At 46.2% G+C, this 143,307-nt stretch overlaps 2 protein-coding genes across 8 annotated transcripts; both read left to right on the top strand.

Annotated features, from left to right (window-relative positions):
* Positions 1-46,803: 46,803 nt before the first annotated feature.
* STX16 (syntaxin 16) lies at positions 46,804-81,631 on the top strand. 7 transcript variants are annotated; one of them, XM_066235001.1, is made up of 9 exons: positions 46,804-47,696; positions 62,368-62,475; positions 63,131-63,271; positions 64,098-64,263; positions 65,178-65,269; positions 65,738-65,881; positions 67,020-67,100; positions 80,031-80,145; positions 81,526-81,631. In XM_066235001.1, the coding sequence occupies exons 1-8, from the start codon at positions 47,565-47,567 to the stop codon at positions 80,136-80,138; spliced, it is 972 nt and encodes a 323-aa protein (XP_066091098.1). In that variant the 5' UTR covers positions 46,804-47,564; the 3' UTR covers positions 80,139-80,145; positions 81,526-81,631. The 7 variants fall into 7 exon arrangements, with proteins under 7 accessions (XP_066091098.1, XP_066091096.1, XP_066091095.1 ...); XM_066234999.1 differs by lacking the exon at positions 81,526-81,631 and adding an exon at positions 80,348-80,467; XM_066234998.1 differs by lacking the exon at positions 81,526-81,631 and adding an exon at positions 80,285-80,365.
* An 826-nt stretch (positions 81,632-82,457) lies between these two features.
* On the top strand, positions 82,458-98,776 carry NPEPL1 (aminopeptidase like 1). Its single transcript, XM_066235589.1, has 12 exons — positions 82,458-82,826; positions 83,379-83,564; positions 84,057-84,227; positions 87,104-87,193; positions 87,689-87,770; positions 89,481-89,623; positions 94,595-94,672; positions 95,606-95,706; positions 96,346-96,469; positions 96,768-96,944; positions 97,456-97,566; positions 98,071-98,776. The coding sequence occupies exons 1-12, from the start codon at positions 82,677-82,679 to the stop codon at positions 98,227-98,229; spliced, it is 1,572 nt and encodes a 523-aa protein (XP_066091686.1). The 5' UTR covers positions 82,458-82,676; the 3' UTR covers positions 98,230-98,776.
* The last annotated feature ends 44,531 nt before the right edge of the window (positions 98,777-143,307 follow it).

Below are 143,307 nucleotides of genomic sequence, written 5' to 3'. Positions count from 1 at the left end.
CCTCAGTCCCGTGGAGGAGATAATGAAAGCTCATAGGAAAGGAACCAGATAGGGGGTGTCATGGGACCCAGGGGCAGGAGCACCCAGAAGTGGAAATACCAGCAGGGCTGGCGGAATCGTGGAGGCTCGCAATTCTGTGCGTTCCCACTCACCGGCCACTTGGGCTCTCTCTGAAGGCCACCCTGCCCTGCTCTCCCCGCCACCCAAGTCTGGGTGTCCAGATGAACCAGAGAAGCTGTGCTCAATTTCCAGTGCCACCTCAGGGGGTGTCCACCTGGTCCAATCAGACATGGTCAGAGGGTGGGCTTGCAGGGTATGACCGCAGCTCTGCTGGGCCCTCTCCTGTGGAGGGGAGAGGAAGTGGTTCTCAGAGACTGGAGGACTGAGAGCCCTCAAAATGGCTCTACTTCTGTCCTAGACATTCAAGGTCTTCTGGCACCTTCTCCCCTCCCCGTCTGCCACATAAACCCACGTTAGCCCTACAAGATGCCCGCTGATCTCTACCAGCTATTTCCTGTTTTGTTTTGAAGAGGGACTTAGCAAACTGATCCACTGGCCCAGTCTGCTCTGCATTCACTTTTGTAAATAAAGTTTTATTGGCACACAGCCACATCCCTTCATTTACATGTTGTCCAGGGCTGCTTTCAAGATACAATGACTAAGTTGAGCAGTTGCAACAGAGACCTTCTGGCCTGCAAAGCCAGCAATATTTACTGCCTGGCTTTTTGCAGAACAGGTCTGCCAGTTCCTGTTTTAAATAACTATTGTATAATGCTTGCTTAGCTCACAGGAGTCCTCAGTAATCATCAAATGTGATAATGAGTATTACTATGATGACCGAAGAGGTCTTCCGTTCATTTAGTGAATAGTCACTGAGTGCCTCTTGTCTACCACACATGTGCTGAGCTCTGGGAATTAAATAGTGAAGAAGACAAGGTCTCTCCTCCCACCAAGCTTTCTACACTGAAATAGTACAGTGTGCTTTCTTCTAAAAAATGACCAGAGCACCTAGCCCTGTGTGTTTACTGCCTGAGGGTATGATTGGGGGTACTGGATTGGTTACAGACTATAGAAGAAATGGGATCCCTAGCTCAGGAAACAGAGAGTCTGCTAAGGATGCTAGGACAGACTCAACAGAAAGTCCCAGGTTCCAAAATAGCTAAGGACACCGGGTAGAGGTTGACCAATTGGCCAGCAGCTGGAGTAATTAATCCCAGAAGTCTGCCTGGAGGAGGTGGATTTTGCATACTGTCTTGAATGCAGAGAGAAGGGAGGGGAGTCATCCCTATAGCCCAAGGACATACCCAAGAGAGACTGGAGCTGGAGGCTTTGATTATCACCCTTCCTCCATCACATTCTGCTGTGGAATCCTGCTGGTTTTCCTTCTACATTAAAGAATGTAGCTGGGTACGTGATTACCTAGAATAAAGACCTCACTTCCCAACCTCCCTCCTCGCTAGACATTGCTCTGTGATAAACTTGGCCATTGTAACGTGAGTGGAAGTAGTGTAAGCCAGTGGTTTTTGACCACTGGTCCACATCTGTAATCTTCCTACAATATCAGGGTAGTTAACTCTTTTGCAGATTGATATAAAATCTCTGGTGGACTGGCACTGGTCCGTGGACTGGCTGCTGAAAACCACAGGTGGAAGCCATTTCCAAATCACACTCTTACTTGGAAAGGGCAGCCCTCCCTCCTGGCCCCCCATCTCTTTGTTGCTTCCCACTTGCTGGAACGCAGAAGCAAAGGCAGGAAACAGAGAAACCATTTTGTATTTTGAAATGGGATTTATGTGCATGAGACAGAAATGTCTGTCGTACAGTGGACCTGGGTCTCTGAAGACCAGGGAGCGCCCCACCACCTCTGAACCTTTGTGGAAGAGAGAAATGAATTTCTGTGTTGTGGAAGCCACCTTTATTTTGGATCTCTCTGTTACAGCAGCCAAACCTGTAATCTAAAACACCCCCAAAGCACTCCAAATAAACATACAATCTTAAATTAAAACAAAACACAGGATAGGTTTGCTATGCAAATGTAGCTCTGAAGCTTCTTCCATTTGGAAATGCTGGGGCCCCACTGCGACTGCTCTGCTCTCTCCTACGTGTCTCCAGACAGCCTCCCTCCTCTGAGTACAGCTGCGCTGTCCTCCATCACATCAGCTGCCAGCTCCCTCCCCATCGCTAGGTCTCAACGTACACTTCAGGAGGGAGGAAGAATGGAAGGGGAGATGGGGGTGCTCCGCCAGCTAAGGCGAACGGAGACTTCTAGTCCTCAGCAGCCCCCTGACCTTCACCTTGGCCTCCACTCTCCGGGTGGATGGGGGCAGCTGCAAAGAATTCAGGGTCAGATGTGCCGTGGGACCGCTGGGAACAAAAGATTGTCAGGGATTGATATAGGCCTGCCACGGTGTCAGAATGAAAATTCAAGTCCCGGGTTCATCTGGCCTCTGCCGGGCGGGGCTGCTTTTCTCAGTGATCTCAGCCGTCCCCATTCCAACCCTGTTCCCATAAAATCACAGGAGTCCTGCCAATGAGAGGCCTGCCAGCCGAGGCCCCTCTGAATGTAATCAGCCACAATTACTTAATAGCCTTAAGTTTGGGAGGTTTCTTTTGAAGCTCAGAATCTTCACCAGTAGCCCAGTTAATCTCGACAAGCCTTTATGTTGCCCTGACCATACCAATCACCCTTGGCATTCCTGCTCTCTGAGACTCACCTGGGGCGGGGGGGGGGGGGGGGGGGGCTCGCTGCTTTACTGACAGCATGGTGCGTGCTCCAGGCTCCTGGCCCCAATCCCAGCCAGCATCCCAGCATGGATTCCTGAGAGAAAACAACGTGCAGAACAACAAAAGGCTTGGCTGCAACTGCGCACATCCACACACACCAAGAGAAATCGAAGACAGTACCCGCTGGGTGCCAAAGATCATTCTAGAATGAGAAGGGTTATAATCAGGGAGAAAATTTAATATGCAATACTTCATGTTGGATTAAGTGTACCACGCAGCTGGAAAGCAAGGCTGTAGATAGAAAACAAATGTTCCAACATCTTCGTGGGTGACCTCCAAGTTTCCACGGGCTCCTAATCCTTCTGTCATAATTCAAGCTTGTTGGCCGGGAGATGATGGCTTGGCCGGTGGAATTCCATGATCAATCAGCAGTTCTTCCACGGCGGCCAGTGCTTCCCTCCACGGACCCCAGCACGCTGACATGTATCTCCAGCAGGACAGAAGCCCATGTTTCCATAGGGCTGGGCAGAAAACCACTTCTGAGCTCATCTTCCCAAGAGCTCAACCCGTGCAGGCAGGGGGAGAGAGGGCAGGGAGGGTCAGCAATGGGGCCAGTGTTCTGGAGGCCATGCTTCTGAAAGAGCTTGTCCTTAAGGGAGGGGTCTTTTCTGTGATTCTGACATCCATCTTTCTGTTGGTCAGTGTGCCTACCCTCCCTTCCTCCCTTCCTCCCTTCCTCCCTTCCTCCCTTCCTCCCTCCCTCCCTTCCTTCCTTCCTTCCTTCCTTCCTTCCTTCCTTCCTTCCTTCCTTCCTTCCTTCCTTCCTTCCTTCCTCCCTTCCATCCTTCCTTCCTTCTTTCCTTTCTTCTTTCCATCTTCCCCACCCTTTCTTCTTTCCTTCCTTCTCCTACCACCAGACATGCTCTAATCTTAACTGATCACTTAGAAGCATCTACAACTTATTATATCCTAAGTAAAATTTTTGGTTCCAACCTCCCATGTGCAGGCAGTGTCTGAAAAGGCTCCCCCCAACCTGGGTTTCACATGGTCATGTAGCCCCCTCCCCTGGAGTATGGCTGGAATCCAGTGACTCACAGCTAACAAATAGACTGTGGCATATGCGATGGGAGGTCACATCTGAAATTAGGTTATAGAAATTGACTTCCGTCTTGTACCCGCTCCATGGAGAGGCCCATGTGGCAGGGAGCTGGTGTCTCTGGCCAATAGCCAGCAAGGCCCCAAGGGCCTCAGTCCAACAGCCATGTGAGTGGTATTAGAAGCAGATCCTCCCACAGGTAAGCCTTGAGATGACCTCAGCAACCGCTAACACCAAGACTGCAGCCTCATGAGAGCCAGAAGCACCCAACCAAACTGCAGACACTGGGAGATAGTACATAGGTGTTGTTTTAGTCACTAAGTTTGGGGGTCTTTTTTTTTTTAATTTTTTAAAATTTATTCCTTTTTAGAGAGGAGAGAGAGAGAGGGAGAGAGAGACAGAGAGGGAGAGAGAGGAGAGAGACAGAGAGAGAGAAGGGGGGAGGAGCTGGAAGCATCAACTCCCATATGTGCCTTGACCAGGCAAGCCCAGGGTTTCGAACCGGCGACCTCAGCATTTCCAGGTCAACACTTTATCCACTGCGCCACCACAGGTCAGGCTGGGGGTCTTTTGTTATGCAGCAGTAGGTAACTAATACACTCTGGTCCCTGGCTTGTGGCTGCATCACCTCATCTCTGCCTCCAACTTCATGTGCCTTCTCTGTCTGCTCCTCTTCTGTCTCTTTTTTAATCTATTTAAGAAAAAAAACAACTTTATTTATTGATTTTAGCAAGAGAGAAAGGGGGGGAGGAGAGAGACAGGAACATTGATTTGTTCCTGTATGTGCCCTGACTGGAGATTGAACCAGCAACCTATGCGCTTCGGGACAATGCTCTAACCAACCGAGCTATCTGGCTGGGGCTCTTCTGTCTCTTTATAAGGACATGTGTCACTGGGTTTAGGCCGATTACACCTGGGTAATCCAGAAAAATCTCATATCAAGATCCTTAGGGTAATTATGTCTATGGAGACCCCTTTTCCAAGTAAGGGTCATAATTGCAGGTGTGCAGGGGGCATATCTTTGGAGGAACACCATTTAACCCACTACACCTTGTTCACCAACCTATTTAACTCTTGGGCCTCCAGCAATTCCAGGTATATCTGGGAGCTCTCCCTAAGTATTTGTTGAATGAGTGAATAAATGAATTCACCCATTAATTTAGTGATTCTCAACTGTGAGCTCACAGCAGGTTCACTGAGAGGGCTTTTTGAAAACAGATTGCTGGGCCCCACACTTGGAGTTTCTGACCCAGCAGGTCTGGGGTGAGGCCTGAGAATTTACATTGCTAATAGATTTCCAGGTGATGATGTTTCTGAGGAAGGGGGTGGACCACACTTTGAGGACCCCCTGCTTTAGATAATCTGTTCTTCCATTCAGCCATCAGCAGGATCTGAGTTGTAATTAAGATTTTATTTTCCCTTCAAAGAGCTTAGAGGCCTCCAGCATCTCCCAGCTGTCCCAGGCTCTTCCTTGTCAAGGAGAAAAAAAACAAAAAACTGTCTGATTAACTAATTCTTCCCCAGAGAGGAAAAAAACGGTCTGATTAACTAATTCTTCCCCAAAGAGCCTGGTACCTTGTGTCTTCCCTGGAAATAATTGCAGCTAGAACGGCTTCTTTGGAGAAGGCCAGGCAGAAAGAAGTAAAGGGGGAGCTCCCCCCAGCAGACTGGGCACCGCTGGGTGCAAAAGGTCCTGGTGTTAGAGAGTCCCAGGGCTGGTCCAAGACTTACCCCAAGTAGAATTGCTGGGTTCTGGGGCACATGTTCCCCAGAGAAGAAAATACAGGAAGGGACTGTCTTGAAAAAAAATTATTATTAAGATGGATTTTTAACTAGGAAGACAGACAGGTGGTGCGCTGGGAGCTCTGCCCTGGAGCACAGGTGCCTCGAGTGGAAGGTTGGCTCAGGGACATCTGCCTAGCAAGGCCTGGGGTATCTTTTTTTTTTTTTTTCCTGTTCTTCTCTTTTACTTTTTAAAAGCGTTATTGAGATGTGATTCATATGCCGTGCAATTCACCCACTTTAACTGCACAATCAAATGGGTTTTAGTATATTCACAGATACAGGCAACAGTAAGCGCAGTCAATTTGAGACCATTTTTATAACCTCAAAAAGAAACCCTGTAACCGTTAGTTATCATACCCTTATTTCTGACCCCTACCCCCAAGCCCTAAACATCCAGGAATCTACTCTTTGTCCCTGTGGATTTCCCTGGCCTGGGTTTCATACATACGGACTCATATCCTATTTCTGTTTATGATCGTCTTCTTTCACTCGGCATAATGTTTTCAAGGTTCGTCCCTGTTGTAGCAGGTGTCAGTACTTTATTCCTTTTCATTGCTGAATGATTCATATTCTATTTTCTATCTAGATAAACTGTATTTTGTTTATCCATTCATCAGCTGATGGAAATTTAGGTTGTTTTGACTATTATGAATAATGTGGCGATAGACCGTTTGTGTACCCGTCTCTGTGTGAACCTATGCTTTTATTTCTCTTGGGTAGATACCTAGGACTGAATTGCTAGGTCACATGGAACTCTATGTTTAATCGTTTGAGAAACTGCTATCCTGTTTTCAAAAGCAGCTGAACCATTTTAAATTCCCACCAGCAGTGTATGACAGTTCTGATTTCTCCACCTCCTTGCCAACGCTAATTACTGGACGTTTTTATTCTAACCCTTCTATTGGGTGTGATGTGATTTGGATTTGCATTTCCCCGATGATTACTGATGCTGAGCATCTTTTCATGTGCTTATTGGCCATTTGTATATTTTCCTTGGAGGAATGTTTCTGCAGATCTTTTGCTTATTTTAAAATTGGGTGGTTTTTTTTTTTAAATGATTGAGTTGTAAGCATTCATTATATATTCTGGATACTAGGCTTTTAGCACGTATATGATTGTAAACATTTTTTCTCGCATTCTGGGTTTTGTCTTTTCCCTTTCTTGATGATGCTCTTTGAGGCACAGATTTTCAATTGGGAAGAACTCGAATTTATCTCTGTTTCTGTTGTTCATCCTTTCGGTATCATACACAAGAATCCTTTTTGCCATGCCAAGGTCATGAAAATTTGCCCCTCTGTTTTCTTCTAAGAGTTTTAGAGAACTAAAACTCTTTAGTTTGGATCTTTGCTCCATTTTGAATTAATTTTTGCATGTGGATGTTCTATTGTCTCAGCATCATTTATTGAAAAGACTGTTCTTTCCCCCTGTTCTTGACTCTGTTGTCAAATGGTGGTGGTGGTGGTGGGGAATCTTTTTAAGGTCAAGTTTATTGAGGTATAATTTACTTAGAGTGAAGTTCACCCTTTTCAAGTATACAGTTCCTTGAATTTTGACAAATACGTACAATCTTATAACCACCACTACAATCAAAGTATAGAACAATTTGTAACCCCAGAAAGTTTTCTCCTGCCTCTTTGTGTAGTCAGGCTCTCTCCCAACCCCCAGCACCTAGAAACGACTGGTGTCTTTCCTGTCTGTGTGGTTTTGCCTTTTCCAGCATATCACAGAATGCAATCACATAGTCCATAGCCTTTGGGGTCTCGCTTCTACCAATTAGCAGAATGTATTAGAAATCCATCCGTGCTGTGGTTATTAGAAATCCATCCATGTATCAGTAGTTCCTTTTTATTGACAAGTAGCATAGCACTGTAGGGACATACCATAATTTGTTGATAGACATCCCGGGTTGTTGCTAGATTTGACAATTACAAATATAGCTGCTACCTCAAATAAAGCCTGTCCATGTATGTGCGGGCTTTCTGTGAACATGAGTTTTCATTTCCTTGGGTAAGTATCTATAAGTGGGATTGCTGGGGCCTGTGATAAATACATGTCTAACTTCTTGAGAAACTGCTCAACTCTTTTCCGTAGTGGCCACACCATTTTGCATTCCCACCTGCAATAAATGAGAGTTCTGGTTGTTCTATACCCCTTGTCATCATGTGGTGTTGTCAGGGTTAGAAATGTTTCCTATTTCAATATGTATGTAGAAGTATCTCAGTGTGATTTTAATTTGGATTTCTCAAATGACGAATGATGTTAAACATCTTTTCTGGTGTTTATTGGTTCTGCATATATCTTTTGTAAGGTGTGTGTTTGTGTGTGTGTGTGTGATAAGAGTTCTTCATATATTCTGGATATGTGTGTTATCAGGTATGTGTTTGGCAAACATTTCCTCCCAAGTTGTGGCTTGTTGTAATAGTTCTCTATTGCTGCATAACAAATTATCCCCAACCTTAGAAATGAAGATGACAGACACTTATTATCTCACACAGTTTCTGTGGGTCTTGAATTCAGAACCAGCTCCACTGGCATGGTTCTGGCTCGAGCTTTCTCATGAGGTTGCCATCCACACATCAGCCAGGGCTGGAGGATCTACCTGCAAGGTGACTCACACACCTGGTGCTGCTTGAGCATCCTCACAACATGGCTGCTGGCTTCCCCCTGAGGGAGTAAGCTAAGAGAAGGCAAGGCAGAAGCCAGAAGGTCTTTTAGGACCTAGCCTCAGAAGTTACACGATTGTTTCCACAAAATCCTACTTAAGTTTATACAGATCAGCCCTATTCGATTTGAGAAAACTTTATAAGGTCATGAATGAATAGCAAGAGGTGAGAATCTTTGAGGATCACTTCCATGACTGGGGACCAGCATTTGTATTTTCATTTTCTTACCAGCCTGGGGGGTTTGATTATCCCTTCTGAGCTTCAGTTTCCTTATCTGAAAATGGGGTTGCTAATCCCACTTTCAGGAGGTAACATCTTTAAAAGCACTTTATAAACACACATGATCCATTCAGCTCCTTGTAGCTGAACTCCAGCTTTTCCCAGAGCCCAGAGCATCCACCTTCTCTTCATTTATTTTTCTGAACCCACCAGGAGCCTGAAGCTGTTCCAGGTGCTAGGTGCTGGTGACTCAGCTGTGAACAAAAGGAAGGTCCTATCCTTATGGAGCTTCTCATGGGGGAAAATGGCAGTAAACCAACACCAAAAGCAAACAAGTAGCATAAGTGACTCACAGGGCACCCACAGAATGAGAAGTCCTGTGTTTTGTCTAATTCTACAACAATCCTACAATGAAACACTGGTCAGGTCCATTTTACAGATTTTATAAAAGTTCAGAAAGATTAAGTGACTTGCTCAAGACCGTACAGCTGGCCAAACCCAGTGGCATCTGGCTCTCCATTCTTGGGGGAGAGAGTCAACTCCCACAGCACCCGTGAGGGAATTGGGGATGGGATAGGGTGGGTGTTGGACTGAAGGGGACAGGAGGACCCACTCACAAGTTCTATCATTGCCCAAGAGAAGCAAGCCCCGTGGCACCTCCATAGTCCCATGCCCCCAGGTGCCAGCAGAGCCACTGATACCTCAGCACCTGGTCAGGAATGAACCAAATTTCACGAGCAGTTACACTCCATGCAAGATAAGACTGTGGAGGTGATGCTTAATTAGAGTCTTTTTAAGCCTTGAGTTTCCTTGAAATGAAACAGCCAGACTGCTGTTGGGTGTTGTGCATGTGTGTTCCCCTTCCCAGAAATAGTCTCTGAGGCTGGAATGAAAACCGAGCCGCTGCTCAGTGCCCCGCGAAGGTGTGTGGCTGGATCCAGGACATAGGCGCGGCCCCCGGCTCTGCTGGGCCGTCTGGCCACTGCCGTGGGTGGGAAGCCACCCCAGAGGGGCAGAGTGGGCTGTTTCTCTGCTTGAGAGATGCGGGTATTTGAGTCTGAGCCCAAATGACCCCTGACTACCAGGAAGGCCTGCCTGGGGAATGAGCCCCAATCCAACTGGCCTCTGGGCCTCCTCTGCTGGTCTCTCTCCTAGAGGGATCTCAAGTGTGCCCTCTCTGAGCCACTTTGACAGCTGGTGGTGACCCTGGATGGTGCAGCTGGAATGTGAGTTTCCTGAGAGCTGGGAGTTCGTTGGTGTTACCCAGGGGGGAGCCATGAACTTGTTCCATGGTTAGGGCATAGTTGTGGACGCCACACAGACCTGCTCCATTTAAGTTCCTAAAAGTTAGGCATCTCTGGGAGAGTTCTTGTTCCTTGGCCACCTGCATCATCTGTGGAAAGGGTTGCCAGGATACAGGTAGATCACCTAATCAAATCCAAATTTCAAATAATAGATAATCTCTTAGTACAAGTACATCCAAAGGAAAGTATACATACACCCTCTCGGATCCTAACTTTACTATTGTGACAAAGGGGGGTGTGTGTCTTAAAATCGCCTCACAGGGTGGTTGTGAAGAGAATTTGGTCTGCTGCAGAGATTTGGCTAGGGGAGGGAAGGGCATTGACCTTATTCTTCCTCTGAAAGCCACATGTGTCCCCTCTGGCCCAGTCTATTTTTTATGATGACTTGGAGATGATTTAAAATAAGTCATGGCTTCCTTTCTTTACCATACTCCCTCCTGCTTCAGGGCCTTTACACAAGCTATTTCCTCTGCTTAGAATACTCTTCTCTCCACTGAGCTCACTGACTAGCCTGTCTTCTCTGTTTAAATCACCAGCACACCCTGTACCTTGTCTTCATTGAGCTTGTCAGTGTGTGGTTCATTGCCCACACTGGGGCAATTACTGAATGGTCTCCCCACTGTCCCGTGAGCTCCCGAGAGGGCGGAGGCCGTATTTGCTTTGCCCATCCTGCTCTCCCCTTCACACCACATGGCCCACAGCAGTTCCATGGGTGGAAGGAGGCAGAAGGATGGAGGCTCGGGAATTCCATGCTGAGCCCTACATTCCTTCTTTGCTCCTTTGTTCTGGTTCCTTTCACAGATTGCCAAGAGATTCCAAGTCAGAGGGAGGAAGCCAAGGAGGCCGTTTGCTGCCACAGGTCTCGCAAGTTTGTGGTGAAATGTTCTGTGTGGCTTTTCTGAGGCTGGTTGGTGCCAAAATAGACACACTCCCCATCCTGCCTCTCCTCCCCTGGCCGCACAGAGTCCGCTGCCCTGCGGACATACCAGGGCCCCACTCCGGTTTCCCTGGGCTCTAGTGCGGGCCATTTAGGCCACACAGCAATCAGCTTGTTCCTACCAGCTTGCCAGGATGGCTATCCATGTGCACCGGACCAATGGGGACCTGGTCAGGAGTCTGCCACCTGCTTCCCTGCCACATCCACCCCAGACTCCCATCTCAAGTCCAGAGGAGAGGAGCATGTCACTGGAGGCAGAAGGGACAGCCACAGGGACAAAGCCCTCCCAGGTCTGCAATAAGCGCCCAGAGTCCCCTTTCATCTCCTGTATTCGCCCACGCCACCCCACATGTGGTTCAAGCAAGGTCTCTCAGGAACAAAAGGAAGTTAAAGGAAAAACCAGAACTTGATACCCAGGGGTTTGATAGGCTCATTTCACATTAAAACAAATATGTAAGAGAATGGACGGAGGGCACCGAGTGTGGGGGGCACCAACCTTGAGTTCTGTACCAAACCCTAAGTTTTGTTTCTGCCTGCCTTCATTCTGGTCCCTTCTGAGATTCCAAGAATCAAAGTAAAATGTTGAGCCACACACCAACCACAATCATCTCTCCCACCAGTGGGTTTGGGAGCTCCAGGGCCTTAGCAGGAGGCTAAGGGGGCTTCTAGGGAACCTGGAAAAGGAATTGGGGGTCAGAGGACAAGGACTATTAACACTTGGGCAACACTATCTGAGAGAGAGTTGCTAAGTCTCCGGCTATGATTTCTAGTATGTTCTGTTATGAATGGAATTGTTCATCAGACTTCACTGGGGCCAGTAGGTTGTCCTTGGGCGTTTTCATCTCCTGGGTGGCGTATCTCTGACCCCCCCTTCAGTCTTTTGAGGGCTCATGTGACTGCACAGAGTCCTTCCCAACGACAAGCATGAGCTCTGGGGAGCAGACCCAAAAATCTCAATCTAGCCAAGAGTCACAACTGTCCCTTCAAAGAGAGATAAACAGCCATGAGGATGGGGGTTATACATCAGTCTCTTGTTAATTTGGTTGATGTGAGTCCATTACAAATTACCGATAAAATTCAGGGCACCTGTGAGAGCTTAATATCTGTGCCTGGAAAGGTATGGTCCTCCTCTGGGCCAAATCCTCACCCCTTGTGACTTTAAGGACCAAGCTTTGGATTTTATTTCAAAGGGGATTACGCATTTCCTTTGTACAATAACATTTGCATTGGGCTAAAAGTTTGCTAAACATGTTCCTGTGTGACCCTGCCATGTTCTCCTGGGTACCAGGGAGGCATTTTGTATTAAAACCCATCTTTCTCTGAACTACTGTCTTGACTAGTTCACACTATTAGGTTGAACTACAGGAAACTGTCAATATTTGACTTCGGTCCACATCAAACAGCACTTTCCTATGGTTCAACCAATAACAGCCAACATTACTGGAGCTCTGACTAGATGCAGGGACTCCCAGTGGCATCACTGTCGTAATTGTTATCATCAACCTTGTGAATTTAAGAGAGAAGTCAAGTGTCTCACTCAGGGTCACAAAGCAGCAGTTTTAAGGTTCAGCACTTGAGCCCAGGGGTCTCGACGGAAGCCTGAGTACTGGATACCATTGCCATCTCTCCATTTCTGTCGCCTGCTGCTCTGCTGGCCAGACCACCTTCGTTTTTGCTTGTTGTATCTCCATAGCTTCCCACCTGGTCTTGGTCCCTCTGTTTGCATCTCCAGTCTGCAGGTTTACAAGGTCTCATCGCCTTGCCTAATGCTCCCTACACTCGAGCAGCATTGCTTTCTCTCTATAAAGGCATGAGCTTGCTCATCTTTACAACTGGGTGGAAGTGACAGCCGTACAACCTATACCAATATACTAAGCTATTCATTCAACAAATACCAACTGAGCACCTCCTGGGATACAACGATAATCAAGTCAGCAAGCCCCTGCTCTCCCAGAGCAGATGTTTGAGTGCTGGAGGCAAAAATTAAATACTGCCATGATACATCAGTGTTGGTGTGATACAGAGGACAGAAAGTAAGACAAGAGGATAGAGAGAGAGAAGCTGTTCAGGGGAGCCTCTCTGGGGAGGTGACATCGGAGCAAAAGACAAATATATCTGGAAGAAGAGCATTCCAGAGGATAAAACAGCAAGTGCAAAGGCCCTGAGGTGCAAGTGTGAATAGTATGTTTGAGAAATGACCAGGGGGTACGGGCAGCTGCAGCAAAGAGTGGGCAGTGAGAGGGAAGGAAATGAAGCCAAAAAAGTGAGGTGGCACATGGCCCACGTGAGAGAATCTTTGGCGCAGAGGAAACGGGAGCTGTTGGCCTTGAGAATTGGGCATTGTCCCCGCCATGACAGGGAGGCTTCTCGGGGGGTGATGAGAGTTTGGCATGATTCCCTGTCTGTCTGTTTATTCCTTGACTTTGTTGGTTACCCTCCAAGCTCCCTGCCCTGCCCTGCTGGGGTTCAGTGGCCATTTGGCACTTCCTGCCCTCCCTCTTCACACCCTGCTCAGCTGAGAGAAGCCAGACCACACCTGGCATTTGGGTCACATGTGTCGGCCCAGGCAGGAGGGTCATATCAGATGGCTCTGCAGGACCGAACTTCCTGTCTGGGAGGCCCCAGGTCACACAATACCCTATCATTCCCCAGATGCTCTAAGAAGCTTCCTCGGGACGCAGGTGTTGTACAAGAATCATGAAGAGCTTGAGATTAGGAGCCCCCCTGCCGCGGGTCAATCCTGGCTCTGCCACTTTCCAGCTGTGTGGCCTTGGGCAAGTCACTTGACTTCCCTGTGCCTGGGTTTTCAGACCCCCCTCACGCAGTCACCGTGTCCCTCTCCCTGTGTGAGGTGACAGGCTCCATGGAAGTAGGGGCCTGATGGTCCCCAGCTCTTGGCCCCCAGGACCTGCTTGTTGTGGGTAAGAGGCCAGCCCAGGTCTTCCACTGCCCTGTCATTGACTCTAGTTGTCACCCCTACTTTACAGGTGTGGACACTGACAGCAGGGACTCCTTTTTATGTGTGCACTAGCTCAGGAAGGCTTCAAAACCCCCACCCAGGACCCAGGGACATGGTGGTGGGCTAGAAAAGGGTCCTCGGAGGGCCAGGCTTTTCCATTTCTCCTAATGGAGCATCGTCCTAAAGTTTCTCTGTCACCTCTGGATGTGTGAGCAGGGCCATGGAGGGACCCAGAATTCGATTAGGCAGAAAGACCGTGACAAACAGATGGGCACTAATCAAAGCTGATGCTCAGACAAGGCCTGTGAGGGCCCCAGGCTTTGTGACCTCTGTGGAAACATCCTTCTCCCTGGGTCCCAGACAGATCGGTCCCTTGCTAGGATGGACACCAGCCAGCACCCCACCTCACCCTGCCCAGGAGCTGTGGGGGGTCTAGCCTGGGTCACAAAGACCAGCTGTGGGTGCTCTTGCTGATGGGCCTGCAGGCGGGAGTGCTAAGGAGAAAGGGGGCAAGTGCCTGTGTTTCTGGGATGTCTCTGTCAGTGTGGGGGCAATGAGCCTGGGGTTGGGTAGGTACTCTGGGCCTCAATTTATCTATAGGCCATGGATCCAGGGACCACGTTCTGGCCCTGCCTGGTGTCACCTGTAAGTATCAGGGTGGACAGGTGTGGAGCCCAGGGGTGCCCTTGTATCCCTGCCGTGCCCACCTGGGAACCTCTGGTGGACCTCCCCCCAGCCAACCGCTATGGACACCCACTGGCCTCTGTTCCCGTGCTATGGACACCCACTGGCCTCATCCCCGTGCGAACACAGCCCCAGGTGGACCTCGGGCCTGTGCTGAGCTGCATCCGGCTTTACAAGCAGTAGGTCCCTTTAGCCTTCCAGCACCCCCTAAACCAGGCCCTGATCTTGGCTCTCATTTTCCAGACTTGGAAACTGAGGCCGCTCATGTGAAGGGATGCCCACAGACCCTCAGAGTTAGAAATGGCAATGTGGGGGTTCGGATGCATGCCAGACTCCAGGGTTTTTGATCTTTTCACCCAGACATCATGGTTTGCTTGAAACATCCAGGTGGCTGGAGAGAAAATAATTTCCCTCCCTTCTCCCTCCCTCCTTCCTTCCTTTCATTCACCCCTCCCCACTCCTGCTACCCATTCATGCATGCCTCTGGAGTCCTCCCTTTCCTCGCTCTGTCTCTCTATCTCTGTCTCTGTCTGTCTCCCTCTCCCCTCTAGTAACTAGAAGACTAGTCCATGAACGAATATTTTCAGCTGGCTGCCCCAGGCTCCCATGCTCTGAGCTCCCCAAAGGGCAGAGTGCCCCAGTGCGGCCTGGATGGACACACCTGGCAGCAGGCATGGCTCTCACACCTGTGGACTAGACAATGGCCCAGTGAAGGTCCCTGCGGATGGCACCAGGGAGGCGGGGACCCCGGTGCTACACCTGCTGGTGCCCCGGGGGCAGCTCGTTTACTCTGGCATCCCATGAATAGGCTTGGGAAGATGCCATGCTGCCCACTTCCTCGGGGAGGCATCTTGTCTTTTTTAAGCCATTCTGTCCTGTGGATAATGCCTGTTCTTTCCACGGGGGCCGCCTGCCAAGGTAAATGTTTGTATTGTTTTAAAAATTTACATTCTGTCGCTGTGGGAACCTGAGTGGACGGAAACCCTTACTCTTTTTTTTTTTTTCTTTTAAGGAGGGTCCTGGGTGGGAGACCAGGGTAGGAGTTATTTATTTATTTATATAACTTTCCCGATATTGCTTTAGCATAAGACATCACTTGGATGGTGCTGGGTTCTCATAGCTCCAAATATATGACTTGATATTATTCATGTTCAGGTTTTCTTCCCCCTTCCTACCCTTGGGGGATAATATGGTCACCGGTCACTTCCTAGAAAAGAAGAAAAAGGAAAGGAAAAAGGAAGTGGGACAAAGGGAAGGGTAGGTGGGCACTTTCTGGGACCCTAACGTTCTCAGGAGGAAAGTTTGAAAGATGCAGTCAGGAAGAAGAGGGCAAAAAAACACCTAGAGTGAAGTCTGTGTTTGTCTGAGCCATCAGCCCTGCAGAAGGGAGAGGGGTGTGATTTTAGTGAAAGAGGACAAAATTAAATAAACCTGGGGTTTCAGGTACATGGGAGCTTGAGGGACCTGCCCCAGGCAGGCTGGCTACCACCACCACCATCTCATGCCAATTACAGGGCCTGCCACCCACATCAGGATCCTCAGATGAGACTCCAGGCCCACTTCAGTCTCTGGCAAACAAGGACGCATGCAGCCCAGCCCACGACACAGGAATTTGTTCTTCCACAAATGCCCTGTGAGGTGGGTGAGGAGGGACCCCACGGCTCGCTCAGTTTCTTCTGAGACATGGTAACCAGGGGCCGTGCTGCCCCAGCCACCAGGTTTGTTTGGGTTGTTGGGCAGTAGCAACTGGGATTGGGCCCCTGGGGCTGGGCCCCACAGCACCCAATCAGCCACTCCTCCAGCGAGGACACCTTGATTGACACTGGCTGCCCCCACCCCCTGCAGCTCTTGCCTTGACTGGCACAAGATGAAACCTTCCTCCCTGCCTCCAACACCTTCACGAATGACTCCATGAATGTTGGGTGTTGGGGTCCAGCGGACACACGGACACACAGCGCTTTGTCCCCAACAGCTTCTGGTCTGGTGGGGAGAGACAGAAAACCAGGCCCTTGCAGGTGCTCTGTGCTACTAAAGGAAGTACAGTGTGCCTTGTGGGGCAAAGGACAGGACCCCTAAGTGTGTCTAGGGGGAAAGGGAAGCCCCTCTGTGAACAGAAGAAGGACAGGTGGGGGTGAGGTTGGCGCAGAGGGCGAGCAGTGCGTTAGCAGAGAGTATAGTGTGGGAACAGAGATGCGGGGGGCGGCCTGGTCGGGCGGGGGATAGGAACTGCCACTCAGAATGATGAGCGGCACTGGCCAGACCGACTTGAGTAGCAACTGAGAGCTCTCCCGGGAGAGGGGCTCGACCCCGCACAGCACATTCCAACAACCTGCGCACGGACGCCTCCCGAGGGCCTCAAGGTCACCCAGCAAGGCTGCCCTTTCTTTAAACACTGGCCCACCTGGTCTCTCTGTGACGCACCAGGGCTGACCTGAGTCATCGTGCCCATGCCCTCAGGCCCCTGCGGAGCTCCCATTCTCCTCAAGCACTTGCCCACGCCTCCACACGCTCTGGCAAACCTGCCCTCCCGGCCCCTTCTTTCGCACACCAGGTAAGGTCCCACGGGCTGCTCACCCCCCTCCCAACTGTGCATCCTGACACCTGAGACCAGCCAGGACACTGCCCACACTTAGGGCAATGTGCCACGTGCCTACTGGGGGCTCAGTTAGAGGTGGGCAGGCTTACCTGGGAGGTGAGGAGACTGAGGAACACACCAGCAAGGACACCCAGGGGTTCGAGCCATGTCGTTTGGCACTGTTTTCTGTTCCAGGACCACTTCTGTCACTCTGTACTTCCTAGCTGTGCATCTTTGGGCAAGGGACTTAACCTCTCTGAGCCTCAGTTGCCTGTCAAACACTAGTCTTCCTTCTGTCTGTATAGATTTTCTGATTCTGAACATTTCATATAAATGGAAGCTGTTGTGTCTGGCGTCTTTCACTGAGCAGCCTGTTTTCAGAGTTTGCACATATTGTAGCAGGTATCAGAACTTCACCTCTCTTGCTGAAAATTATTCCATTGTGTTGACAAACCGTATTTTATTTATCGGGTCATCAGTCGGTGGACATTTGGGTGGTTTCTACATTTTGGCTATTGTGATCACGCTACCATGAACACTCGTGTGCAAGTTTTTCTGCGGATGTAGGTTTCATTTCTCTCGGGTATCTTCCTAGGAGCGGTGTCGCTGAGTCATGCGGCAGTTCTACACTTAACTTTTGGAGGAACCGCCAAACAGTTTTCTGAAGCAGCCACACCCTTTGCCATGTCCGCCCACAACACAGGGAGGCTCCAGTTTCTCTGAATCCTCACCAACACTTGTTACCGTCTTTTTTTTATTTTTTTATTCCAGCTGTCCTAGAGGGGGTGACGCGGCATGTCCTTGCGGTTTTTATTTGCGTTTATCCGTCGTTGTGATTGCACTGCTTCTCCCTCTACCAGAGGAACAAAGCGGTCTTCCTTCCCCTGCTCGCCGGGCGCCCTCTCCCTGCGTGGGCTTCACAAGGCCCCCTCCAGAGTGGGACTGGCAATATTTGAATGGACTGTGCAAGCGTGTCAGACTGTGTCCCTTCTTTCCATGTTAGTAGTCAATGGACAGGCTTTGATTAAGCACCTAGCTGTAGGTGGGCCTGCCTGGGGACGTGGGCGTTAAAGTGAGAGCCCATGCCACATGATGAGAGACAGGGCATGTGCGGGGACTGGCACAGACACCCCAGGAGTTATGTCTTGAGGAGCGCTCTGAAGGACAAAAACAATTTTGTGGAACAAGAGGGAGGACTAAGAGGCTCTGTATTTTTTTTCCTTCATGCATTTAATAACTAGTCTTTGATTGCTGATTGTGTGCTGGGCATTGTGCATAGAAGCCAGAGGCATAGGGGTGGGACCCACTGAATGCAAGCTTATTTCCAGGTTTGCTGCAGTCCCTCCCACTGTGTGAGCAGTCCCTAAATTGCAGGCCGGCTTGTGTCGGCAGTGATTTCATGCAAATCACAGAGATGAGAGTAGCTGACATTTGTGACCAACTGGACACGCACAAGCAGCCACCAGTGCCTTTGTAACCATTAAACACAATGGCCCGTGCAGCAGGCTGCTAATCGCTCTGGCACACATATGGCAAGTCCCCGTTCAGACCCAGCCTGGTCTGTCTCAGCGGCACCAAGCTATGTCGTAAGTTAAGATCTTAATGTTTTCCATCTTGGTCATATAATCTTTAGGCCACTGAGAGAGCAGTTCCATGTGGAGAAGCTCCTCCCAGAGGGTTACATTGTCATTTGATGGCGTTCCCAGACTTCTTGTAAATGTTCTAGTATGTGGCAATATTTTGTTCATGTATGAGATCCTCCTCTCCAATTTAGGGACAGAGCAAAGAGCCTTAGAGGACAGTTTCTGCCCCCGGGAGACTCAGGGGTTTGGGCAAAGCACACCGCTTGGATTCCTGCCAAGTGCCCGAACTTTCCATAACGTCTCGCTGTAATAACCGTGCAAACATCTCCAGTCATCCGCTTACTGTCTTTCAGCTTTTGGTCATGATTTATATGTTTTCTGGATATTCAACATGCCCTGTGCTGCTAAGACTTTTCAATAAAAAGTGAGGTTGTGTTGTGTGTTGGGGATATGAGAAGCCCTTTCTTTTTCCATTTTCGCTTCCACTGCAAGTGCTATATTTTAGAAAATGGGGCCTTGAACAAATCAGCAAAGAAAACAACCCTGGCTTTTGGGATACGTAAAAATGAAGGCCGTCCGCGCCACCGAGACAAGGCCCGGTGTTCCCCAGAGGCGCACGAGCCCCCCCGTCCTTGGTTACGGGGTGTTGACTGAGCATTTGTTCTCCATTGGCGCTACCTGCGATGTCCATTCTGGACCTCAGACATCCCGAGTTCAGGCCACCATGAGGACCAGTGGTGACGGCCAGCGCAGCCACAGGGTCCTTCCGCTCCGGTCCCAGGGTAACAGTAGGGAAGATGCAGGAGCAGAGGAAGCCAGGCAGAGGTGCCCTGAGAGGCAAAAACCAGGCTGTGTCCCAGAGGTCAGCAGACCCCGAGGGCAGAAGCAGCTATGGAAATCACCCAATCCCTAGCACCCAGGTGGGCTTCACACCCTGATCCCTCTTGGAGGGCAGAAAAGAGGGAGGCGGAGGCTGAGCAGCCTCTTTCTGTGCCCAGAGCCCGGCCCCATCTTGAACTCCAGAAGCATGTGGCCATCTCTGGCCAGAGGCACTGAGCCTGTCAGCCTTTCCGGGGGGGGACTTTCTGCAGCTCCTGGGGGCTCTGGTTCCCCCCACCTCTCAGTCTGGGGGCTAGCTGGACGATAGGTCCTCACTGTTCCCGGGGTCTCCTTCTGAGGGTCAGACACATAGCAGGTGGCTGTGGGGGGTGTCACTATGCAGAGAGGCAGAACTCACTTGGCATCCTGCCCCCTCACTCGCTGAGCTGCGCCGGCCATTCAGTCACTCGATGGCTATTTTCATTCACGCTGTATTGATGCCTGTCACTCCCCAGGACTGCGCTGGACCCCCTGATGTGCATGGGGAGCAAACTCAGCCCGCCCCCTCCAGGCTCCCTGCTCGGCGCAGGAAATACACAAAATAAAAGAACTGTGCACGTAAACGTGTAATTACACGTACACATGTAATTACAAATGTCGAAATAAAAGAATCGTGCACGTAAACATATAATTACAAATGTGCAGCGCGCCATGAAGGAGAATGAAAAAAACATGGTGAGCGATTACAGCAAAGCCAGCGCATTTCAGAGAAGGGGGTCAGAGACGGCTGCGTTTGTACCGAGTCCTACAGGATAAATGATAATAATAATCAGTCATTTTTGCAGTGCTTAATAGGTAGCATGATAAGCGCTTTTTTTGTACTGACTTTGTATTGATGTGTTTCACATTGCTCTGATATGAGTCGGTACTCTCCTTTTCTCCATTCTGCAGATGAGAAAACTGAGGCTTGGAAAGGCCCAGGGACTTGCCCTGGACTCACAGCAGGTGCGAAAAGCTCGGGTAGAGCTGTGATTAGGAAGTATGATTAGCGTTTTCTAAAACAGGTGCCTGGCCTGAGTTGGCGGTTCTCCTCAGCTGGGGAAATGCAGGCAAAGAGATGGGAACTCTTCCCTGAGGGCAGAGACCAGACCGCAGCCACTCAGACCATGGCTGGAGGGCTCTCAAAGGAGCCTCAGCCCCAATCGAGTCCATGCGTGCATGACTGCCGGGATGAGGCTGCAGCAGGTGAGGCCTAGCTTGCCAGGCCAGTTCTTGGGGAGGCCCCGTGCACCCTAGACCTGGTGATGGAGGCCTGGCCCCTCTACCAGGTGCCCCGCTCCAGGCCAGCCCGGCACCTTTCCAGCCGGCAGTGGGCAGACAGAGCCGGCCACTCAGCATCCCTTAGGCTCCACATTGAAGCCAAGATCTGTGCAGAGGACACTAGGGTAACTATGTTCCCAAACCTCCTTGGAGGGCAGTGCAACCTCTATGGCCTCTGTACCCACTTCCCTTTGGTTGGGGACAACAAACTATGTCAGGGCAGCTGCCCGCAAGCACATGTGGCTGCCTCACGTGCTGGAGCCCAGGCCCCCACCTGCACCCCCCCCCCCGAGAAATCCTGCCCTCCAGTCGGTGCTGTGGCTCCCTGCCCAGCCTCGCCAGCGCTCCGGGACCCACCAGGAGGTGCCTGTGGGAGGGAGGGCTGGGTGGGCAGGTACCAGTGCACGCTTGGCAGCCAGATGAGATAAGCGCTATGGGCCTGGGAGGCAGCGCGGGCAGGCAGCTGCCGCCGCCTCTGGAACCTGCTGTCCGCCTCTGTCAGCGGGAAGGAATGCTGGGTTCGGATGTCTGCTTTTTGGATGTGTTCTTCTCCCGCAGCTCCCCGCTCACAGGATTAAACAGATTGGAGGAAGCAAGGTAATAGCATCTTGGTGACAGCCCAATTTTCTTCCCTTCTGGAAGGGCAATCACGTCTACTCTCTCTCCGAGGTCGTCTCCCAGAACCCCTCCTCTGTGCCTCTCTGTACCCGCTTTGCAGCTTACGGATGCTTGTGGAAAACACAAGGACAAGTCCAAGGTCGCCCCGCCTCCCCCTCCCCGGCCAGCCTGGTGACGTGCTCTTTAAGCTGCCCCTGCCACGGAAGACTACACGAAACAGTCAACCCAGAGCCGAGTCCTACAGGTCATCCAGGGACAGGATGCGAGGCCTCTGGTCTCCTACATCCCAGCCCTGCCCAGGAAGGCCTGGCTGGCGCTCCAGGTTGGTTCTAGGGCCCAGAACTTAGCTCTTGGTTCTTCTGGGGCCGCTGGGCTCACTACTCTCTGCTTCTTCGCATCCACTGGGACAATAGACCACACAGTGCTTATCTGCTTTCTAGTTCTGGGAAGGCATTTCCGGGCACTCACCAACAGAAATCTTTTTGGAGTTCAGGTCGGTTGGGTTGAGTTTGAGTTAAGTAAGCTTTAGAGTTAGGAGTAGAGTTTGGATTAGAATTGGGTTGGGTTGGGTTTGAGACTGGGTTTAAAATTGGGAGTAAAGTTGAGTTGGGTTAGGTTGGGTTGGACTAGGGTTAGAGTTGGGTTGTGGTTCGTTTAGGGCTGGGGTTAGATTTAAAGTTGAGGTTGAGTTGGGTTGGTTAAATTGACTTTTGGTTGTCTTCTCTTTTACCATCTTTTTTCTGTGAGTAGGAAATAATTTAGTTAATGTGTGTGTATGTGAATGTATGAGTGAGTGTGCATGAGTTTGTGTGTGTGTGTGTGTGTGTGTGTGTGTGTGTGTATTGTCCTATTTAGTAAATCTAGCATCGAAACCTGGCTCACTTCTGGGTGGTCCTAGAGACAACCCCACTCAACATCTTAGTGTCCATGAGCAAGAACAATTTCTGCAAACAATGAGCCCATGACAAGCCATCTCACAGTGGTGGATTTGGGGCTCTGAGACCTCCCTATGGAGGGCCTCTCTTCCTTGTCGGGGTCCCCATCCCACCTCCCTCCCTGATTGTGGGGAGTCCAGATAGGTAGAGCTTAGGGAAGAGACCCAGGGCTTCCAAGAACTGTGCAGGAAATCTTTGTCACGCCTCCTGATTTCACAAGATGGTCTTGGACTGTTGACTGTAGACCCACCAAGTTGGAGCCCAAGTAAGTGACGACTGGGGCCCCTCAATGCTCTGGCCCTTGTGCAGAGTTTCATTCAGTTGGTTCAGGTGTGCTGTAGTAAACACTTTCCGAAACTCTGGGGGTCCTGCCATGGGCTGGCACTAAGCACAGTGCGTACAAATGCCATTGGAATCACACACTGTATGGTAGCCTGCCCCTACCCCACGGATCTCACAGTGTTTCCTCCAGAAGGCCGCCCAGCACTGTCCACATCTGGGATCCTCGTAGAGAATTCTACCCTACCTGCTGAAGGACTCCTAGTCTTCCTCCAACCTGTTCGCAACCCCCCATTTTTAGGGAGTATTGCCACCATCCCGTTTCTGGTCATCCAAGATCAAATCCACGCATCAGCCTTCACTCCTCTCACCCTCGCTCCACAGCTAGCCCTGGCCGCGCCACTTCCTCCAGGAATTGTCCCATCAGGGGTGGGCTGGGGTATGACGTCCCTGGTTCCAAGGCAGAGAAGAAAAGGAAGGAAGGGGTGTGTGTGTGTGTGTGTGTGTGTGTGTGTGTGTGTGTTAAACGTTGTATAAAGGAGTGTGCATGAGTGTGTGGGTATATGTGTATGGGTATATGTGAGTGTGTATGTGAATATAAGTGTGTATAAGTATATGTATGAGTGTGTGCATTTGAGGGTGTATAATGTGAGTGTGTGTGCGTGTGCGTGTGGCATCCTCCTGTGCTGCCTGCCACTCACCCATTATCAATGTGCATTTTTAATGCCGGGTCTCATCAGTGTGCCGTGGGCACCCGCGCCAAGCTGACTCACACCACTTATAGGGTGAGTCACTCACCGGCTGAGCTCTTACTAAATCCCTGCCGGCCTCCGGTTCTCAGTCCGAACCCCCACCGATTCGCCCACACCTACTCCGAAGCCCGCTGTTGTGTGGAAAATGCCACTTATTTAGCTGGGAAGGGAGAGTGACAGGCTCAAAGAAATGGTGAACGCTCCCTGGCCAGACAGAAGAGGGCAGAGGGCAAGCAGGTGCCCCTCCAGACCTGGCTCAAACATGCTGTATGTGCCTCCCACATGCGCGCAGTGGGGACATGGCCCAGTCTACTGGGAAGGTGGGATGACAGACAAACAGACAGACAAATAGCAAGGAACAGACCAGATGGTTAGAGGTGCTGCTCCATGTTCCTTAATAGCTGCTAGAAACACCTGAAATTATTGTCCACAATTGTCTGTAACCCCAAGGCAAACCCCTACTGTCCAGGCCCAGCCCTTTGCTGGCCTGACCCTCACATTCCTGCCTGGCCCGCCTCACCCTGCTCCTGCTGGATGGTGGGGAGGGCTGGCCCTGTGCGGCTGTCACCTCACCCCACTCCTGGAGGGGCCCTGGGGCCCTGAACTCAGTCTATCAACCGTGTCCAAACACCCAAATTTGCAGGAAGCCATACAATCAGCCATTTCCCTAGTGAGCTTGACTTCGGGGGACTGCAGAAGCTATTTGTAGCACTTTTAAAGCCTTTTATGGATCAGTTTGTTACCACTGATGACAGAGAAAGAAATCACGCTATTAGCAGCAGAAGCTTTAAATGGTTTGGGTATTGGGTGTTTCTGATCGGACGCCGTGCTGGGAATAAATGCCTGTCCTCGGGGGCTGCGTTTGTGCTAACGCTGTGCGCTGCCTCCCTTCTCCCCGCCACACGCTCTTCCCTTTGTCTGGGCTGCACTTGACTAAGAACCTAGGCCATTTTATTTTTCTGTTTTCAGCCCGTAGCCTCCCAAGTCAGCTCAGAGATGGCCCAGGTCTGGGTTTAGATATGGGTTTCTTGGGTGAACCTGCAAAACACTAAGCTCAAACTGTTGAAGGTCAGCCCATCTCGCTTGGTTGCCTCAGATTTGTTCTCTGTCTGGTTCTCGCTCCCTCCTTCTGTGTCTCTGCCTTTGCTCTCTCCTGTCCTTCACCTTCTTTCTCTTCCTCTTCTTTCTCTTTCCTGTACTTCCTCCTTCTCCTCCTTGCCTCTTCTCTGCACCTCCCTTCCTTCCTTCCTTCCTTCCTTCCTTCCTTCCTTCCTTCCTTCCTTCCTTCCTTCCTTCCTTCCTTTTTCCTCCAAGGAGCTCTCAGGACAAAACAGGACAGGACTTAACTGTATTTCCCCGTATATAAGATGCACCCTTTTTCAAAAAATTTGGGGTCTAAAAACTGGGTGTGACTTATACAGTGGTTGTGGCATTTCAAATGCCATAGATGGAACTGAGGACGAGGCAATATATGAGGACAGTGATTCGTCATCAGACACGTATGAGGGCAAGCTAATGGATGGGGGGTTTAATGGTGATGAGGAGTTGTATGAATTTTATGATGAATAAAACCTGAGTTCAATAACTTTATGTAATACTTTTTTCCCCAAAATTTCAGACCCCCAAATTAAGGTGCATCTTATACATGGGGACTTTTTATACACGGGGAAATACGGTACATGGGATCTTTGCCTTGTGGCCCTGCCTCAGCCTGACAACAAGGTTTCTTCCGAAGCGGGTTGCAGCCAGAGAAGCCTGTGGGGCAAACCTGGAGGACTGCATGGTGGTGCTCACACAAGTTAACAAGACTACTGCCATTCTCAATTCCTCTTATGACACATGGGTTGGGTGTTAACTACCTTTTGGAGGCTTATTGTCTGGGAGGAGGCTGGACACCAACCCAGCTGGCCGGGGTGCTGGGCAGAGGATGGCACCCACTCCTGTTCCCAGTGAAAGAACCCGTACTGGGTGGCAGTGGTATTGGAGCCGGCCAGGACTGTGAGTGGGTGAGGTGCCCACAGGTGTGGCAGAGGTGTAAGGGGAGAGAAAGGCATTTTAGGAGACAGAAAGTGAGGTGGGTCAGAAGATTTAGATCTGGTTTCTAATCTTGGCTTCATGGTTTCTGGCTGCGCGGCCTCGTCAAGCCTCTTCCGCTCTCAGATCCTGTTTCCTAACTAAGTAAAAGGTGACTCCATGCCTATTTCGTAAGGGGATGACATGAGCCAGCTATTGAATGCCTAGCATGTGCAGTCCTCACGATAAGGGCTGCATGGAGGTGTTCTCCACCACCATGCCCGCGGCCGAAGAAGAAACAGGCCCACAGAGAGGCAGTGCCAGCAGGGTGTGTGTGGTGCAGCTGGCGTCCTGCTGAGCCTCTGGGTTCCAGATCCGCGTTCTTCCTGCCATGTTTCCTGCCTCCCCGTTGACGGGCACAGAAGCTGAGCTATGGGTCTGGACTCTCCTTGGCGAGATGGAGAAAGGGACGGCAGCCCCTGGAAGCTCCCATGCTGAGCAAGGCGCAGTCTCTTCACTGATGGCAAGTGGGGTGAAGGGCCTCGGGGGCTGCGGAGTGGTTGCTATTGTTCCTTCTTCTGGGAACTTCTTTCTCTCACCAGCTTGTCCAGGGTCTCTGGAAGGCTCTTCCTTCCTTCCAGCTTAATGTCCTGACAGCATTGTGTGCCAGAGGGGCTCATGGAATATTGTCTTCCTCCAACAGCTCAAACAACTAATGAAATATTTGCTGACATGCTCCCCATAAGACCTATTCCCCGGAGAGCCTGTCTTCCAATGACTGCCAGGGCCGTCAATGCCAAGGCCGCCTTCCTTGGAGACCAGCAGCATATGGAACTTATTTTTGATTGAAATGAACAACAGACTGCCCTCTTCCTCTTCCGCCCCTGCCTCCTGCCACGGCTCCTGGCTGTCCCATAAGCACGGGGTTGTTGCTACCTCTGGGGCTTGGTTACTATGTCCAGCCTGGAAAATCTCCCTATCTTGGCTTGGCCAAACTTTCTCATGCTCTGGGGCCATGCCAAGATCCTGGGCTGAACCAGGGAAGTCCCAGAGATATGCTTGACCTCTCCCAACTCCCCCTTCTTCAGCCCTCTGACTTCTGGACGAGCAAACCATGCTGCCTTCTCCCCTTCTTTCTACCTTTGTTCCAAGAAGGAAAACAGTGGCCTGAACCTTTGGGGGGTTTGGTATCACAGTGATGGCCTTCCATGGTGAGGCCAGCAGCTCCCTGAGTGTGAAAGGCCTGGTGCTTCCAATAGTGCCCCCTCCCACAGCTGGCACACTGATCTGTGCCCTTGCGCCAATGCCAGGCACTTTCTAACGGTTGGGATGTGTTTTGGTATCGTCCTTGTTGAAAACCCATTTTACAGATAAAGAAGCTGAATCTGTGAGGGCTGAGTGGCCTGCCCAAAGTGGAGTGGTACAGTGGGGACTTGACCTCAATTCTGACCCCAAAGACTGCCTGCAACTCCTCTGTGACACTGTTCCCACCATACTTCCATCATGGCTGCCTTTTAGGATACAGATGAGGGAGGGGTGCTTCAATGACCTAACCTTAGTGACAAAGATATATTTTTACAGATATTAGTGATTTCATGAGGGATTCAAGTCAGTTAGGTTTTGAGGTAGGCAGTGAGAAAGAAAAAGCAAGGGGGGAGGGGCATGATGGCTAATTCGATGCCTAGCACATTTCTCTCTGGGCCTCTTCTGGCTCCAGAAGCCCCCTCCCCAGCTGTGACATCACCAGCCAGCCACTGCCGATGACAGCCTGGGATTCTTCATCAGCCACCTGCTTGCTCACTGCTAGGCACAACCAGAGCCCACAGTGGGCCTGCGCAGCTGGGAAGCAGCTGCCCTCTGACCTGGTGCAGCCCTAGGAAGGGCAGTGGGCCTTTCGGGATTCCTGGCATTTTTGGAAACGCTGGGCGTCGCGCCGCAGTCTGCAGATAGCGGCACCTCACCATTCCTGGTAGGAGTTTCCAGTCAGATAACCCTGCTCCCAAGAAACAGCCCGAACCCCATTTATAGATAGTGACACAATGAATGAGATAAAGCCTGGGGCATCCATGAACCAATTTATGGTACTAGCCATGATGAAATGGCTCTTTTCTTAATAGATACCCAAACTGAACGCAAGCCAGAGCTCTGAGAGCTTCAAAGAAACTTCCAGCTCTCGCCTCTTGAAATTTTGGGCAAAAATTCAAACACTTGCCAATCTTATCGCTACCATGAAAATGATGTGTTTTGGGAATATGGCATAGGACCTATTTGCCAAGGGAGAGATGGCCAGCTGCTTTCAGGGCACCGAGCCAGCTTCTTCACCCTTGTTTCATATACTGCAAACAACAAATTCCAATACCACCTTCCAGAGGGGAGATCCCTGATGGATAGCTTGTCTAGAAGAAGTTTAAACAGCTGGACAGGGGGTAAATATTGAGATTTCACTGGCTCCCCATTTCCTTGAAACAGCTGGTTTGCTAAAGACACCAGCGTGGGTTGATGGCAGCAAGTGGGTGACTGAATAGCAGATCTACTCCTTGAAAAAAAAAAAAAGATTCTTCCCCAAATTTCTGCCATTGTGGGTCCCCAAGACAATGGCCCCCTCAGACTGCAGCCCAACAGGCCCCCTTTGGAAGGACAGTCACCCTCAGTGGTGTCAGTCTGTTCTGCTTGGCTTAGAGAAATGACTTCCTCCCCCGAGTTCCTAAAACATTTATCATCCGGACGATTGGCCAAGCAATTAATCATGTCCTGCCTTAAATATCTCTTCTATTGTTGTATTGAACGGCTGTTTAACCCTTATCAGTGGGAAAGTTTTCAATATCTTGTCTTTCTAACTAGACGTGAGCTTCCAGAATGCCGGGAAGGTGTCCACCATCCCTCTCCCCGCCCATAGCCCCAATGTACCTGGTCTTGTCATAAAGCAGGAGAAGGGCGTGTCTCCCCATTAAGAATAAAGAGCTTAGCACAGAGACCGATTTCTCCTAAGTGCCCGACAAAGGGCTACTTGTCTTAGCCTTATTCTGAATACTGTTGTTGTTTGGCTTACTCAAGTATTTGTCAAGCACCTTCAGGGTACTAGGTGCTTCAGACACCACCTGAAAGGGTACGTGGACCCCTTAAAGGTTCTGGAATCCAGTGGGAAATTCTGGGTGCTGTTCCTTGCTTGAGCGGATGCATTTACCCCTCGGTGAGAAGATGTCTTTCCTCCAAGGCCCTCGGTTGGTCTGTGTCAAGGACCCTTCGAGTCAGGGAAGAATTGTTGTCTTGGTCTGAAGATTTGTGTGTGACTGTCAAAGAATAAAGGGTGTGTAGGCAGAGATTGTCGTCAGTCCCCCCAGGGAAGTCAGAACTGGCCAGAAGGGAAGAACTGCTGCAATGACAGTTACTGGGCTAGGGAGCTCACTGTGCCCAGGACCCTGGAACAGGATGAGAACACAGGGTGGTGGGGAGGGGTGGATTCAAAGGAATGCCAGCCCTCACATGGAAAACAGACATAATAAACGTGAAAGTATATATTAAAAGTACATAATATAATACACTATAGTAGAATATAATATTTAGATATTCAATATATTATTTGTAATATATAATATATCGAAAAGCTGCCCTGGCCAGGTAGCTCAGTGGGTTAGATCGTCGTCCCCATACACCAAAGTTGCATGTTCAATCCCTGGTCAGGGCATACAAGAATCAACCAATGAATGCGTAAATAAGTGAAACAACAAATGGATGTTTTCTCTCTCTCTTCCTCTCAAAGAAAAAAAAATTTTTTTTAAGTGTATCTATAAAATGTCTTTTCAGTAAGATAGTTATTATTGGACCAGCTAATAGAGCTTTGTCTATGCTAACTTCCTCACCTGGTTTTTAAAAAATCCCTCTGGCCCTTGTGTGGAGACTCTTTGGGGTGCAAGGGGAACCCAGGATCCCAGTGATGGGGGCTGTCGTGGTTGTCATGCACCAGCGAGAGGGGAGGGAGGGGGAGCAGCCGACGCATTCCAAAGCCTTCCTTCCGAAACTCCCACACCTGGGTTCCCTGCCCCTTCCTGACTCCCTCCGCACCCCTTACCCCCTGGTACCCTGTTTGCATGTTGCTCATCCCTGTGAGTGGGGTCTTCATGGGGGCGGGGGCGGGCTCAGCTGTCTGCTTGCTAAGCTTTGGAAGGCAGGCCGGCTCGGGTCTCAGGGATCCCAGCCGCAGACTCCGTTACAGCAGTGCGGACCTGGAGTCAGAGGGGGCGTGGCTCTCAGGCTGTATATTACTCCCCGCAAACCCTCGCCTTTTAAACCAGGCTTCATTCCTGCCTGGCTTTATGACTCTCACGGGGTCCATTTTGCAGTTCACTTCCCAGCAAAAACCATATTCAGGGACAGCTGAGACCAGCCCCAGGCCCCAGATGGAGAGAGACCTACATCTCCCCAGAGGACCCCTGGCCCCTTGGACAGTGGATCCTCTGTCAGCCTGTGGTGACCATCACAAGGGCATAAAGACTCTTCCTGCCCCTCCCCGTGTCTGTTAAGAAACAAAACAAGTTAAACACACACACATACACAAACACACACAAAAAACAAAGTAAAAATATATGATAATGATGGACTCCAAGGTAACCTTACCTCCATCTGGACCCCAGAGAAGGCAATGCAGTCCCTTCCTGAAGGCTCACTGGAACACAGGTGTGTGCATGCCCCACTGAGAGGAGCTCTGCCCTGAGGAGGGGCAGGGTGGAGAGGAAGTGCGACACCCACCAGGGTAATGAGCTCTGGCCCTTGTGTTGCCTTCTCTAGAGCATCTCAATTTGAGGGCAGCCCTGGGGCACCCAGGAAATCTGCCGACTGCCAGCCACTGCCCTAATGACCCCAGCAGTAGGTTGAATAGTATCCCTCCAAAATTTCATATCCATCAGTGACCTTATTTGGAAATAAGTTCTTTGCAAAGTACTTAATTAAGGATCTTGAGATGACATTATCCTAGATTTAGGATGAGCCCTAAGTCCAATGACTTAGTGTCCTCATAAGAAAAGGAGAAGACACAAAGATTCCATTTATTCAAAGACAGATGCCCTAGGAGAGGTGAGACAGCTGACACGCTGACTTCAGGAGGTCTTCCAGGGAGGCCTTGGTGGAGATGAGCAGCAGCACTGCAGAAATCCATGGCCATCTTGCCGTGGCCTCATCTGGCTGTCATCACCTGTGGCTTTGTCTCTTAAGTTTCGGGTTTCTGATCTTCCCAAGATATGCAGAATAAAGCAGCATGATATCTCTGTAACTCCACTGATGTGACACAACTGTTTTAGCAGGTGACCCCTGATCTCCCAGAGGTATTAGTGGATAAATCTTCTCAAGGAGAAGCAGCCCAGAGCTCTATGTTCAACAGAACTCTGAAGCTACATGTGCGGTGATTGATTAGCAATGTCTGCTAGGAGTGGGGGAGGGAAACGGGGCAGGCATGCCATGGATTTGCCATTCTTCATAACTGGGAACCTCATTCTCCCTCCCCAAAGCCCCATACATTTTCTAGGTCTTAACCCAGTGGCATGTACATGATAGATGTTAAAAATATTTGTGATTTGATCAATAGTTTATTCAGTAGTCATTTTATAGCCCAGTGACTACACGCTAGATTAAGAGGGAAAGGATCAGGGAGGGAAGAGAGAAGAATTCGGCTGCCAGATAGGAGACCGGACTGTGCCGCAGTCAGAGGTCAGCTATCTGGGCACAAGAAGTCATTCTTTCTGTGTCAACCAAGTACCTATGATATGCTTGAAGCTATGGGTGCCCCTGCTCATGAAGGCACCTTTACTATCTCAGTTTCACAAACTTTATGTAAGGAAACCCTGCACTTATCTCTCTAGGCCTTCAGAGCCGAGCTCCTCATCCTGGTGGACACACTCCTGCCCTCTCAACAGAGAAGAAGGGCGACTAGGGTTCTTTCTGACGAACATGCCAATGAAAGCAGCCCTCGGCAGGCAGGAGAAAGGCTGTATTTAATGAAGCCTTGTCAGGGAGTCTAGAGCTGAAATTCTCGTCTTGAGAAAGGAAAACTACTGTCGAGACCCACACCCGCAAATGCATAAATGTGGGCGTGATTTATGAGCCCACACGTCAACCAGTGTTTTCTCTCAGTGACTGTGAAATCTTTCCTCCTCTTGGACCAAGACATCAACAGTATGGTCACTGTATATGTTTTTCCACTTTTCCCAGAGCCAAGAACCAGGAAAAAAGTTAAAATGAAAATGCAAGAAAAGTAAAGTTCAGACCATCCTCCCACGGTTTGGGGAACCATGGAAGGCCGCTTTCTCCAAGCCCGACAAGCTCCAACCTGGGGGGCGTTGCAACCCGTGGGACCTGATGTGCTCTCGAGACATGCAGGCTTCCATCTCCCCACACTGCCGGCACTCGTCGGCATACCTTTTGGGGACAAGGGCTTGTTCTCCTGTAAGACACAGAGCAGCAGGACCAGGAGCTTCTAAAGGCTTCTCCACGTCCTTGTTGCCTTCTGAGTGTTCAGAGGAGGTGACACGCCCCTACCAAACACCAAGAAAGCAGCCTGCTGGATAATGATGCACTCGGGTCCAGGTGAGGGGTGGCCTAGCACTAGCTTTGAGCCAAAGTCTCTCTCTAGTCCTCCCCCCCTCAACCCCAGTGTCACTGTCCAGCCCTTGAGTCACCAAGAGCCACTCTGAAGGGTACCAAGTCCATATGGTTACTAGTTATGGGGACACCATTCAGGTCCTCGGATATAAAAAGCAGTGTATCTCAACTGGGGTGATTTCCCTACCAAGGGACATCTAGCAGTGTCTGGAGCCATTTGTGGTTGTCACAGTTCTGGGGGTGATGCTACCAGCATCACATGGGTGCAGACCAGGAATGCTGCTAAACAACTGATGACACACACGTCAGTCCAGAGCAGGGAACTCTCCGGTCCCCAACGTCAGCGGTGCCCAGGCTGGGACACCGATCTGGAGAGTGTCTCTCCTGCACTCTCTCCTTTGAACGCCTTCTGCCGTGTGACCACCCCTCCTTCTGTCTCTCAGGATCCTCCTGTGGGACAAGAATTGATGTGCACATTTGAGAAGGGGACAAACTGAGGAATTGAGTGGGGGTGTGAGCTCTTCAAAAGCCAGGACAATCACCTGCCAGCCATCCCTGCCACCTCCCCTCCTTCCTCACCCTTTCTCCTCTTTCTGTGATGGGTGGCCTGTCGCACGTTGAAAAGTAAAACCGAGTGAGAGAGAATGCTAGAACCATGCCTATAGCCTTTCCCGCCAGAGGACAGAATGTAGAGCCAACTAGAGACCAGTGGTTGTTGAGAGACCCCAAAAAAAAAAAAAAAAAAAAAGAATCAGAAAGAAAGAAAATGTTCTTAGTGGTGAGTGTCCCTGGAGCAGAGAGAAGAAAATGCTAGCTGGCCCACTGTGTGTGTCACATGGAGACAGGGTCTGTAGAAATTCCAGGAGAAGGGCCTCTCAATCCTTCCCTTCCAGGTGACCACAGGGATGGGGGAATGAGACCACCCAGATGGTGGGAGCCCGCCAGACCCGACATTCAAAGGAAAGGCCGGCTCAGAACCTTCTCCATGGCTGCTTGGAAGGAGATGAACGCTTCCAGCCTGGAGGACCGGCTGCCCTCCAACCGCAGTCCTTAGGGAGCTGAGCGTGTGGATCCAGAGGGATCCACCAAGGTGGCCCACATGTAAAGGCTCCAGGAATTGATGATTGATTAGATTAGATTCAAGCAAGTCCTCGATCTCTCTGCATCCTCTGGCCTGTGACATTCACTGCCCCTTCCTGCTATTCTGCGAGCACATCAGGCACTTTCTGGCCCCTGTCATGCCTTGCTGTGTCCTCTCCCTGTGACACTCTTCCTGGACAGTGTCCTTGCTCGAGTGTCACTTCTTCCTTGTGACCTTCGTAACCACCCTCTATGTGAGTCTACTTTGTGTCTTGCTGGCCATCTCTGGCCTACAGCAGCTGCTCTGTCAATATGCCAATGACTGGGTGGCACTCCTGCTCCAGGGGATGCTGGTAGGGGACTGGCTTACAAGGTGCCCTCAGCTGACGGGACTTAGCTAAAATCATTATGGGTGGCATTAGTAGATTTCCCCCAAAATTAACAACATGATTGAGGGCTGGGCGTGGGCTTTGGATCCAACCAAACCTTAATTCCATCTTGGCTCTCCCTCCTCTGTGACCTCAGATCAGCCACATGTTAACTGCTTTTTTGTCTGTAAAACAGAAGGTAGAAGCCTTGGCCCCTCGGGCTGTTTGGAGGGTTAGGCCAGACAGTTTGCTTGGGGTGCCGAACACAGCGGTAGCTACGATACCCTGTCCCCGCAAGGAGAAGCATGAGCAGGCAGAGTTTCTTGAAAAATGGGATGGTTTTTCTCTCTGAACTGCTGGGGATGTCTCTTGCCCAGCCAGGTCCCCTTTGGGGACCACCAAATTGTCCCACCCTCCATGTGTGTCTCATTTGAAAAGAACAGGGAGCTGTGGAACAGCCACTCCCTGCTCATGGGAAACTCAATCATGGGATTTGTATGAAAAGCATTTGAAAGCCGCCTTATTTAGCCTTCAGACATGCATGGCCCCTTCCCACCGCCCTTGCCAAATATTAGAGATGGCCCGTTGAAGCTTCCTGCCCTGGAAACAAAAGCATTATAGATTTGGTTGCTGTTAACATATGCCCGGCCGCGCTGGCAGGGCCCCAGGGAGCTCCGCACCAGCCAGGCCAGCCTCCAGACGTGCCAGGTCTCCAGCCGCCCAGCCCCCAGCTCAAGAGAAATGCCTATCAACAATTCTGCATGCTGGGCTGGTGACGGCTGGGCTTCCAGGGGGTGAGGAAATCATCGTCCCCAGGTTCTGCTCTCACTCCAGATCCATCTGTGGCCTCCAAAGTTCCCCCAGGATCAGGGCCATGGGCTAGGGCCGTGGGCTAAGGCTGACACATTTGAGACGGCAGCCCCTCATTTCACGTGGAACTGCACCCGGAGCCCCCAGAACTGACACCTGCATGCCAGCTCACACAGCCTGCCACTTAACTTCAAGCCCAGGTGCCTTTGGCAGGGGTGCAGTCTGGCTTGGGGGGCCCTGAGTACTGGCTCCCCCGACTGTCGCAAAGGCCAATCCCTGCTACTGAAGTGGGGGTCTCTGCTTTCTTCCTCCTGTGAGGACTGCCTTTTGCTCCCAGGGGGTTCATTAATCCATTATTCATTTATTCTTCCATTCACTCAACAAATACTTAGAAAGCCCTCCCTTTGCGTGAGCACAATACAGAAATGAGTTCAGAATGCATGGTCATACAGCTCTTTGTGGTTTGAAAGGCAAGGGAGAATGTTCTTCTTTTCCATCTGTGGGGCTCGCTGCTCTTCTGGTCTGCCCAGCCCTGACTTTTCCTGCTGTGGCCACCACAGCCTGATTTTGCTTGGGAAAGCATTTCCCTGCCTGCTATGGTATGTTCGGTTGGGGTCCCGCCCCAGCTCTCTCATGAGCTGGTGAACCAGGCTGGGCTACATACAGCCTCACTCCACCCTGAGCCAGTGATGACAGGCATGTGACTCAAGTTAGGCCAATGAGGCTCAGTTCTGGGATCTTTACTGGAATGACCAATGAGTCCAGAGACACTGGTCTAGGCTGAAGACTCCATAACTTCTTCCATTAATCCAGGAAGGCTTCCTGAAGGTGGAGTTTCAAGTCTTTAAATCAGTGTTTTTCAACCTCCAGTCTGCAGACCTGTCCATCAGACATTTCATACTGGTCCACAAAAGACTTAACCACCCTCATATTGTATGAAGATTATATACGCAATGATCTTAGTTGAATTTGCTTATGCTCAGGATGATTTCTACCTTAGCGATCCCCAAAATAATTCTCCCATTTTCACCAGTTCCCAAAAGCGAAAAGGTTGAAAACTACAGCTCTAAATGATGTGAGGAAAGTGATTACAGCCAGCACTCCCATGTGGCGGGTCAGCCACCTACTGACCCACTTCAACTTAGTTGAAGATATGCTATGCATGAGGTGGATCCAAGAAAAGTTGGACGTGTCTATGCTGATGTGCGGCTTGTCCTCTCACAGGCACATAAGTGGTTTACAAACACCCCACCCCACCCCCTGCTTGGGGACTAGACCATGAACTATGTGAGTTCATCTCCAAAGTGAAAAATGATACATCACATAGAGGATCACACACAGGAAAGACTGGCTTCACCGTGGACTTGGAGACAATGCTGATTCCTCTCCAATGGACTCTACATTGTGCTAAAGGGCGGCCTGAGAGTCAGGCTGGGTTCAAGCTGTGTGACCTTGGACAAATAGCTTCCTTTCTCTGGGCTACATGGTCTCTAGGCACCTATTCAATAAATGTGTTATTTCTAAATCAGTTAGATAGAAATGCTGAAGCCAGGAGGCTTGGAACAGGAGCCAGAACACGTGAGGCTGACCAATGACCCCTTGGGAAGGTGGCTGCCATCTGTCGTGTTTTCAGAGGTGCCTCCTCTGCTGGATCCCAAACACCCTAAAAGGGCCACCTGGCACTCCCATCCCAGGTTCCCAACACTGCTTCTCCCCTTCTATTCTCCTCCTGTTCCAGGCAGAACAGGGTAGGAAATTCTGTCGAATAAAGATAGAAATGCTCAGTGTGGCTAATGGAATCCCAGGAAAATGAAGCATGAAACCGCACGAGTTATTCAGCCTCACATAATGCTTCTCACAGGGACCCTGGAAAGAACTCCTTAGCACGAGGAAGTCTGATTTCCTTGGAAAGATGGAACTCTGGTGAGACCAGCTTCCTAGCACAGATGCAGGATGGGAAAGTCTGCAAATCAATCCAAGGCAGAGACCAAGTTGTGAAATTTTTCTCTCTCTCCTCCACACACATATACACACACACAGAGAGAAAGAGAGAACAAGGCCATGTTTCATCCCCACTTTTCAAAGAAAAAGCTGTGTGTGGGCTTTCACTTGGCCAACTTTGGAAGATGCCTCGATTCCAGGATGCTCTTAGAATAAAATCCAAAGTCCACATTTCCAAGGCCAACAAGGGCTCGGCTCCCACCTCACCCTGCTCACTCTCTCCCGCTTCATGACCCACCAGTCTGCCTGGCTCCTTCCTATTCCTCGAAGACTTGGGCTTGTCCCCCCCTTGGAACCTTTGACCCCCATGTCCCTTCAAATCTGAATGCTCTTTGGTGGGCCACCCTGCTGCCTGCCACGGGTTCTGAGGGGCCTCCTTGAATTGTCCCCTGTCTGCAGCAAGCCCCTCTTTCTCCCAGCGCTTCTCAGTCTCTGAGGTCGTTTTATTTCTTTGTTGTTGATGTTCTGGATTCCTCCTGGCAGAAAATGAACTGTGGGAAGGTGAGTGTCACATCAGTTGCTCATCATTGTACCCCAAGTCAGAAACAGTGCCTCCCGGATCTTGCAAGAATCTTCTGGTGGCCCGTCGTATCTATAAACATTAGGAAAGGAATTCTCAGAGATGTGTGCAGCCTGGCCAAGTATGTATATTATGGTCTGAATGTTTGTGTCCCTCTCAAATTCCTATGCTGAAATCCTAATCCCCAATGTTAGGAGGTAGGGCCTTTGGAAGGTGCTTAGGTCATGAGGGTGGAGCCCTCATGAATGGGATTAGTGCCCTTATAATAGAGGCCCACTTGTTCCCTTCTACCAGGTGAGGACACGGAGAGAATGCACCAGCTATGAACCAGGAAAAGGACACATATCAGAATGCAACTGTGCTGGTGTCTTGATCTTGGACATCCAACCTCCAGAACTGTGAGAAATAAATTTCTGTTGTTTATATGCTATCTTGTCTGACATTTTGTTATAGCAGCACAGCTGGACTGAGACAACAAATTAATACACTCCAAAGCCATCATGCTAAATCCATGTCAATACTGATAGATGGAGCCTGGAACATCATTCTCTGGGAGATCCGGCCTCTGCCTGATCCAGCTCCCTGTCCAAGGTCTTCCTAATCCTCCTCACGGGTTTATAAACACCCCGGGCTCATCTGGGCTGTCACCGCTGCCCAGAACACTGATTCTCACCCCTGTACCTGGGGATCCCTCAACACTTTTTAAAAAATGTTTATTTTAATTGATTTTAGAGAGATAGGTAGGGAGAGATAGAAACAAGAACATCAATCTGCTCCTGTATGTGCCCTGACAGGGGGTCAAACTGCTCACCTCTGCACTTTGAGACAATGCTCTAACCAACCAAACTATCTGGCTAGGGACCCCCAAGACCTTTTAATATTCAAGCTTCAACAATGTCACTTTGGGAGTCACTGCCAACCAAGGCTGAGTCACAGACTTCCTCTGTGTTCCTCCCCGCAAACACCGTTATTCCATGTTTCTTGTGTCTCTTTCCAGAGATAGTCCAGTCATTTACAAAAAAAAAAAAATTCTCACGTGAAAAATAGCATATAATATATTTTTTCCTGGATCTTGCCTCTTTTTCTCTTAATGCTATTTCTTGGAGACCTTTCCAAATCAGTATACACTGGACTACTTTATTCTTTTTAACTGCTGCATGGAATTCCATAAAGATGGACCATAGTTTATTCAGCTGGTTAGTTTTTGTTGGAAATTCTGACTGTTGGGACCCTTTCATTCTGATAAACAGCTCTGTGGTGAACATCACTGTACATGCCCAGGTCATGCCTCTGCCCTCCGACGCCTGCTTCTAGTATCCTACAAGGTCCCCTCCAAGAAGCCCCCCCAATCCTTACTAAGTTAGGCTGGCTGCCCTCTGTGGCTTCTGAGCATTGGCTGCACGCCTTCCCTGTGACACTTATTGCAAGGTATTTGTGCATCTGACTTTCATTGTGTCTTTTTCTCTCTGACTCTCCAGGACAGTTCACAGTGCCTGGCGCACAGGAGGCATGAAATAAATGTTTGGGAACTGAGTGAATATCAAAACGAAACCCCTGGCTTTCAGGGGACACCACGTCTCGCTCTGCCCTAATTTACTTATGCATCCTCACCTCCCAGAACCGCTCAGTGCCCGCCCAGCTCAGTGGGGCTGTCTTCTCGTACTTTGCCAGCATCTCTCTGAGTCCTGATGCTTCAGCCTTGCTCATGCCCCACTCATTCCACTTTTCCCTCTCTGGAATGCCTCTCCCCCCCCCCCCTTCCTGAAGCCCTTTCCTATTCTTTAAGGCATGGATCTTCCTCCCAACTCCTTCACCGGGGATGCTTTCACTGAAATATCAATCTCTCCCTTTCCTGAACTGCTGCTGCCTTTCTAGTCATTTGGCATATTTTTTCAAGCTCCATTGCTCACTAATTGTTTCCCGTCTGTTGGTTTGGTGTCCCCAGATAGACCGTGAGTTCTTTGAGAGCAGAGTGTCTTACACAACTCCAGTGACTCCCACAGTGCTGGGCTCCTGATGCTGCTCAGTACTTCTGTGTTGGTAAAGCAATTGGTTCCTTCATTGATTGAGTCAAATCTTCACACTGATTGCTAGAAATTGTCTTCGGGGCCCAAGGAGGCGTGAAGCATCATGGTCCTCATGCCCTTTCTAGTAGGAGACACAAGCTATGTGTAGAAGTCTGTGGGAACTGGCTCTTTGCTAGACTGCTACCCCACCCTACTTAGATTGGACCTTCTGCAAGAGTGATATTGGGTTTTATCAATCTGCGGGCCCTGTGGATCCGAAAGCATCTCTCTTGTGGAAGTTGCATGTAACATGCATCCTGCTTCTCTGACGCTTTGGGAGAAACAGAGCCCCCAAAGAAAATGGAATGAGCTTCACCCAGACCCCATGTCCGGTCATGTTTTCAGAGATAATTTGACACAAGTCTGACTCAATCAGACTTTATTTCCATCAAAAAGGCAGGAAGCAGGCTGTCGATCCCATCAGGGTAGAATAGTTAAGTCACATCTAATAGAGCCAAAGGAAACATTTAACTACATTTGCAACTGAACTTTGGAAAGAAAATAAAAAAGAGAAAGAGGGTACCAGAGACATGTGTTTATCACCGACAATCCAACCTTGAGGCTCAAATTGATTTAGACTGCCAGCTAAGGATGAGCTGGCCTTTCAAAGGCAGGAGGATCAGTGCCAACTGCAGATGCAAAATTCAGCTGGAGGTTTTTCTCTCTGTTCTTGGTTTATACAACCTTCTCATTAGTCCACATACCCCTCCAGGCGCTTGGGCTTATGGATGATTCCTGACTACAGGGAGCAGGCCCTAAAGACATCCTGGGCTCTGCTTGGCCCAGCCAAGTCTCACTAATCTCACATCTCAAACCCTGGGCTTTGGTTGCAAAACAAGGCTCTATCTATCTTCCTACTGCAATGAGCTGTGAGATGCCTCCCCAGCTCTCTCTGATTCTGGTGGGCTGACTCCACTCCCCACCACATGACAGGGATGTTCAAATGTCTTCATTCTGTCATGTGCAATGAGGGAATGCCTCCTCTCGCTGGCACTGGAGACTCGGAGATGAGTGGGCAATGCCTTGTCCTCTCGACACTCCCTGTCTAGTGCAGCAAAGAGTCATGAAAGCAAATCAGCCCAAGACAGGCTGGTACATCCTACAGGCCATGAATAAACAGGGTGCTTTGTGCCCTAAGAGGTAACAGAAACTGATGTCGCTTGGAAGGATGGGAAGGGCTCAATCTGACATCTGAGTTTGTTCTTGAAAAGTGAGAGAGTTTTCCCAGAGAAGGGGGTGGAGTGGAGGGAACAATCCAAGGTAAAGGTAGAGCAGAATTATAAACAAGGAGTGTGTGAAGATTGTTCCACAATGCCAAGGATTTCAGGTGGGTGTGGCTTAGGCTTTATGAGGCAAAGTTAAGGAGTTCATTTTTTTCCAGTAAGCGGCAAAGTGACAATTTGGGCATCTAATCAAAAGAGGAGCATGGACAGATGCATCTTTTTAAAAAGGCAACAGTTTTGAGACCATCTTGCACCAGTGACCAGCATTGGTGGCATGGAGACCAGTTGGACAGGTTGATGTTGCAATTTCCCAGGCAAAAGAGACAAGCCCAGTGGAGTGGTAATGGGGATGGAAAGGCGAAAGGGCTGCTGGGACTTAGAAGAAAGCATCCTTTGCATTCTGGTTGTGAATGGTATATTGGCTTGTGCACAGAGGAGCTGGAATGGATAGATGCCAAAGGCTCCATTTAGGGGGACTGAATGACTGGTGATGCCACCGATAAAGTTCAGGAATACAGGAAGAGGAACACGCCTAGATGGGAAGCTGGTGGTTCACTATAGGACATGTAAGACATGCAGGCAGCTCTGTGCAGTTGGGAGTTGGAAATCTACAGGGAGTGCTCTGAATGAGAGGTGAGGGCAGAGGGCAAAGTTTGTGGAGACAGCTTAGGTAGGTGGTATCTGAAACCATGGGTAGATGAACAGTGAGACAAGAAAAACAAAGACCAAACATTGGGGGCCCATCAATATCTGCAGGCTGGGCCACAGAGAGATTACAAAGGAGAGGAACCAGTCATGACTGAAGTTCCAGAAACCTAAGGAGTGAGTTTCAAGGAGAGGTGGGCAGATGGCAATGTGTAAGGATTGAAAACTGGCCTAAGGCAGAAATCTGTTGCACACTCAACATCCCTCTTCTTGGGTCTAACACACTGATTTTTAAAAAGAGCAAACTTGCAACGCATTTTGTTAGGAGGGGCCTGACCCTGCCACCCTTCCCTTCCTGAGTCCAGAAGTGGTCACATGACCCAGGCCCGATCAGCCAGATGATCACTACTTTCCAGCCACAATTTAGGGTTTAGGGATAAAACTGTGACTCAAGAGAGGTCCATGAGAGTGAATTCTCGGACTTTTGCTGAAATGATGGGAAAGAGATTTGTCCTTCCTGTTGGGGTTGCTATGCTATGAGAGAGCAGGGCAGAGCTCCCAGATCTCAATTTGTCACCTGCTGGGAGAGCAAGCCTGAACATGAAACCGACACGGGAGAAAAGAGCTGAGACATAGGAACTGCCATTCATATCATTTACCCTCTGCATCCAGCTATGCCTAGATTTTTAAAAAGCCATTTAGGCCAACACTTTGCTTTTAAGCTTAAGCCGATCTGATTTGGGTTCTGTCACTTGTAGCCAAAGGGGTCTTGACCCATACAAAGCCATGTGGCTATTGAGAGGCTGCTGGTTACAAGAGTGGCATCTAGAAAAGACTCGAGTCCAGCCCTGCTCTTACATATCACACAGAATACCACAAACAGGTCAGTGGTTCTGCCCATGGGGGAAAAATGGATGAGAAATGGATGAGCTGGCTGTGTCTCAATACCTATCAGCATGAAAATACAAAGATTTTCTTTATATTTTTCAAGGGTTGAGTCATACAGGCCGGCCCAGGCTAGGCATATCAACTTATTGTTCCTGCCAAAGGAGATGGTTAAGATGGGAAGGTTGATTTATTTGAGTACACATATGTCAACATCATCCTGAAAAAAAAAAAAGAGCGAGAGAAAGAGAGAGCTGAAGATATGCTTTGTTGGCATGAGCTATTACCAGAGGTCTCTTTCTTGGCCTCAAAGACCCAAAGCCATGAGGTTAGGTGTTGTTTGAGTCTTGAAGTTGACTGAGCATGGGCACATGGTATGATGGGCCCAGGGGCCTGGGAGAGGACCGTCCTTTCCCAATGTCACAGACAAGGGGTAGGACTACTTTATATGGAATGGTCTGATTCCTGAGCCATGAGAAAAAGCCAGGCACATGAAGATGCTGTATAGGAGGGAATAACAAGTGCTAAGGTCTGAGGAATAGGAAGAAGGTCAGTGAGTCTGAAACACAGTGAGTGAGAGGAGAGCGGGAGAGAGGACCACCGTACCCTCCGTCTGTGCTGCCCATTTTGGCTCTGGACCCTCTGATCTACTCTGGTACTTAATATATTTCAGCTCATCTTTCCATCTGTCAACCTATGCATTCATCTACGCCACAAACATTTATTACACCGGACAGTAGGTGGCACTAAGTCCTGAAGGAACTGTTCACCAGGCAGAAGGGGGAAAGACCTGGGATCTAGGCAGAGAAAACCAGAGCAACCAAAGCCTGGAAAGAAAAAAGCTCACCATTTTGGTGTGGCCTGTTGGAACGGGCCTTGAATACCTGGCCTCCGTTTCCATCATTCTGGGAGAGCAGAAAATCTGTATGCAGAACACCAGGAAATGGAGTTACATGGGGGAAAAAAGGTTAATAGATGATTCTAGTATAAATTTGATATAGTTTTATACTACATTCTAATACAGCCAAGTGATAGCAGGGACCAAAGGCATAGGGAAAAATGAGGGGGAGGAACAGTTAAAATGGAGACTATTCCATTCACTAGCTAAATTTTTTCCACCAACCAAGAGATGACCATAATGAGTCACTGTTAGTGCTGACCTGGCTTAGAGAGCACCTATTTTCTACTGAGCATTGCTGGTGTGGGCCAGAGGGAGCTGTTTCAGGGCCTCAATCAGGCGGTGACATGATGAGATTTGTGTTTTGGAAAGGTCACCATGGCTACAGGGTAGAGGATGGATGGAGGGGAAAAGAGGGTGTCTGTTAGAAGACTGTTGGAGAAACGTATGCAATGAGAACCAGCATTCAGGCAGAGGTGATGGAGTCTGGTCAGGCTCGGCACAGCCACTGATACAGTCTTAGAAATGCCCACTGAATTGAATTATCTGGTTAAAAAAAAAACAAACCCATAAAACAAAAAAAATGAATGGAGGGAGTCTGATCAACACAAAACTGTTGCCTCTCTCTGCTTGCGAGAGGCATCATGGCTGAAGACAGACAGAGCTAGGGAGGTTTCTGAGGTTAGACACACTCAAGGTTTTGAGGGCTATTTGGGGAGACAGAATCCAAAGCTTCTGTTTCCTAAATCTGGCCAGAATCTGCCTGTTATGTCATATCTGTGCAAAGAAGACATTCATTAAGTTTGAGGTTTTGCTACTCATCCTGATAGAAAAAAAAAAAATGATGTTACAAAAGGAGTTAGAAAGGCCAAAGTTCAGTGGTATTCAATGGCGGCTGTTTAAGCCCCTCTTGCACATGACAGTACTTGGCAGACACATCTGGATTCTCAAGAACACAGAACAAGAACCTTGAAAATGTGCTTTTCAAAAGTACTCAGTTTCTACCACTAAGCCCTACTCTTTGGAGTTTGCTCTGATGCCTTCCAGGGAGACTGGAGCCAACGTGAGCTTTGTGTCAGTAAGACGGCTGCTGTAATAACTGTGTTGCCCATTTATGGGTCACTTACTATGTGCTGATCCCCAGTGAGGACTTCATGAGCTCTGGCTCATTGCAACTCCTTCACCCGAGGGGGTAAGACTCGCCCTGCTGACCCATTTTGTCTAACCTCTAACCTGTTAGCACTTGAAACCTTCTCATGAGCATGCATTGTCTGGCTTGAGCTGGGAAAGTCTATGTTTATGGTTCTCTTCCACACTGATTAAGATGACAAGAAGACAATGAAACACTTGTGTCCAAAAGTGACTTCTTGGATCCACTGGCAAAATGTTAGAAAGTGGGTATGAAGCCCAAGAAACTGGACACCCAGGCTCTTGGAGCTTGGGGAGTATTACAGAATCCTAGCCCAGGCCAAGAATGAGTCACAATGAAAGCTTTTAAAATATAAAACCATCAACCTAGATTTCAATTCCAAGGAAACACATACTTGGCCATGAGGGAATGCTTTAAAAAAAAAAAAAAGTCAGGCTTAAGCCACTTGACAGGAAAATAAAATAGCCAAGGAACATTCAGATATAATGATTTACATCCTCCCCCTCCCATCACCTCCCTTCCAATATGGGTCAGGGCGGACACCAACACGGTCTCTGCCAGCGTGCACGTCCTCTCTGGGCTCCCTGCTTTTCACTTAACACTATCTCTCACACACGCAATCCTGAGCCGGGCTAGAGCTGCACCGTGCTGCCTTGGGATTGCTATGCCAATCTCATGGATTCTTCATGATTTCCCTATGCTTGGGCTCTGGGTTTGCTTGCAGTGGCTGTTTTGGGAATATGAGAATTTTTTTCTTCCATTATTTATGTGTGCGAGCACTGTTCATTTCTCTCAAAGAAATGGAAGCTTGATTGATTTTCTAAATGTACAAACGAGATTGTCCTGCAATAAATATTTAAGACTGACCAGGAAGGGCAACTACCATCTGCTAAAAACACCAGCCTAGGAATTACTTTCTCAGGGAAGGGAATGAATGAATAACCATCCTGTATAATATTTGTTCAGCACCTGATAGTTTACAAAGGTTTTCACTTATCTCATTTGATCATCACAATAGCCTCTGAGAGGTAGACAGGGCACGGCTTACAAGGATTATTAAAACCCCACATGTTTTTTCTACCTTGGCAGATAAGGGCTATAAAGGCTTACAGTCACTTGAGGAAGGTCGGGGAGTTTGGGGGCTAAATCGCGGATCTCTAATTCATTCAAACACGGATTTTAAAAAACATGTATCCGGAGCCTATTCCAAGCCAGAGGAAATAGCAGTGGGTACACAGATAAATAAAACACAGTCCCTGCGAGAGAGGAAGAACACGTTCTAGCCTGGGAGACAGAGCCAGGAGAAGTAAACAAGTCCCTGCTTTGCGCGGCGATGAGTGTTAGAGAGAAAGAAACAGAGCGCAGACCACATTTCTAATCTGATGTTCTTACAAAGACCGACTCAGTTGTTATTTACAATATATGTCCTCCGAAGGTGGGAGCTGGGGATCCCAGTCGTGTGCCCGGGGGTCAGCTGTCACTGGGGGGATCATATCGGTGTGGGGACAGAGCTCTCTTTAATTCGGCAAACATGCAAATATTTCCCGGAGTGCCGAGCTAAACCGGGGGTCCACGAACAGGCTCCCGAATTTCCCTGCACGAGATAACTCGGTTTCTGCCTTTAGAGCGGTGTTTTCATCCCGCCGCAGTCTGAAGCTCGGGAAAGAAGGCTGACCGCTATCTGCGGCGACGTGTGCTGCTGGGTTCGGTGTCGCCCGAGTAGGGTTCAGGCCCCGGAAAGTGCGAGCCGGCGTTCCGGCTCCGCGCGCTCCGCTCCCGCCACCGCGGCTCTGGGAACCGCAGCCCCTTCCTCGAAATGAACGCGCCAGCTCGGCTATCGAGCTCGCCGTTTTTTGTTCTTTTATGTTAGGCATTTTGATGTATTTCCCGAACGTATTTTAACATTTTTTAGTGAAACAACCGACCACATAAAAACATTCTTTTTTATAGAAAAATGTATATACACATGGGGTCACAGCTATTCGGCCCAGCGGTTTCGGGACTCCGCGGTCCCCGCGCCGCCCACAAGGCCCCTTTGTGAGCGGCGGTGCCGGCTTTGTGTGGCTCGCTTTGCTTGCTCCTCTTTGCAAGCCCAGCGCTTAGCACACGGGAAACGCTCTCAAAGACACGCGTGTGTGTAAAGTTTGTGTCACGCAGGATCAGATACAGGGGTCATGGTCCGATCCCAGATTTCGGGGCATTTTCCCTTTGTTAAGACCGTACGCCCGAGCCTTGTCCGGCGGCCCCGCGGTGGTCTCAGCTCGCCCTGGAGGAAGCCGGCTGGGCCTGGGCGCCTGACCCCAGGGAGTCGCGGCCACCCAGCTCTGCGACTCCAATCCGCTCGGCCCACACCGCTCCGGTTTGGGGCCATGGCAGGGCACGGGCCTCCCTTCCGAAGCGGCCTCCTGGCCCCCGCTCTGGCTGTGCTGCTCGTGCCCAACGCGACGCTGCGGAGCCCCTGCCCGAATCCCGCCGACCCGAGACCGGGGACCTCGGTGGTGTGTCGGGGTCCTCGGCCGCCCCTCCGGCCCGGCCCCACCGCGGGAAAGCGGGAGACACGGGGCCAGGCCCAGCGCGCTGGCGTGCGGGCACACTGGGCAAGAAAAAGTTGTCTGGGGAGAGGGGGGCTGTCAAAGTTTCTGGGATCTTTTGCACTTGAGATTCCACAACCCTGCAGTGCCCCCTACAGAAAGCGGCCGCCGGAGAGGGCCAGCGCCCCCACGACCCCGGACTGCCGGGGGCGGCGCGGCCCAGGCGGCCCGGAGCTTTAGCTTTAGCTGTTGCTTTTGCTTTTTTTTTTTTTCCTCCTTGTTGTTTTTCAGATACATCTTTTTTTAGAATTGGAAAAAAAAAAGAAAGAGAAGCGAGCGCGAGCCGCTGCCTGCAGTGGAGCGTGCTCGGCCTCCAGAGGCAGTCGTCTCCAACTTTTCCCTTCTCACCCCAACTCCGTGCGCGCCTCAAACTTTGGCCCTGTTGGAGCCCAAATTTGCCTGCCGCGCAACTCCACTCTAATGTGCGCGCCTAGGCCCCTGGAAGCAGTTTGCAGTTTGGGGGCCACACTCCTGAGGCTCAGTTCTGTCCGCTCCCCCACTCCCCGAGTCTGGGCCCAGTTTGGGGAGGAAAAACCCAGCTCCCCGGGAGCACCCCGGGAGAGGGCGGAGCGCTCCCGCGCCCTGGGGCAAAGGGGCAGGGAGCTCCCGCGCCCGGAACGTTGGGAGCAAGGCTTATGAACGTCGCAGGGGGGCACTCGCGAGAGACGGACAGGAAGAGGGCCAGGGGAACGCCAGAACCCGGGACCACAGTACGGAAACGGCCCGGGACTGAGCTGCACTCAGATCCGGGATGGAGGGAGCCGGAGAAGAGGAGTGAGGAGGCCGGGAAAGCAGGCCTTGCTGCCCTCCTGGCAGCCTGCTGTGGCAGTGGAGGAGCAGGCAGCCCCGAAAGGAAAAGGGTCAGGAGGTCGGGCCTGGGCCTTAGCAGGCTCAAACCAGGCCCAAAAAGGCAGCACCAGACACCCTGGAGTTCAGGGCCCAGCCCTCGATCGATTGTCCAAAGAGGGCCTAGGTCAGGCCTCTAGTGGGGAAACTGAGTCAGACCCAGGCCTCAGAGAATGACCCAGACGCGTATGTGAGCCAAGTTAGGCGTGGAGAGCCCAGACCCTCTAGGGTCTCCGAGACTGAGGAGGGTAGGGGGCTTCAGGACCTCCCAGTCCAGAGCTGGATTGGCGAATTAGACGCTTGTAGATCCAAGGCTGGATTGGGGTGGGGTCTCTGGAACGTTGGCTAGCTAGGATTGGGGGGATTTAAGTGCTTAGAGATCGAAGGCAGGTCTTGAGTAGGGGGACTCAGACAATTGGAAAGCCTAGGTGGTTATTTGGGGAGGGGTCTTCGTGCTTTGGCGAAGCACAGAGCTGCTCCTGTCTGGCTCGAGGTCTGAGGCCTTGTCAAGAGATGCTTCTGTGAAGGGTGGGCCGACTAGGCCAGGCCAAGAGAAAGAAAGTGAACAAATCAGGATTATAAGTGGGCGGGGGGCCCCTGAGAGGGGGGTCACAAAGGGTGAGACATGGCTACCAGGCGTTTAACCGACGCTTTCTTGTTGTTGCGGAATAATTCCATCCAAAACCGGCAGCTGTTAGCCGAGCAAGTGAGTAGTCACACCACCTCCAGCCCTCTGCATTCACGTAGCAATGCTGCGGTGAGTCCCCGGGCGGCCTCTCCGACACACGCCTCGTGTGCACTGCGGCTCTGCCTGTTTGTCTGTCTCTGTCTGTCTCTCTGTGTAAAAAAAATATAATAATATGGAAATGCAAGGTCTCTTAGCATCTGTGACCCTGGATGGGGGAGAAAAAAAAACAGTTTTAGGCCCCTGCTCCATCTCTGCCTTGCTCTTTCTCTTTCCTCACTTCCGCAACCCTCCCCAACCCCCCCCCTCCCCCGTCGTCACTGCACGACAATCCGCCTCCAATTTACATATGTTTTAACACTGAGATTTGGAGGCTTTCTGAAGCCTTTTTGTTTCGTTTTGTTTTCACCCTCCTCCCCGCAGCCCCCCTCCGTACTGAGCCTCACTTTGGTTCTAATGGAAGGGATGCGGAATCTTCCGACCCAAATCCTTGCAAATGAACGACACCCTCCCCCAAACGAAGAAGGAGTTGTGGTTTTTTTTTTTTCACCCATTTTCTTTTAATGGCCTCGCAGCCTTCAGTGTGGCCGTGTACCCTATGAATAATTACTTCACTGTTTTTCCTGGGGGCTCATGTGTGTGAGACTGTAAGGTGCTACGTTCTTCGTTTTCCATTTCCCAGACAGGAAATTAAGCTTTTCCCTCCATTCGAACTTAAAAAAAAAAAAGACCCCAAAAACAAAAACAGAAGGTTTGTGAAAACGACCCCCCCCAAAAGCACAGGTTTTTAAATTTAATTAATCTGAACCTTTCTTTAGCCCAGCAGAATAATCTTTTATAGGGAGGCCCCTGAAAGATGATTGATGTTTTTGTGTTTGTTTTTGATGAGGGCTTCTTTTCTTTTCTGAGCCTCAACTTTTCTGCTCTGTTAAATAAGGGGAGGGGGTGTCTGGTAGACAATCTAAACAAGACAGTGATAATTAACAGCTTTGTAATATCTTCAGTGGAAAAGTGAAGTTATGAAACTAATTTGTTGAGAGGGCTTCGTCTGTATACAGCCAAAGTTTGAGTAGCAGCAGCATTGAAGGAGAGGGAATAAAATCATCCCCAAACCAGGTTCTTGGGGATTATACTGGAAATAATATATAGCTTTGGGGTTGCACACTTATTTCACCTCATAGGGACTGTATTACCTTTTAATTTTTTTCTTGATGACTTATCTAAATGCTTCAGAAAAATTATGCTATGTGTCTTAATTATTGACAGGATGTCTATCTAGACAATTTTTCCTTTTTGTAAATTACAAGTGGAAGCTGTCTTTGGCCATATTGCTCCTATAGAAAAGCTATTCTGAGCCGTGTGAGCAGTTTCAAGAATAAAATCACATATACCCAGATAAAAAATCATAGAAAACAGGGATGGAGTATGTGTAGGTTTTTATTTAATAATTTGAAGGTGTTTTGCCTTTGTAAACGGAAAGAAATGGTATTATACTGAAATTAGTGTAAAATGGAAACAGACTAATTCTAGCACTAATTTGAAAAAGACTATTCTGAAATAAGCCAAAATTAGAAAGTAGAAATGTAATGAATAAAATTCCACATTGGAACCTGAGTTTTGTTAAAGAAATGTAAAAATTGCATGTCCCTTAAATGGCTTATTTTATGCTACCTTGTATGGGAGGGGAGAAAAACTCGGCGCTGTTCCTAAGGTATCAGTTTTAATCGATTGAAAAACAATTTGCTTTTAAATTTTTATAAGGTTCAAAACACTGAAATATTGAGTAACATGAGACTTTTTATTATTAATCATAATAATAATTGGGTCAAACAGTTTAAAAACCTGGTGTCTGAGACTGGCAGCTTTTTAAAAGTGGATCTCTAAGTCAAACCAATTTTTAAAATGGTTTTCTAAGTCAGGCAATTAAAAATATATATGTTAAGTAAAATAATTAAAAATTGATACCTTAAGTACACGATTTGGAAAAACAGGTATGTCAGAAAATGTACAAATACATATATTTAAGTAATTCAGACAATTTCTTGAAAATAGATTTCTAAATCAACCCCCCCAAAATGCATGTCTAAGTCAGAATATTGAAAAATATTTTCTGTATGTTATATCATTTAAAATGTTATAATTATTAGTCTGATTATTTCACATCTCAGATCATTATAAGTAATCAGATATTTTAAGATATTTTTGTAGTCAATTTAGACAGTCAAAAAATAAATTTTATTATTAAAAATAGTTTGCCTAACAATTAAAAAGAAAGCACATTTATATATTTTAATTGCATTAAAAAACACATGGCATGTCATAAATTTCTGAAATGTTTAGGGCTGAAGCATTATATCTTCAATTTGCTTATAGTTGGTTCCACAGAAACTATTTCTGCACACACAAAATCAAACATGGCAAGACGTTAACCTGATTAAGTAGAGTAGAGAATACAGTTTTTCAACTTTTCTGGAAGTTGGAAAAGTTACAAACATTTTGGGGAAAAACCTGTCCAATACAATTTTTAAAAACTTCATTGAATAACTCATGCAATGTTTTTCACTGCATATCTAACTCAAAATTTTTTAGACCTAATTTCTGATTTGTAAATTTCAAAATAAATCTTACTATAGCTGTCAAAATGGGTTTTGGTTGAGATTAAGACATTACTAATTAAGCTAATTAATTGATTTAATTTTGTTAGAGAGGACTACTGAAATTTTTAATGATGGAATGTCAAAATATTACCCACTTCAAATTCTTTAACTCTCCCCCAAAATAGGAAACAGATACGGCAGAGTGTAGTGATGAATATATAGGAGGATTTTATACTGTGTTTCATATTTTTCTGTATGCTTGGAAATTGTAAATAGGAACAAAATGTATAGACCTATTATGTTATAAACATAAAACAGTTAAAAGGAGACAATATGTAAATATATAAAAATTCAAGTAATTAAAAAGAAAATAACTAAACTCCAGAATTGAAGTTAATTTAAAAAATCATAACCTGAAATTTCTAGTTCCTACTTAGAAGAAAAGGCTATAGAAGTTTATTTTGGTGTGTATGTTATCTCACACAATTGAAAATAAATGACTTCTAAAGTAATAGTTTTGTTGTTGTTGTAGTTTTTTGAGTTTTAAACCTGAATTTCTATGTCCTTATTTAAGGAAAAAGCTGTAGAAATTGGTTGTAAAGTGGTATGTGTGTATGTCTCACACACGTCAAAACAAAACACACATAAAGCCCTACATTCAAAAAATTTAAGCGTGCATATTTTGCATCCTAGTTTGAGGGGAATAAACTAGAATCTGGTTGGTGGTAGTGGTGGGGTTAGTGTGGGTACCTATAAGTGCATACTAAAACAGGTTTGTGCAGTGTCCAGGCAAATATGTCACAGGAATTTAAGGAGATATACAGTGAAAGAACTAAAAAAGTCCTAAGGACCAGAAGGGACGTAAAGGTCATTTGACCCAGCTTCCCCGGCTGTGATACCATGTTCTGTGAGGGCGATAGGAAATTCCAGCAGCCGCTCACTCGGCTGCTTGTACTTGCAAAATATTATTGCCTCAATTAAGCCCAACTTTTGCTGTATCTTACATCCTGGGGCCCTAGCCGAGGTTCTGGATGTTAGGGTCTCTTCAGTCTTCTTCATAGCAACCCTGCAGGCTTCTTATTACCTGAAGCTTTCTCTAGCTCAGCCGTCCGGGCTCAGACAGTGAGGTTAAGTTTCTTGCCAATGAATAAAATCTAGTTTCTTTGTGTCTTTTTTAAAGTTCAACACCCAGAACTGATCAAAATCCCACTTCTGTTCTTGGTCGTATTGATATTAGTGGAAGTAATTGTGAAAAGCAAACTGGGGTTTGATTTTTAGACTATCAGCAAAATACAGTTGTTAGCAATTCTCATTCATTCTGTTTTGGCCTGAGTTTTGGGTGTCTCATAATGGTTATGCCTCGGGGCAGCATGAAATAAAAGAAGGAGCATTGGACTCTTTAGGCAAGCTTTTTATCTCTTTGGCCATCTTTCGACTTATTTGTAAATTGAGGGGTTTGAGTTACGTGGTTTCTAGTGACCCTATGGATTCAAAAATGCTTTCTCAAGTTCTGTTTTAATGCATTATTTTTTCTGACCAAGGCTCACAGCCTTAGCTTTGAATTTGAAAAGGAAAAATGTATAATCAATAACAGGGCTGTGCCTGTTGGCCCAATGTTACCAGTAAAAATCCTTAGCAGTAGTTCCAATACTGTGCAAAGTGATTTTGACATTGTATCAGCTAGATGCAAGTTTTAAGGCAGCACCTCATTCAAGCAGTTAACGGGCAGCTTGGATTTAAGAAGCTGAAATGAATTTACAAAGTTAAATAATCATTCAAAAAAATGTGTTATACCTTGAATGAATGAATGAATGAATGAATGAATGAATGAAAGAAAAGTAGATGTTGAGTTGCTGTTTTGATCTGATGAAGTGCTGTGTGACCTGTGCAATTTCCTTTGATCTCCCAGAATGATTTACTAGGGGATTGCAGCTTCATTGTTAGTGTTTACTGCCTAATCTATTCTCTATTTTAATATAATGCATAATCTATAAATGGAAGCTTGAGTTAATTGGTCTTAGATTAGTTTAAAACTAGCACATTATTTTTAATAAAACGTGGTGTGCTTTAGGGGAAAATGAAACTAAGGATTAACTATGGTTATAAGAAACCTCAGATCCTTCTTCAGTCTTGATTATGATATTGGCTAAGATTTATTGAGAGTTTACTGTGTGCCTGCCACTGGGCTAATCCCTTTTCATGTACAGCCCCAGTGTATCCTCACAGAGCTCTATCAAATAGGTGCTGCTGCTTTTCTCATGATAACAAATAAAGAAACTGAGGTTTAGTGGAGTTGGGAACGTTGCCCAGTGTTGCCCATCTTGCAGGTCGGGGAGCTGGAATGGGAATGTAGGCAAACCTGGCTCCAGAGCCCTGTGCTAACTTGGTGAGCCACGTAGCACAGCTGCTTTTCCAGGGCTTGTGCTGCAGGTCCTGAAAAATGCAAGGACCCCATTGTTAGAAGTTATTTTTTCTTACAATAGGATAGCATCTATTTCTTTATCTCACTTTCAACCATACATAGCCCATTTTAAGTTGCATATTGAAGGGTCTAAGTTTCAGTCCAGGCCAAGTCTGTTGGAAAATTAGTTCTCTGCCTTTAGAATCCAAGTATGAAATCATTGTATATTTCTCTTTAGATCTATTTGCTTTTCTGCTTCTAAAGATTCCATTTGAGCAGTGAGGCTTACTCGAGAATAAGGGCACTTTGTTGGATAAAAGTGAAGCAAACTTTTATTTTGGCAGGAACGGAAATAAAGTAAATATCACTATAGCATAGACCTGTATTTCCAACTCATTTTACTCAATTTTTCCAGACTTCCTGAGTAAATACAGATGGGTTTCCACTTATTTTTCAGTTTTATGTAGAAAGTTCTTTAGACTATAAATTCCACATGCTACTTGGAGTTTTCAATATTTTCTTGATTGTATGCCATTGGCAGGTCAGAAACCTAGATTTAGACATTATAAAGATTTAGAAGGTGTTGATGTGTAGTAACGTGTTTTCATTTGGCTGTATTTTGGTTTTTCCTGATAATAATTCTAAATGTTTTAATTCAGGTCTTGATAAAAGTTCTTCTGGAATTTGGTGGTAGACAGATTTTGGAAGCCTTCCATTTTTTCAGTTGCAAAATTGAGTGGGGGGTGGAGTTCCTTAGAAGAGATGACCTTCTGAATTTAATTACGATATGGTATGGTGATAGCTGCCTATCACTTGTAATTCCCTGAATTGTTTATAAAATTAGAAAGGCTGGAAGGTGGGGTGAAAAGAGGTCTGAACACCTGAGTCTGTCCCCATCTCAGCCAGTGGTAACAAACTCTGTGACTTTGGGGAAATGGATTTATACATTCTGAAGCTTGGTTTTCTTATTTGCAAAAACAGCGTGTATCTAGCCCATGAATCTGATTTCGTCTCTTATCAACTAGTGATTGCAGAAACCAAAACATCAGGCTATGTGCTTGGTTCACAACCCAAGAAAACAGACGCACGTGTAGCAGAGACCTCAACCATGGTTTGCAGTAATAACACTGTTCAAAGCTCATGTCAGGAGCCACTGCAGAACCGCGGATGTGCACATGAGATACTGGAGTTAGGAGCTTTGCCTGTGTTTTGTTTTAGTAATAACAACACTTAAATGCTTTCTTGCTCAAAATGTTAAGTTAAAAAAATACAAACACTTTCTTTTTAAAGTAAAAGGTAATTAAATCAGATTTCTATTTGACATTATCTTCTCCACTAATATCTTGTATTATGGCAGGGTGTGTATATAAATACAGTTCTCTTTTGCTATCATAACAAATATGGAAGGAATGGACTTTCAGCTTTCTATAGTGTCAGCTAATTGAATTTGTACGTGGAGGAATGTTTAATTACATTTTTATTGCTCTCATTGTTTAATATATTTTGGCCCTGATAGACCAGTTTCATTTGCACTACTGTATTAATTTTTAAATAAGAAAGTGAAGTTTTTTTCTTTTCTAAATTTACTGTTAAGCATAAAAAAATCAACATGGTTGATTATTGAAATTCACCACTAATTATTAAAGGGATCAATACTGTAAAACCCCACTTAGTTGTTTAGATTATCTGTCATTAGTAAATGTCTGTTTAGAAGATAGAGTTCCACGCTGATCTAAAAAAGAACCTATAGTTTTAATTGAAACTTAATCCTCTGGCTGCCGGGGCTTTTTCCTTCCTTCTATCCCTTAAAGAAAAAAATCTCTCCTTCCCTGTTTTTATTTGTTTACTTGCTTTTATAATAGCTTTATATATAACCGTGCTTTCTAGACTAATAGTAACATATGCCAAGCAAATGGGGAGAGTTTTTCTTTGCTTTTTACCACCTGTGTCTCTCTCCGGGGAAGAGTGGTTTCTCGGCTTGCTTATTACCACGGAGAAAGCCGGTCTGCGGGATTGAATCTGTGGAGATCTCACATATGTGGCCACTCAAATATTATCTAAAGATAGCCACAGACAATTTTTGTGGGTTGTTCGTTTTCTAATTTTGCTGCACTTGCAGGGCTGATTTACATGTTAAAATATACATGTATTTGACGTGGTAAAATTACATGTCAGCTTTTTGCTCTCTTCTTTTCTCTTCCTAAGGGGAATTTAGAATATTGTATGTAATATTTGGTATATGTGAAACATGATTATTACCTTTTAGTGAAACCAAAGCAAGTGTGTTTTGTTTCTATTGCATTTTAATTTTTACAGCTATGTATTGTTTGTTTCCTATCATTTGCAAAATAATCACAGTAAATAAAAAAAAACATATTGATGGAACTTTTTTTTTTAAAGGAAGAGTCATAATGGGAAGATTGTTTTAATGCCTTGGTTAGGGTATCTTTATTTTTAGTCAACTTTAGAGCTATTTAAAATCACAGTGTTTTCTAAACTGACCATACCTTATCTGTCTGTCTGTCCCCATCCTGCTTTCTCTTTGCTGTCCCTAACTGGATGGGACTCATGGGAACAACATATCTCTTCAGGAGCTGGATGAGGTATTGTGTTTTGAATATTTTTGTATGTTAGCTCATGAAATTATGTCTGTTTTTCAGAAGTCTCTGGTCATGTATAAAATGCTAACAGACCTTACACATATTTTAGCATTTGTTTTTATTACTTATAATTGCTATTTAACAATTTAACACTTAGGATTTATTGAATATATTTTTATACCAGGTGAATTAATGATTTAGAGAAAGGTTTGGGAACAGTATTTACTACTCCTGGGAAAGTTACTCAACTTTGGAAGCAGGAGAGGTTGAACATTTCCCTGAATTCAATAAGCCAGATTGTTTTTAGGATTATGTGTGTAACTGCCTTGATTTCTGCAAGGTTTCTCAGGTAGAGTGTGAAGGACCTGCTTCTGAGGAAAGCCCTAAGGGAGGAGGAGGAGGAGAGAGGGGAAGGTCCTGCCTGCGAGGGACCCTCACAGTCACTGCTGTGTTGATTGGGCTGACCACTCGTGGTCCTCTTTCTGCCCCCTTTCTAGCAGCATGCTTTGGGTCTTTGCATTACTTATGAGCGAACCTCCCCAAAGATGGAGAGAAGACATAGCACCTTGTTCTAGTAGCTAGTGAAAGACTTGAGGTAAAAGGGGGTTGAGTTGTGCTTGTTAATTTTGTTTGTGTCTTATTATCTGCTTCAGCGAGGAAGGGGTAAAAATATTTTTCCTGTGGGTAGACCTTTTAGAAAGAGTAATTGGGGATGGTGTTTATTTTGGTTAGTTTAATTTTAGAATAATGAACAGTGAGGTGGGATTAAGGTGACTCTTGAAAACCAATGGGATTCCTAATTTTTAGATTAAGATCTACTGGTAAGTTCTAAAAGCCTTAACTAGTTGATAATAACAACAGACAAGGAACAATCTGAGTGCCCCTCACTGAGAACCGGTTAAGTCCATTATCCAGCATCTCTGCTTCTCAGTCCATGGATGAGGCTGCAGCTCAGGGCGCTCCCAGACACGGCACTTGGTGCGGAGGGGCTGATGCACAATAGCGTAGACAGTGTGATGCCCCCTCCCTTTTGTTTTTTTTTTTTTTTTTTTTTTTTTTTTAAGAAAAATAACTTGCATTTATGCCTGTATGTACTTAGAAACTTTCCGAAAAGAGACACAAGAAACTGTTAACAGTGGATACCTTCTAGGAAAAGTATGGGATGGAAGAGAAACTCCTTTGTATTTACTGGGAACTTTTTTCTTAGGTTGGATATACATTTTTAAACCACATGCATGTATTACTTTTGTCATTAAGAAACAATCAGTATTTAAAAACAGACCCTCAGCCAGTAGCTCCCTGAGCTAGGTACCATGGCCATCCTGATTGAGGAGCCGCCCTGCCAGCGCCGCCTGGGCCCTGGGCCCTGGGGAGGTCAGAGGTCACTGCAGCTCACACACAGTGAACTTCAGCATCTCTTGTGGACGGCGGACGTAGTGGGTCTGCTGACCAAACTCTAAAAGCGGTAAGGCTTGAGGCATAGAGAGCAGGCCTTTTAGAGCAGATGTTACCCCTTACTGAACAGTTTGGAAATGGGGGCTCATGTCCCCAACAAGGAAGTATAGGATGAGGGAAGGTAAACACTACACCAGCCTTATGTTGAAGAAGAGCTTGAGTCCTCCCACACAGGGCAGGCCCGGTGGTGGTCATACTCAGGGGCCTGCCGCCGGAGCTGGTCCCCAAGCTCTTCCAACTCCTCGCTAGGCAGCAGGCTCCACCACGGGCTGCACAACCAGAACTAGCATTTCTTCTGCGTTTCTCATTCTGTGCTTCTGGGCGTTTGAAGGGGTCTCCCCATTCTGCTACTGGAGACCCAAGTGGAGCCACTTTCTCCGTCACACCCTCCACATCCTGTTCGTGTTCTCTGACCTTGGAGCCCAGCCTTTCTATTCTAGGTGTGCATGGCTACCTCCTCCCTTTTAGTGGTTTACTTGCCCCTTCTTGTCCTTCTTCCATGACCTTTATGTCTTTTATGAATTAGCTTCTAGAGTTGTACATGACATTTTATTTACTTCATTCATTCTATCCATTTATTGTTGACTCATTCAACTAATTATAATTGTATATTGACTACTGCCGCGTGCCAGATGCTGAGCTGGGAGCTGGGGAGGTGTCCAGCTGGTGAGAATGGTGTCCAGAGCCTTGTGAGGCAGGACTGCAGTAGGGCTTCAAATGGACATCATCTGGGAAGAGCAGAAGTAACCCCAGCTCCCGCTGTGGTTTCGATGGGCCCTTGCAGGTGAGGCCCGAGCATGCTTCCCTGACTGCAGCAGCACTTGGGCCTCCCAGAGTAAAGCCATCTGTTGACTTCCTGTAATTTGTCCACATTAGCTGGTCATTCTCTTACTCAAACCAACTCAAAATCTCAGTCCTGGGGATACCAGCCTTCATTCTCCTCCAGAAACACTAAGTAAGGGCCCCTTACTTAGAGGAGAAAGCCCACCCAACACTCAGTCTCTTCTCCAGAGATGCATCTTCCCTCTCCTTGATCTCTGCTCTAGTCTGGCTCCTGGGACAGTCACCTCTCTGGTGGTTGGGTTTTTAAAGTTCTAAATAGGAATATTAAAAAATTACAAGACATAAATGTCAAGCTCCCAAACCACATAGTCTGGGGAGGGCAGGGTAAAATAGTGGGTACATGGGGGCTGCAGGCTGGGCTCATCGGTCACCCTGCTGGCGGTGGCTTTGAGAAAGTCTCTGGACCTAGCTGGGCCTCTGTATTCGTGTTTGCAAAACGGAGCAGACCCCTGATCCCCTTTGCAGTTTTTTGTTGGCTGAAAAGATCAAGTTAGTGAAGTGTAGCACCCACAGAGCCCAGGTTGTTATTGCTCCCTCCTCATGGTTTCTAAGGGTGTATCATAGTGGTTAAGAAAAGGAAAATTCATTAAACTAGCAACATTTATGTCTGAGTGATGTGATTTTCAGATTTTTTTATTTCTGTGTTTTTGCACCTTTAAAAAACTTTTGAACATTTATTGTTTCATAATCAAAAAAAGTAAACACTTTTTAAGTATCAAAATTTTTTTTAAGTTGTAGTGCTGACATTCTGATTCTCTTTTACCCACGTGCTTATTCACTCCTTCAAAGAACTTAGATTTCTTAAGCCTAATACTCTATTAGCGAAGTCATCAAGCCTCTGAGCCCAGCGAGTTATGCTTGTGGTCTGACTTCATCATACGTGCTCCAAGATCGTCTCACGTGGGGGTGAGAGTTGCCAGACTCCAATTCTCAACATCCCTCTGGACTTTATAATGGTCATTGCCTCAGACATTCCCGAATTTTCAGTATTATTGCTGATTGGCAATGCATATATGCATTATGGCTGAACTTGGTTCTTTTTTTTTTTTTAGATAGGGGTGTGTGTGTCCGACTTTTTGACTCTTAATAGAGGCTTTGCCATTTCCTTAATCTTACAGCTCACTAAAACAGCCTTCTTGTAAAAGCAGGGTTTTATAAGTAGGAACGCTGTATATCTGGAAAAGCAAGATTAATCACAGAGACTGTGTGTGCGTGCGTGTGCGTGTGTATGTGTCCCTTCCATAGATCAAGAACTTGTCCACACTGACTGGTACTCTTTAGGGGCACAGCTGTCAAGACTAAAGCGGATCAAGGGCAAAGATAACTTGAGTGAAACTAGCAAGGGAAAAAAGCCTTTGGGTGTGCTGTTTTGAGCAACTGTTGGAATTTTTCTGCATTGGTGAGGTTGAGTTAGATGTTTGGCTAGGGTAGTCATCCCCAGAGTTCTTAGAGGACAGAGCTACAAACAAAAAGATAAGAATTCTTAAATTCTTAATTCCCATGAGTAAAATTTTTTATTTTAAAAGTTTTGTTATTTAACAAATATGGGGAAAAAAATTTAACTTCGGAAGCAGAAGTTCATTTAAGAAAAGCTTTAATCACCAACATCATATATCTGGAGGGGAGGACTAAGTTGAAATTCAGCAAGGATAAGTACAGAGAATTAAAATCTGGCAATTTTTTAAAGGACTATACTGTGACTGAGATGGTAGCTTGAAAATGTTATGTCCTGGATCTTTAAAAGAGAAAAACATGTTTTTAAATGGGAAGTGAGATTTCTGAGGTTGAAAGGGTGATTTTGCACTTAAAATGTATTTTTTATGCTCATATTTGTGCCAATTTTAAATAATTGACATTTATCTTCTATTGTGTTTTTCCTTTTCAAAACAGTCTTTAAAAATAAAAAAGAACAAACTGTGAAACATACTATATATAAATCCACACTGGTAAAATAGATGACACATTCCTCCTGAGTAGGGCTACATTTCTTTATCCTGATGAGCTATTGCTGTGGACTGTATCACAAACAGGACAGAGTATTCCCGATTTAAAGTTTGCAGTCCCAAAAAATCAGCTCTTCTATCTTCCTGGCAAAGTCCTACTGTAGGATGTGGGCAAACCTAGGGCCGTCGATGGGCTGGCAGCTGTCCCTTTCATGTAGGGGGGACGCTTAGCAGAGTCTTCTTCCCAGTTTTGACTTATGTGCAGTTTGGGGGAGGGCATCTATCGTGTACAATCAAGTACTGCTTAAAAGAGTTGAATCTACTTCAGTTGACTTTTCATACATGATTTAAGATTTCTCATTTGTTTCAGATAAATTGATAGTAATTACTATGCAGATGATTTAGGTAAATAACAATCTCTATGTCTATTTTAGTTTAATGTGCATGTATAAAGAGTAAAAACAGTACAAATACGATCCTGAGTTTAAAAACTACAAATAAAACGAATTATTACTCTATTGAAATGTGGTGTAATAATAAAATGTAGTGGGCTAGATGACAAACTGCCATACTGTGACCCATGAAGAGGCACCTTAGCACTTTTAGGCTTTGCTTTATATAAACAGCTGCAGGTTTAAGTTCAAGTTCTGCTTCAGTCAGGTAGCAACTCTGTCCCTTTCATAGATCATGCACAATGTCTGTATAGCTGGCAGACACTGGGAATTGGATCTGTAGTTTGTCTTTGTGCCTTGGTCAGTGTACCCACTAGACAGTCAAACCTCTTGGAGCTTTTGCAGTAGGACTTGAGAATTAAACAGCTCTGCCTTTCCCTCTGCCAGCCCTGTATGGGATGAGGTCTATCCCCTGTCCCTGTATCCACAGATGTCAGTGAGAGAGGCTGCTTTTTGTTGACACTTGTATGCTCTTGGGGGAACCTGTCCCGTAGTTCCTGGTGCAGTTGGCAGGGAACCGATATGGCGGAGGCCTGTTTTGGGTGTTGTAGTTTTAATCTGAGCGTTTGTTGTTTTGATTTGTCTTCTTAGCAAATTGCAGTTATATTTCATGGGCCTGTCAAAGTGATTGGCAGCTGGTGGAGTGGATGGAGCTTTTGGAGTCAGCCAACCCAGGTTTTAATTTGTCACTAATAGCTTTGTGACCTTGGGCAAAGTATAAATATTTAACTTTTCCAAATTTCCTCATTTATAGAAAGGAATAATAGGTTCCTAGCTCACCTAGCTTCTGTGAGGATTAAAATCATAAAAGAAATGTAAAATTCTTATTAGTAAACTTCTAAAAACAAACAAGGTGGCGGTGCTGTCACCAATTTTGACGGACACACCAATTTTGTTTAAGACTTGGAAGGACACTGGGCAGGGTCCTTGTGGCAGCGAGTGCCAGTGGACTCAGTTGCGACTCAGACTCTCCTGGGCAGTGATGGGCATTCTGGTCCCTGCAGTGTGGCCTTTGCGTGATACACACTCTGAACTCACAGAATGCTCTAAGAAGTGGCTGCAGAACCTCACCAGGGTGTGGGGGAGCAGATGCAAGACTCCGGTTGCTTTTAGGAATGTTGCTGTCAACTCCCTGTTCTGAATTCATTGCTCATTACTTGAAGAATTCTTTTATTATTGTTTTTTTCTTCTTCTTATATGATATTTTTCTTTCCCTTCACCTGTGGATTTAAAATTTTTTGTCTTGTTCCTTTATTGTTAGAAAAGCGAACAGGTATTTGCTGAATGAATGAAAAAGTAAATAGAGATAAATGTAAGGAAAAGGGAAGACAGGCAACATCAATTCTTCATCCAGTTTTGCACTGTGGTTTAGAAAATGTGCAAAGTGTTACCTACAAAGGTCTTTTATATACTATTTCCCATTACTTTTTTTTTTATCATCATTTGGATCTTTGGAAATGAGCATTTATAATTCTGAGCTCTGGACCAGAGCCTTTCTTCATATTCACTGCCTCCAGGCAAGAGAACAACTTAACCAAGCCCCAACCCTGGGATTTCCCTTCCGTTCTTCAGAGCTTTCTAAGACAGTGTGTTATATAGGTAAAGTAAACAAGAACTGTCGATATAATTTCAAAACAAGTGAAAATGTTGCCTGTGCACGTTTAACGGAAGAAAGGAAATACCAGTGTAAGACTGAATTGAGATTGTAAGGATTGCTTTTGTTGCCAAATGGTAGATAATTTGCTAACCAGTTAAGCATTTTTTTTACACATTTTAACACATGGTTAATGATCTTGTGACCAAGTTAAATGGATCAGCCCACTTAACTTAAATTTAGTTTATTTCCAAAATAAACTAAATGTATGTAGGTAAAAATTGCTACTATTGAACTGTGTATATTCATTCCATTTACAACCTAGTATATTTTTTATTTCTTTTTATAAAATTTTTCAACTGCAGTTTGTATTTGTTTCAGATGTACAGCGTTAGTGATTAGGCAGTCATATGCTTTACACAGTGTTCCCCTTATATTTCCAGTACCCACCTGTACCATATGTACTTATTACAGTATTATTGACTTTATTCCCTATGCTGTGTTTTACATCCCAGCCTAGTATTTTTTTAACTTGTGTCTGATCACATTAATTTTTGAATAGTAAGAGGTTTATTTTTTAAAGGAGCTTTTATTGATTTTTTTATTGCATTTCTATAGGCAAATCAAGTCAAATTCATGTTCACAAGTATGTCCAAGAAAATTAAGAGCTGGTGCATGAAAAGATAGGAAAACAGTTCCATCCTTAGCAGTCTCAAAAACAAGTGTATAGTCAGGCAAGTGCGTCTACTCCTCCATTTCTGTATTTTCTTAGGGAGAGACACTTAGAAGAGAATAAGCATGTGCTTTTAGCTAAACTGAATCTGAATAATTTTGTAATGTTCCTTTATTACCCTGTAGCTTGCCGATGACCGTATGGCTCTGGTGTCAGGCATTAGCTTAGACCCAGAAGCTGCCATTGGTGTGACAAAACGGTCGCCTCCAAAGTGGGTGGATGGAGTGGATGAAGTAAGTTGAATGTTAGTTTCACACTGTCTTATTTATTTAAGTAGTTATGACATTAACATTTTTAAAGTTTTTTAAAAATATTTATTGATTGATTTTAGAAAGATAAAGAGAGGAAGGGGAGAGAGAGAGAGAAAGAGTGAGAAGCATTCATTTGTTGTTCCACTTAATTGTGCACTCACTGATTGCTTGCTGTATGTGCCCTGGCCAAGGATTAATCCTGCAACTTTGGCATTTTGGGATGACTCTCTCACCAACTGAGCTAACTGGCCAGGGCCATGACATAAACATATTTTAAGATATTTGACATAAAAACTGATTTGGCTACACTTGAATACATGTCCTGGAAAAACTTTATCTTTTAGTTAACTCAATGTGAACACCACAACAAAGATGTGTGTGCATCTTTGTGTGTGTTAGTGATTTTTGGCTTAGCAGTACCTACCTGAACTATATAGAATGAAATTGAAGAACTATATAACATGGAGGAATGGTATTTGAATTCCTGGATATTTGAATGGAAAGGTGCTCATGCATCAGGTAGCCTACAAGTTGGCTGAAGACAGAACTCTGTGCTCAGAGTGTAGCTAATTGTCTTAGAGGCAGTCACATACCCTGCAGACAGTCATTGGGGTTTCTGGTGATTTCATTTGTTTAGATCCAGTATGATATTGGCCGGATTAAACAGAAAATGAAGGAATTAGCCAGCCTGCATGACCAGCATTTGAACAGACCCACCCTGGATGACAGCAGTGAGCAAGAACATGCCATTGAGATAACCACCCAGGAGATCACGCAGGTGAGGATGGAAGTGGGTTCCCAGCCTTCAAAACCATCTCAGAAGCCATAGGTGGTACAACTTTAGTCAGATGGGAGTCAGTCCTTCAGTTTCAGGTCCTGGCCTGAGGTTCTGGAAGGGACTTCAAGAGGCTCTGAGCTTCTCCACATGTCCACGTATGAGCACCATGTCTAGAGGAGTGGGGACTATTTTTTGGTGGTTGATAGATCCTTCTGTGGGTTGATTTAGAGCATTACTGAATTCAATCATTTGATTTTAAAAATGTCTATAACTTAGTATTTAAACATTTTTTATGTTAAAAAATTGTCCTCATAATTGGGGATTGGGAGTTTTTACCCCACACTGATTATATTATTGTAGTATTGTAGAAAAAAAAATGTAAAATATTAAATTCGAGTCATTTTAAGTCATATAAGCAGTGTTTAAGTTTTAGTGTTCACATTTTTGATTTGTTTAAATCTCCTGTGTGCTTGGGGTGAGAGGAGGGCGGTGCTGAGGAAAGGTCTTCCTGGGCTCAGGCTGTTGGACTCTTGGCTCTCAGCAGTGCACCAGGGCCCGGATCCCTGACTCTGTGCTTGTCTGCAAAATGGGGCTAATAAGACATGCCTCCTGGGGGCTGCTGGGGCAGAGTGAGAAGCAGCAAGACTGGTAGGCATGGGTGGGGCAGAGCAGTCTGCACACACAGTGTTGGTTCAGACCTGGCTCAGTGTCCTGTGTGAGAATTGGGCCCTGCTCACCCTTGTTCATGTTGGTCTGTATGAGCATAGTTTCAAGTCTTACTGGGCCTCGTGTGGGGACAGGGAGTAGAATTCAGGGCTCCTCTCAGCTCTTCCACAGGTGCCAGCGCGCAGTACAGGCCCTGCCCAGCCGGGCTCGCAGGATCTGCTCGGAGCAGGAGGAGCGGCTTCTCTGCAACGTGGTGGCCTCGCTGGCGCAGGCCCTGCAGGAGCTGTCCACCGGCTTCCGGCACGCGCAGGCCGGCTACCTGAAGCGTGAGTGGGAGGCACTCTCGGCAGAGCCCAGGGCTGTTTGTTCTTATCTTCTGTGCGGGGTCCTGGTTCCCCGCTTGTACCGTCCACTGCGCTGCCCCTGTGTGACACCAGTCCCCATGGAGGCTGAGGATGGTGTTACAGAGTTCACATCTAAGAAAAAACTTAGTGTCAAGCCTAAAGAACTTGAAACTCAACCTAGCACATAGAAAAACATGTAGCTTTCTATGTGTTAGAATTGGGAGCTGCTAATTAATTAGTAAAACTAATCACAATCACATTAAAGCTCTATATTTCCATAACAACCCAAATACTTGAGAGTTCCTGGACACTTTTCTGGGAAGTGGTTTCAGCACTTCTCCAGGTAGGTCTCTGATTCCAAATAGCATGGCTGTTTCAGCTACATCCTCATCCTGATTACTCTATAAACTGTTTCTTTATTGCCATGAAATCAGTAATATTCCCACATACTCTAAAAAACCTAGTCCTCCCTGCCTCTGACAACTGCATATTTGCATTTTAATCTTATTACTTCTAAAATTTGATTTATGGATATTTGGAATTCATACTACAGATGCTTCTAGAGAAAAATATTGATATTTTTAAATGTTTTGTAACAGCAGTTAAATATTTCTGCTCCACTTAGAGATGCTCAGATGGTTGTGTCATTTCATCATTCACTTGACATCAGGTGAATTATACACATTTACATTGTCATTTTGTCTTGACTAACCCAAAGTGCTTGCATGTTGTGTGTTTATAATCCTTTTCTGACCCCCCCACCACCACTATTAACACTGCTAAGAGTATCTCCATTTTGACTGTTGAGTTTTAATCTAGATTTCCCCTTTTTAATGATGGAACAGTAACCAGGATGGTTTACATATTCGAGTAAAGTGAATTCCTATCTATGATAGGCATGAAGAACCGAGAGGAAAGATCCCAGCACTTTTTTGATACATCAGTACCACTAGTGGATGATGGAGACGATAATACTCTTTATGATCGGGTACGTGAAGGGGCTGCCTTCTGTTTTCTTCTCTTCGTAGACCTGTAACTTGTGTACAAGGCCCACGGACCAGTGCTGCATCACGTAGTTTTATAGCGGGCTGAAGGACAGCTATGGGCCAGACTGTTTCTTCCTTTCCCAAGGCTGCAAGCAGACCTTGTAGTTGCCCCCAGGACCTTGGGGAAAGATGCTCAGGGTCTCCCCGCTGGTGTTGCTAGCCAGCTCTTGGCGGCTGCAGGCAGGAGATCCTCTCCAGGTGCCCTGCTTTGACCAGTCCTGCTTTAGGTACCACTTTTTGGGAATCTGGATCTTTTCTGTTAGGGAAAAATGAATGTTTATATGTTGTTATGTGCTTTATAGAAATATTTTCAGGAACGAATTTTGTTAAATTATATTTAAAATGGTACACCATAGCTTTTTTGAGGGGGTAGAATTTAACATCCAGATTCTGTACTCTTGTTTTGCTAGGGTTTCACAGACGAGCAGCTGGTGCTGGTGGAGCAGAACACGCTGATGGTGGAGGAGAGGGAGCGGGAGATTCGCCAGATTGTGCAGTCGATTTCCGACCTAAATGAAATATTTAGGGACTTGGGAGCAATGATTGTAGAGCAGGTACGTGAGTTCACCTTCCTCATTGATGGGTTTCCTGTCATAAATCTGGTCTTCCTCCAGACTTGTTTTGACTGCACTTTTATCAGGAGAATAATTTTAACCTACTCCCCCAATGTATGTATATACAAGTTATATACCCATACTACTGTTCATAAAAAATAAACCCTTTTTTAGATAAAATAAATGTCAGTAGAAGTTCTTATGTTCTCTGCTCTCATGAGCACCCCGCGTTGGTTCTGCCCAGGCCCAGCAATGATCCTGGCAATAGATAAGGTTTCCCTTTTAATTTTGGCAGATTATTGTGTAATGGCGACTGGAACCACTAGCTTTCAAGTGGAATTAAATTGTTTGTTCACTGTTACAATCTGATTAGGGTATTTTATTATCTTGCCAGTGGGGATTTCGGTCCTGATCCCCCTGAAACCAGCTGAGAGTGGAGTGTTGAGGCTGCGGAAGATCTAGTTACATTAATTACTCCTGTGGCTCCCAGGGAGCGGCTCTTGCTATCTCTTCTGATACAGCATGTTTCCGTTAAAAGCCCTGATCTCTCGTATAGCCCAGTGTTCCCTGCTCTGTTTGAATCAAGGGATTAAATAATTAAGAACAAAATTCTCCTTGAGGCAGATGTGAAATTTTACATGGTGGATTGGAGCACATGGTCATTGCTCTGAACCATGGAGACCTGTGCTGACGTTTGTAGACACGATAGTCAATTTCCAGGCCTAATCATAACCAGGTCTGGCCAAATTGGCATTTGCTGCTTCCTTGAATCTAAGTATTTAAGCAGCAGGTGGGCACAGAAGCTTGCCCTTTGCTGCTCAGAGCCTATTTTTACTCAGCCATGTCTTTATTTTAAAGCACCAGTAAGTCTGGCATATCCTAAAATGGCGAAATCCAAAACAGAAACCTCAGTTTGTCAGTATTTCTCATGAGCTAGACTTTATTGCAGTCCAACACTGCACTCTGCCCCTGAGTGCCTACTATTGCTGGGGCAGTTCCAGAGCCTTCTCAGGCCCTGGGCAGCGCGGCTGAGTCAGACCCACAGTCCTGTGCGGGGCTGCGTCTGCGGTCTGCGTGCTGGGTTATGAGTCCACTTTCCTCAGGTGTGGCTATTGACTGTCACTTTCATTTTTACCAGGGCACAGTCCTTGATAGAATTGACTATAATGTTGAACAATCCTGTATCAAAACTGAGGATGGCTTGAAACAGCTTCACAAGGTAATACCCTATCTTTCAGTAGTTGAGAATTGGAGGGACTGTTATCGAATATCAAGGATTCACAGGCTGTTGTCTTCCAGCATAACTGTCTCGGCACTCGTTTGTTGTCACCTTCAGCACGGGAGTGTACAAGTAGATGTACTGTTTCCTCCCGGGTGACCATGAGGGCAGTTGGCCTTTATGCTGAGGTTAGTGTTTCCAGAGGCACTTTACACTTAGATTTGACATTTCTGACAGCTCCCTTCTATGATAGTAAATTTTAAAGGAATTGGAGTTTTCTTCCTTCTAGAAAATAACACTACTCACAAAAATTAGGGGATATTTCATCACTTCCTATTCATTGTGAAATACCCCCTAATTTTGTGAGCAGTGTATTGCACTCGTTGAGTCTTCCTGTTTTAGATCAGTGGAACGGGCATTTGCTAAAATGTGGTTGAGCGTCTTGTTGGCTTGCTGCTGCTGACACAGCCTCTGCTGCCGTGACACATTTCTGATGAATTGATGGTGGAGAGTCACCCTGGAGAAGATCAGAATCTCATTTTTTTTAATTACCTCAGTACATCTGTGTGCTTACCTTGACAAAGAGTAGTTTGTTGAAGTGAGAGTATTATTAGCTCTCTTATTCTTTGCTAATAAGGTGGCTATTTCAGGGATATTTTTCATGATATTTGTTAAAAATAAATGGAAAGTATCTTAGAACTCTTGTAACCATTTATGAGAAACATATTCATACACTGATGAGTGGCTTTTGTATATAATTGGGTGCATATTTTCTTAAAAGGAATATAATACTTCACAGATAAAGTAAATTCTCTCCATCCTTTTGTAACTTTGAGACCCACTGGTATTTCTGCCATACCGGGAGCCTTTTCTGGTGCATTAATGTGCTCTCCCATCATTCTGGGAGCCAGTCCCTTCCTCCCACAGAGCGGCCCTCTCCTAGTAGCTTCAGGTGCCAAGGTGAGGCTGTGCACAGGTCTGCCTGGAAACCCTTCACTCTTCTGTGTGCTCGTCGCTATATGGGCTGGGCATGAGACTCCAGCCTATTATGAGGAAGGAACGGCTTGCCTTTGTATGCAGAGGGCTTTTTAAGCATTTAAGAATCGTTTGGTGGCCAAGCCTTGTATAGTAAAGTAGTGAAACTGACTTTAGTTTCTCACTCTGTAATACCCAGGTTTTGATCTGTTGTGGGATTATGCATTGGTTGTGAAGTTTCCTAAAATCTAGTGAAACATATTTAGTACTGTAACACAGATAAGGGAAAAACTTATCTTCAGGAGTGTACAAATGTAGTGGGAACTACAAATTTTGTTTTAGGTTCTCCTTTATAAATCATTTTGAGAGGTTTTAAAGTGTATCATTTAGTGTTGACTCCCCTGATGTCCTGGGTTACTCATTGGAAAAGTAAGCATGCTCATCTTATCTCTGCCGTCACTGCTATCGGAGCACGCGGGCTTTCTCCTCGGCAGTCAGCCCATCGAAGGATGATGGAGCTTTGGGACTTTCGAGACCTGTCTTCCTGATGTTTCCTCCTGGTTGATGAGTGGTCCTGGGGAGAGGGGCGGCCCACTTAGCAAACAAAACTCCATTCAGGTGGGTGGGGACACGGAAGGAGGGCAGGAGAGATGGGACATTCTTAGCAGGTGTCTTCATCAGGCTGTCTTCTTTCCTTCACCGTGAGATAGTGAGACAGTGCTGTCGGAAGGGGCGGGTGTGCCCTTCCTGCATGTGGTTAGGGACACCTTCACAACTCTCTTCTCCACCGCCCCTTTTCTGGTCACATTTCTCTACGACAGGCATGGCGTCACTTAGGCTGTTGTGCACAGGTGAAGTCTGGGGGTGTTTGAGCTCTAGAAGTACCCCTCTGTTGTGTCATTAGCAGCTCAGGGACTTCTCTTTGGGTGGGGGGTTGCTTCTGTACTTGACCCCCGTGGGCAGCACTTTTCCAGTTTTATTTCGAAGGATGAATTTTTTCTTGTTGCCATATTCATGGAAGGTAGGAGTCAAGCTCTGGGGCCAGCAGCCCCACACTCACTGCTGTGGCTCCATCAGCCAGCAGTGTGATTTTATCGTAACGGTTGCGCTCCACCAGAGAGCTGGGCCCACATGCGGGCCTTTCACAGCTAGAGGAGGTCCTCAGCCGGGTCATCCGGACTGAAGGCAGACCTTTGCTTTTTCCCGCTGGCCTTGTCTGTGTGGCAGATCCCAAACTTGTGTGAGTGCCTCCTGGGAGACAGGAGCTCCATGTCAGGGACCCTCCACGTGGGCTGAGTGAGTTCCTGTGAATCGATGGAGGGGGTTGTACTAAAGGAGCCTGTGGCCCAGATGTCAGATATAGAAGGAAATGGAAGTCTAGGGTTAGAAACGAGTGAGACTTGATTTTGGGGAAAATGACGGCCTTTTTTCCCTCTTTCTGTAGGCAGAGCAGTATCAAAAGAAGAATCGGAAGATGCTTGTGATTTTAATATTATTTGTCATCATTATTGTCCTCATTGTTGTCCTCGTCGGCGTGAAGTCTCGCTAAGCGGCCTGGGGTCTGTGTGTGCCGCGTGCGGATCCGGGTACGAGGGTCTGGGCTGCGCCGGCTGCCCGCGGAGGCGTCTCCCGGCTCCGCGTCAGGCACCAGCGTCGTGTGGACTCCTCAGCACAGTGCTCAAGTGAGGGGAGTGGGCTTCTGTTTCTCCTTCATGGTCGCGAGTTTAAGGACCTTTGGTACTGCTGCAGACTAGAGGTGGAGTTCTGTCATCAGTCCCATCGTTTTTAGAGAGAAAATGAGTGGAACGTTTACAGGCACTCCACAGGCTGTTCAATATTATCGTGAATGTGCTGTTTTTCTTAGCAGTCATGTCTGAGCAGCATGTTAAAATAATTTTTGGGAAAAAAATTTTTGAAAATCATCTGGTTTTTAAGAATTTGGTACCAAAAATTTATGGGTAGAGGTAAAAATGCCTCTTCATCTTTCTCTCGCTATTTTCCAGTTGAAAACAAACTGAGAGGTCCTTTAAGAATTTATAATCCGTTCCCCATTACCTTAATTTCGCTTTTCCATCACTGTTAATGATCAGAGTAACAAAGTGTGAAAAATAAGAAACCATCATTGATGTTAATTAACACATTTAGATGGGCCAGTTAAAACAGCTTCATAAGTTTAAATTAATTGTAAATGGAGTAGTCCTCATCTAAAATTGGTGCGCTGTGTTTTCTACAGTAAACCAAAAGGGTTACTGAGCAGAACCACCTAAATTTAAAAGTTGGTGATTTGAACTAACCTCACATTAAAAGGAAGCTTGGCAGTGTCATAAAGTCACCAGAATCAGCCTGTGTGTCCCTGTATGCGTCCCCAGCCATCCTTGCTCAGTTCATTGCATATATACTAACTACATAATGACCTGTTCAAACCAGCACCATTTAATGAACTGTGAATTTACATAGAGGCCATTCTAAATGGGTCACCCCATTTGGGTCTCAAATTATTAACCAAACATCACTCCATTTCAAAGTAAAATATTCTACGAGAGGTTTGATTTATTGGCTTCCCATTGCCACTTAATGTGCCCAGAAAATAGGCATATTCCTGCAGGTTGTGAAAACCGGGGGCAGTCCTCGTTTGTGTGAGTGCAAATCAGATCGCCAAAGCAGGACTTGACCATGTGTTTCCCTGTTACCAATACGGTGCTCAAATATAGTCCTAGAACTATAGACTAGTGTGGAAAATGATGTTGGAAACTGAAGTTGTTCATGCTTTAATTGCTCTTGAGACACAAGTGTAGTTTTAATGGTCTTTGTATAATTTTTGGTGGCTTTTCCATTGTTTTTACCTCTACTGTGCTACTTTTTTTTGGACCAGTCACCTAAAATGCTACTCTAGAATTTGACTTGAAGTTGTTTCTAGAAATTTAAACTCAAGTCCAGAGATTCAAGTTGTCCCAGCCTTCCCTTCCCAAGTTGCTGACAGCGCCAGGGAGCCACTGGCTTGATGACTGATGTGGCTGTAGAATGATCTGAAGGTGTCCCTGGCATTTCAGGAGAGAAGCATGGTGTTCCCTGACAAACAATTATTTATTAGGAAAAGAAGGCCAGGCCAGGGAATAAGAGTGCAGCCCCTCCTTGATTGTCCCTGAAATGTAGGGCTTCTGCAGATACTGAGAATAGCTGTAGGCATCTTTTCTCGTCCCAGCCGACCTTAACCCAACAGTAGAGTCCAGTGTCCCGATAGACCAGCTGCTCCTAGGAGTGGGGCTGTTCAGAGGGGCTGTCCTCCCAGATGGTCTGTGATGGTGGTACTGGATCACTGTTAAAGCTTTGTAAACGTTGTCTTAATTGTCCGTGACAGAAAGTGACCCTTTAAGAAAGGATCGCCATTTATTTATATTTATTTTCAGTAAATAGGGTAATTAGGGTTGGTGTTTGTCCCCCAACCCATTTGGGTAAAACCATAGGGATCTGATTCGAAATGGTGTTAAAAATCTCATTGGGGTGGAGGTACTCTTCATTCTGACTGAAACCAGGGCAGTACGAGCTAAAGCCTGAGTTGCTGCTGCCATGACCATGACCCAGAGCGGGAAGCGGGCCCAGAGCCGGTGCACTGACTTGCTGAGCTCCTCAAAACACTGTATTTTTCTGTTGAGCCTTTACTGAGGAAAGATCAGCAGCCCTGGGGGCAATGAGAGACTCTCAGTGGTGGGGTCCTGGAACTTTCCTTCCCTAGGAGACAGGCTTCTCTACCTGCGAAGCCCTTGTCGGTGGGACGGCAGGATGTTCATCGCTGCTGGTCTCTCCTGTGGCGTGGGGTTTGCCCTGAGACGAGGGCCAGCAGGACACATGCTCCTCTGCATGCCCCAGGTGGCTCTGTCTGCCTGGGTGAGAGGACAGATGCGAACGTTGTTGGTCAAGTCTCCAGAGCTCCTGATCTTACCCCAGATTATAACTGAATCTACTGTCTCTGGTTATTAATGTGGGGGGGGGGAGGGGGGACGGCTTCAGCATGGGCGCAAAGCAGTTGTATGTATGTCTCTAACAGATTTACTGCTCTCTCTCTCTCTGCTAATTGAGAGAACATTATTTATTTGTTTTGACACAAGCCCTTTTAGTGTTTTATCCTAGCTAATGTCTTTAAAAGTAATGAAACCCTCCCAACCTAATTGGTCAGATAAGACTTTTTTGTGTGTGCTTAAATAAAACAATTAGTGAAGTGCTTCTATCCAACATGCCTTTTTTCGTCCTTTTTAAAAACTAATTTACTGTTACTGGAAACTTTTTGTACAATAAAGCAATCATGCAGATTAAACAACATCCTGCAATCCTAGTATTAATTTTAGGGATGGGGTTCATGTTTTTCTTCAAATGCATCTGGGGTATGGGAGAGACTGTTTGGGCCTGAGGCCTTTGCCTCAGTGTCTGAAGGTCCATCTGTGTATCTAGTGGGCACTTTCAAAGGGACCAATCTCTTACTATCTAGTAGATAAAAAGGCAGATAATTCTTTTTCTTTCTTTTTTTTTTTAAAGACAAATAAATACATTATTTTTGTTTTAATTTGGGGGTGGTGGTGGCAGAGAGGAACATTAGTCCGTTCCTGTCTGTGCCCTGACCGGGGATCAAACCAGCCACCTCTGCAGTTTGGGATGACACTCTAACCAACCAAGCTTTCCAGCCAGGGTGATAATCATTTTTCTTAGGAAAATCTAGTCTTTACATACTTGCGAAGAACCACTTAGAGATCTTCAAATAAAATTTAGTATATATGCTTTGTTGAGAAGTAATTATTATACATAGGCTCAGGGGGACTTGAACTTCTAAATGACTTGGACTGTTTCCTTATCCTATTACACTGAGAACTTTAGGGATAGTGTTTGCCAGTTGAACTCAAAGCCAGGGCTGTACTTCCCCTCAAATGTCTGTGTCTTCAAGGACACGATGGTTCTTTGTCAGGCACTTGGGCAGATGTCTGTCTCTTTTTAGTTAAACATTAGAGTCCACATGTACAAAAGTGGGAGCTGTCTTGCCAAGTAGTCACCTTGGCGAGCTGGGGGTTGAGTCTTTGGATGCTGCTGGTACTGGTAGCTGTTCTGAAGTGGCCACAGCACAGAAGCATGCTCCTCTGACTATGCTCTCCCCTCGTTTTTGACTAGATATTGATTCATCCCTTCAGCTATTTACCAGCCATTGGCTCTAATAATCAGACCCACTCAAAAGAATAGACATGTCCCAGAGGCTTCAAGAACACTCTAGACTCTGTTCTGCTGAGGTCTGGCATAAAAAGGGCAGCTCTATGGGTTGTGTGTGCCTCTTGTGTGGTAACCTCATGGGCTCTTCCTGGCCGAGTGTTTGGTAGCCCACTCTGGAAGTGGTACTGCAAGTGTGTGCAGGTATAGTCAGACACTTTGCCTGCTGAGCAGAGAGCTGGAAGCCTCGGGTCTGGCCCTCGGCTGTGACTAGAAAGCGGGTCTTTGGGTGGTTCCTTCTGAATGCCCAGGTGACTGTAGAACAGGACGGGTATAGGTTTACCCTGCTGACTGTAGTGAACGTCCTTTAAGAACTCAAAAGTTTGAGTCACCTCGGACACTTCCTGGTCTGTCTTGTCACAGCTGTGTTCCCACCGCTAAGTGACTCACCTGGGCTCGCATAATGTATCTCTACATTTAAACATGTTATTCTACATGCTCGCTCCATTTCAATCATCAGGTCCCTTACTTACTCAAAACATGCGAGCCACACAGAGCGACCTGGCTAACATGTCTTCACAGAAGGGACAGTCATTAGTTTGTGTAGGGAGGACAGGACAGCAGTTTAGTGGGGTTGATTCATTGATGAACTATCCGGTTCCCATTTCTTCTAAGACTTAGGGAGACTTGGTTCATTTGATATTAGTGATGTTTTGAAACTTAGCCCGGTGTATACATGAAAATGTGGGCCTCTAATAGTCCGTTTCTGTGTATTAGCCCTTAAAAACTAATTTTCCTCTCTCCAAATTTCCTTGACCACCAAGATGCCATCCCTTATCTTGTTGCCTGATATTTTTGTTTAGTTTTGTTTCAAAATTGAGAGAAAACGGCCCCCTTTCAAATGATGGGAATTAGAGTGAATCAGGGAGGGCTCTGGGTGCCGTGCAGAGGGACTTCAGTTCATCAGAAAGGGGCTCAGATTTAGGACTTCATGCAGTGGGCGGCAGCTTTGTGCCCTGTGCATCCTGTCCTCAACTCCATGCCGCCCTTGACATCATTCTACCAGTCTACGACCACATCTTCTTACAACACAAAGGGACATTCTACAGAGACAAATAGCAGAGACTTGTGCACAATTATCTGGCCCATTGAGGTAAAAGAAAATAATCATTTGTTCAATCGTCCTCATGAGCTCTCTGGACTGTCCTGAATGCTCAGGGTAATTGCGTGGACCTCCACTTGAGCTCTGTCATCTCGTTAAAATGGACCATTTCAAGAAGACTCAGTTCAACATAGTGTACATTTTTAAACCAAGCTTAGTTCGAGCAGACGAAGGGGTTTAGCATTTCCTGCTTGTCGACTATTATTCTAGAATTGCTTTTAGCTAATCATCCAAATTCTACCATTAGCATCACCATTTCTCTCGTTTCATAAAAGGATGTCATATTGGAGGCTAAAGGGCTCTGGTTTGCAACATTTGTTCTCGTTCTCAGAGGATGAGCTGAGGGAATCAGTTGTTGTTTTAACATGGTGTTCTGACTCAGGAGACTAATAGACCTCCATTTTCATCAACCTCCCACCCCCACCCCCAAATCTACCCCTTTTCCAGAGGGGGAAACGGAGGCCCACGAGTGGCAGAGATTACACAGCTAGTAGAACCCCAGGCTGGAACAAGAATCTTCCCTCTCTCATTTCCAGACCAGTACTGCTTTTGCCATTTTAATTGTTCATTTCTTTGCATAAAATTAAATGACCTTCTTCAAGAAAGATTTAATGGTCAAGATGTGATTTGGTAAAAGCTTCCTCAAGGATTTTTTTCCGGTTATAAAGATGAGACCCAACTGAGGCTAAGAGAGATTTGCAAACAGCGGTGTGTCATTATCCCTAGCTCAGTTTTTCATGTAATTGGTGTGAAGAGATTGCTGCCGATGACTAAGCCTGCCACTGAACGGAAAGGAATGATTCTCTTATGACGTGACTCGCTGTGCCTCTGTGGGCATCTGTGGTTATTTAAAAAAGGTATATGTATGCGTAAAACGCCTACCAAGATGGATCATTGTCATTTTAACGTAAATAACAAAAAAGATAGTCTCGAGCAAAACTGATTTAACTGTTGCCTGGGAATGCAGCATTTCTTTCCCACACTGTATGATGGCTAGAAATTGATTTTTTTAAATCCAATTAAGCCTCAAGGTTGGTTATCCATTTAAAAGGTCGTCCGAGTTAAACAATGACAGTACCTTCAGTCCGTGCTCATAATTAAATGCGCACAGACTTGGGCACCTCTGTCATGTTTCGCGCAGGCACGTGTCACATGTTGTGCGCCGCAGGGGTAGTGGAGGTCCCCGGCAATGGCGTGGGCACGCCAGCAGATCGCGAACCCTGACTCAGTAAGTCCCCACACTGGCTGCTGTCCCTGTCCCTCCATCCCCTCCAGTCTCCACAGTGCACACTGGAGAGCAATAGTTCTGGCAGACACCTGTTCCCCGTGCACACCTCCCATCCTCTTTCCTGTGGCCCCAAGAGTATTAGGGCATGGAAATTAGCCTCTCATTTAAAGGGGGAAGAGGGAGGGAACTCCTGGTGTAGGCACTGGGTTTCAGGTGCTGCCAAATTCATAATGTAACAGGTCATGGTTTAAAAAGAGCACATTTACCGTGTTCCCAGCATGGTAAGAAAAAGACTTCAAAATGTCTTTTTATGGTTCTCCTAGGTAATGTGTAAGTATTGCCAAATTTATGAAGAATTTAGAAGAAGCACATACCTCGCTGGAATGCGCTTTTTACTCTGTTATAACGGGTTATAATGTCCCTCAAGTTTTATAAATCATGGAGAAGGGATAAGCGATCTTATTTCCAGTCTAGCATTTTAACCTGCATTGTAACATAAGTAAGGTTGCCCTATTTCAGTACTTTTTATCTGTAACTGAACCAGACCCAAATGTGGAACCTTCCAGATTTAGTGAGGAAAAAAATAATAAATTTCTTTTTTCATGGCCCTTAAAAAAAAATCACAATTCTGGTTCATTTTTTGGTCCCCTACCCTTTCCTCACACTGCTCAGCTGCCAAAACCCTTTTACTTTTTAAGAGATCCGCATTTAGATACTACAGATAGAGGTGTTGCTTGATACGAGGGTGTTTCTGGGAAAAATGTGACTCAGGTTTTTGAAGATTGAATCATTTTCAATGCACTAGAGAAATAGACCGCATAAAAGGATCTTGTAAGTGAAGGCTTTCTAAAGAAAAGACTTCTCCATCAAAATACACATTTGCCCTTCATCTTGCTTTTCTATACATCTCCGTGTTCATGGGCTGAGTTTGTTTCAAGGAATGTGGAACCATTTGGCCTGTTAATTATTTCTCTCTTCCTTCCTGCAGCCCCCTCAGCCCCAGGCTCCAGGTCTTCAATATGCCCTTGAAAACTTTTGCAACTACAAAAATAATATTGCCGGTGTTCAGAAGTAAATAGGAATTCAGTTCCCGAGACACGAGGGTTATTGCTACCTGACACTGTGCCCTTCGTAGGACAATAATTTAGGCTGCTAGAATGGCAAGGGACCTCTAGGAGTGACTAGTTCAGCCCCTCATTTTATCGAGTAGTCCTAAAAACTGGTGTTGGAAGGAATGCTTTTTGCCATTAAGAAATGGTTTCCCCAGTACATTTTTATTGACAGTTTTTCTCAATGCGCTGATAGCAGAAGGTAAAAACACTGTGCTTTAGAGGATGGCATTACAAATTGTGCTTTTTAAGCAAAGTACAAAAGATTGCATGAAGTATGCTATCTTTTGTGCCAGATGCATGAATATATATGATCTTGTATTTTCATAAAAAAGAAAAGAAAAACACCAGAAAGATAAACCAAAAGACATAAAAATGTTTCCCTGTGGAAGGATGAGTGGAAAGGGGTGGGAGGCCCAGGAGGCTCCTTTGAGCATTCCTTTTTACAATTTTCCACCATAGAAAGGTTACATGTATTCCAAAAATGGAAATGTAAAAGAAAACAGTAAAACCCTCATGTTGGATGCAGAGCGAAACACAGGAATTAGATGTATACTGGATAGACCACACAAAAACCAGTACATTTTTGATGTATCAGTGGCATACATTCTATGAACAGAAAAAGAAAGAAATCTTGAAATTTAGTAGGTTTGTTGACAGGAGGGGAGGCTCTTTGGTGAGTGTCATAGGAAAGAACGAGTGAATACCCCTAGAACGGCGATGGGGAACCAAAGTTCTCACTGTAGGATGTGGAGACACAGACACGGGGTGGCAGCAGGCAAGGAAGAGGTCAGCAGTGTGAGGTTTGAGTTGGAGGGATTGGTGTGACCTTGTGAGGTTAAGAAAACAAATCTTACTCTTGTCCTCTGAAAGGATCAGAAACAATGACATGAGAGCTGTGAGCATACCTCACATGCAGATCTGAGTTTCCAAACACCCACTCCCCCAACTCACAAGACTTGTAGCAGGGAAGGAACAAAGTGAGTCTAGAGACTATCTCACTGTTCCAGAAAGAGAAGAACTCAGAAACGGTCATGAACATGTGACAAAGACAGGAGCCAGTCAGATAGGGCTCACTGGCCTCCATGGGGCCACTGGGAGCAGTGATACTGAAAGATACGAGCACAGGTACATAAGGGGGCAAGACAGCTTCCAGGGTGTGCAGCCGTCACCGTCGCACGGGGCCCCGGTTTTGGTTTAGTGCTCTGCTGTTGCCATCTTGAAATTCTTTTTGGAAAAACAGGATCGCTTTTGCACTAAAGCTCCACACATTATGTAGCCGGTTCTGGGGAGAGGGGAGGCAAGGAGGTCTGTAGTAACTAATTCCACCAAGTGCTATGTGTGGAAGGGACGAGACAGTGAGAAAGTCACTACACTGCAGCCAATGCCTGATTCAGGTAGAGGCCATCATTGGATACAAAAGCCACTGGGGGACAGGCCACCGGGAAACAGAACATCCTGATAGCCTCAGAGTGTCAAACCACGCATTATAAAGAGGAAACTGATTTTAATTCTGTTAATTATGAAGGGGGATTTTCCTCATTACTGCATAAACCATTATATGTTGACGTTAACCAAGTAACCAGCCTTGGCCAGTAACAGGAGGTGCATACATAGATGACTACATAGATTACGTGGCTTCTGATGGGTTACATGAGAAACACAATGTGTATTGTTGCCAAAAACGTTTATCCCGAATCTAATCATAAGGAAACAGGCGAGTCCAGACTGGGGGACTTCGAGGAGACATGTCATTGTCGGGAAGACAAAGGCAGGGGACTGTTCTGGATTAAAGGGGGAAGTAAAGATAACTTGACAATCAAGCCTGATCCTTATTTGGATTCTGATTTTAAGAGAAAAGCCATGAAGGACATTTTGGGGACAATTAAAGAAATTCCATTGTGGACTGTATATTAGATAATAGTATTGCTTCAATGACGAATTTCCATGGATGTGATCATTATGTTACTGTGACTGGGGGGGGGGCAGGGAGAGACACTGAGGTATTTAGGCTTAAGTGTATGCAACTAACTTTAAATGAATACATATATGAAAGGGTATAGTTTTTACTGGGTTTTCAACTTCTCCATAAGTTAATGCATTTTTCAAAAAAAAGTTTCTAGAGAAATGTGATTTTCATGGTGATGAGTTAATTTTTCAGTCCTTTGGGGAACACTGGAGGCAAATGTCCAGGTGGCATGTCTGACAATGTTTACATAGTACCGAGACACTCCGCGATGCCCAGGCACTGAGGGCATGGGGGGGGAGGCAGCGCTCTGGGAAGTCTTGCGAGTGTTGCCCTCTTTGTGGGATGGAGACTCCCTTCTAGGCCACCTGCTCCAGGACGGTGCTGGGGAGGAAGGTGTTTGGAGCTGAGTCTTCCTTCACTCCCTCCCATTGGAAGGGAGCAGCAGGTCATTCTCAAAAAGGCATGAGCCCTACCTTTACTGCATGTTGGTCCTGACAGAGGCACTTCCTTGGCTTTTAGTACCCACAAAGTCAAGTCCAAACTCCTTGCTTCGGTGTACACTGCACACTTGCATAATGCACAGCCACTCGAGCTTCTTAAAGTTCTGGAATGGAGCATGCCCTTTAGTACTTTGGGCCCTTGCTGAACAATTTCCTTGTCAGGAATCAGCCTGCCTGTCATATGACTCACCCTCAAGACCCAGCTCTAATTCCTCCTCCAAACTCAGCTCCCAGACTGGATTTCTGGGTTTTATTGCTGTCTTTGCTTCCCACCCTTGTGTGTGTACACACACACGCACACACACACACACACACCCCATTGTATTCCCAAAGCCTAACCCAGCCTCAAGCTCTTCAGAATTGATATTCAGTATTGCTCTCTTTGCTTCCCACCCTTGTGTGTGTGTACACACACACACACACACACACACCCCATTGTATTCCCAAAGCCTAACCCAACCTCAAGCTCTTCAGAATTGATATTCAATAAATATATATTAAATGAATGAATGAAAACACCAGAATAATAAAAACAGGTGCTCTGAGCAGGGGGGAAGAGCAGTATTTCCTTCTCATATAAGGTGTGATGGAATCTGGGAGTGTCATGGCAACAGGTTGAGTCTAAGCTGGCATTAGGGGATTTGATGCAGTGAAGTCCAGCATGCAGTGAACACATAAGCAGACAGCTTAGACCCTCAGTGCCATCTCTCATGATGTGATTTCAGAAATATGTCTAGAATGTAGACTGTACACCAGAAACGCCTAATAAGTCCTCGGAACTTTATTCTGATTTCTTCCAGAAGTTTTTAGTCCTTTCCTCAACTCCTAAATTCAGTCTGAACACCCGGTTGAGTTTGAAAGGAGTCTCAAGTCTCCAAACGCATATGTTACTTCTTGGATTGCATTAAAGTTCTGGTAAGTTGTTTTACATTTTCCTTTCTTAGAGAAAATTTACTAGAGGTGAGTTTTTCATCGATGGTGAAATCTATACTAATCTGTGGATTAACAGCTTCCTAAAAATTTATATGCACAAAGTGTTGCTTGTCTTCCTTAGTTTGAAGTCTGTAAAGTGCAGTGAAAAGTACCCTTTCCTGGATCATATTTGTATCCGCCACAGGCTGCATCTTGAGGAAACTGTCAGGCATTGGAAATGGAATAATTCCTTAAGGTTCTGTTTAGTTTGGAGTTCTTGGATTCAGAGGTGGCTTAAAACCAGAGTCGGTAATATCTGCCTCTAACAAGCATGTACTGTTTTCTCTTGCTTTGTATGGAATGAGTGTTCAATAAATGTGGTTAAACTGACTCATCTTGTTCATCCTGTCTTGGGGCCATCTGAAAGGAAAGAACCTCCAAGATCATCTCGCCACCGACAGTTTCTTTCCCCCTCACTCCCTGGACACACAATGCCTGGATCTGGCTCTCTAAAACACTTCTTGGTTCCTCCCACAGTTTGCAAAAGTCGATGGAGTGAGTCAGACTACCCAGCTCCCCCCACCCTCCCATTCTTCCCGTTCTCTGTTCTTACACTGGCCTCAGAGCCCTGTGGACACTCAGGGTCTGCATTTCTTGCCAGGCCTCTCCCTACCTGGACGCCTCCCCCTGTCTAGTTAGCCTGTGCTAGTCCTGTTTCATCCCTCAGGCACAGCTTACCTCCCTCATCTTCTAGGATGATTCCCCGCTGCCTGGGCCCCTGCTAGAACGCCCCGTGCTTGTCGGGAATGTGTTTGCAAACAGAAGAAAAGAGTGATAGATCTTCATACATGCTCTTCGTACCCTTTACAAATGTGTGAAAACATTCAGCCGCTGTAAAATCTTTTGAAGAAAATAAGATCCAATTAGCACCGACTTTTATGTTGGGAAAGCTGAGTGTTTCGAAGGAATTCATTGCACTCGTTCAACAACTCTGTTTTGAGCACCTGCTCTGTGCCAGGCGCTGGAGAAGAAAGCAGGCAAAAAGACCTGCCTGCAGAATGCTGAAGCTCAGTAGTCTAGTGGGATGTTTCCAAGGAGCAAGGCTCAGAGCTGCAGAAGAGACAGGGAGGGAGTGGCAGGGATGGTGAGTGTGGCTTGTGGCTGGGTTGCAAGTCAGGGAGAGGTCCTGAAAGCCTCAGGTGCCACACTAGGAAGTTGGCCTTGCTATTTTAAAGGTTGATCATGAAGAGGAAACTCAGTAAGAGGAGTGGTGCTTGGAAGTAGCTGGAGGTAACAGAAAGGGGTGCCGAGCAAGGCCCTTAAATATCAAACCATGGGCAGAATAGGGTAACACTTTTATTCTTAAATGACTCTTGGGTACAGCTTCCACAACTGGGCCGTCAATCCCTGAACCTTGTATCTGAGCCACAACAGGAGCTTCACCAGAGTCACACCTGCCATCCACCAGATGTCCCCAACACCCTCCAGCTGCTCCCCCCTCTTCCATGGCAGGTGACTTAGGTGAGGTCTTATACCACCCACTGACTCCTCCTTTCTCCCATCCCATCCTCTCACCCTAAGCTGTGTGGAAGGCTGCAGTTTGCCTAGACTGTTGCCAGATTACTGTTCTTACAAAGAGGTGGGTTGGGGGACAGTCCCCCGCTCAACAAAGCAATGCCTGAATTTATAATTGGCTACCCCAGAAACAGCAACCTGGGTGGAAGCCCACAGCCCTGACAGCCCTGTCACATCCAGGACAGTGCCTGGCGAATAGCAAGGGTCTGAGCAATGTTGAGGAACCCATTAAGTAAGGAGGAAGAGGCTTGACATTGCCCAGCATGCCAGGCAGCAGGATCTTACACAACTTGAAACTGGCATAGGTCCAAAAGTCGCTGTGCCAATCCAAACCCGAGTCACAGGCTGGTGCAGTAATGGCAGGCCTGCCAGTGTGAGGTCTCCCAGGACCACCACTGGGTGCTCAGAGACCCCTGGGGGCCGGTCTTACTGTGGGGCTGGGCCTGCTTAGGGCTCGTGTACACCCTGGACAAGTGGAAACTGCTGGAGTGGGCTTGAGGTTGGGCCTAAGTCTGCTCAGGACCATTGGGGGAAGGTCAAGGCCACCGGGGTCTTCTGGGCTGCCCGCTGGGGCTGCTGGCCAGGGCCCTTTGCCAGAGGGCTGTCTGGAGAGCTGTGCTTCCTCTTTTTGAGGGCAGGACCTACTTGGGGGCCTGCCCGGGTTTGGGGCCTGCTAGGGTAGTGGAGGCCTGTGGGTCTGGGGCCTGCCCAGAGCGCAGGGCGGTGAGTCTAGGGCCTGTACCGAGTTCGGGGCCTGTTCCGCGCGCCCTGCCGGCCCTGCCCTCCGCCCCTCGCGCCCCCTCGCGCCCCGGGCGGGCCCTGCACGTCTCGCGAGCAGCCCGGAGCGGTGGGGGAGGCGGGGCCGGGCAGGGCCGGGGCGGTGCCGAGGCCGGGCCGGAACGGGAGCCCGAGTGGAGCGGGCGCGGCGGCGGCCGGGCCAGGGGTGCGGGCCGGCGAAGATGGCGAATGTGGGGCTGCAGTTCCAGGCGAGCGCCGGGGACGCTGACCCTCAGAGCCGGCCGCTGCTGTTCCTGGGCCAGCTGCACCACCTGCACCGCGTGCCCTGGAACCACGTCCGCGGGAAGCTGCAGCCCCGGGTCACCGAGGAGGTGAGCGGGCCGCCCCGCCGCCATGCGCCGCCCCGCCGGCCAGCGGAGGACGGGCGGGGTCGGGCGGCGGGGAGGCGCAGAGGCCCCGCCCGGCCCGCGCCCAAGCCCCCCGCCCGCCCGCTGCCGCCGTAGGGGCGCGCGCAGGGCCAGGCTGGCCTCCAGGCCCGGACCGCCGCCTCAACTCGAGCAACCCGCGCCGGGCCGCCTCGAAGGAACCGCCTCCTTCCAGACCCCCGTGGTGGTGCTCACTTGTCCCCACTTTCAGTGGCATCTGGCTGGGTCCCCCCAACGCCAGTTTCCTGCGTTCCAAGCAAAGCAGCCCCCAAACTGGCCTTTTAAATCCCCACACTGCTTAGCCCCACAAGGCTGCAATTGTGCCAGCAGACACACACACTGAGCTGTACTGAGATAACACAGATCTCAATTACGGATGGCGGGAGCCTGGGGATCCCTGCACAAGTGCCAGTTAGCAGTGCAAGTGCCCCCGCTCATGTGGGGGTCACCTGGCGTGCGGACTGTTTTAAGTCTGGTATCTCTTTGTCTCACATCCAGCTTTGGCAGGCTGCTCTAAGCACGCTCAACCCCAACCCCACGGACAGCTGTCCCCTGTACCTGAACTATGCCACCGTGGCCGCCCTGCCCTCCCGGGTGAGCCGGCACAACAGTCCCTCCGCCGCGCACTTCGTCACTAGACTTGTGCGGACCTGCCTGCCGCCAGGAACTCATCGGTGCATTGTGGTGAGTGCTTCTGAGCGAGGTGGGCTCCTACTAGCCGGGAGCAGGCGTCCCCAGCTCTGCCCAGGGACTGAGGAGCACTCTGGCCCACAGTACCTCAGATGCTAACACAACCCCGACATTGTAACCCCTGCTTTTCAGACAGGGTAACTGAGGTCAGAGAGAGGAAACCATTTCTCCCACATCAGTTTTGTAGGCAAATCTGAACTCAGACCCAGACAGGCGTCTACTGTTGGTCCCTCCATATCCAGCTTTTCTGTCTTGGAAGGCTGTAGGAGGTATCAGATCACTGAGGTTTTCTTTCTCAGGTAGCGAGACCATGGCTTGGAGGAAGGCCCAGGGGTGATGGCTTGATTAGGGCGCCTGTGTCCAAACAATATGTATAGTGGCCTCTGATCCACCTGTGAGCCCCTGTACTGCCTGATTGCAGCTCTCTGGGTGGCCCTGTGCCCTGTCCCACCTTCTACTCATCAGGGTTCTTCTCTCTATATGCAGATGGTCTGTGAGCGGTCAGATGTCTTCGCTTCTGCCTGTGCCCTGGCCCGAGCCTTCCCGCTGTTCACCCACCGGTCCGGTGCTTCACGGCGCACGGAGAAGAAGACAGTCACAGTGGAGTTTTTCCTGGTGGGACAAGACAACGGGCCAGTGGAAGTGTCCACTTTGCAAGTTGGTGTCAGAAGGTGTCCCTGAGCAGCTGGGACGGGTGTCTGGGGAGTGCTCTTTGTTCTTGGGGGAGGCGGGAGGGCTGCTGTAATTCCTGAGAGGGCCCCAGACACCTTCCTTCCCCTGCGGGCGGTCTTTGTTTTCAGGGTGCTGTTCTGTTCAGCCGGTGTTTACTGAGCACCTAAGCAATGCCAGGCACTGCTAACCTGTGCATGTATATGTCACGTTCCCCTTTGTGGCGCACTTTTACATATGTTATCTCACTGGATCCTCAGAATAATCGTTTCTGGACAAGGCTGGAAGTGATTGCCAACTCAGAAGTCCTTGTATGGGCTGAATGTGAGGCTCCTGCCCCTGTGGTTTGAGCATCCCAGATCCTACCACCGTGCTCTCGCCTCCCTCACCTCTAGTCTCCGCACCAGCAGCCAGACCCAGGCTGTCCTTTCTCCTGTCTCACCCTTCTGTCTTGGGAAAGTTGTCATTGTCACCTCCAAAGCTCCTGGAGGGCAAGGAGCCGTTCTGATGCATGATTTTCCCAGCACATGGCCCAACTGTCGCTGCCTCAGGGTGCCCCCACTCACACTTCCCGCTCTCCAGGACCACACTAGCAGTCCCTTCACTGGTCCTGCTGCCTCCAGGTCCCTCCCTCCAGGTCCCTTTCCCCACTGCCTTACAAAGACAAAGCTAGCCACGTGGTCACCCCTGTCTTCTGAGTGCTTGTCAGGTTCAAGGCCCTGCTCTGAGTGCAGGTGTGTGCCCACAGATCAGCCCCCTGAGTTCTCACAGTGGTCCTATGAGGTGGGTCTTATTATTACTCCCATTACAGAGTTGAGCAAACTGAAGCTCAGAGACATGAAATGACTTTCTGGGACCATGCCAGACTCAGGTTTTAACTGGGACCGCCATCTGTCTTGAATCATGAGCACAGGAGGTTCTGACCCCTCCCCCCCATGTGGCCTTTTTCTTCACTATAGGGACCTCTTCGGCCCCCATCCAGATCCTGGTCCTCTCCAGGCCCTTGTGCCTTCTCACACCCTCCTCCTGTAGTATTGAATGGAATGATGTGTGTGGTCTCTGCTGGACTTGAGTCCCTTGGATATCTTTGGATTCTGGGTCTAGTGTGGAGCTTGGCACACAGCAGGCACTCACATAGCATAGACAGAATGAATGAATGATCCTGCTTTTGTGGTGAGAAAAACTAAAGCATAACAGGGTGCAAGCTCTTCCCCAAGGCCGCATGGCTCTGCAGAGGTGCCAGGGCCCTCTGTCAACAGAGGTGAGCCTCCTCTGGTTCCTCACACATGTTCTCAAACTCGCACCAGCTGCGTGGGGGCCTTGTCCTCCTTTGAGACAAGTTTCAGGGCATTGACGCACTTCCCAGACAGCGGCAACGGGCTGCGTCAGAGATGAGCAGTGGATCTCTGTGATGCCCACAGGTGGGGGCCCTCGCACTCCTGGGGGACCCCACGGCCACATCTCATATCTGAGCTGTCAGGTCCTGCGTCTCTGCCTTTGAGGCTTTGGGATTTAATTAACTTGGGCAGGCAGAGCTCTCATAGCAATTGGACAGGGCCTGTGAGGGGGCGGGACTGGCATTATCAACCCGAAGTCTGCCCTCCCTGACATCATGGGGCCAGAAAAGGATTTTCTCTTTTCGTATCACTGTCTAAAGCTTGGGGGTGGGAGTGAGGGAATTGAGTAGGGCAGAGGAAGATGAAAAGGCAGAAAACTTCCAGGTCACAGCTAAAGCAAAAGTGAGATGAAAGTTCCTGGCAGAAAGGCCAAGGGGAGCCGGCTTCTGGGACGAGTCCGCGGGGCTGCGTGTGCCCAGTCTGAAGTGTCTGTGGGGGCTGGTGTCAGGTTCTCCCTCCCTTCTGGGTACTGGGTGAAGGGTGGGCTGCCCAAGGCAGATCTGCCTGTTCTTCCCTTCCTCCTGTGCCCAGAGAAAAATGGCATCAGGTGACCAGGAAAACAAGGGTGGGTGACATACTCACAAGGGGCTCATATCAGAAAAATGCCCACTGGAGGGCCAGCGTGCCAGAGGCTCAGGCGGTAGAGTGCTTATCCTCCTTTGGGAGGATCCAGAGAGGCTTCTGGAGGGTGTGGCCTTTGAGAGGTGCCTCATAGAATGGCTGGGGTCTTCACGAGAAGAGAAAGGAGGGTCAGCTCAGGCCACCATAAAAAAATATCATAGACCCGGCCGCTGACCCAACATTTACTTCTCGTAGTTCTGGAGGCTGGAAGTCTGAGATCAGGGTCGGTTCTGGTGACGGCTTCTTCCTTATTGTGTCCTTCTAGGACAGAGAGAGAGTGTGTGTTCTGGTCTCTTCTTCTTGTAGGGACACTAATCCCATCACAGAGCCTCGTCTTTGTGACCTCCCAAAGACCTCCTAATACTATCCCAGTGGGGGTTGGGGGGCTCAGACATGTCTGTAATAGAGGACAGCACCTCCACCTGCGAGAGGGTGTGGGGATTGGCAGAGGCCACAGGTAGGAATGCCCAGGGCACATTCGGGCCAAGTACCAGGTCACCTGAGCCAGGAGGAGGGGAGGAGCAGGAAATGAGTCTCGGAAAGGAAGATGGGCCCTGTTTATGCCAGGTGTCGTGATGGCAGGTGCAAGGGTCACTGTAATTCTGGAAGTGGTACAAACTTTCCGTGGATTACTTGGTGGGGATCAGGAATTGGGGAGGGAAAGCAGGCGGCCTGATTCTTGCTCCCCTTTTACCTGCCCCTTGCTGTCCCGTCAGCAGCCCTGCAACCTCTCCCAGGCGACGTATTCCTCTGAGGCCTTTCGGTCCCCAGGGGAATGGATGAGGAGGGATAGCCCCATTCTACTTTGTCCCAGGGCCCCCATGAGAGCCTGTGGTTTTTTCCTAGTGCTTAACCAACGCCACGGATGGTGTACGGCTGGCAGCCCGCATTGTGGACACACCCTGCAATGAGATGAACACGGATACTTTCCTCGAGGTGCGTGGCCCTGGAGGTCATGCCAAGGGGTGGGACCAGGATGGGACAGATGTCAGTAGATCCCAGGGAGGGTCCGAGGAAAGCTGGGGGCCAGAGGGGGACGGGGTTCACAGTCTCTGCACTTTGTTTGGGCAAGCCTGGGGCTGCTGCACTTTGTTGGGCAAGCCTGGGGCTGCTGCAGTCCTGCTGTCCACCCCGCTCCAAGGGGCCAGCAGCCTCGACTGAGGGCGGAGTGGGGACAGAGCCTCCTCGAAGGCCCCTCTGCAGGACTCCAGCCATGAGCTGCAGGAAATTGCAGAGTTTAGAGGGTGAGCCTTCTCTCCTGGGTTTAATCACACTCAAAGCAAGAGAGTCAGAGCCGCTGGCTTCCAAGCCTGGTTCCTCCCCCGCTCTGCAGCCATCAGCGCGTCCTTTGGCCCAGAGCCTTGGCCTCGCCTTGAGTTAAGCTGTTTTCACGTGTCTTTGTGGTGTTGTTTTTTCCACGAACACATCCAGGAGATTAAGAAAGTTGGAAAAGAGCTGGGGATTGCCCCAACCATCATCCGGGACGAGGAGCTGAAGACAAGAGGATTTGGAGGTGATTGGGAACTGGTCCTGGCCGGTATGGCCTCAGGGAGTGGTCCAGGGCACCTTGGCTGGCAGAGTGGCGAGGGCCTACAGTGTGTTGTCGCAAGCTACACCCTGAAAGAAACTGGCCTGTGTCCAGTTGCCAGACCAGACCCTGGGAAGCAGAACATCTCCCTGGGAGAAAGGAGGCAGCGATTCAGATTCCAATTCAGGTTCTGGAAGCCGTAGGATCCAAGTCCTCCCCTGCTCCCATTCCAGCCTTGTCACGTGTTGCTGTCCTGGTCCCTGAGCCAATGCAGCAGGCCTTTCTGTTCCTCGAATACACAGTCACGTCCACACCAGGGTCTGTGCTCTGGCTTTCTCGATCCGGAACAGGCTCCCCCAAGGGCCCCTCAGGGCAGGGCTGCCAGATGCCGTACACTTGGCTCAAAGCCACCCCCTCAGCCTTTCCTGATTACCAGGCCCATCGCCCCTGACTCCCCAGGCACTGGAGGTGCAGTGATGGCCAGGACATGGGGCTTTCAGACTGGCTGGGGGACCGTCACTGTATTTGTTAGTCTATGGCCACAGAACAAGTTACCCCAGAAAAATAGCAGCTGAAATAGCAGGGATATACATTCATGACCTCAACTCTTTGGGTGGGGAATAGGGCCCAGGGTCTCTCCTAGGCTGCCGTCAAGGTGTGGACCGGGTCTGCTGTCATTCTGAAAGTTTGACTGGGGCTGGGGCTGTACACCCAGCGAGGCTTGTTCGTGGCTCCGCCAGCAGGCCTCAGGTGCTCACGGGCTGTTCCTTGTTGCGCGGGCCTCTCCTTGAGTGGCTCATAGCACGGTAGCTGCTTCTCTCAGGGCACGGTCTCAGACTCAGAGTGGGAAAGGTAAGGCAAGCAAGATGTAGGCGAGGTCTCTTTTTGTAACTTAATCTTGGAGGTGATATCTCATCATCTCTGCTGTATCGAGAAGAAGTGAGACACAAGGTCCTGCCAGTAGTTAGGGAGAGAGATCATGAATGCCCTGGGGTGGGGGGCATTGGAGGCCATCTTAGAGGTATCTGCCTCAGACAAACCAATTAATTCCAAGTGGAGGAAGAGGCCACCCTTATCAGGGAAAGTTCACAGAGGAGACATCCTTTGCAGCGGGCTTTGCAGGATGGATCGGAGTCTGTCAGGCAACCATTACTGGCTCTTGTTGCAGTTGCTGTGATTATTCAGTTCAGTGATTGGGGGACCTGAGGCATGGACTCTGCCCACAGCAGGCCACGATTTTCTCGAGAAGATGGGACGTAAATTGAACAGTGAAGCAGTGGTTGGAGTGAACTTGGACAGGGTAGTGCAGTTCCGAGTGCACGGAGGGTTCAGGGAAGGGCTTGCAAGCGTGGGCTGGGCGACCTTGAAGCATTGTCCAAAAACCATTTCATTCCGCAGTCCTGTTCATTTCTTCCTGGGAGTGATACGATATTTTTTTCTCAGTGGGTTTTCTTGCCTAACAATGCTTCGCATAGAATTCAGTGTGTAGTCTAGAGCTTTGGAACTAATTTGCATTCCTCATCCCCTGCTGGCCAGGGGGCAGGAAGGGGGCCAGGGAGCTCGGCTTGGACCACATAGTTTTCTAGGAGAAATACCCCAAAGCCGGAGGCTATTTCCAATGGGAGAGCTGGTGTTTCTGAGGGGCTGCTGGGACTCCTCTGCTCATTTCACCCTGAGCCTAACCTGTGCTTGTAGGAATCTATGGCGTTGGCAAAGCTGCCCTCCACCCTCCAGCTCTGGCCGTCCTCAGCCACACCCCGGATGGAGCTACCCAGACCATTGCTTGGGTGGGCAAAGGGATCGTCTATGACACCGGGGGCCTCAGCATCAAAGGGAAGGTGAGCCGCTGGGGCTGGCGCTTGGGTGGCCCCAGGGTGTGGGAGACCTAGGTGGGCTTGTGACGCTCAGGTGTTGGAGGAATGTGGTCCGGGTTCTGGCAGGGAGTTGGGCATGCCTGTGGGGAGCCAGGTTCAGGAGTCCGTGGGCCCGACTCCCCTTCTGAGAAGGATACAATTACATGCCTACACTTCAAACAGCGTTCTGGAAACAAAAACTCTGGATAGGATCCAGAAAAAGCTGCAGAAATGATTAGAGGGTGGGAAAGCAGAACCCGGGGAGGCAGCGCTCAAGGAGTTAGGTGTCTCTGGGTGGAGATAAGAAGGGCCCTGGGTAATGCCCTCTGTCTCCATGACTGTCCCAGGTTTCCAGGGACAGAATGCTCAGGGTAGTCCACACAGACTGCTCCGAAAGCAGACGTCCCAGGGAAAGCCAAGGAGATTTGGACCCAGGGCCAAGCCACCAAGGAGTGTGGCTATGAGGCTAAAGTCTCAGTAGTCGCTCCTCTGGGTGGTCTTTGAAGTCCTCCATCTCAGGAGGATGGGTACTTAAGGATTGTCAGTTGGTGCCCATGCCCATCTGTCTCTGAGAGGCCTGCCCTCCTCCATATCCAGCATGGCCAGGTTCTGCTGGGCACAGGAACTCTGAAGGCACCAGGAACAGAAGCAGCCAGACACCTTCATCTGTTCACTCTACACACTGTGCACCAGGCCCGGGCTGGGCTGTAAGGGACGAAGGCTGAGGGCACACTTGAAAGATCAGACATGTGAAACTTATGCCTCAGGAAATCTGAAAGGAAGAGAACCTACCACCTCCAAGAGAAACTTTAGAAGGGAGAAGACAAGCTGAGCTTATTTGGAACAGACACTGAAAACTGGCTGCCCGCATGGCTCACAGATGTGTTCTGTTGGCCCAAATGAAGTTTTAAAATTTGAATCAGTTACCAACTTTTAAAAACAGGAAGAATTCTTCCAAAAGACTGGATTTCTAGCCGTTTGTAAACTCAGACCTGTCAGTGCTTGTCCTGCGTTCCTACCTGGTGGCATTCTGCTGGAGCTTAGCAGTGGCTGCCCCTATGGATATAGCCTATATCCTGCGTTTTGCCACAGACCCCACCACTCCCTATTGCCTCTCTGACACTGAGCTCCACTGTCAGTAGGGTAAGCATTGTGCTGCTATATTTTGCACTTCTAGCCTGTCTAGTGTATTTGGTGCCTACAGTGGATGAGTTGTTTTTTTTTTGGGGGGGGGTGTTTGTGTTGTTTTTTTTTAACATTTTACTTCTCCAAGCAACAAAATTATTTTCAGGACTAATCAGGGAATGAAACTAATTATAATAAAGGTTTAAAAAAACAAATACCAATAGTGAATTAACTGACAGTGAATTCTCTTTATTCAATTCCAAACATATTTTCATGCCAATAAAACACTTAAATATTACAGTACAAATGAAGAAAACAGTAACGTATTAACACTTTTAAACAGCATTAATGTGATTTTTAATAGAAAGAACTTACGCCTCCATGTTGGCTGTGGTAATGGATATTAGCCTCACAGTTCTGTTCACTCTCTTCCTGTATGCAGATTTGTCAATGACTTTTTATCAAAATTGATGTTCACCTCTTTATATTCACTAGATAGAGGTACCAGATTTGCCTGTTTGTCTTCACTCATTTCATGGCCGATAAAAACACTATTCATTTTAATTCTGAGGCATTTCTATGACAAGAAGCAACCAATACCCAAATACTCAGGAAAAGTCTTCAGCATAAAAATTGCTTAGTAGAGAATGCTGAAAGTTCCATGTCCCAAGAAACGACAGACATTATGATACTGTCTATGTGTTCAGTTCTTTGAGATTGATTCTAGCAGCTCTCACACGTCTGGAGGAGAAATTTTTGAAACACTACTCCAGGTGTTCACACAGATTGAGAGAGCGAAGAGACCTGAGCTCACAGCCCCCCGGGGTTTATTTGGAGTTCACTGTTGGAAGGCAGGAACATGTGACATCGCAGGCACCATGGACATCGTGACACTGAAGCCAGCCTGCACCACACTGCCTGTCGGGAACCGTCTCCAGAATGGAGGCACGTTGCTGAGGCCGTGCATGTTGGGCCAGCTCTGAAACTGGCAGTTATTACCATCCATTAGAATAATGTTTCTAAAAGATAAGTAATTAAAATAGGCAATTTGAAGCTTTTATTTATATGATTAGGACTTACTTCAACCAACAACAGGTTTTTTCGGGAGGAATAATGTACCACTGATGACAACAGGCAAACTGACTTTTAGTTGGTTTATTACCGCTTGTAAATTCTCCCCAGAGGATGAGCCCCTCCAGCTCCCCTGGTGGTAGCGAGCCCCTCCCTCCCACCCTCGCTGTTGCTCTTGCTCCAAAGCTAGCGAAGTGCAGGCGGGCAGAATTGTGGGCTTGTGTCTCTGGGGATCGAGGCTTGTTTTGGATGTTGGCTTGTTGGAGGGTCAGAGTGAAAAGCCGAGCTTCCTGGGAATTAGTCATTTTGCTGCTGGCACCAGCTCTCAGTTTAACAGGAACAGCCACAGCTCCGTTTCCAAAGATTTCAAAGACAAATCAAGATCAGTGTGAACTAACAGATGTCAACTATGTTAGTCTCAGGACCCCTACACTCTTAAAAAATCCAAAGAGGTTTTGTGTATAAGAGTGATGTCGGTTCTAGAAACTAAAACAGGGAAATTTTAAAGATATATATATTAGTTCATTTAAAAATAACAATATAAACCCATTGGTGACCTGCATGTTAGTGTAAATGATATAATTTTGTGAAAATAACTATATTTGCCAAAGTGAAAAAAATAAACAAGAAGAGTGGCATAGTTTTACATTTTTTGCAAATTTTTTTAGTGCCTGTCTTAACAGAAGACAGCTGTGATCACAGAGCTGCTTTTGCATTTAGTATATTGCGATATGTTGTTTCAGGTAAAATGTAAAAACAAAATCTGGCCTCACCCACTTTGTGTTTGGAAAAGAAGGTATTTTAGCACACTTTGCAGAACTGAGGACATTTTTTGCTAGTACATCAAAACTCGACAGGTGGTAGCTCCTGAGAGGTTAGTTCTAATGTGGAACCTAAAACCATCAATGTCAGTGAACTTTTATGCTGTTGCATGAAAATTGTCTGGTTAGCTTGAACCTTGAATGCATGATTTTGTAAGACCATGCATGGGTCATTTGGAAGATACTGTTTACAGAATTATGCAAAACTCCTAAAGGTTGATGCATTTTATTGTATCATATATTTTTTAAAATTGCATTTGTTAATATCACCACCCATCTCATTTTAAAAGTCATTGAGTATTCGGAAGCCGGAGGCAAATACCAGCTTTCCAAAATGCTGATTTTTGTTGCTCCAAGCTCACATTTTACCATTAGCAACAGATAACAATGGAGCTGTTTTCCTGGAAGTGAGCGGTACACCCCGTTCACGTTTGAGGAAATATCTGCCAGATGCCTAAGTCTGAATAACCATCGTGTGCCAGCCGTTCTCTCAGGTCAGGAGGGCGCTGGTGAGAACAGAAGCGGAGGCAGTCAGAGCTCGCTGTGCCTCTGCTCTAACCAACCCTCCCTCCATTGTTGGAGATCCATTGTGCTTTGCAAGTACCTTCCATTCCACATTGAGAGCGATTGTACTCAACGGTTGAAATTTTTTTAAGTTAATGACTTGACTGCTTCAGCAAAGAAACGCAAATGATACTGGCAGTGCTTCTCTTTCCCGGAGGGCTGGAAACGAGGCCAGGTACCCCCTGCGCTCAGTGCCGCCCCTCGGCCCCTGCTGTACCTGCAGCCAGCCCTCTTGGCACTTGGGGTCCATAGGTGCAAGTGTCAGTCCAGTGTAACAAGGGAATGCCACCCTAGTGTCACTGTGGGAATTGTCTCTTTTATAAAAGTGGGGGCGTGAGGGACTGGGCGCCACGCAGCGTCCCCGGCGAGTAGACCTGCCACTGCAGTTTGGCATTTGCCCACGGCCGGGAGGCGCTCCAGTGACAGCAGCATCATGCCAGTGACTATCTCGAGCTGTTTTCTGTGGGCCATTTTGCAAATGGTTTGATTCCAGAGCTGAGGCCCTGTTTTTTTCGTTTAAACAATCCTGTGCTTTCTCGCAGTTTAGGTCAAAAGAGACAGCTTAATTTCAGTAGCGCTAGCTGGGTCATTTTCACTCGATTTAATTGTAAAAGCAGCTCAGTTTATATCTAAAAATACTTTCCATTAAACCTCAAGGCTCATATTATCTGATAAAGGTTCAAAACATCACTGGGTACATTTCAAACCTGAATCCTTACATGTGATGACCTACTGTTAATTTAAAATATGAACTTGTCAATTAGTGTTGGGAGCCTATTAAATGTAAAAATATGTAACCACTCTCCATAGGTTTACAGAAAACCACATTTACCTCTGTGGCAGGAGGGCATTTCTGTTTCTAGCGGCCTCTCTTTACATTGGTCTACCCAGGAGATGCCAGTTGATGGTGGGCACATGGTGGGGTGCAGGTGTCCTCACCATTGGGGTGGGATTGTGATGTGACAGTGACATTTGGGAAGAGTTCACATTAACCCAAGCAGATCATTCAAGACAGTGATGTGGAGAAGCAGAGACCTAAGAAGAAAAGTGTCAACGAGGCCAGATAGTGACAGCTTCCAATGGCCATGCAAGGAAGCAGGGCTTGTTTCCCAGGCAGCTGGGTAACGGGGTCACAGCCCAGGCCGTGGCAGCTGTGTCTGTGTAGCAGCCTGGCCACGGTGAACGCAGCAGTTGTGGAAGTCCCACTCTTTTCCAGTGGGAGTTTTCTGGGTTCTCTTCTCTAGGTCCTGCAGGTCTGGGGAGCCCCTCTGGGGCCCTGGTGCACCTAGGCAGGGGGGGACGGGGCAAGGGGGGCGCTGTCGCTGACCAGTCAGCATGCACTCAGCCCTCTCTCACCCATTTGTGCTATCCCTAGACCACCATGCCAGGGATGAAGAGAGACTGCGGGGGAGCTGCAGCCATCCTGGGGGCCTTCAGAGCTGCCATCAAGCAGGTTAGTGGGGTCAGCCTTTCTCAGCATGCCCTCTGTAGCCTTTCCGGTCCTTCCTGCGAGGTCTGCACCTATCAAACACCAAAGGCTCTAAAACTGGGAGGGAGCAAGGACTCTAGGGCAGCCCCTCCCCAGCTGTGATTACTTGGGGTGGGGAGGTGAGGTTGGCTGATGACCTTTAGAACCCAAAGTCCCAGTGCCATTAAAAAGTATTGATTCAACAAAGGTGTAGTGTACACTGACCACCATGGGGTTGACTTACCTCCTTAATGTAGCTCCTTAGGCTGCTTCTAAGAGGCTCAGTCCTTCCTGTCGTTAAATACAAGGCCTCCTCTATCCGTAGGGCCTACCTGTTTGGTGTGGTTCCCGAGGGTAAACTTAAAGTGAGAACAACAGGTCTTGGCAGAGTTTCTAATTCAGGTTAGTCAGGAGCCCAGCTTATTTCCTGAGAGAGGAATAGAAATCCCAGGAGGAAGGGGGCTTGGTCCCATATGGAACAGGGGCATCCTGATTGCTTTGGGGCTTTTGACAGGGCAGAGGGGCCAGCACCTCCACAGCCAGGCCCGGAGCGAGGCTGGCTCTTGTTTCTGCACTGTTTGTCCTCATTCAAAATGGGCCTTCCTGGGGTGTCTCTCAAGCAGAGCCATAAGCCTCAGGTGGTCTGTTAGCCCTGCAGGGGGGTGTGGAGGAAGGAGCACTCTCTTGTCCCCTTGCTGGCGGGAGACTAACAGGGTACAGTACAGCCAGCATTTGATGAGTGACTCACCATGTTCAGCTCTATGGGTCTGGCCTGGGGGACAGCACCCAACTTCTGCCGCCTGCCCCTGCCCTCCAGTGCCCTGCTGCCTCCATAGATGAGCTTCTCAGAAGGATGGGGGGAAGGGGGGTCTGAGCACCAACAGCCTGTAACTAGAGCTTCTGCCCACATTCCTCCAGGGTTTCAAGGACAACCTGCACGCGGTGTTCTGCTTGGCCGAGAACTCAGTGGGGCCAAATGCAACGAGGCCCGACGACATCCACCTGCTGTACTCAGGAAAGTAAGGCCACTCCTCTGCTCACTGCATGTCAGCCTGGCTTCCTCTGGGCATGCTATCCCCCTCTGTCCCAGGCCAGGCTGGTTCTTGTAAGCCAGGCCTGGCTGGGGGGCAGATTTCACCCTGCTTACTCCAGCCAGGGGCAAATCCTGTTGGAGGATGCCCTATGACAGGCTATAGGAGACCTCAGGCTGTTTGCTTCCAGGGGTGCCTAGGAGGGGGACTAGGGCATCTGGCTCAGGAGCTTGGGATCCACCTGCTTTAGTGGGATGAACCCTTCCCCACACATACACTCAGGTGCCTATCCCCAGGGTGACCACGAAAAGCACGTCCTCCTCTAAATTTACCCAGGGCCAGGAGCTGTGTAAAGGCCACCTGGACGACCCTGTTCTCCCACCTTACAGATGAGGCACAGGAGCTGGGTGGCTCGCCTCGGCTTCTAGCTGGAGAGGGACAGGATGGGATCGATCTGATGACCTTTGCTTGTGACCCTGGCACTGCGGGACTGTAGGGGACAGTGGTGGCCCTTTTCCCCAGGAGGAGAATTACAAAGTCTCTAGATGGGGTCACCCCAGTTCCAAAGGGACTCACTCCCAACGCCCGAGGGAGTACCACCATGACTGGGGTCTCTATCTCCCCCAGGACTGTGGAAATCAACAATACGGATGCCGAGGGCAGGCTGGTGCTGGCAGACGGCGTGTCTTACGCCTGCAAGGACCTGGCAGCCGACATCATCCTGGACATGGCCACTCTGACCGGAGCTCAGGTGGGAGCCTAAGCCCCCCTGGACTCCAGGAGGGAGGGGCTGCTGTCACTTCAACCTCATAACCTGGGGAGGGGACCATGGAGCTTGTCCATGGTACCAAGGGAGGGTGGGAAGCCAAGCCCATGGGCTGAGGCCTGCAGGCCAGGATAGGACAGGAAGCCTTCCTCCTCTGTATCTCTGCCTCTCACCACCTCTCTTAGGGCTTCTTCGTTTCTTCTGTGCTCTCTGTTGCCTTATGTTTCCCTCTCTGGGGGGCTCTGTTCACTTCTCCCTGGTCTCCCATGGGGCCATCATCCAGGGAATCGCCACGGGCAAGTACCACGCAGCCGTGCTCACTAACAGCGCCGAGTGGGAGGCAGCCTGTGTGAAGTCTGGGAGGAAGTGCGGGGACCTGGTGCACCCACTCGTCTACTGCCCCGAGCTGCACTTCAGCGAGTTCACCTCGGCCGTGGCCGACATGAAGAACTCCATGGCGGTAGGTTTGGAGCTGCGCCTGAGCTAGGTGGAGCGGGGCAGCAGAGCCCTGCCCTCAGGGAGTCAGCATGACCCTGAGAAACAGCAACATATAGATGAGGGTCCCCACCATGATGCCCGAGACCCGTGCTAGGGGCGGGCATCCAAAGCAGGGATGCGTCACTCACTGGGCATCCACGTGGGTACGGCTTTCCTCCCCGTCTAGGGTCTATCTGTTGTACCCCCCCCATCAGTCCCTTCACTGGCTGACCCCTTGCCCTGGGGCGAAGGCAAGGCCCTTGGGGTCCCGGGTTCCTCTCAGCCCCCCCCCTGCACTGAACCCTTCTGCAGGCCCCTTCTTTCAGACACCAGGAAAGGCGGTGACTGAGGGTGGCGGGGCAGGTCCAGAGGGCATGGGGGTATTCATAGTGGTCCAAGCAGAAGCAGCCCTCCAGGCACTCCTGGTGAAGTCGCTCGCCCACACTTCCATTGCTAGAAGGAGAAGGGTCACGTCTGTCCTTCTGGCCCCCCAGGACCGGGACAACAGCCCTAGCTCCTGTGCTGGCCTTTTCATTGCCTCACACATCGGCTTTGACTGGCCCGGGGTCTGGGTCCACCTGGACATCGCCGCACCTGTGCACGCTGTGAGTGCAGGGCCCCGGTGGGAGGCCTCTCTCTGCATTAGGATACTTCCTTGGCTGGCTTGCCAGCCTGCTTCTCCATATGTCCCCTCTCCACTGACCAGGCTCCTGCCGGCTCATACAGCTAGAGCCCCTCTCTGGCTCCAGAGCTATAGGATGAGCTCATTGGAAACATTCTATGATGAGGGTCACACTGCTCATGGCCCAGCCTCCCGGCTAGCTGTGCCCCCCCCCCATCTCTGGTCTCTTCAGCCCTGGGAACAGAGTGGCTGCTGTGCGTAGTACTTCTCTAGCCAGCCCATCTTTGGTAAGAGACCCAGGGCCCTGGGTCTCACCCTTTTGCACCCTGATGAGACCAGGTTAGAGCACCTGACCTGAGTGTGGCAGGACAGCAGAAGGGGGTCTACAGGGAAAGTTGAGGGCCTGGAGCCCCCCACCACAGAGGTGGGCTTGCTGAGTGAGTCTGGCTCAATAGGCGGAGGGTTTCCACCTGCCTTTTGCCCACAGGGTGAACGCGCCACGGGCTTCGGAGTGGCCCTCCTCCTGGCACTCTTTGGGCGAGCCTCTGAGGACCCTCTGCTGAACCTGGTGTCCCCACTCGGCTGCGAGGCAGACGTTCAGGACGGGGACACGGAGAGAGACTCCAAAAGGCGCAGGCTTGTGTGAGGCCGGCGGCCCTCTCCTCACTTTGCACTCATTAATTTTAAGCAATTGGAAGATTATACCTTAAGATGGGCTTTGGTTTGTTTTTGTTTATAGTTGTCATGGTGATGGAAATGACTCCTTATGTCTTAGAAGACAGCTTAGGGGTTATTGGGACCCTAGGGGAGGGGCGGGAAGCATTGGGGCTGTTTCTGTTCCAGTTGCTACCGGCCTCCCTCCAGCTTCTGCAAATTGTGCTCCCTCCTGGGGACTCCACTTGACCTTGGACCCCAGGAGGAATAGATGGCTCTAGCGCCTTTGGGCTGGTGGCCTCCTGCATCCACTTGGTGCCCAAGATGGGTGCCCATGGCCCTGTTTCCAGCCCCTGGCCCTGCACATGGCACTCAGAGCCCAAGCCTGTGCTCCAGTCACTGTCCCAAGCAGCCCACCCCTTTGACAGGATAGAGGTGACTTGCTTCAGGGACTCAATTTTATAGAGTGAGAGGAGTTTCTGCTCTGGCCCCTCAGATTCACTGGTGGTTGAATTAAATATGGCTGTACCACATCACAACTCTGCCTCTGTCTCACTCTTTCTCCTGCCCTATTTTAGAAACCCACCCGAGGCTTGCTCTTGGGCCTGAGGCTTCGGCCTGCTGTCACCTTCTCCCAAACGAGCATCAGGCTTTGAGAGCCCAGTTGTGCAGGGAAGGCTGTCCCAGCCCCGCAGCACCTCATGAGGCCAGGTGTGTGCAGGGTCAGGTATGTTTTCTTGGCAGTGAAGGCGCGACCCTAGGGCTGAAGGGCAAGGCCTGGCCAGGCCTCAGGGCACTTCCCACCTGGGCCCAGGTGAGGCAGGTGAGGCGAGCCCCAGGGTACTTGGAAGCCAGTTTCTCCCAAATCCGGGTGAGAGTGCAGGCAGGGCCTCTGTCCCCTCTTGTGCTATGTCCCAGCAGACACCTGGGCCCAGAGGAGATCAGGAACTTAGGCCCCAAGTGGCACAGAGGCAGCTGCTCATACTTCCTCTGCTGGAAATAGAGAGGTGAGAACATGACTGGGGACACATGTCCCCAGGCTGTGCCCATTGACTACCTCATCCATACCCGTGTCCCATAATTTTAAGTCCCTTTCCCAGCTTTGGAAATCGAGGTGACTTTGGGCTTGATCCTAAATAAATATTTATTAACTGCCTGTTGTGTGCACAGCCTTGGTTCAGCTGGAAAAGGCAAGCAGCGGCTTTGAGACCAGGGTCCTGTCTGGGAAAACTGGGGCCGGACACATTAAGTAACAATAATAGTGGTCACAAGGTGATCGGTGGGCAGCAGGCTCTGTGAGTCCAGGGGAGGCACGGCTGGGGCGGCCGGAAAGGCCAAGAGCCTTCGTGGGCCATTAGCTTGCTTAATGGCCTTGCAGTAAGCAGCTCTCACCAGCTTCCCTCTGAGATGCCCCGAAGGAGACAGAGGCCAGTGAGGTGTTCTGCTTCCTTCTCTAGGCAGCTAGCACTATTCACTCCCCCCGGATAGTGGGGCTGCAAGGTGCAGGGTCAAGGAGCAGGAGACAAACTGAGTCTCCTTTGTGTGGCACAAAGGCGGCCTTAGGATCAGGGACCCAGCTAGGAACCAGCTGCAGGCTCAGAGCCTGGCCTGCATGCTCAGCATCAAGAGAACTGCAGGTACGATGGGGGGGGGGGGTGTGCTATGAGCCAAAGGCCTTGCTCTCCCCATGGCTAAAGGGCTTCAGGACAAGATGGCTGCTTCCTCTGGCCCCACTGGAGCCCCAACAACTGAGGAGGCAGCCTGTGGCAAGGGGCAGGTGGGCACTGGTGGGTTTACTTGATCATGGTTTCTGGCGAGTGATACAGGAAGATGAGTTTGGCAAAAAGCTACTGCTCCTGTGAGCTGCAGCTACCCCAGCTCGCGAACCAGGAAGCTGTCCGTGTGGAGCCTGAGCACGCGGGCCACACTGGGCAGCTCGCTGTACAGGATAGAGCGGGTGATGCCGAGGAGGTGCTCCTGGATGAACTTGGCCACAACTGTCACCACCGATACCTAGAGCCCCACGTAACTGGGGAGGCACCCTGTCCCAGTAGAGGAGGCCACAGCCCTGAACTCAGGCAGGTGGGAGAGAGGAGCAAATGCTGGTCATCACAGCCTGCACAACTTCCTGTGGGTGGGTCTCGGATCCCAGTATCCACCTGCATTGGAGCGGAGCACTTTACCCAGCAGACAGGAACGAGGGATGAGAGAAGAAATGTCTCTTTCGGGAAGGGGGTACCAAGGCTGGAAAGAGTTCTTGGCTTCCTGCTGGCGCTAATGGGCTTGCACAGTAGCTGAGAGGATGGGAGACCCCACTCCCAGATATGAGCTGTCACTAGTTGTTTGGTGTAATAGAGTAAACTATGCATTCTGGAGTGTTTCTGGAGCGGGGGGACCTTAGGGGCCTGCACTCCCCTCCCAGGGCAGTCCTGGGGAGCAGTGGTTAGAAGGGGCCTGACAGTTCTGAAGAACCCAGGGCTGGGAGGGCCTTCCTTAGCAGGAAACCCAGGCTTGGGGGCTGACTCTGTCATTATAGACTACCAGCCCCAGGTACTGCTGCAGCCCCACCTCTGGTCACAGCCTGACTACCACTCCTGGGTCGCCCACCACTCTGCTGCTGGGCTGGTAGCAGGGGTGTTGGCAGACCTCTGCTACCAGCCAGACCATAACGTTGCGGAAGGAGACCAGCTGGTCCACGGCCTGCAGCCTGTGGGAGTGGGGTGTGCAGAAGAGGATGTGGTCAACAGCACCCTGGGAGAGGCACTACAACTCTGGTCCCCAGCACTGAGACAAGAACCCCGTCCCCGAAGGTCAGGTCTGTGTGCTCCCTGGACCACACCAGCAGAGGTGGTGACACTGGGGGAGAGCCTGCATCAGGCCCTGGGAGATGTCTGCAGGCCTGGGAAGACACAGGGTCACTCAGGGTGACCACATCAAGAGAGTTACCTTAGATGTTTAGGGAAACAGTTGATTGTCACCTGGCTTTCATGAGAATGAGGAAGCCATTGGGCCATGAGGGAGGGATGGCCACCTTAGTCACTGAGATTCTGGGCTCACCACCCACCCACCTTGGGGCAGCTGAGCTGTTGCTTACCCCTTTCCCACCCCCAAACCCCCTACCACCCTGTGCATGAGAGGTGGGACTTCTCACCATCACCCACTGGCTCTCCGTGAGCACGTCTGTGACCCCAGAAACCCCTTCCCCCAATATACGTTTGTTGAATTTGAATTTGCTGCGTGATTCTCTGCCTAAAGCCTCTGTTCAGACTGTGTTCCCTGGTGAATTGATGTTCAGCATTTCTGTTTATTTGTTTGTTCTTTAACAAAAGGTTGTTTTGGTTTGAGATTCAGCAAAAACATACGCTGCATTCAGCTTCCTCCCCATTCAGGAGTCAGTAAATGAGTTGTTTTCCAGTCTGCTTCGAGTCCTTGCCTCAAATGAGCCTCCAACAAGATAATGCATTTAAAAGCCCTTGGAAAAGTACCAGGCCCCACGCACATTTGAGATGCTGTCATCATGCAAGTGGTGGCTCAGCCCTGCACCCTGAGCCAGGCTCAGCTCATAGAGAATGCTGACCCGAGCAGGGGTCCTTGCACGTGTGGACAGGACTAGGAGGGCTGCCTTCACATCTTCCTGCTGCCAGTTAGGTCCCCGAAACCCAGGCCTGCCTTGCCCACTGATGGTCCAGGGAGCACCATGTCTTCCCTGGCAGCAGCATCTGGGAGGCTGGGGGACAGGCTTGTGAGAGCAGAAGTGTCCAGAAAGCCAGTGCTCTCGCAAAAGATGGAAAGGGTCCTCACCAACTTCCAACTAGTGGTCCATTTTTGCTTTAGTCCCCACTGTAGTCCTGACAGCTTTGAGGATTAGTCCGGGGAGCATTCTTCAGTCAACAAAACAAAACAAAACAAAACAAAAAAAACAAACGAAAAAAGCTCCAAATTAAAAACCTCAGAGGCCTGGTTTACATTCACAATTAGCATAGTTAGGGCACAAAGTACCCTCTTAAAAAAAAAAAAAAAAAGTACCCTCTTGCTTAAACTGTGGATTCCTACTGGCCATGTAAGAAACTCCTTGCTCCTTGGATCCCTCCCCCCAACCCCCAAATCAATTTAGGAAGTTTTTATTATATAACTATAGACCCCTTTTAATGCCTGAGACTTTCTTTTCTTTTTTTACCTATGGGTTGGGTGGTTTCTGTGGCAACCACAAGCATGTTTGGTCCAGTCCAGTGTGATGGCCTCAAGTTAGTTTCCTCGTCCAATAATGTTTATTAAGCACCACCTGTATATACCCTGAAACGCTAGTCCCTACTGGGGAATATCTTTCCAGGCTGCTGCACGTGGAAGTCAGCTTCTGACAGAGGTGGTTTCCAGCATCATCAGAGGGGGAGTCAGAGCCACCTTGTAGGAGGCTGGGGGTGGACCGTGCCCCGAGCACTCAAGGGGCTGTTCTGAATGAGGCCCATGTGCTGGAAGGATCCCCCAAACCAACCGCAAATGCTCATTTTCTTGTACCAGCCAGGGAGTGGTCATTAGCGACCACTAGAATAGCTGACATTTCCTACGCGATTTGCCTTGTAAATTACCTCATTCCCAACCAGGAGATGCCAAAGCCAGTTGGGTGTGTGTGTGTGTGTGTGTGTGTGTGTATGTGTGTGTTTGGGAGGACATCAAACCCAGATGATCTGTGTTCCCTCTGCATGATTTCTGCCTTCTGTCCCAAGACCTCTGACCTTTGGAGCCCCGCCCCTACAGAGGAGGGAAGTGAGTGGATAGACACACAAAGCCACGGATGGTCAGACAAAGATATGTGGCCTCTCAGTGGGCCTTATGACTGGCTAAATATCCCCCGGAGCTCTGTGTGTGGCCCTGGCCTCTGGGCCCAGGTTTTCCTCATCTGTAGAACAGATGGGCCCAGGACCCTTCTGGCCTCCTGTGACCTGAAGGACAGGGTAGCTGTGTGTGCTGCTCGCTGGTTTTGAGTCAGCAGAACTGGATTCAAATTCTGACCCTGTTGGTTTTGTAGCTGTGAGACCTGGAGCCATTTAACAAGTCCCCTTACCTGGAAACACAGTGAACCTACAAAACTACCCCCTAAGAAGGGAAAAGAACTCCGTGGCCCACACACTGAAGCCCAGGCTGCATCAGGGGCGCCGGGCCACCCACGCAAAGAGAGGACACCTACTCAGGCTCTCTCCTGAAGTGGGAGAGCATTTGGACCAGCTTGGTCCTGTGTCTCCGTGTGTCTGTGTAATATACTGCGTGCTTGCCACATGCTTCCACATTCTTTTTTTTTTTTTTAATATTTTATTGATTGATTTTTTAGAGAGAGAGGAATGAGAGAGAGAGACAGAGAGAGAGAGAGAGAAGGGGGAGGAGCAGGAAGCTTCGACTCCCATATGTGCCTTGACTGGGCAAGCCCAAGGTTTCGAATCGGCGACCTCCGTGTTCCAGGTCGACGCTTTATCCCACTGCGCCACCGCAGGTCAGGCCGCTTCCACATTCTTGACCAGACACGCTCCTGAAGAGCAGAGGAAAAGCAAAGCCCAGATCCTGAGAAACAAATGCAGGTGGGCGAAATCTTGAGGTCCACAGGCGTCCTTACCCAGGTGCCAGAGCTCACCACCGAAGAAAAGCTGCGTGCCCATCATTTGTATCTCAGGCCAATTAGTCCCCCAAGCCAGAAGAAAAGGGCAACAAAGAGTTTAGGGTCCTGACCTGCATGCACGTCGGCTCTAAACTTCCACCCTCACGAGCCAGCGCACGAGCTCCGGCAGCTGCGCACGTGCTCCGGCAGCTGCGCACGTGCCCGGGGCCCTGTCCAGGCAGAAGAGGCGGCGCCGGCAGAGACACTGGTTCAGCTCCGAGGCTGCTTGGAAGACGTCGCCCTGAGCAGCTCCCAGGCTGAGCGGTGGCGTGAGGCGTGACAGGCAACAGGCCTCAGTCAGAGCCCGGCTCCTCGCCCTGCTCCTGTGTACCTGGGACACACACTGAGCCCTGAGCCTCGGTTTCCTCGTCCCTCGTCCGACGAACCTGAGGAAAGGGCTTGGCCATATTGGCGACCAGCGGCGCAGGCGCAGCAGGTGCTCCGAAAGGAAGGCTGGCTGGCGTGTGAATGAGGAGCTGCGCGTTGTGGCAGAGGGATCCGCTTTAAGTGGGAGCTGCCATCCTGCCGCCGGCAGACAGAGAAGGGCGACAGTCACAGCCTGCACTCTCTTCTCGCCCGCTGGCCTGTATATGTGGCATCGGAAAGTTCTCCGGGCCCTGCCATGCCGCCCTCACCTGTGAAGGGTGTTTTTGTTTTGAGATTTCCAGACATGAAACAAATGTGTCCCGTGGATGACGCACCTCTTACTAGATGGGCTGCCCTACCAGCCAGCTGGGGCCCAAGGAAAGCACCATTTCTTCTTGTGGATAGAAAACAACCAAGTCCCATTTCTTCCACGACTCAGGTAAGAGAACTCGCTGTAAATAAACAGCCCACAAATCGCAGCTGTAGCCAGGGGGTGCGCGGCCGGGGAGAGAGTCGGTCGAGAGAAGCTTTCCTTCTGGAGACGACCTCTGAACTGAGATGGAGAGGGGGAGTGGATATTGCGTGGTGCCGACGACGGAAGAAGTAATTTCAGGAGAGGGAACTGCACGTGCAGAGCCCCTGGGGTGGGAGAGGTGATGAAAGGCAGTGGAGTGGAGAGGAGGCCGGTGTGGCTGGAAGGGAGAAAGCGTGGAGCACGAGTTGGGGGCAGGCCCAGAGCATGCGCAGCCTTGTAGGCAGTGTGGGGAGTTGAGTTTTTATTCTGAGAGCGATGGAAACCGACGGGTTTGGAGCACATGAGAAACAGGTTGAATTTGCACCTTAAAGAGAGGCCTCTGACTGCAGTTCACCAGATGCCCACCCCCTTGCTCATGCCCATGGTGAACCCACTTTCATACTTAGTGGTAGCTGGGGTACATTCCCAAGTGCCAGGGAAGGCCCAGGGCTCTAAGGATCAGTGAGAGCAAACATCTTAGGGCCTGCCTCCGTGACTCTAAAAGCCACCTTCCACTTCTGTGGTAGCAAACTCCACGTTTCTGTCTCGTACAGCACACAGGCAAGACATGGCTTTGCGGTCCTGCATGCTAACCAGGACCGTGTCCCAAAAACCTAGTGGTTCTGAGCTTTAGCCCCTTCATGAGTAAAACGGAGCACAGGATGAATGGCCACCTTGCTGGACGTTGTAAGAGTCAAAACAGGCTCAGCAGTCATGAAAAACCCATGGATAGCAAGTATAAACTCAAAAAATATAAAAAAACAACTATTTGAAGGTACTGGAGAGTGGCGAGTGGTAAGAAATTGAAGGGGGCTCTAGCCTTGAAAGAAAAGAAGCCATGAGAGAGATCCATGTTTACATGATTTCTTCCCTAGGAATGTTAGCACAGGGTAGCTAGAGTGCCAGCAGAAAACCATTGTCTCGTTGGCATGAGTATGAAGAACAAACTGCAGGGGCCTGGGCAGGTGAAAATCATGGTGATGGGGTGGCAGGGGATGTTCTTCAGGGAAAGAAGCCAAGTTTGGCTTTAATACCCCCTGAGAGCTTGTATGACCTCCATTTCCAGACACAATGGAATGGAGGGACCGGATTTACCCTACTGGCTTAAGAAGTAAAAAACCAGACAAATACACAGAAAGCAATGGTTTCCAGATGCCGGAAACCAGGCAGCACAAGAGAGCGGTCCCTGAGAGAGAGGAAACAAATGCAGTGCACCTCCAGGTGTCAGAGCTGACTGCCTGGAGAGAGTTCCAGGCTGCAGCGTAGGGAGAAGGAAGCCACTTAGAGCCCAGTGTCTTCTCGAGATGAAGGGGCCATGTTGAGGATTCAGGAAGACCCAGGCAGCTGGAGTTGCAGGACAAAGAACAAGAACCAGGAGAGCTGGCGGGAGAGAGACATCTGGGCTAGGTTCACCAAGTCTTCAGCTGAGTCACGCTGAGCGCATTTATGTGAACAAATTACCCACACTGGAGAAGAACCACCCACGGGAGCAGAGGGTACAATGAACAGGTTTGGATAGGCCCTGTTCCCATAGGCAGGGCTACAGAAAGCCTTTGTGGACTGGGCTGCCTTGTTTATATACCACTACTTAGCTCCACACTAACCTCTGAGTGGGAAGTGCAACGGGCATGTAGAAACAGCTCAGCCAGAGCTTGGGATGCTAAATTGACAGAGGAACCACTACCCACGGGAGAGAAAGAATTTGTACTGTGAACCCAATCTGGTAGACTGTCTGCTAAAGTAAAGGAAGGAAGAGAACAAGAGAAGAGATTGAGGAGGAAAGGGAAAAGAAAATCAACATCTTCTAGAGCATTTTAAAACAAGATCCAGTCTTCAAAGAAAATTTTCAGAATAAAAACCCAGCATTACTTGGCATATCAAGAACCAGGAAAATCTGACCAAAGCCCAAGGGAAATGGCAAGCAGAAGATGACAACCCAGAGGTGACCAGGATGTTGGAATTACCAGACACCTAAAAGCAGCTGTTCTAATTACCCTTCACGAGGGAAAGCTGAACAATCTTGAAAAATTTTGGCAAAAGAAAGACAAACTATAAGAATCTCTAAATAAGTTGCTGTATCCTGGATTGAATCCTAGAACAACAACAAAAAATAAGCACATTAGTGTATAAACTAGTGAAATCTGAATAAAAGTCTGGAGTTTAGTTGATAGTAATGTATCAATATTGGCATCTTAGTTTATTTCTCTTATCTTTTATTTTCTTCCACTCCCATTTTCTCCCTTTTACCACCTTTCCTCCACCTGCTCTTCCCATCTGGCTGATGCTACTCTGTTGCCTGTATATATGTGTCATGTATATATGATTTTAGCTAATCCTTTCACTTCTTTGATCTTGTTCTGTGTTGGCATCTCAGTTTGGACAAACATACCATGGAACATGATCATGTAAGATGTGAACATTAGGAAGAACTGAGTGAGAGGTATTTGAAAACATTCGATATTACCTTTGCAACCTTTCTGTAAATGTAAAATTTTATAAAATAAAAAGTTTATTTTAAAAACTTAAAAATTTAGGACTGAGAAATAAAGTGTCTGATATAAAAATTATACTGGGTAGGCTAATAGCAGAATGAAGATGAGAGAGGAAAGTGTTAATAAACTTGAAAATAGATTAATAGAAGTTATCTAATCTGAAGAATTTAGATAAAAAAAGATTATAAGGAATGAGCACCTCAGGAACCTGTTAGGCATTATCAAAAGGTGTAACACTTATTGAAATCTCCAAAAAGGAGGAAGAGATTAGTGCAGAAAAAAAATGTTAACCATTTTATTGAAGTGTGACTGACATACAAAAAACCCCTAGATATTTAATGCATTAAATTATACAGTTATAATCTACAAATTATAGTAAATTATAGATACTTTTTGTGTTTGGAGATAAGTGTACACCTGTGTCACAGTCATCACTATCAATGCCATCACCTTATTTATCACGTCCAAAAATTTCTACCTGCACCCTTTTCTTGTTTTTCTCTCTTTCTGATAAGAGCACTTAACCTAAGATCTATGCTCTCAGCAAGTTTTTGAACATATACAATACAGTATTGTTAATTATAGGTCCTGTGTTTTTGTTTTTGTTTAGTGAGAGAGGCAGAGACAAAGAGAGAGACAGACAGGCAGGAAGGGTGAGAGATGAGAAGCATCAATTCTTGGTTGTGGCTCCTTAGTTGTTCATTGATTGCTTTCTCATATGTGCCTTGACCAGGGAGCTGCAGCGGAACAAGTGACCCCTTGTTCAAGGCAGTAACTTTGGGCTTCAGACCAGCGACCATGGGTCATGTCTATGATCTTACACTCAAGCTGGCGATCCTGCACTAAAGCTGGTAAGTCTGTGCTCAAGCTGGATGAACCTATGCTCAAGCTGGTGACCTACGAGTTTCAAACCTGGGTCCTATGTGTCCCAGTCTGACGCTCTATCCACTGTGCCACCACCTGGTCAGTCAGGCCCTATGTTTTATGATGCATCTCCAGAATTTATTTCTTTTTAATGGCCCAAGCATTTGTGATTTCCAACAGAACCCAAAACAATTTATTCATTGAACAAATTATGGCTAAGTCTTCCCAAATATATCAAAAGTAATAAATTTACAGGTTCAAGTGACGTAGATAACTCCAACAGGATAAACTCAAAGAAAACCACCTTCAGACACATCAGAATCAAATTACTGAAAACCAAAGATAAAAAAAATACTGAAAGAAGCCAGAGAAAAATTATGCCTTACTTGAAGGGGAACAATGACTGAAGATTTTTCATCAGAAACAATGGTAATCAAAAGGGAAACAAACCAATGTCTTTAAAAATATGCAATGAACTGTCAACTCAGACTTCTAAATACAGCAACACTATTTTTCAAGAATGAAGGCAAAATAAAGACATACACAGAGGAAGAAGAAATTTAAAATAACTTATCACCAGCAAAAATGCTCTAAAAGAAATATGAAAGAGTATTTTTCAGAAAGAAAGGGAAATGATATCAGAACAAAACTCAGAACATCAGGAATGAAGGAAAGACAACAGGAAAGGTAACTATCGGGGCAAAAATAATGGAGTACTTTTTAGAAGTACTTTAAAATATGTATAATTTTGAAAAGCAGGCATGATAATATTATCAAAGAGATTTATTCTGTGTAGATGTAATACATATAACAATTTAAACAGAGAAGGGAACAAAAAGATTTATATGATTATAAGTCTTCTATATCTTATATGCAGTGGGAAAATGTTGATTCTAAATATATTGTGAAAAGTTTAGGTTTGTATATCCCTAAAGCAACAACTAAAAAGTAACACAAAGAGATACAGCCAGAAATGCCAATAGACAAAATAAATGGAATACTAAAAAAAGTTCAAACAATTCAAAAGAAGGCAGAAAAGAAATGAGAGTGACAGTAAAATAATAAAATGGTAAAACTAAATTCAACTATAGCAATAATTGCATTAAATCTGAATGGTCTAAACACAGCAATTAAAAACAGATATTACCACATTGGATTAAAAAAAATGGACCCAATTAGATGCTGTCTATTATAAACGTTCCCTTAATCAAATTGTATAGGGACCAGTGAACTGGCCCACAGGCCAAATTCTGCACATGACCTGTTTTAAAGAATGTTTTTATACATTTTGTAAGGGTTATGAAAAAGAAGAGAACAGGAAAAGGAGACACAGAGACCATATGTAGCAATAAAGACTAAAATATTTGCTTACTGGCCCTTTACAAAAATAGTTTGCTGGTTCCTGATATTGATGGATTAATATTAAAAGGATGAAAAAAGATATATTAACACTAATCAAAATAAAGCAGAAGTGGCTCTATTGATATTAGACAAAGACTTCAACTATCAGAAAATGATCAAGTGTAAATAGGGACATTACATAATGGTAAAAGGATCAGTTCACCAAGAAGACATAACAATCCTAAATACAGGTGTCCCCAATGACAGAGGACAAAATGGCACAAGACTAAAATGACTGAACTAAAAGAAATAGTCAAATCCACAATTATATTTGGTGATGTCATCACTTCTTTCTTAGTAATCAACAGAATAATAAGTAGCCAGAAAATCAGCAAGGTTCAGGAAGACCTGAGTAACACTATGAGTAACACTATGAACTTGATCTAGTTGACATTTATAGACCACTCTAGCCGACATAAAATACTTATTCTTTTCAAGTGCAAGTGGAACATTCACCAAAATAAATCATATTCTATGGCACTAAAAATTTAAACCTTACAAGAATTAAAATAATACAGTGGATATTCTCTGACCATAATGGATTTAAAATAGAAATCAATAACAGAAAGATCTCTGGAAAATTAACAAATATTTGGAAATTAACACTACTCTAACCTATGAAACAAAGAGAAAATATAAAAAAAAAAAAAAAAAAAAAAAAGAAAAGAAAAAGAATTCAGCCTGACCAGGCAGTGATGCAGTGGACAGAGCATTGGACTGGGAAGTGGAGGACCTAGATTTGAAAGCCCAAGGTCGCCAGCTTGAGCCCAAGGTCGCTGGCTCGAGCAAAGGGTCACTCAGTCTGCTGTAGCCCCCCAGTCAAGGCACCTATGAGAGCAATCAGTGAACAACTAAGGTGCCACAATGAAGAATTGATGCTTCTCATCTCTCTCCCTTCCTGTCTATCCCTCTGTCCCTCTCTCTGTCTCTCCTCTCTGTCACACACACACACACACACACACACACACACACACACACAAGATTCCATTTTAGAAACTGAAAAAGAAAATTAAAATCAAAGAAAGAGAAAAAGAAATAAGAGATAAGAACAGAAGTTAGTATAATTGAAACAAATAGAAACTAAGATCAATACATTAAATAATTCTTTAGGCAGACAGATCAAAATAAAAAGAGAGAAGACACAGATTATAAATGCCAGAAATTAAGGCAATCTTCCTATGCCATAAATTCAACAATTTAGATAAAGTGTACAGATTAATTGAAAGACAAAACACCAAAACTCAAGAAGGAAGCAATAACCTGAATATACTATAGCAGCTAAGCTCTTAAAAAAAAAAAAATCTTCCAACAAAGAAAACTTCTGGCCATGATTGTTTCAAAGACAGGTTCTACCAAACATTTAATGAAGCAATGATACCATTCAACCCAAGCTCTCCCAGAACTACAAGAGATAAGAATATTTTTCAACTTATTTTATGAGAACAACATTACCTGGATATAAAAACTAAAGCCATTAGAAGAAAACTAACAATCAATATACTTCATGAATATATACACAAAACCCCCCAACCAAATATTAGTAAATTGAATCCAGCAATATATAAAAAAGTAAGACACCTTCATCAAATGAGGTTTATCCTGGGAATACAAAACTGGTTGAACATTACAAAATGAATCAATGTAATTCACTATACTGGTGAATGAAAGAAGAAATATCATGTCATTTTAATAGATGAGGGAAAAGCACTTGACAAATTCAACATCTGTTTATAATGAAAATTCTCAGCGAACTGTGAACAGAGGATTCTTCCTTAATCTGGTAAAGGGCATCTATAAAAAGAACTACAGCTAACATCACACTTAATGGTGAAAGACTGAAAGCTTTTCCCCTAACAGCAGTAACGAGGTAAGGACATCAACTTCCTACTTCCATTCAACATTATACTGGAATTCGTAATCAGTGTAATAAAGCAAGAAAAAGAAATAGCATTGGCAAGGGGCACATTATTCACAGATGGCATGGTGGTCTACATATAAAATTCTAATAGCCACTGGAATCTACAAAAAGTCCATAGAATATGAAATTATTTTAGTAAGGTAACAGGATACAAGGCCAATATTGTATTTCTGTGTATTAGCAAATGAATATTTGATATGTAAATTTTAAAAATCAGGTCCACATCTATGTTCATAGATAGCATTATTCACAATTGGCAAAAGTGAAAGCTACTCAAGTGTCCATCAACAGATGAATGGATAAATAAAATTGTATTCAGTGGTAAAAGGCTGTAAGATTTTACTCTAAGATCAAGAATAATGAGAGGATGCCCAATTTTGCCATTTTTAGTCAACACAATACTGAAAGTTCTAGCCAGAGCAGTTAATCAAGAAAAAGAAATAAATGGCACCCAGATTGGAATGGAAGGAGTGAAATTATCTCTGATCACAGATGATATGACCTTATATATATATAAAATACTTAAGATTCCACAAAATAATTGTTAGAACTAATAAGTGAATTTAGCAAAATAACAGAATACAAGAAAATCAGTTACATTTCTTTACACTAATACTAAATAGTCCAAAAAGAAATGAGGAAACAACTTTATTTATGTTATCATCAAAAAGAATAAAATATTTAAGAATTAACCAAGGCGATTACAATCAAAACTATACATTGCTGAAAAAAAGAGAGCATAAGGAAATAGAAACACATCTCATACTCATAGATTGGAAAACAACATTATTAAGATGTCAGTACTACCTGAAGCAATCTATGTATTAAAGGAATCCATATCAAAACCCCATTGACATTTTTTTGCAGAAATAGAAAAACCCATTCTAAAATTCATATGGAATCTCAAGTGACTCTTAATAGCCAAAACAATCTTAAAGAAGAACATAGCCAGAATATTCATACTTCTGATTTCAAAACTTACTATAAAACTATAGTAATCAAAGCAGTGTAGTACTGGCACAAAGGGGGACATACGGAACAATGGAATAGAATAGAGAACCTGTAAATAAACTCTTGCATGTGTGGGCAAGTGATTTTTGACAAGGGTGTTAAGACTATTCAGTGGGGAAGGATGGTCTTTTCATCAAATGATGCTGGGAAAACTGGATATGCAAATGCAAAAGAATAATGTTGGACCACATACAATTGTGGTCCAACATTATTAGCTAACTCACATACAATTAACTAAAAAATGTACAAAAGACCTAAATGTAAGGCCTAAAAACTGTAAAACTGAGAAGAAAACATAGGGCAAAAGCTTTTTGACATTGGATTAAGCAATAATTTCTTGGATATAAGACCACACATACAACAAAAGGAAAAACAGATTTCATGAAAATTAAGAAAAAAAATTTAGCCTGACCTGTGGTGATGCAGTGGATAAAGCATCGACCTGGAATGCTGGAGGTCGCTGGTTCAAAACCCTGGGCTTGCCCAGTCAAGGCACATGTGGGAGTTGAGGCTTCCTGCTCCTCCCCACTTCTCTCTTTCTCTCTCTCCCCTCTAAAATGAATAAATAAATAAAAATAATTAAAAAAAAATTTACAGCACAATGCCCTCTTCCACCGATAGAATGGAACCCATAGAATGGGAAAAAGTATTTGCAAATCATATAGCTGGTAATTAATATTCAGAATATGCAGAGAAGCAAAACTCAACAACAAAACAACCTGCTTCAAAAATAGGCACAGAAGATATACAAATGGCCAGCCACATGAAAACATGATCAACATCACTAATCACTTGGGAAGTGCAAATCCAAACTACAAGATACTACCTAACACCTATTAGCATGACTCATGACTATGATAAACGAAACAAAAACAGCAACAACAAAAAAACCCAGGAAGTAAAATGGGTGGTGTGACTGTGGAGAAATTGAAACTCCTGTGCACTGTTGGTGGGAATGTAAATGGTACAGCCTCTCTGTACCATTATACTGTGGAAAACAGTATAATGGTTTCTAAAAAAGTTAAAAATAGAATTATTGTATGATCCAGCAATTTCCACTTCTAGGTATACATCCAAAAGAATTGAAAACAAGGTCTCAAAGAGATATTTGTAAACCTGTGTTCATAGTAGCATTATTCACAAAATGTAGAAGTAATCCAAGTGTTTATCAATAGATAACAGATAAGCAAAATGCGGTGTATATATATCACACACACACACACTCACACACAATGAAATGGTATTCAGCTTTAAATAGGAAATTCAGACACCTACTGTAACACGGGTGAATCTCGAGGACATTATGCTAACTTAAATAAGCGACTCACAAAAAAGGCAAATGCCATATGATTCCACTTATATCTGAAGTACTTAGAATAGTCAAATTCATAGAGACAAAGTAGAATAGTGTTTGCCAGGTACTGAGAGAAAGGGGAGAATCAGAAGTTAGTGTTTAATAGGGGTAGTTTCAGTTTTACAAGATGAAAAGAGTTCTGGACATGGACAGTGGTAATGGTAGCACATTATGAATATTTAATACCACTGAACTGTACTTTTAAAAGTGATTTTGGGCCTGACCTGTGGTGGCGCAGTGGATAAAGTGTCGACCTGGAAATGCTGAGGTCGCCGGTTCGAAACCCTGGGCTTGCCTGGTCAAGGCACACATGGGAGTTGATGCTTCCAGCTCCTCCCCCCCTTCTCTCTCTCTGTCTCTCCCTCTCCTCTCTAAAATGAATAAATAAATAAATAAATAAAATTTAAAAAAAAATAATAAAAAATAAATTATTAAAAAAAAAGTGATTTTGGTAAATTTTATGTTTGTATATTTTACCACAATAAAAGAAATTGAGGGGGGGGAAGAATGCACATTATAATTCCTGAAATAAACATTAAAAACAAAGTGTAAAGATGCGTATTTAAGGAGATAACAAAAAATTAAAATGGGATATTAAAAATACTAAAACATGCATGGCCTGTGGTGGCACAGAGTATAAAGTATCTTACATGGAACGCTGAGGTCGCCGATTCGAAACCCTGGCCTTGCCCGGTCAAGGCATATATGACAAGCAATCAAGGAACAACTAAAGTGAAGCAACTGTGAGTTGATACTTCTCAAGCCCCCTTCTCTCTGTGTAAAATCAATAAATAAAATCTAAAACAAAGTAAAAAAATAAAACATCTCTGCTAACTAAAGAGAAGGCAAAAAAACAGACAAGCAATAAAAAAGGAAAATGAAAGAAAAACGATAAAAACAAATAGCGTGTGGTAGGCTTAAACTTGACCTTATCAATCACTTTATTAAAATACAAATGGACTAAACCCTTTAATTAAAAGGAAAATATTGTTCAGTTAGATTTTAATGCAGGATCCAACTACATGTAATCTATAGGAAACAGTTATAAAGATCCAGGTTAAAATGGTAGAAAATATATACTATGCAAACAGTATGCAAAATTAGGTTGATATGGTTACGTTAATATCACAATGTAGACTACAAGAAAATAAGTATTAAAAATTAAAAAAAAATAGGTATTGAGATTAAAAGGAACATTTTATAATGATGAAACACTTCATAATAAGGATGAAAGCATTTCACAATCCATCAGGAAAACATCACAACCATAAAAGGCTACATCTAATAACTCTTCACGTGTCTGAAGTAAAAACGTGACAGAGCCAAAAGGGTAGAAAAACCCACAACCATAGATAGAGTTTATACTTCCTCTCTGAAATTGGTGAAAGATTCCAACACTTAACCTCTTCTTCTTATGGACATTTATAGAACACCATACCCAGCAATTACAGAGAAGGTATTCTTTTATGTAAACATGGAATATGCATCAAGATAAAACATATGCTAGGCCATAAACTGTCTCTATAAATTTCAAAAGATTGAAAATTTAAAGTTTCTGTTTTCTTGTATAAACACAATGGCATTAAGTTATAATCAATAAAAAAGATAGAAGAGTTCCCAATATCTGGAAATTAAGCAACATGTGTTTGAATAACACATGGATCAAAGATGAAATCAACAAGAAAAATTTAAAATTATTTCCAACTGAATTAAAATTCAACATAAAATTTGTCAGATGCAGTTGAAGCAGTGCTTATATATTCATAGATTTTAATTTGTATTGGAAAGGAGAGAAAGGTTGAGAAATCAGTGATATAAATTACCATTTAAGAAGCTGGAAAAAGAAGAGCAAATTAAACCTAAGTAAGAGAATAAAGGAAATATTAAAGATAAAAGCAGAAACCAATGAAATAAAGAACAAGCAACAGATAACACAGTGATCCCTGAAGCCATGCTCTCTGTGGCCCATGCATTATGAAGTCTTTCCACTAAGTATCATGGGAATACAAATTATTCCTGGCCAAGTTCGAGCTCCAGAAATTATTCTTTCTGTTACTATTCAGTGTTTTTTTCCTACCACCTTGAGCATTTTCTCACACACTTGTCATGATCAACACTCAGCTACAGACTCAAGGACCGTCTGCAGACGTTCAATGTTGTCTTTGTGTTTAGCTTTCTCTTCTCCCCTACTCTTACTACCTTGGCCTCTGTGAACCCCAAACTCTGCTGAATTCACGGAGAACACTGCATTGTTTGCATTTTCACTCCCTGTGCTGTGGAAAAAGGAAATGAAAAACAAATGGGACATATAAAACATGCAACTAGATTATTTAAACTCAAACATATCAATTATCATATAAAATGCAAATAGTCTAGATGTACCAGTTGAAAGGAAGAGATTGGAATTAAAAATGATACCCAACTCTGTGCTGTCTAATAAGAAACTCACTTCAAAACTTATAAATAAAATGATGGAAAAAGATACAATACTAACACCAACAAAAAGAAAACTAGTTGATTTCTAGTTTCATGGCTTTGTGATCAGAGAAGATGCTTGATACGATTTCAATCTTCTTAAATTTATTGATACTCATTCTGTGTCCTAACATGTGATCTATCCTAGAGAATGTACCATGAGTGCTTGAAAAGAATGTATATTTTGCTGCTTTAGGGTGAAAGGTTCTGAAGATATCTATTAAATCCAGTTGATCTAGTGTGAGCTTAAAGGCTGCTGTTTCTTTGTTTATTTTCTGTCTTGAGGATCTATCCATTGATGTTAGTGGGTAACAGAGAAGGGAAAGAGATTAGTGAAGTCATATATATAGAATGCAGAGTTATAGAGAACAGGACAGCAAATCCTGGAGGGAAGGGGGGGGAGTGTTGTGGGGAGGGGCAAAGGGTATCAAGGGGACCACGGGGGTGGGGAGGAGGGAGATATATTCGGTGGGACACTTGAATCTATGTAAGCACAATAAATTAAAATCAATAAAAAAAATTTAAAAAAAGAACTGGAGCTGTTAAATTAAACAAGACAATGTGGATTTAAGAGCAAGGATAAAGACTATTACATAAGGATCAAGGGAACAATTTATCAAGAAGACCTAATCATCTTAGGTATTTTGTGTACCAGTAATAGAACTTCAAAATACATGAAGCAAAAACTGACATTTCAAAGGAAAAATAGACAAATCCAGGGTTAATTGCAGTCTTCAGCACCCTTAATAGTTGATAAAACAGGTAGACATGAAGTCAGTAAAGCTGGAGAAGACAGGAACTATGATAGTAGAATACATAGTCTTTTCAGGGACACATGAAACATTTATCAAGATAGATCATATTGTGGGCCCTAAAACAATTCTTAGTAAATTTAAAAGCACTGAAATTACATAAATAATATTCTCTGACCACAATGGAATTAAATTAGAAGTCCACATCAAAGCATATGGAAAATCACAAATATTTGAAATTGAAAAACATACTTGTAAAAAATCCATGGATTAAAAAAAAATCACAATAAAAATGATAAAATATTTGAACTGCAAACAATTTAAAACATTACTTAAAATTTGTGAGATGCAGCTACTGCTTAGAGGGAATTTTTTTTTTAAGAGGGAAATTTTAAGCATTAAATGCTTGTATTAGAAAAGTAAGGAAGGGCCCTGGCCAGTTGGCTCAGTGGTAGAGTGTTGGCCTGGCATATGAAAGTCCTGGGTTCCCCGGGTTCGATTCCCAGCTGGCCAGGGCACACAGGAGAAGCACCCATCTGCTTCTCTACCCTTCCCCCTCTCCTTTCTCTTTGTCTCTCTCTTCCCCTCCCGCAGCCAAGGCTCCACTGGAGCAAAGTTGGCCAGGGTGCTGAGGATGGCTCTATGGCCTCTGCCTCAGGCACTAGAATGGCTCCAGTTGCAGCGGAGCAATGCCCCAGCTGGGCAGAGCATCGCCCCCTGGTGGGCTTGCTGGGTAGATTCCAGTCAGGCACATGTGGGAGTCTGTCTCTCTGCCTCCCCGTTTCTCACTTTAGAAAAATACAAAAAAAAAAAAAAAAAGTAGGGAAGAACTTGAATGAACTAAACTTCCACCTTAAAAAACAAAGAGAAAGAAAAGTTAAACCCAAAGGACAAGAGAAAAATGAAAAACTAGAAAACAATAAAAGTATAAGCTCATTTATTGAGAATATCAATAAAATTTATAAACTTTTGTTCAGGGGAAAAAGGAAGAAGACATAAATTACTAATATACAATTAGAGATAGTCATAGATCCTATAGCTATGGGAAGAATATTAAGTGAATATTATGAACATTTTGTCAATAAATTCAGCAACTGAGATAAAATGGACAGATTCCTTAAAAGACACAATCTACAACAACTCACCAGAGATGAAGTATATAACCTGAATAGCCATATAACTATTAAGGAAATGAATTTGAACTTAAAAAACTTCTCACAAAGACAACTCCAGGCCTAAATGGCTTTGCTATTTAAGGAAGAGATAATATCAATTCTATGCAAACTCTTCCAGAAAGTAGAAGGAAATAATATAGTTCCAAATTCATTTTATAAAGCTAGTATCACTGAGACCAAAACCAGATAAACACATTACAAAAACAAAACTACAGAACAATAACCCTCATAAACATATATTGTCATTACATATATAAATGATATGTAATGCCTCATGATAAAGTGGTTTTTATTCTGGGAACTTGGGCTGTTTTGATGTTAGAAAAGGTATGTGTCATTAATATCAATAGGCCATACAAGAAAAGCTTATGATCATCTCAATAGGTATAGGAAAGGCTTTTGACAAAACTTAATATCCATTCACAGTAAAGCCTTCAGCAACCTGGGAATAGATGGGAACTTTCTTAACCCAGTAATGAGCAACTACAAAAATCCTCAGCTGACATCATAATTGATAGTAAAGGATGGGATGCTGTGTTCTTAATATTAAGAACATGGCAAGGATATCTAATCTTACCACTCTTATTCAGCATAGTACTGGAAGTTCTAGCTATGGTAGTAAGGCAAGAAAAAGAAATAAAAGTAATCCAGGCTAGAGAAAATGAAAACTTCTCTATTTTCAGAAGACATGATTGCCTATGTATAAAATCCCAAGGCATCTACAAAAACAAAAACCACCTCCTAATAGTAATAAGTGAATTCGGTGATATTGCAAGATATAGGATTGATGTGCAAAATCAGTCACATATGTACATACTAACAATGGACCTGTATAAACCAAAATTTAAAAGACAATACTGGACTTCTGGCTTTCAGTCTGGCATGTAAAAAGCTGGAAGTTGCCACTCTGTCCTACAAACAAATACAAAGATGAACAAACTGAAAAATCAAGTCGTCTTTGATCTATCAGAAAGATGAGGTCACAGGGCAAACCACAACCCCCCAAATTGAAGAACCCAACAGACAAACACAGAGAATCACAACTTACAGGAGCAGAAACCCTTAAGCACAAATCTCTGTGGGAGCCAGTTTTGAGGTAGGAAGAAAACAACTGTAACTGATGAACTGTGGGAAGCTCACGTGGACAAGCCTTAGAGATAAAAACTCCAAGGGAAACCAGTTGTGAATTTTACCTTCAGAAAGTGGATCAGGTCCTCACAATGAATATTGGAGAAAAATCCCCTTATACTCCTGGCAGGGGAAGGGGAAAAGGAATCATTTTGACATAAGAACATTATTATTCTTAACAAGACTTGCTCTCTGGAGAAAGTTTAACCAGAGTCTAACCTGCTAGGGTTTTATCAGAGCCTGACTGACCTGGAGGAAGGGAAATACCCAACTTCAATCCCCTCCAGCCTTCCATGTGGAAGAAAGGAAATACCCAACTCCAGCCCACAATAGCTATCCTCTCCCACCTAAGGAGTGGGAGGAAATGAGAAGCATGTGTGAAGTTCACTAAAGACATGACCTATGAAAAGGAGGAACGGACAAGCTATATTTCATTAAAATTAAAATTTTCTTTGTGGAAAACACTGTAAGAATGAAAAGACAAGCCACAGACTGGGGGGAAATATATGCAAAAGGCATATCTGATAAAGGACTGTTGTTCTCCAGAATATACACAGAACCCTTAAACCTCAATAATAGCCTGACCAGGCGGTTGTGCAGTGGATAGAGCGTCGAACTGGGATGTGGAGGACTCAGGTTCGAGACCCCAAGGTTGCCAGCTTGAGCGTGGGCTCATCTGGTTTGAGCAAAGCTCACCAGCTTGGACCCAAGGTAGCTGGCTTGACCAAGGGGTTACTTGGTCTGCTGAAGGTCCGCGGTCAAGGCACATATGAGAAAGCAATCAATGAACAACTAAGGTGTCGCAACAAAATACTAATGATTGATACTTCTCATCTCTCTCCATTCCTGTCTGTCTGTCCCTGTCTATCCCTCTCTCTGACTCTCTCTCTGTCTCTGTTAAAAAAAACAACAAAAAAACCCTCAATAATAAAACAGCCTGATTTAAAAAAAAAAAATAAGCCAGACCTAAACAGACACCTCCCCCAAAACATACAAATGGCAGATAAGCATAAAAAAAACAAAAAACAACGGTGCTCCACATCATATGTCATCAAGGAAATGCAAATTAAAACAACGAAATACCACTACCCACCTATTAGGCCAAAATCCAGAACATTGATAATACTGCTAGTGAGTATGTGGGGCAACAGGAAAACTCATTCATTGCTGGTGGGAATGCAAAGTGATAGTTTGGAAGATAATTTGGAAGATTTTACAAAACTAAAGATACTCACCTGACAGGCGGTGGCACAGTGGATAGTGTGTCGGCCTAGGACGTAGAGTGTTGCTGGCTTGAGTGCGGGCTCAGTTGGTTTGAGTGCAGGCTCAGCAGCTTGAGCATGGGGTCACTGGCTTAAGCATGGGATCATAAGCATGACCCCATGGTCACTGGCTTGAGCCCAAAGGTCGCTGGCTTGAGCAAGGGGTTACTTGAGAAAATAATCAATGAACAACTCAAGTGCAGCAACGAAGAATTGATGCCTCTCATCTGTCTCCCTTCTTGTCTGTTTGTCTTGTATGTCCTCTCTCTCTCTTTCTCTCTCTCTCTCTTTCTCTCTAACTAAAACAAACAAACAAAGAACAAAAACTTTAAAAAAAGCTAAAGATACTCCTACCATACAATCCCAACTGCATCACTCATGCATTGATAGTGGAAATGTAAAATGGTATAGCCAATGTGGAAAACAATTTGTCAGTTTCTTATGAAACTATACATGCCACATGACCCAGCAATTTCACTCTTGAGCATTCATTCAGAGAAATGGAAACACGCATTTTGCAAAAACCTATATACAAATGTTCATAGCAGTTTTATTTGAAATAGACAAAAAGGAAACAACCCAGATGAACTTCACTATGTGAATAGTTAAATAAACTGTGGCACTTTAATACCATGGATTACCACTCAGTAGTCCTAAGAAGGAACAACTATTGATGCATGCAACTACTTGGATGGATTGAAAGAGAATTATGCTGAACGGACTTCATCAAAATTAAAAAGCTTTGTGTTTCAAAAGACACTGTTAAGACAAAACCAAGCCACAGCCAGGGAGAAAATATTTGCAAAACACATAATTGACAAAGGATTTTTATCCAAAATATATAAAGATTCTTATTCTTTAATAGGAAGATAGTCAATTTAAAAATGGTCTAAATAGGCTCTGGCCAGTTGGCTCAGTGGTAGAGCGTTGGCCTGGTGTGCAGGAGTCCTGGGTTCGATTCCCGGCCAGGGCACACAGGAGAAGCGCCCATCTGCTTCTCCACCCCTCCCCCTCTCCTTCCTCTCTGTCTCTCTCTTCCCCTCCCGCAGCCAAGGCTCCATTGGAGCAAGGTTGGCCCGAGCACTTAGGATGGCTCCATGGCCTCTGCCTCAGGCGCTAGAATGGCTCTGGTTGTAACAGAGCAGCGCCCCAGATGGGCAGAGCATCGCCCTCTGGTGGATCCCGGTCGGGCGCATGCGGGAGTCTGTCTGACTGCCTCCCCATTTCCAACTTCAGAAAAATACAAAAATGAATTTTAAAAAATGGTCTAAATATTTGAACAAACACTTAACTGAAGATATATAGATGGCAAAGAAACACATGAAAGGATGTTTAACATCATTTGTCAATAATTGCAAATAACAATTTGATAATATTAAAACTATAATATAAATTAAAACTCATTTTATAGGTTTATTTAGCCTTTAATTTTTAAATTAACCACAGAATGTTGAAGAAGATATAGAATAATGAGTTCTCATACACTGCTGATGAAATATAAAATTATATAATTACTTTGGAAAACAGTTGGATAACAATTTCTTAAACAAAAACCTACCATACAATCCAATCATTCTTCTTGTAGGTAGAGACATGAAGGCATACAAAGGCTTGTACATGAATATTCACATTAGTTTTACTGATTAGGGGCAAAAACCGGAAACAACTCCAAAGTTCATCATTAGGTGAACAAAGAAATAAATGTTGGTATTTCTTTAGAATATACTACTATTCAGCCGTAAAAAAGGACAGACTTGTGATACATGCCATAGCATGGATACATGAATCTCAGAATCATTATACTGAGTGAAAGTGTCAGCTCCAATAATTTCACATATACTATATATTTATCTATATTACTATCTATTCATCTCTATTAACTTCTAGAAAATACAAACTAATCTGTAATTACAGAGAGCAAATTTCTGGTTGCATGGAAGTGGAGGTAGAGGGAAAGGAATTACAGTGAGGCATGAGAAAACTTTGGGATGATGGAAATATTTATTATCTTGATTATAATGATGGTTTCAGGGACGTATATGTATGCCAGCAATCATCAAATTGTATACTTTAAATGTGTGCTGTTTATTATGTGTCAGTTATGTCATAATAAATCTCTTTTAAAATCCCTAGCAGAACTGGTCAAGAAAAGGGGTGAAGACTAACAAATTACCAGTATCAGAAATTAAAGAGAGGGTATTAGGCCGACCTGTGGTGGCACAGTGGATAAAGTGTCGACCTGGAATGCTGAGGTCGCTGGTTTGAAACCCTGGGCTTGCCTGGTCAAGGTACATATGGGAGTTGATGCTTCCTGCTCCTCCCCTCTTCTCTCTCTCTCTCTCTCTTTCTCTCTCTCTCCTTCTCTCTCTCTCTCTCCAATAAAAGTAAATAAATAAAATCTAAAAAAAAAACACCCAGAGGATATTATTATTGATCCAACAGACATAAGACAAGGGAATACTTTGAGAGACTCAATGCCGGTGAGTTCAACCACTTACATGAGGTAGACCACTTCCTTGGAAAACACAAGTTATCAAAACTGATACAACTTGAAATATAATAGATACTCTGAGTAGTCCAATATCTGTTAACAAAATTTGCTATTGAACTCTACCCACAAGGAAATTTTAGGCCCAAGAGTGCTTTCCTAGTGAAGACTATCACACACAGAGCAAAGAAATAATACAATTCTTACACAAATGTTTTTAGAAAACTGAGTAGAAATTATTTCTCAAATCATTTTAGGAAGTCAGCCTAAATTTGATACCAAAACCAGACAGACTTTATAAGAAAACTACAGACCAAAATTCTTCATGAAACAGATGTAAAACTCCCTAACATAATATTAGCAAGTTGAATCCAGTGATATGTATATTGATAATACAGCATAATTAAGTAGAGTTTTTCCAAAGAATACAAAGATATACATTCAAAAATCAACTCACATAATTCACCACTTTAACAAAATAAATTGGTAAAACCATATGGTCATTTCAAAAGATACAGAAAAAGTACCTGATAGAATTTAGTGCCTGTTCATGACCAAAATTATCAGCAAACTTGGACAAGAAGAGAGCTTTTTCAGTCTGATATAGGACATAAATGAAAATTTTATTTATAGTTAACATAATATTTATTACTGAAATATTTGTGAACAAGGCACTATCTACTCTCATTCCTATTCAGAACTGTTCCTAGCTAGTGTAGTAAGGCAAGAAAAATAAAAGTTGTGAAGATTGGAAAGAAAGAACAAGCCTCCTTATACTTACAGATGCCATGATTACTTCATTGTGAAAAAAAATTTTTTTTTAACAGAGACAGAGAAAGAGTCAGAGAGAAGGATAGACAGGGACAGATAGACAGGGACGGAGAGGGATAAGAAGCATCAATCATCAGACACCTTAGTTGTTCATTGATTGCTTTCTCATATGTGCCTTGACTGCGGGCCTTCAGCAGACCGAGTAACCCCTTGCTCAAGCCAGCGACCTTGGGTCCAAGCTGGTGAGCTTTTTGCTCAAACCAGATGAGCCCGCACTCAACCTGGCAACCTCCAGGTCTCGAACCTGGGTCCTCCGCATCCCAGTCCAATGCTCTATCCACTGCGCCACCCCCTGGTCAGGCTATTGTGAAAAATTTTAAAGAATATATGAAAATACTACTAGGACTAATGACTAACAAGTACTTTTAATAAGGTCATAGAGGACAAACTCAGTATGTAAACTCATTTTTTTTTCCAGCAGCAAATAATTGGAATGAAAATTTTAAATAATTCCATTGATAATAGCATCTAAAAACATAAAATACTTAATAACTTTAACTAAAGGTATGTAAGACCTATAAATAAAAAAGTAGAAAACAATGCTAAGAAAAATTAAAGATCTAATGGATAAACCATATGCATGGCTTTGAGACTCAGTATTGTTAAGGTGAGAGTTCTCTCTAAATTGAACTCTGATTGCTCATAGTTTCAACAGAATTTCAATCCAAATGTCAACAAAATTTTTTAGAGAATTGACAAGTTGTCTCTGAAATTTCAGTGAAAATGCAAAAGACCTGGAATAACCAAAACAATCTTGAAAATAGCCAAGTTGGAGAACTTAGAGTTCTTATTTCAAAACATATCACTAGTGACAGTAATCAAGACAGTGTGGTATTGATAGAATCATAGAGAAACAGATCAATAGATTATAATGAAGAATCCAGAGATAAATTTATATATATTCAGTCAATTGACTGTTTTTTATACAAAGGGGTCAAGGCAATGGCATGTTCAATGAGAAGGAAGCATTTTTTCAACAACTGTTTCCTAGATTAGGAAAATGTGTCCAAGAAATAAGTCTTAACCTCTACTTCACACCACACATAGAAATTAGAGATAGATTATATACCTAAACATAAAAGCTAGAACTATAAAGATTCTAGCAGAATACATACTAGTATATCTTTATGAACTTGAGGTGGGCAAAGAGTTCTTAAAAGAGGATGTAAAATGTACTAACCATAAGAGGAAATATTAACAAATTGGGCTTTAAGCTGAAAAATCTCTGCTTATCAAAAGTCAACATTAAGAATATGAAAAGGTTGGCCCTGGCCGGTTGGCTCAGTGGTAGAGCGTCGGCCTGTCGTGTGGGAGTCCCGGGTTTGATTCCCGGCCAGAGCACACAGGAGAAGCACCCATCTGCTTCTCCACCCCTCCCCCTCTCCTTCCTCTCTGTCTCTCTTCCCCTCCTGCAGCCAAGGCTCCATTGGAGCAAAGTTGGCCTGGGCACTGAGGATGGCTCCATGGCCTCTGCCTCAGGTGCTAGAATGGCCCTGGTTGCAGTGGAGCAATGCCCCAGATGTGCAGAGCATTGTCCCCTGGTGGGCATGCCAAGTGGATCCTGGTCGAGTGCATGCGGGAGTCTGTCTGCCTCCCCATTTCCAACTTCAGAAAAATACAAAAAAAAAAAAAGAATATGGAAAGGCAAGTCACAGATTGGGAGAATGTATTTGTAATACATATACAAAGGACTTATATCCAGAATATTTAAAGAATTCTTGTAATTTAATAGCAAAAAAACAGGGCAAGACTTAAATAGACACTTCACAAAAGAAAACATACAAACGGACACTAAACTCATGTAAAGTTACTCAGTATCATCAGTCATCAGGGAAACACAATAAAAGCACCATGAGATACTACTCACATTCATCACAATGGTCAAAACTCCAAAGATTGATAATATCTATTGTTGGTGAGGATGTGATGTAAGTAAAACTCTCATACATTCTGGTGGGGATGCAAAGTGGTACACCCACTTTGGAAACTGTTTTTAAGTTTCTTAAAAAGTTAAACATGCAACTATCCTATCAGGAAACAATTCCAATCCTAGATGTTTAATCAAGAAAAAAGAGGACAGGCCCTGGCCTGTTGGCTCAGCAGTGGAGCCTCGGCCTGGCGTGTGGAAGTCTAGGGTTTGGTTCCCAGCCAGGGCACACAGGAGAAGCATCCATCTGCTTCTCCACCCTTCCTTCTCTCTTTTCTCTCTATTTCTCTCTTCCCCTCCCACAGCTAAGGCTCCACTGGAGCAAAGTTGGCCCAGGCGCTGAGGATGGCTCTATGGCCTCTGCCTCAGGCGCTAGAATGGCTCCGGTTGCAACGGAGCAATGCCCCAGATGGGCAGAGCATTACTCTCTGGTGGGTTTGCCAGGTGGATCCCAGTCGGGCGCATGCAGGAGTCTGTCTGACTGCCTCCCTGCTTCTAACTATGTGGGGGGGGGGGGAGAGGACATGTGTCCATAAAAATAGGCACAACAAAAATAAATTTTATTGAATAAATAAATTGTATGTATTCATAAATGAGGTACAACTTGGTCTAAAAAAGCAACCAAATACATGCAATAATTTTTATTATAGATGAAACTCAAAAGCAGTGTGTTGTACAAATGTAAACATTCTATGATTATATATACATGAAATTCATGAGCAGGAAGGATTGATCAACAGTGAGTGATTGAAATTAGAACAGTGGATGCAATGAATATGAACTGGACAGGCCATGAGGGAACTTGCTGGAACAATAGAAATAGTTTTGATTAGAGTGATGGTTACATGGGTATTTGCATTACTCAAATCTCATCAAATTGTGTACTTCTCTGTGAATTTATGTAAATTTAGCCTCAATAAAAATGTTATTATGAATACATACTGTTCAACCTTCAGCTAACATTTTTATTATACTCTCATATACTCCATTTAATGTTCCAAATTTGCTTCTCAAAAAATCTACCTAACACAAAATAGACCAAAAAGTAAAAAGACAATAAATTAAAAGTCTATTAACATCATGCCAAAATATTTTGGGGACAAGTAGCATATTGTATGTCCCTCAGGAAGTCCATTTTTAAAATATGTTCTTTCTAGTCATATTAACAATAAATGACATTTGTTTTATTCTGGTATTGCATTTCATAAAATAAAACAAGCAAATCACAGTGACTGACAAATAGATTTTTTTTTAATCCAAATAAATGTAATCTGTGTTGTTAGAAGCCAGGATAGTAGCTTTCCTTGGGAGCAAGGGAATGCGAAGGGCATGTCTAAGGATGGTGGGGTTCTGCTTCTTGATCTGGGTGCTGGTTACACACTTTTTCCGTTTGAAAATTTATAAAACTCTGCACTTATTTTATATATACATGTATGTACACACACACATACATACTTACACTTTTCTCAGCGTTTCTCAATTACACCTTTATAAAATGAAAAACAAAACCATATTCATCCTAAAAAGTTAACCATAGTAAAAGATTGACAAATGATGGATAAATTCAAAATAGAAATTGTTTTTTGAAAGAGAGAAGAAAGCGCAAGAGAGCAAGAGGAGAAAGGAAAGAAGGACATATGGACACAGTGCCTGAAGCCTCTGTGATTCTCATTTAAGGTCAGTCGTTATGATTATTTGTTAAATATGGCTCACAAACTGCTGGAGAGTTAAGACAGGGATGAGGACTTGGATGATGCGGCTTAACTCTGAACAGTCCAGGAGGCAGTGATGCAGATAGACGTAGCATTGGCTAGCTCCTTGACTACCGCTGCTCAGTTGGTAGGGCTGATATCCCATAGCGGACTGGTGTGACCTTTGATCTTGGCAACAGTGATGTCCTCTGGGCTGAAGTTCACTAGAAACTGCATGGCAGGTGGAAGGCAAAGGGAGAAAAAGGGAACCTGCATCAGGCCCGGGTGTCACCTCTTATCATTGTTCAAGTGCATCTTTATGCTCTTGTGTTGGTTTTGCCTCCCTTTCCTAAGCCATATCTGTCCCATGTTAACAGTTGCAGCTTTAGAAAGCTTTACCATTTGGCAGGGATCTGGAGAAGGAAATGCACAAACGGGAACTAGATGCTCAGTGGTTTCTTTGGGCTTGGAAGACATTCGTGGGATGGAGTGCATATCGCTGGGTCCACTGGTCATAGGCTGCGTCTGAGAGGGAGACCAGGTTCTGCTGCTGAGGGTTCATAGAAAACAGGGTCTCAGAGGAAGGAGGATGGCGAGGTGTGCTTCAGAAGCTGGCCTGCTCTGTGGATGGCCTGCGAAGGGCACAAAATTGCCACATTGGGCCCTGGCTGGTTGGTTCAATGGATAGAATGTCCAACCCAGCATACGGATGTCCGGGGTTTGGTCCCTAGTTGGGGCACACATGAGAAACAACCATCTGTTTCTGTTTCCCTTCCTCTCCCCCTTCTCTTTCTCCTCTCACAGCCAGTGGCTCAATTGGTTCGAACATTGGCCCCAGGGAATGAGGATAGCTCGGTGGGTCCAAGAGTTGTCCTCAGGCGCTGAGGATAGCTCAGTTGATTCTAGCATTGGCCACAGATGGGTTGCCAGGTGGATCCCGGTCAGGGCACATGTGGGAGTCTGTCTCTCTATCTCCCCTCCTCTCACTTAAAAAAAAAAGGAATTGCTACGTAGGGCTCAGGGAGCTTCCATTGTCCGTGGGGTGACACAAGCTGGAATGAGCAGAAATGCTGCGAGGCCAGAGTTGGAGAATTGAGAGAGTTCAGATTTCATCTCTTTTGAAACTGGCAGGGGGAGAAGATGGGAAGGGTGTGTCTGGGGGAAGGAACAGCAAGAACAGCGCAGTGGCTGGTCTGAGGTCTGAATCCACCTGTAAGACCACACATGGGGAGCAAAGGTTTGGGGCTGGGAAAGAGGTGCCAGCAAAGCCCCCTCCCAAAGCGGCACCTCCTTTCCTCCTCTCTGCAGCTGCCTTGTAACCACTGATGGCGATTTGGGGCAGACAAATCCACAGGCTGGTTGGTCACACCACCCACTGACTTCAACAGGGACGTGAAAACCAGGGGAACCGCATGCAGGAAACCAAAGCAAATGTGATGATATACCCCACTCCATCTTTCACGGCCTTCCTCTGCCGCTGCTCAGGAGGCTGGGGGTGTTTCTGTAGAAGAGGGCCAGGCCAGTGTGGCCTCAAGGGAGGGCAGGTTGACAAGTGATCCTTGAAAGTTGGGGGAGTGTCTGGTGGTTCAAAGCTCTTTGGTCAGGGAGAACTGGACTCAGGTTCCAACACCACCACTTAATAGCTTTCCTAGCTGTGTGACCATGGGCGCAAAGCCACTCTGAACTGCCCGCCCCGCCATAGAATGGGAGTAAAAGCGGTAGCTGCTCCACCAGGTGAGACTATAGAATGAGGCTGCCATTTTATTGAGGACTTACTACAAGCCCTGTGAGCCTGGTGAACCAGGACACAGGTCATACTGTCAGGTGAGCACCTGGCACACTGGGCCGGGCAGGAAGACTACTGCTCTAGAGGGTCGGGATGCGGTCAGGACGAGCTACTACCTCCAAGCCCCCTTGGTAGGAGGAGCTGCTGCACCCGCTTTCTCCGATTCCTGCCCAAACTTGATGATAAAGATGTTGGCATAGAGTTCCTCCAGGCATATCCAGTTAGATAGACTGAGGGCAGTGTTTGTCCACACTCAGTTTCTGACCACCCTCAGCTCCAGGAAGAAGGGGACAAAGCCAAGCCTATGAGCAGAGGGCACCACAGCAGGCTTGAGGACACTGGTCCATCCAGTGGTCCAACCCACCCGTCCAAACTGTTGTGCTGTCGCATTTCACCTAGGCTCTTCCTTCCACCCACCCATCCAGTCCCATCTGTCCTCTCACCTGTGCCTTCCCACCCTGTTCTCGCCCTTATCTTTTATCCCTTTCACCCCAAGCCCCCAACAGTCTGATAGACCCCATCCTTTCAGTGCCCCATTCCCCAATCCTCCCTAACCCCCACTGGTCACCACCCCATCCACCCCGCCCTGCTCCAGCCTGCTTGTCTGTCCTCCAGCCTTTTAGCGAATGATCGTACTCTCTGCCAGGCCTGTGCGAAGTCTAGGCCAGGTGGGTGAGCAATACAGACATCTGGTTGAGGACACTTACAGGAAGAAGGCAACGTTTGTCAGTGGTGGTGAGTACTGCAAAGGAGAGAAGTGGGGGCAGCAGAGACACTTCTGATGGGGTGTCTGGGAGGGTCTTTATACTGACATCTGAAGGGTGGGTGCAGGCAGGTCTGTAGAAGGGGATACGGATAGAATGAGGCATTCCTGGGACAGGAGGTCCCTGGTAGAGAGGGAGGAAGAGCTAGACATGTTCCTGGAACAGACTGGCTGTCTGCAAGGGCCCCAGGAGGGGGAAGGAAGCGAGGGAAGAGGGGAGGACCATGGGTCTTGTGGGCCATGGTACCCATTGACCTTTACCTAGTAAAGCGGTTCATTCAGGTCATCCCCCACCTCTCAAAGCATCCCAGAGTCCTTTCTTTGGAGCTCACTGACCATTCCCCAAAGGCGGCTCCTCAGCCCCTGTTCTGCATCTGCCTATAATGTGGCTCAGAGAGGTAAAGGTGTTCTATGAGGGACAAGCTTGAACAGAGAGAGAGGAGAAAGAGTCTTGGAACAGGTGGAGACAGCTGGCTCCCTCTCACCGTGGGTCCCGGGACCCTCTCAGTGCTTGGCTCCATTGAAGAGACCCTGTTCCTCCAGCTATGGGTCCAGAATTTCCTTGGATGGGCTGTGTGAACTCCAGGCAGTTCCCAACCAGATGTGTTCAAATTTGATTCTCCATTCACCCTTTGATGAAGTTTTTGGTCAGAAAATTGCCACGGATCCAGTGTAGTTAGCCACACTTGGTCTGGTAGGCAGACAGGCCGAAATAGATGCCTTTCACCAGGTACCAGGTCTGAGCCATGTAGTTGAGGTTAACCCTCCAGCAGTGTCCAGAAAGGCTGATAAACCCAGCCATAGTGAGGCCTCCACGTGCAGCTGCCTCGGCCCTCATGAACCCACCCAGCTCACTGGGTCCGTCAAAGCCAAGAGCAAAACTGGAGTTATTGTTTCAAGAATAATTGTTATTTGGAGAAGAAAGGAAGAAAAAATGAATTAGCTTTTCCCAAAGGATTTGATTAGCAGGGGCCTCTGGAAACACCTGAACTCCCTTGCTTTCCTGAAAAAGGCGAGTTTTTATTCTTCCCTCACCTATTCTTGACAAAAAAGCCAAAGCTGCAGCTGCAGGCGCTGAAATCTTGCCCCTCTAGGGCTGCCTGCCGCTTGGTTACTGATTTATTATTAAGATAATCCTTAAATCTCCTTCCTTGGGCCAATGGAAACCATCTAACCAGAGGGGCCTCAGGAAGCTTTTGACATGCTTCTTGGCAGAACAGGGAGAAATGAGCCCCCAGCAAGCTTGCAGCAAATATTTCTTCCTGGAAAGAAGTTTAGGGTGAAGCCCTGGAGTGCACCCGTCCTAGAGGTTTTATGTCACTCCTCTGAATCTGGGCTTGAGCCCCTGGTCTGGGGGTAGTAGGTCGATGCTACTTTGTGTGACCCTGTTCTTTCTCAGCTGGGCTTCGGACATCGTGTTGTCTCCCTGGCTGGCCTGGTCCTTGCCTTGTTTGTAGGAAGGGAGCGAAAGTGCAACTGGGCCAGCCAGGGTGGTCCCGCTGGAATCTCACTTGAAGAAGTTTATGAGGCCCAGTAAGTGTTCCTCCAGCTTGTAAACCGAGCTGCTTAGGAGCTGCCCGGATATATCAGCAGTTTTGCCTTCCATTTTTCACTCCTTTAGAATTGCAGATGCTTCCCTGACAGGTACATTTTTTTCTCTTTTTTCATTTTGTGGACAAGGCAACAAAGGTACCTCTCAGTGACACCTGGCAAAATACAGAAGAGCCAGAGTGGAAGTCCAGAACTAGGATGATTGCACTAAGAACACACACTTCCTGAGCAAGGCTTTCCACAGATAGAAAGATGGGTTCACCATCATTGTGCCAGACTGGATGAGACCATTGCCAAGAATGCTTCGGCTACCTTGGTCAGTGCCTGAGTGTTTCTACCAGGGCCAGAAAGAGGCTTAGGAAGAGGGCCAGGCCTCAAGAGAAGGTATCAGTGCTCCAGGAGACTTCACCCTTCTTAGCCTGGATTTCAGGAACCCCTCCACTCCCAACCTGAGCTTGGGCACCGGCCTCCAATTCCTGCTACCTCATTCTATTCATCCCCCTTGCCTCAGAAAACTCATGGGAATCCATTATTCCACTTGCTCTCTTTTTCTCCTTTGACTTTCCCCTCAAGGCCTTTGTTTTAATGTCTATGTCTCCTAACTCCAGAAAACTCTCCCAATCTTCCTTTCCCTGTCCCCAAGCAAAGTGGCCATCCATTGCACATTCCAGGATACTGACTGGCCTCGTGGCCCTGCGACACTGGACACCCTCCAGCTCAGATTATGGTTGCTCTTCCCAGATGTATGTCCCATTTCCTCCATTGAATACTCAGCCCCTTGAAGGCTGGGATTGCCTTTGACACTTCTGTGAGCCCCATGACACAGAGCAGGACATTCCCCCAAGATCCAAGCAGGTGGGGACTCTGCTCCCGCTGTCTGTGCAGTCCTGAATTAGGAGTGCTGCAGGGCAGTCTCGCTTCTCCCTCCAGCCCCCCTCTGGCTGGCAAATGTCCCCAGTGCTTGGGCTAATGGCGCAGGCTTTGATGAATTCTCAAGGGGGGCCAGGAGCCCTGGAAAAAGAGGAGGTGGCAACTGTAGGGTCCCTAGAGAAGCCCACATAGTCAGCTGAGTGAAGGACCTGTGTCACACTGCGGCCCCAGCCCCATTTGTATCTGGCTTTCACCTTAATTAGTAGGAGCTTTTCAGAGAAGCAATAAAACAACGAGATAGCAACTTGGACATGGGAGGCAAGAGCCATTTCAGTAATGGAGTCAGTGCAATTGCTATTCTAAAAAGAGAGAGGGAAAGGGAGACCACTTTCTGCTATTAAGAGCTGTGGGCCAAGCTGTTCTGTCGTCTGCCTGGTTATTAAGGATAACTGATGGCAACCCCCACCCCCAACAACACAGGGAAATTGCAGCTCCACCATCCCAGAGTTCTGGACAGTGATTCCCAGAAAGCCTGAGTGCTGAGCTCGGCAGTCTCAGGAGAAGTGCACAGCCCCAGGGCTTGTTGGCTTCCCCCAAAGTCCTGGTAGCCAAAGAGGATGATGATAAACAATGTCGAGCACCTCCAGCAGGAAGGTGAGGGCATATATTTCATCCACCAAGGTAGCCCGGGGCTGGGTGGCGGACCCTGTAGGGGACAGGGTGATGCTGATGGCCACCCTTCTATTTGGACCATATGTCAGCACTTGCTAAAAGGTTCTGGGAAGATGTTGTAGCCCACTCCTTGGTTTGACACAGGGGGTAACTGAGGACTAGACAAGGGTTCATTTTCCCAAAACCTTCTGTGCAAAGAGCACAGAGGGAAGCGGCTCTGGTGGTCAAGTGGATGCCATGCTTCTTTCTCTCAACAGCTTCATTTCCTCCTCCATGAGGGCTGGTTGCTCACAGTTGAACCTCATAACTAACCCAATCAGAGCTTTTGAGGGTCTCACCCAAAGGCCAGTCAGATGCAGACTGAAGAATAAGTCAGTGTGGTAGAATGGCCCCAGGTTCTAGTCCTCACTGTCTAATACTAAACAAGTTGCTCTATTCCTGAGCTTCAAGTTCCTCTGAAGTGAGAAGGATGAGCCCTGTGGCCTGACTATACCATAGGGTGGCTGTGAGGGTGAACCGCTGGAGGGGAAGGGAAGCAGCACTGGGAATGGGGAAAGACAACCCAGACCGTGCACATGTCTGACTGTCTGTGATATACGGAGGATCCCACGGTGAGCAAGGGAATGGGCAGGGGTGTGAGTGGGTGAGTGGGCAGATGGATGAGTGGGGAGGTAGGAGGGCAATCAGTGGCTGGATAGATGGATAGATAGAAGGGTGGGTGGGTGGATGGTAAGTAAGAAGGGAAGAGAAATTGGGTTAAGAAATGAAAGGGCCTGGCCTGTGGTGGCACAACAGCTAAACCATCGACCTGGAACGCTGAGGTCACCAGTTCACGAGACCCTGGGCGTGCCTGGTCAAGGCACATATGGCAAGCAATCAATGAGCAACTACAGTGAAGCAACTATAAGTTGATATTTCTTGCTTCCCCCCTCCTCTCTCTGTAAATCAATTATTTAAAAAAAGAAAAGAAAGAAAGTAATAAAATGAGAGGAAGAGGGACCCAGCAGCAAAAGCTTGCTTCTCCAAGCTACTTCAGAGGAGGAGAACACACAACTGTCATGGGCTCTGAGGCCTGCCTAGGTTACTGTCCGGTCCAGCCTTGCATGGGGAGGAAGCAGAAGGAGAGAGACTGGGATACGGCAGGATGGAAAAGGAGAGTTCCCAGGTAAGGACAACAGAGGTCTCAGGGGAGGGGGCTCCTCAATGTGGGACAAAATGGGAAGGAAGTGAGGGGCTCCTGAGGCTGGCGGTGGTGGTGGTGGTGGGGGGACAGGGACAAGGCGGAGAGGCCTTGCTGGGCGTGCCTGCAGTGCCAGCATGGAAGGATTCACGTATGGGCTCAGCTCTGTGCAAGGACCACATTGAAGTGAGCTGTTTAGGAATTCAACCATGGCTCAGACTCCTATGGGAGTTTCCCTGAGAACAGGAAATCTCTAACCAAAGGATTCAAAACTTCACTAAATAGAAAATACAATCAAATGGAGTAGAGCAGCAAAACAACTTGAGGTTGAAGCAGGTGTCAGAATGTCATCTCAATAAATTCAATTAATTTTTTTTATAAAAAGAGTGAAAACTGAATTTAAGGAAGAAAGAAAGAAATTTCACTGTCAGTTGCTGCTGTTGTGATGTCCCCAGGGAGGGACAGGCTCCAGCAACATTAATGTCAGTTTCCTCATCTAGATTATGGGGACAGTTACTCTGTCCTTGGCCAGCTCACCTCTCCCTTTAATTACTAGCAGATGACGACTTGTGGAGAAGAATGCTAAATGTCACAGCTCCTTCTCTGAGGCCGAAACACCTTCATGGCCGAGCAGTGGAGGAACAGGACAAGCACCTGCAGAAAGTCACACGAGACACAGCTATCCTTCTTTTCAACCCCAAACTATATTTGGAAAAGAAAATGGCTTTTCCTTCCTGATACCAGCATAACTTTTTTTTGTAGTCCAGGAAAAGAATCTAAACAGTGACGAATATTAGACCATGATGATAGTGGCCTAAAAAGGGGAGGAGAGCAAAGTGGTCATTGCAAATGGTCTAATGAACGCACATGTGGACACACGCATGCCTGCCCAACAACAAGCCAGTGCCTAGGAAAACACTCGGGTATACCAGCGGGCTTCACAAATGTAAGGGGTTGCTCTGATCACCAGCAGAGGCTAGAGATCAGAAAGCAATAAAGCAGAAGCCACTGTGACTACATAAGTTGGCTCCCTGTGACACTGCTGAAGGCTGGCCAACCTTTCTTAGTTCCTCTGAGCGAGCATTCCCTTTCTAATCTCTCCTGACATTTGTTGCCTGCTAAATCAACCTGATGCACAGCAGGCAGCTGTAGATGGTCCTGCCAGCCCACCCTTTCTCACTGGTGAGTCTCGGGGGGAGTGGCCTTAAGATGTTGTCTTTTTATGCTGAAAATGCTCAAAAATGGCTTAATTTTCTTTGGCAATTTCCTTTGGGAAAGGTCACCTCAAGTTCCCATCCTTTCAATGCAACTAGATTACCCAGCCTCAGAGAGAAAAGTCGTTCTCCCAAGCCCAGGAAGTGAATGGCTGCATACATAACGTACTGGGAACTTTCTTTAATGTGTCTGTTCACAAACTGCTCAAAGTCCAGGTTCTTTAGCTAGGTGGGTGAATAGCCTCGGGGAGCCCCTCAGGGGTTGGCTGGTGATGCTTCTGTTCGGAAACTGGAGGAACTGGAGAAGTGCCTCCAGTCCCCTGGGAATACAGTACGTGGTGGCCACCCTATATCTGTCGTCACTAATACTGGCAGCCAGTGGCAAAGCTGCAAATGTGGAATCCCCAGTTTAATGTGGAGGAGGCAGTCAGGAGTTGGGCTCTCATCTTAAATTCCACTTGGAACTAACGTCCCCTTGTTTTCTTGTCTGTAAAATTTGAGGATTGGTCAAAACGGTCTTTAAGGCACTACCCAATTTGATGCCATGTAATTCTTAAAGTAGGAACCCTATTTTTGCTAGTTAATCTGAACAGGGCAGGAGAATCCACCCTCCAAGTAAGAGCACTGACATAAAAGCAACAGTCGTCCAGTCCCTGTGTCAGTGAAACCCCTGCCTGATTCATTGTGGGGACAAATTCAGATGCTGGGGTCTGTGATTTGCTGTCCATATAGTACCCTGTGGTATGTCATTGAAAGTTGTGTCCTGCAGCTGGTAGCTGGAGCTTCAAAGGCCTGGGGCAAGAACAGGTGTGTTTCACCCTGAGAACCCCCTCAGATTCAGAAGGAGTTGGGGTTGTAATGGGGCCTCCTGGAGAGGTGGGCCTGGGTGGGTTAGGACAGGGCCACATGCATATTAGAGAGAGCATTGTCCTTTCCTGGCATTGAGAAAATGTCAAACCCACATTGAGTAAATGTGGACCCTGTCAGGGACCTCAGGCATGTCATTCAAGACCTGATGTCCCTCCATCTACAATCTAGGACAAGGCATGGCTTGTCTTCCAAACATCCTATCCAGAGGCCCTGATGGGAGGAAGGATGTGAAGGGAGATGGAACCCTGCAGATTACTCAGACCAAGCCCTTCAGGTGCAATATGGTCTAAACTAAAAGTCAGAAGTATAGGAATACTTTTAGGGAAATTAAATTTTATTGGACTTCGCTATAACCAATAAATTGAAATACATCTGTTTCATTTGTAATTAGGAAGATCTACCTATATACAAAAACTGTAGCTTAAACTTTTTTTTATAAATTTTTATTAATGTTAATGGGGTGACATCAATAAATCAGGGTACATATATTCAAAGAAAACATGTCCAGATTATCTTGTCATTCACTTATGTTGCATACCCATCACCCAAAATCAGATTGTCCTCCGTCACCTTTTATCTAGTTTTCTTTGTGCCCCTCCCCCTCCCCCTCCACCTCTCCTCCTTCCCTCCTGCACCTCCCCTCCCCCCCACCCCCGGTAACCACCACACTCTTGTCCATGTCTCTTAGTCTCGTTTTTATGTCCCACCAATGTATGGAATCATGTAGTTCTTGGTTTTTTCTGATTTACTAATTTCACTCCGTATAATGTTATCAAGATCCCACCATTTTGTTGTAAATGATCCGATGTCATCATTTCTTATGGCTGAGTAGTATTCCATAGTGTATATGTGCCATATCTTCTTTATCCAGTCATCTATTGAAGGGCTTTTTGGTTGTTTCCATGTCCTGGCCACTGTGAACAATGCTGCAGTGAACATGGGGCTACATGTGTCTTTACATATCAATGTTTCTGAGTTTTTGGGGTATATACCCAGTAGAGGGATTGCTGGGTCATAAGGTAGTTCTATTTTCAGTTTTTTGAGGAACCACCATACTTTCTTCCATAATGGTTGTACTACTTTACATTCCCACCAACAGTGTATGAGGGTTCCTTTTTCTCCACAGCCTCTCCAGCATTTGCTATTACCTGTCTTGTTGATAATAGCTAATCTAACAGGTGTGAGGTGGTATCACATTGTAGTTTTGATTTGCATTCCTCTAATAACTAATGAAGATGAGCAACTCTTCATATATCTGTTGGCCATCTGTATTTCTTCCTGGGAGAAGTGTCTGTTCATGTCCTCTTCCCATTTTTTTATTGGATTGTTTGTTTGTTTGTTGTTTAGTTTTGTAAGTTCTTTGTAAATTTTGGATATTAGGCCCTTGTCTGAGCTGTTGTTTGAAAATATCATTTCCCATTTAGTTGGCTGTCTGTTTATTTTGTTGTCAGTTTCTCTTGCTGAGCAAAAACTTTTTAGTCTGATGTAGTCCCATTCATTTATCTTTGCCTTCACTTCTCTTGCCTTTGGAGTCAAATTCATAAAATGCTCTTTAAAACCCAGGTCAATGAGTTTAGTACCTATGTCTTCTTCTATATACTTTATTGTTTCAGGTCTTATATTTAGGTCTTTGATCCATTTTGAATTAATTTTCGTACAAGGGGACAAGCTATAGTCGAGTTTCATTCTTTTGCATGTGGCTTTCCAGTTTTCCCAGCACCATTTGTTGAAGAGACTTTCTTTTCTCCATTGTGTGTTGTTGGCCCCTTTATCAAAAATTATTTGACCATATATATGTGGTTTTATTTCTGGACTTTCTATTCTGTTCCATTGGTCTCAGTGTCTATTTTTCTGCCAATACCATGCTGTTTTGATTATCATGGCCCTATAATATAGTTTGAAGTCAGGTATTGTAATGCCCCCAGCTTCATTCTTTTTCCTTAGGATTGCTTTGGCTAATCGGGGGTTTTTTTTGTTTGTTTGTTTTTTTATAAATAAATTTTTATTTTAATGGGGTGACATCAATAAATCAGGGTACATATATTCAAAGAAAACATTTCCAGGTTATCTTGTCATTCAGTTCTGCTGCATACCCATCACCAAAAGAGAGATCGTCCTCTGTCACCCTCTATCCAGTTTTTTTTTGTACCCCTCCTCCTCCCCTTCCCCCTCTCCCTCCTTCCCTCCCCCCACCCCCCGTAACCACCACACTCCTGTCCATGTCTCTTAGTCTCGCTTTTATGTCCCACCAATGTATGGAATCCTGCAGTTCTTGTTTTTTTCTGATTCACTTATTTCACTCTGCATAATGTTATCAAGATTCCACCATTCTGCTGTAAGTGATCTGATGTCATCATTTCTTCTAGCTGAATAGTATACCACAGTGTATATGTGCCCCATCTTCTTTATCCAGTCTTCTATTTTTTTACAGTGATTAAAAGCCTTTAAGCAAACTCTTGGCCAATACAGCAAGAATCCATAAAAGAGTAGTGTCCTTAACATGTTCACCAAGTCCAAGTTGGCCCCATCACCATGCCAAATCCCTGAGAAATGCAACCCAACCACAATTCAGTCTGTTAGGAGCTGTCACAGGGAGCAGGAGTCCAGGAAAAGTCCACACAGGAAAAGTCCACATGGCGCTGGAATTGTTGTCACCATTCTATACTTTGCAGCTCATGTCCAAGTCCTAATGACAGCTGCTTCTAGCTGGTAATGATTCAGGTAGACTGGAAAAGCCATTTGCAGCATGCGTGGATATGGAGCTTCTGTTCTCCTCTGCCTGGAGTGTTGAGACCAGGTTGCTTTTCCCTGGAGCTCTGCGACTGTGGCATGGTAAAGAGAACCTTGGGATACACTAAGCTGGGTGGCAAAGGTAAATTCATAATACAAGTTGGCAAAAGGGGGAAGGAGAGCTCTACATTAGGAGTAGGTCCCAGCATGAAATATGAGTGGGGCATTGAGGTAGGAGGGATAAAGGAAACACTGTATACTAAGCAAAGCAGCAGAAAATAGGACTATCAACACCCACAACAGAGATCTTTGAGGGAAGAATAAAAAACCTGACTATTCAAGCAAAACATAGTTAAGTGGCCCTAATTGGGGTTTTTTATAGTTCCATATAAATCTGATGATTTTTTGTTCCATTTCTTTAAAGAATGTCATAGGAATTTTGATGGGAATTGCACTAAATTTATATATTGCTTTGGGTAATATGGCCATTTTGATTATATTTATTCTTCCTACCCACAAACAAGGAATATTTTTCCATCTCATTGTATCTTTTTTGATTTCCCTTAACAATGCTTTGTAGTTTTCATTATATAGGTCCTTTACATTCTTTGTTATGTTTATTCCTAGGTATTTTATTTTTTTTGTTGCAATCGTGAAGGGGATTATTTTTTTGAGTTGGTTTTCTAATATTTCATTGTTGGCATAGAGAAAGGCTATGGACTTTTGTATGTTAATTTTGTATCCTGCGACCTTACTGTATTGGTTTATTGTTTCTAGTAATCTTTTTGTGGAGTCTTTCGGGTTTTCTATGTATAGGATCATATCATCTGCAAAAAGTGATACCTTTACTTCTTCTTTTCTGATATGGATGCCTTTTATTTCTTTCTCTTGTCTGATTGCTCTGGCCAGAACTTCTAGCACCACATTAAATAAGAGTGGAGAGAGTGGACAACCCTGTCTTGTTCCTGACTTAAGGGGGAAAGTCCTCAGTTTTATGCCATTTAATATATGATGTTGGCTGATGGTTTATCATATATGGCCTTTATCATGTTGAGATATTTCCCTTCTATACCCATTTTGATGAGTGTCTTAAACATAAAGTTGTGTTGTATTTTATCAAATGCCTTTTCTGCATCTATTGATAAGATCATGTGGTTTTTGTTCTTTGTTTTGTTGATGTGGTGTATTACGTTAACCGTTTTACGTATGTTGAACCATCCTTGACGTTCTGGGATGAATCCCACTTGATCATGATATATTATTATTTTAATATGTTGTTGTATTCGATTTGCCAGTATTTTGTTTAGTATTTTAGCATCTGTATTCATTAGAGATATTGGTCTGTAGTTTTCTTTTTTTGTGCCATCCTTGCCAGGTTTCGGTATGAGGGTTATGTTGGCCTCATAAAATGTGTTTGGAAGTATTGCTGCTTCTTCAATTTTTTGGAAGACCTTCTGTAGAATAGGGACCGAGTCTTCTTTGAATGTTTGATAGAATTCACTAGTATAGCCATCTGGGCCTGGACTTTTATTTTTGGGGAGGTTTTTAATGTTTTTTTCTATTTCTTCTCTACTAATAGGTCTGTTTAGGCTTTCTGCTTCTTCTTGACTCAGTCTAGGAAGGTTGTATTGTTCTAGGAATTTATCCATTTCTTCTAGGTTGTTGAATTTAGTGGCATAAAGTTTTTCATAGTAATCTACAATAATTCTTTGTATATCTATGATGTCCGTGGTGATTTCTCCTCTTTCATTTTGGATTTTGTTTATATGAGTTCTTTCTCTTTTTTCCTTGGTAAGTCTTGCCAGGGGTTTGTCAATTTTGTTGATCTTTTCAAAGAACCAGCTCCTTGTTCTATTAATTTTTTCTATAGTTTTTCTGTTCTCTATTTCATTTATTTCTGCTCTGATTTTTATTATCTCCTTTCTTCGGCTGGTTTTGGGTTGTTTTTGTTCTTTTTCCAGTTCCTTAAGGTGTGAAGTTAAATGGTTCACTTGGGCTCTCTCTTGTTTGTTCATATAGGCCTGAAGTGATATGAACTTCCCTCTTATCACTGCTTTTGCTGCATCCCAGAGATTCTGATATGTCGTATTGTCATTTTCATTTGTCTGTATATATCTTTTGATCTCTGCGCTTATTTCTTCTTTGACCCATTCATTTTTTAAAAGTATGTTGTTTAGTTTCCACATTTTTGTGGGGTTTTTTTCCTCTTGTTTGCAGTTGAATTCTAGTTTCAAGGCTTTATGATCAGAAAATATGCTTGGTACAATTTCAGTTTTTCTAAATTTGCTGATATTATTTTTATGGCCCAACATATGGTCAATTCTTGAGAATGTTCCATGTACACTAGAGAAAAATATATACTCTGCCGCTTTGGGATGAAGTGTCCTGTAGATGTCTATCATATCCAGGTTCTCTAGTGTTTCGTTTAAGACCACTATGTCTTTATTGATTTTCTGTTTGGATGACCCATCTAGAGCCATCAGCGGTGTATTGAGGTCTCCAAGTATGATTGTATTCTTGTCAGTTTTTGTTTTTAGGTCAATAAGTAGCTGTCTTATATATTTTGGTGCTCCTTGGTTTGGTGCATATATATTAAGGATTGTTATGTCTTCTTGATTCAGCTTAATCATTATGAAATGACCATTTTTGTCTCTGAGTACTTTTGCTGTCTTGTAGTCAGCATTATTAGATATGAGTATTGCTACGCCTGCTTTTTATTTTGGATGTTATTTTCTTGGAGTATTGTTTTCCAGCCTTTCACTTTGAATTTGTTTTTATCCTTGCTGCTTAGATGTGTTTCTTGTAGGCAGCATACAGTTGGATTTTCTTTTTTAATCCATTCTGCTACTCTGTGTCTTTTTATTGGTGAGTTTAATCCATTTATGTTTAGTGTAATTATTGACACTTGTGGATTCCCTCTTGCCATTTTATAAATTGCTTTCTGTTAGTTTTGTATCTTGTTTGATTCTTCTCTTTTGTTTTTCTATCATTTGTTTTTGTTTGTATTCCATACTTCTTTCCTCTGTTGCTACCTTTTTTAAGTCATGTGCTTTTGTGGTGGTTTTTTCAAGGGTGGTTACCATTAAGTAATGAAAAGGGTACCTACCATATTCATTGTAGTACCCTATCTTGCGAATGTCTCTGCACTTCATCGTCTTTTGTGTAGCTTAAACTTTTAAAAGCGTATCCTTCCAATGGATTAAAATATTTTTTATACTGGTGTTTGCTGGGGTTTTTTTTTAACCCAAATCTTTCTTCCTAGCTCATACAGTGCTAGGATGTCAGAGCTTAAGGAGTCTCACTGGACAGGGCCCAGGCTGGCTGCCATTCCCCCAAGTGTGTTTTCGGTGACTCTGAGGAGGGGACACAGATCTGGAGGCTCCCCTCCTCCCCATCCAGGACTCTTGGGAGCAGGAGAGCAGTAGTTCATTCAGACAGGCTTCTAAAAATTATGTGATGGGATAAACAGCCTAATAACTAGTACTTAACTTTTCATTCTTAGTCATTTTAGGGACAGATCATCTTCAAATTTCCAAAGTTGTATCTGAATTAGAAAGTAGACCAGAAAAAGAAGAGCTAATGGCAAATTACAGCCAAGATGCTAAAGAATTAAATTACTTTGATAGAAACCTGCATTGCCAAAGTCCACTGGGATGAATTCATAAGTGTTTACTGTGCACCTACTATGTGCAGGGTGCTGTGGGCGTGGCTTATTAATCACTTCATCTGGTTCTGGATAGCTAATGAACTCTTGAGAGAGTATGAGTGCCAGAGGGGAAATATCAGGGTTCTATCCTGTGACTCCCTTGCCACACAGCTAATTTGGTGTGTTGCCTTGAAACAATGTCACAGGTGTGCAGAGTTGTTGGGATGGTGGTGGGTATGGTGCTTCATCTTGGCAGGAGCTGGGTCTATGAAGGGCCTTCAATGGCACCTACCTCTGTATAATAGATCGCTGTCATCCAATACTGACCACAGGAAAGACAGGATGAGGAGAACCATGGAGAGGATAGAAGCCAAGAGCATGTGATTCAAACTGATCACAAAGTAGCACAGCATCTCAGACTTGGACCAGCCCCAGTACAAAATGAAGGTCAGCTTTACCGGGTGTGGCAGGATCCTACAAAACCCGTCTGAC

This window comes from Saccopteryx bilineata, chromosome 6 (genome assembly GCF_036850765.1).
Source record: "Saccopteryx bilineata isolate mSacBil1 chromosome 6, mSacBil1_pri_phased_curated, whole genome shotgun sequence".
Classification (NCBI taxonomy): Eukaryota; Metazoa; Chordata; class Mammalia; order Chiroptera; family Emballonuridae; genus Saccopteryx; species Saccopteryx bilineata.
The sequence above is the reverse complement of the archived record's forward strand: the minus strand, read 5'-3'. Positions and strand labels throughout refer to the sequence as shown.

Bases quoted from the DNA above. Each gene is read 5' to 3' on its own strand.
- NPEPL1 (XM_066235589.1), top strand. From the start codon at position 82,677: ATGGCGAATGTGGGGCTGCAGTTCCAGGCGAGCGCCGGGGACGCTGAC. The intron at 83,565-84,056 runs GTGAGTGCTTCT...CTCTATATGCAG, and splicing joins GAACTCATCGGTGCATTGTG to ATGGTCTGTGAGCGGTCAGA. The intron at 84,228-87,103 runs GTTGGTGTCAGA...GTTTTTTCCTAG, and splicing joins TGGAAGTGTCCACTTTGCAA to TGCTTAACCAACGCCACGGA.
- STX16 (XM_066235001.1), top strand. From the start codon at position 47,565: ATGGCTACCAGGCGTTTAACCGACGCTTTCTTGTTGTTGCGGAATAAT. The intron at 64,264-65,177 runs GTGAGTGGGAGG...TATCTATGATAG, and splicing joins GCAGGCCGGCTACCTGAAGC to GCATGAAGAACCGAGAGGAA. The intron at 67,101-80,030 runs GTAATACCCTAT...GATTTCTTCCAG, and splicing joins GCTTGAAACAGCTTCACAAG to AAGTTTTTAGTCCTTTCCTC.